The 108,030-nt window shown below is 43.5% G+C and overlaps 4 protein-coding genes across 5 annotated transcripts; 2 read left to right on the top strand and 2 right to left on the bottom strand.

Moving 5' to 3' along the window:
• Window positions 1-23,308: 23,308 nt before the first annotated feature.
• On the bottom strand, window positions 23,309-25,247 carry LOC119464538 (transmembrane protein 70 homolog, mitochondrial). Its single transcript, XM_037725561.2, has 3 exons — window positions 24,994-25,247; window positions 24,530-24,819; window positions 23,309-24,095 (listed from the first exon to the last, which is right to left on the bottom strand). The coding sequence occupies exons 1-3, from the start codon at window positions 25,105-25,107 to the stop codon at window positions 23,774-23,776; spliced, it is 726 nt and encodes a 241-aa protein (XP_037581489.1). The 5' UTR covers window positions 25,108-25,247; the 3' UTR covers window positions 23,309-23,773.
• Window positions 25,248-25,682: 435 nt separating this feature from the next.
• LOC119464525 (GPI ethanolamine phosphate transferase 1-like) lies at window positions 25,683-78,457 on the top strand. Of its 2 annotated transcripts, none has more exons than XM_037725543.2 (25): window positions 25,683-26,110; window positions 28,462-28,682; window positions 36,752-36,858; window positions 37,236-37,360; window positions 37,452-37,582; window positions 41,160-41,276; window positions 47,446-47,546; window positions 47,643-47,791; window positions 47,876-47,954; window positions 49,352-49,431; window positions 49,690-49,880; window positions 51,958-52,030; window positions 57,943-58,045; window positions 58,133-58,216; window positions 60,917-61,008; window positions 62,060-62,110; window positions 63,690-63,768; window positions 65,550-65,658; window positions 68,755-68,857; window positions 71,402-71,489; window positions 71,595-71,693; window positions 71,796-71,851; window positions 74,408-74,483; window positions 76,088-76,204; window positions 76,482-78,457. In XM_037725543.2, exons 1-25 carry the CDS (start codon window positions 25,881-25,883, stop codon window positions 76,659-76,661), a joined length of 2,841 nt encoding a protein of 946 aa, XP_037581471.1. In that variant the 5' UTR covers window positions 25,683-25,880; the 3' UTR covers window positions 76,662-78,457. The 2 variants fall into 2 exon arrangements, with proteins under 2 accessions (XP_037581471.1, XP_049524767.1); XM_049668810.1 differs by lacking the exon at window positions 76,482-78,457 and adding an exon at window positions 74,204-74,226.
• LOC125946235 (uncharacterized) lies at window positions 71,858-88,766 on the bottom strand. Its single transcript, XM_049668831.1, has 3 exons — window positions 88,213-88,766; window positions 78,728-78,802; window positions 71,858-72,850 (listed from the first exon to the last, which is right to left on the bottom strand). The coding sequence occupies exons 1-3, from the start codon at window positions 88,664-88,666 to the stop codon at window positions 72,774-72,776; spliced, it is 606 nt and encodes a 201-aa protein (XP_049524788.1). The 5' UTR covers window positions 88,667-88,766; the 3' UTR covers window positions 71,858-72,773.
• Window positions 88,767-90,227: 1,461 nt separating this feature from the next.
• LOC119443714 (polyhomeotic-like protein 2) lies at window positions 90,228-91,484 on the top strand. Its single transcript, XM_037708450.1, has one exon. It carries the CDS (start codon window positions 90,228-90,230, stop codon window positions 91,482-91,484), a length of 1,257 nt encoding a protein of 418 aa, XP_037564378.1.
• The last annotated feature ends 16,546 nt before the right edge of the window (window positions 91,485-108,030 follow it).

The raw sequence follows: 108,030 nt of genomic DNA on the forward strand, positions 1-108,030 counted from the left end.
GTGCGTGCGGGCGTGTGTGTGCGTGCGGGCGTGATACAAAATAACTCTGAGTATATTGTAACGGTGTTGAATCTACGTGATTCGCAAGTGCGGGTTAATTTGAGCAGGCGACGCACTCCGAAAGCGGCTCACGGTGCAATCGTTTGACGCTGGTAAACTTGCAAGATGGGAGCCCCGATCAGGAAACCAAAGCACCGTACTATTTCAAACACCGTAATGTGTAATGTTACTGCTCCAGCTAGTGCATCCACCGTAGCAGGCACGCCGGATCTGAGAAAAATAAACAAAAAAACCGAGAAGGAATGCGAGCAATGGCGTCGCACGCTCCAACATCACATTATAAAAATTATTAGCTACAAAAGAATAACGAGGGTTTTTCCCAAATATTAAAACGGCCTGACTCTCTCCACCTCAACAAAGAAACGACCCCTCATCATAGCCACAATCTCGGCATTGACGAAACAGCAGATGAACATTGTAAAGTTTATCAGAAATTGTGGTTTTAGTAGAGCCATACGTTGAAGAAATCGTGTGGGCAAAGAATGACGACAACGTGTATGTGCGTAATGGCTCGTGCATGTAAATTTTATTAAATGTTAGGCTACATTTGAAGCCACAACACATTGACAATTCGAGAACCTGCCTGCTGGCCAAGCCTGGCTCGCACGACCTCCGCAGGTCAGCGCCGACAGAGGGTCCGCCAGGAGCCAGAAGCTCCCCCATCGTGGCCGGCGCACTTCGATGACAGCGTTAGAGGGTGACACGGCTTTTTTACACACTCGGGAGACGATCCGATATACAAACGCTGTAATGGGCGCTGCGCGTTTGGCAAACAAGTGAAAGAGATGAAAATAGCGTCACCGCTAACAACCCCATTTATCCAAGCAAGTGTGCCAAGCGCCAAAAAAACAAAATAAATAAACAGCGATAATAATAAAAATGCATACATGCGCTCTGACGAAACACCAGCATACAAGCACGCGAAGCGAGCAGGAAATTGATTCTGTATAGATTAGAAGGAGCCGGCGCCAAGGTTCAAATGGCTTGCCGCATATTGATGCCCGGAAGAGTTTCCTCTGACAACACGGCGCCGGAGGATGCTTTTTGAAAGAAAACACCTTTCGAAATGGGTGCTCAATATAGCGATGAAGAAAACCTGGCGGCGAGTTACAGCTGAGACAGATGCTTAAAGGCGTCGGCGTTTATGAGCTCTACCTCTGTGCATATACAGCTCTATTTACACCTATACGCTCTTGTCAACGATAATGTAGTCCCAGAAGCTTTTCGTGCACACGCTTAAAATACCTTATCTTGGCACGTGTACAGCTTCCCGCATGTTTAGCTATATCGCGCGAGCGTCCATCACGCGTCATTTTAGCGCCTTTAAGCGGCAATAATCAGCGAGACCGGCAGAAGCACTCTCAAGTGCACTAAGCACTCTCCTGTTCAAGAATCGTCCAATGCGATGTTCCCTTCAGGACGACGTACGACCGTGTTAAAGTGTTGTCGCGCGATATAGCTAAAAATGCGGGAGGCTGTACATTATGTTTTTTTTTTTAAGTGACCGTTTTTTTCCCCGGCGAACAATTGTTACAAAGTTATCGGTCGGTCCAAGACGCGTCTATCCTGTATCAGAACTATCTCGAATGTTGTCGCCAATTTTATAGCGAAATAATTTTTTTTTTTTTCTGATCAGATTGCGTGCGCTAAGCGAACAATTGTGTACATTCTGGGACGCATGCGAGCGCCAGGGATAAAAAGCTGGAATCTACGACGAGTCAGGCGTATCCAACGCGATTTTGACCCGTATAGGTCAGATTTCGACGATCGAAAACTGTGCTCGCCGCTATCGTTGTGCTTTGCAAATTGTTTGCTTTGCTGGGCACAAGTTCACACAATAAAGAGTTAGATCCTTAACTAACGGTTTTGGCAGTTCTGTTGACAAGTATAGTGCTTCATGTTCGCCTACATATACAGCACTAAAGCTAGCATATGATTTCTCGTGCTTCCTCTCCACTGTGCATTACGCGCGTTCTCGGCGCATTCAGCGTCACCTCTGGATTTGGACGATTCAGTACGCATGAGTGTCGTGCTTTTTTTTTTTTCTTTTTTTTTTTTTTTTTTTTTTTTTTTTTTGTCCTGCACATGCAATATTGCAATAGTGAGGCCGAATTCAGAAAACTTCCTCGTTCGTTAGAATAAGTGTTTTTCATTGACCGACCGCCACGGAACTAATTTCTCGAGACATATTAAAATATTCGCTAAATGTAATGAAATAAATAAATGTATAAATTCTGGGATTTTGCGTGCTAAAACCACATATATGGTTATGAGACACGCCATAGTGGGGGACGCCGGATTAATGTTCACCACCTGGGGCAAGTAAAACCACATAATTTTAAGCTACAAGTACACGAGCGTTTTTGCATTTCGCCCGTATCAAAATGCGGCCACTGAGGCCTGGAATCGAACCCTCGACCTCGAACTGGCTACCGCAGTCGGTAAAAAAAAAATATTCGTTTCATGCAAATAACTTACAGGCGCAACACCAAAGTGCAGATAAGACATTCTTCATTTCGGCTGAATATGTCATTGGCGGCTCTCCGGACCGTTCTTCCACCCGTGTTGTCGAGGAGAGCCTTCTGTTATGCCTACAACTTCGAGCTCGTTCCTTCACCTATTACGTTGTGAATGCTATGCACGCCACAGAGAGCTTTTCAAGTGCTCAGGTCTCATTCAGGAACATGGAAGACAGATTTTTAACTTCGACATCGCAACTGAACGTCGCTGCTATGCATCTATGACTGAAAAATGTATCAGAAATTCTTATCACCCACCTGAGCCCGTGATAGTCCCGTTCGAGTTATCGCGAAAGGGAACGCGTGGTACTTAATGCATTCTGGCCTGGACTTCTTTCAGAATTCGTATTACCCCGAACTTTGGATAAACCGTGAACGTATTATCAAGAATCAGCTGTAATATCTTCGCTGTCGCGATTGACCGGCGCCTGTAGAGTGCGAAGTTGCTTGGTGAATACGAATCCTAACTTTTTACAGTGAAGCTGTCTATGGCTAGGATCTGAAAAAAGAATGTGTCCTGATCGAAACCAAGTGGGCCGATCTGGTGACGGTGCAGAAAGGATCCAAGCTCAATGGCACATACCCCTGTGGACTGTGGGACCTGTAACGCGCCCTTGAACTACCCTTGTCGCACGTGGGACCCAAAGAGGCAAAAACAATGCGCCGGAGCGATGAACGCTGTTTCCCAAACGCTATGACGATGCGTGTCGAAACGTCAGTGATAAAACGCAATAGTCTACCAACCAATAGCTGTGTCTCATTCTCTCTTGACATAGCCATTTCGCTAGCGACGTCATCCATTTCTCCTTGGACTCGCTATGGGTAAGACCCGTGTCGCTCGCTCCGAAGTAGAAGAGCGCGCCTTTGAGGAGCGCCGGCGCGCTCAACAGCGCGAATGGATGCGAATGCGACGAGAAGCCGAACGCGCAGTGGCCCAACGTGCTGCGGGCGATGGTGCAAGGTGGTGTGAATCTAGTCGCCTAAACTTACTTTCACTCGCACATACAAATATGTGTTGTGTGTTTTCAACCAATTAACATAACCACCAAACTAAAAATTTTAATATAATTAAACAACACCAACAGCTTCGCTGGTCTTCCATCTTCACATAGTAAAAGGGCTTTGACTTTTTTTTATTGTTTTTACGTGCGTCCAATATTCTGTGTTCATCGCACGTTGGAAAGCTACAAATTTTGTAACAGTCCCCCCCCCTACCTTAGTCGATTATTTTTTTGTTCTCTCCTAGAAAGCAAAAGTGTGACCTCTGAAAACGGTGACATGAAAAATAGTGCCTACGCTTACGCAAAACTACCGCCGCTCGGACCACACTCCGCCGGCGAAACACAAAGCCCCTACGGGAACTGTCGGGGCAACGTCGCGCGCCACAGCTGCCCTTGGCATTCGCAACCTCGGCACGTGTTCATCTCAGCCCTGTGTCAAGGCCAATCGAGAAAGCACGCCGTGGCATCACGCTACAAATATGCGAAAGAAGCCATGAACAATTATCGGCCGCCCAAGATACGTTATTTATTTCTGTTTTGCCATTTTTTTTTTCTACGGCTAGATAAAGGAAAAATAGAGAACGTAAGGCCTGTATATATATACAAACGCAACTTAAGCAACCCAGATAAGGTTACTTTCATGAATACGAGAAAAATACAAGAAAACGTCAAGGAGACGTTTTGGCACGTTTTACGTGCCAAAACCACGATCTGATTATGAGGCACGCCGTAGTGGGGGACGTCGGATTAATTTTGACCACCTGGGGTTCTTTAATCTGCACCTAATACACGATACACGCGCTTTCTTGCATTCCGCTCTCATCGGAATGCGGCCTCCGCGGCCGGAATCGAACCCACGACATCGAGTTTAGCAGAGCAACGCCATATAGCCACTGGGCTACCGCGACGGGTGAAATAAGCATAAACTTCCACTACTATAGCATATGACTATTTACAAAAGAAAGAAAAGGTTACATGACAACTACGCAAATAATCTTCAGAATAGTGTTTGCCTGAGCTCGTTGGTTGCACATAGCACGAATGGTTTCCAGCAGATTTCCCTGTCAGCGCGTGAGCAAACGTATACGGACCAGGGCTTGCGCGATAAAGTAGATTTTTTTTCCTCTGCCTGTGAACGCAACTTGGAAACTGAGGACTGCAGTCCAGACTTGGCATTGCGGACTTTTCAGTGTACTAGTCAATTCCAGTTTATGCTTGTTAATTAGGAAGAAATTCTGTTTTTTCAGTGACCCTGTGGTCCGTATACGTTTGCTCACCGGTGTACGGCCTGCTGGTTCATTTCGGAAGCATTAGAAAGTTCACTTTTAATGCAAATTCACAAAAGCAATAAAGGATTTCAGCCGCTCAAAGAGGCAAGCTCGGGGCCTCTAAATCTCGGCGGCAGGTGGATGAAAGGGCTTTAAGGGCTACAGGTGAGCCAAACTTTCGGAAGCGTACCTCTGCAACGTTTTTCGCTCAAGAAACTCAAGCTAAGGTGCGGGGAAATGAGGAACTGAAGCCTTACCGTTCTCGCCCCCCCCCCCCCCCCTTCTCTCTTCTTCGATTCCCCTCGTGCGTAGGAACAAAATCAGACAAAAGGTGCACTGCGCTATTAAGCCGGTTAGGCAGGATTAAGTTAGCCGAAGCCCGGAAGCAAAGGTTGGAAGCAGCATGTTTCCAGCAACATCATTTCACTTCGTCAGCGACGTTTTTATCTCGCTACCTCGTTCTCAACAAGTCACAAGCTACTTATAACCAATACTACAAAAGCTGCACTTTGTTCCGGCCAACGTTCGAAACACATCAAACAGCAGCTAGCACATTATTAAGCACAGAAATACCCACACTGCTTCGGCAGAGAGCTGGGTGTGTTAATCTTTCATCGCTAGCGACCTTGCAACACCATGACGTATACCTGTGCATCTCAGAAACCCTGAACCTTGGCTCGTACCGCGCTTTCGCACCGAATATAAGTTGCAATCTATTAAACACAATTTGCCGAAAATTCTAAATAATCATGTTCATGCTACTAATTTCTCTCGTAAACAGTTGAAGATGTATTTCGTTAACCTGTAAACATATATATTCATGTATAACAATGTATATAACATGAGCATGTTTTTGTCTTTTTTTGTTTTATTTGTACAAAAATGTCTGTTGTTGAATCTTTACATATCCTGTCATAAGCATGCATCTGAGTTGTAAATTTGTTTAGTTTATGTCTTTGTTTAGTAAATTTTTTGCTTTAGTTTTATACTAAAAATGTTACTGTTATCGCTCTGCCATGTGCAACGCCTCCTGGGTCCAATCAAGCTGCTGACAGCAGCTTTTAGCCCCGGAGGACGTTTCTAGTCTGTACTAGAAGAAGAATAAACTTGAACTTAAACTTGAGTATTTCGAGATATTTATAAAGCGCTGAAAAAAATGGAAATACACAACATGAAGAAGACAGAACGAACGCTGATCCCGTCTTCTTCATGCAGTGTTTTTGTGTTTTTTCAGCTCTGTATATATGCAAAATATTTTTTTTTCTTAACTCGAATTGTTACTTGTAGTGTCAGGTGCTCGGAAAACGTTCGCGTTGGCCCGCGAACAATTCCTTACACAATACACGTATGTTATTGGTTCCTCCTCTAGCTCATTCGATACTTCTTTTTGCCGCTTCTCTTATTCCACCGTCGGTGTTATAGTTCTTAATTATCTCGCGCTCCATGGCGCCCGCCGCAAACACCGGCTCGGTAACCAATGATACTCTTATAGCGATTTCAGTTCATCGATGTCTTCGTGGAGAAAAGCTCGAATTAATCCGGTGCGATGACATCGATTATCTGCATCGAAATAGCTAGCGGAATACTGGAAAAACATGAAGGAAAGACACGTATTTTCGCCGGAGTTAAAACACACGGTCGCATTACATGTATAGTAACATCATATTGTGGGTATAGAAGGTTGCGCGTCCAGCACTGAAAAATTCTACCCGCCTGTTCATATCATAGTGTACTGCATCGCGGTTAATTGTATATAGAACCTATGACTTGCCCTTTTTATTGTAAAATGTTTTGGTATTTTCTACTGCATGCGTTCATATACGTATTACTCCCGAGCTAGTGTGCGCACAAAAAGTCGCACAAATTTTGGCATGTTTTATAAAGAAATTTTTGGAGACCCGTCAGTTATGTGCAACAAATGAAGCCGTTTTGAAACCAACCTATAGGGAACTGCGCTAAGTTCGCCAACTGCAGTTATTCACAATTTCTTCAGATATTTCCTTTTGTCAAATTTTTTTCTTATGTCAAGTTCAAAAAAAAAAATACAAGCCCTTTTTTGTACAGAATATAACGGAGATTCATGCCGCCCTTGTGCGAAGTGTGCCAACAACCTTAGACTTTAATTTTGCCATTCCTAGATGATGCAAGAGAAAATGCGAAATAGACGCCTTTTCCATTTATTGGTAATCGATCATACTATAAAATTTTACCAAGGTAGTTTCTTCATCCTCGTAAATTCTACGTCATGATGCCTTCTTGCGTAGATTTCGCTTTGAACGGTTACATTGCAGTGAGTACGCAAATATATGCAATATATGCAAAGAAAAGTATTGAAATCGAAATATTTCGCAGCTGAACCGCTCTGCAGATTACGAAATTCCTTTAAGTTATACTGACCTCCTGGAAACAAGAACGAAGCTGTTTCAATACATACGAGTAGAACCTAACCCAAGAACGTATCCCGTTCCGTGAAAATTTGATGTCGCTCGTAAAGTAGTTTTGCGGAAGAGAACAAGAAAAACTTTTGGTGTTCTTTGCTTAGGCGAAAGGTATCAATGCAGTTATACTGCCGGGGATGAGTCACGCTCGGTCGTGAGCAACATGTAAAGGAACACAAAATTCGTTTTTGAGCAAAGATTACCTGTAATGTGGGGATTCGAATCTGACGTACGTATTAATGCATAAGAAGTACCTTTGCAGTTGAACATATAGTCTCATTGAACACTTTTGTGCGGGTATGTGTTCTTAGCCACTAAGGCATCTTGAAAGCAATTTGAATGTTCTTTTTTCATATTGCTCCAGGGGGACGTATACGTACGACGTACGGGCAAGGGCCAGTACATTAAACAGCTGTAGGTTTGCCATAGAGTATATACCGGGTGTTCAAAATTAAGCTTTATGGTTTTCTTAAAATTAGGCACTGGGAGGCACGCGAATACCACCTGTGCAAATAAGTTATGTGGCCGGGGGACTCAAAGTGAGATGATAATTATCGCTGTCAGCAGCCGAATTAACTAAAATTGAATAATTAACTTTTTATTGACTGAAGTAAGTGTGTACGTATGTTGGTATTCAAAAGTTAGAGGCAGTCGTGTTTCTACGCAGTTTCCCTTCGTGCTAATATTCATCTGGCATGTCTGGTTCCGAGATATCCGACTCCAAATTTTAATTGTCGTTCGCATGATTACGCATGCAACAGAGTGAGTATCGGCGCATAGCTCTTCTCTAATGTGACGCGGCTGTTGCGTGCGGCGTTTAGTCTGACAACAGGGCGGAGGCATAGGCAAAGATGATAACTGTTCCCCTTCCCCTCTCGGCTGGCAAAATCAAGATATGACAGCGTGGTGTGCCGTACGCAGTGCGCATGATCCTATTAAACGCGATAACAGGAGATAATTTTCGGCACATTTTGTATTACTTGAGATCCCACCGGGACATCATCTTGTGAACGCGTTAGCTTCACTGTCACCTACTAGAGCGCTTCTGGAATAGCGGCGCCTCTGTACGGAAGGATAACCAAGAATGTCCACGTGGAGTCTCTTCGTGCTAATATGGCTGCTTCTGGCGGGACGAGGTATTCTACTGAAGACAAAATAGACGTGGTACTTGCAATGGCTGAGATGAATGGCAACGCCTCGTTGGCAATGCGGCTGTACGTGGCTCGCCACCCACACCGTCCCCTTCCAACAGGCCTACCTTCATAAACGTGTTTCGGCGCTTTCGCACAGCAGGGTCAGTCCATCATCCAAGACAGAACCGGAAGACAATCATCGATGAAGACTTTGAAATCGACGTTGTCTCGTGCGTAACGTCGATGCCAGAACTCAGCATCCGACAGACCGCCGATCACTGCGGTCGCACCATTGGAACAGTCGCAAATGTTCTAAGAAAGCGTAAGTTCCATCCCTATCATGTTTACCTTCATCAGAGCCTAAGTGCGGCGGACTTTGAAAGGCGGGTTGACTTCTGCAATTGGGGCCTGATCAAAATTGATGAAGAAAATTACTTCTTACACAGAATAATTTGGACAGATGAAGCTCTGTTTTGCCGCGATGGCAATGTGAATATTCACAACGCCCATTATTGGTCACAAAAAATCCACACTGGCTGCGGCAGCACAAGTAGCAAGTTCGCTGGAGTGTGAATGTGTGGTATGGCATACTCGGGGATAGGATCATTAGACCTTACTTTTTTGAGGACAACTTGATTGGAAAGATGTACACGGAAGAAGTATTAGGTGTTGTCGACGACGACTTTGTCTCCAATCTTTGCCTGAATGACCTGCGCCAAGTGTGGTTCCAGCACGACGGAGCACCACCACATTTCTCCACCACGGCGAAGAGCTGGTTGGACACACGTTTTCCACGACAGCGGATAGAGCGTGCAGAAGCGATGTTTCGGCCGCCGAGATCCCCTGACCTTTCTCCGCTCTACATTTTTCTTTGGGGCTACGTTAAAGATCTAGTTTATGCAACAGAGCCCAGTGATGTCAATGATATGAAGCACAGGATGATATCTGCCTGTGCGAGCATCCATCCAGAAGTACTGCGCTGAGTTACGAGTCGACGCGAGAGCGATTTATGCTTTGCATTGCTGTGGAAGGGGGGGGGGGGGGGGGGAGCATTTTGATGGGTGAAGAGTTTTCATGAGATTTGTGCATGACGACACCAAACTTAAAGCGGCAGTATGAAATATTCGTTAGCATAGCTCAAACTATTTCTGCTGTTGATGGTGCAGCGTTGATACTCTTGATTTCCATAAAACTTACATTACTTGGAAATCAGCTGTCACTTTATTTGCGTAGCCCAGGCAAGGACCATGCCTGCTCGTCTATTCACCTTTACGCACGCGCACTGCCCTCCGGCTTCTTCGTTCGCGCCATTCTATCGGCATGGCAGCTGCAACCATCGTTACAGGACGCGTGTTACGACAGCGCTTCCGGGTTCTTCGATTTTTTTTTTATTTCGCCAGCCGAGAGGCGAAGGGGAACAGTTATCATCTTTGCGCATGCCTCTGCCCTGTTGTCAGACTTAACGCCACACGCAACAGCCGCGTCACTTCAGGGAGAAGCTTTGTGCCGATCCTCACTCTCTTGCATGCGTAATCATGCGAACGACAATTAAAATTTGCAGTCGGATAACTCGGAACACAGACATGCTAGAAGAATATTAGCACGAAGGGAAACTGTGTAGAAACACGACTGCCTCTAACTTTTGAATACAAACATACACACTTACGGCAGTCAATAAAAAGTTAATTATTCAATTTTAGTTACTCTGTGTCCAGATTGAACCTCGGTGAACGCTTTCACGCGTACGTCAGCTCTTTCCTCGGGGATCGTAAGGCCACGATCAAGTTGGGCGAGATCAAGTCGGACAGATACGCGCTGGGAGCCCGCGGACGCGTGACGTGTTTGACGTGTTTACGAAGAACGTGTCAACCTTTGCCGTACACACTATGGCGGTGTACCGTAGCGACCATGCGACCATAAGGCCATGGTCCCTGTGGTCACTAAATAAATGAAAACCACCGGATCATATATATTTCTAATTCTTTAATAGTTCAAATAACCAATTACACCATCACATATAAATATAGTCACAATTGGAAATACATAATTCCTACCATAGTACAGCTTCGCTGTTTTTCCATCTCCACCCCAGTGGAAGGGCTGACAGTTTTTTTTTTTTTATGTTTGACGGCAAAACACGCCGCACCATTCGCCCGCATTTTTCCGGACTGTCATCATCATCATTAGCTTATACTTATGTCCACTGCAGGACGAAGGCCTCTCCCTGTGATATCCAATTACCCCTGTCTTGCGCTAGCTGATTCCAGCTTGCGCCTGCAAATTTCTTAACTTCATCACCCCACCTAGTTTTCTGCCGTCCTCGACCGTGCTTCACTTCTCTTGGTATCCATTCTGTAACTCTAATGGTCCACTGGTAATCCATCCTACGCATTACACGGCCTTCCCAGCTCCATTTTTCTCTTAATGTCAACTAGAATATCGGTTATCCCCGTTTGTTCTCTGATCCACACCGCTCCCTTCCTGTCTCTTAACGTTAGGCCTAACATTTTTGTTCCATCGCTCTTTGTGCGGTCCTTCACTTGTTCTCGAGCTTCTTTGTTAACCTCCAAGTTTCTGCCCCATATGTTAGTACCGGTAGAATGCAATGATTGCACACTTTTCTTTTCAACGACTGTGGTAAGCTCTCAGTCAGGATTTGGCAATGCCTGCCATATGCACTCCAACCCAATTTTATTCTTCTGCAAATTTCTTTCTCATGATCAGGGTCCCATGTGAGTAACTGACCTAGATAAACGTACTCATTTACAGGCTGGCGATCCTGAATTATTGTTCTCTTCCCAGGGCCATTGAAAATTATCTTTGTCTTCTGCATGTTAATCTTCAACCCCACTTTTACACTTTCTCGGTTAAAGTCCTCAATCCTTTCTTCTAATTCATCCCCATTGTTGCTGAATAAGACAATGTCATCTGCAAACCGAAGGTCACTGAGATATTCACCATTGATCCTCACCCCTAAGCCTTCCCAGTCTAAGAGCTTGAATACTTCTTCTAAGCATGCAGTGAATAGCATTGGAGAGATTGTGTCTCCTTGCCTGACCCCTTTCTTGATAGGTATCGTTCTACTTTTCTTGTGGAGAACCAAGGTTGCTGTGCAATCTTGAAGATATTCGCCAAGATATTCACGTATGCCTCCTGTACTCCTTGATCACGCAATGCCTCTATGACTGCCGGTATCTCTACTAAATTAATAGCGTTTTCATAATCTATGAAAGCCATATAGAGAGGTTGATTGTACTTCCAGATTTCTCTATTACCTGAATGATGACATGAATATGATCCATCATAGAATATCCCTTCCTGAAGAGAGCCTGTTCTCTTGATTGGCTGAAGTCGTGTTGCCCTGACTCTATTGGAAATTATCTTGGTGAATATTTTATACAATACTGAAAGCAAACTAATGGATCTATAATTCTTCAATTCTTTAACGTCTCCCTTCTTATGGATAAGTATAATGTTGGCGTTCTTCCTGCTTTCTTGTACACTTGAAGTCGTGAGGCATTGCGTATAAAGGGCCGCAAGCTTTTCAAGCATGATATCTCCTCCATCTGTGATTAAATCGACTGTTATTGCATCTTCTCCGGCAGCTTTTCCCCTGTTCATGCCTTTCGAGGCTCTTCTAACTTCAACGCTAGTTATAAAAGGAGCCTCTGTAGCCTGTTCAGTAGCTTGGCAGCCCTGGGCACTGTACAGGTCAGTATAGAATTCTTCCACTGCTTTTACTATGTCATCGAAATTGCTGATTATATTACCCTGCCTATCTTTCAGTGCATACATTTTGCCTTGTCCTATGCCAAGTTTTCTTCTCACTGATTTCATGCTGTGTCCATATTTTACTGCTTCCTCAATCTTTTCCACGTTATAATTTCGGATATCCCTTACTTTCTACTTGTTGATCAGTTTCGACAGTTCAGCTAATTCCATCTGATCTCTCAAGTTTGACACTTTCATGTTTTGCCGTTTCTTTATTAGGTTCTTTGTTACTTGGGAGAACTTACCTACTGGTTGCCTTGGTGCCTTACCTCCCACTTCAATTGCTGCTTCTGAGATCAGCCTGGTTACGGTTTCATTCATTACCTCTATGTTGTCTTCATCTTCCTGCTCTAAAGCTGTATATTTGTTTGCGAGCACCAGCCTGAATTGGTCTGCTTTTACTCTTACTGCGTCGAGGTTGGCCTGTTTCTTCTTGATTAATTTTATTCTTTCTCCCTTCAAATCGAGAGAAATCCTAGACCTCACTATCCTATGGTCACTGCACTTTATCCTACCTAACACTTCTACATCCTGCACTATGCTGGGATCGGCAGAGAGTATGAAATCTATTTCATTCCTTGTCTCTCCATTAGGGCTTTTCCAGGTCCACTTCCTGTTGCTGCGCTTCCTGAAGAAGGTATTCATTATTCGGAGCCTATTCCTTTCCGCGAATTCTACCAACATCTCTCCCCTAGTGTTCCTAGAATCGATGCCGGAGTTGCCAATTTCTTGCTCACCAGCCTGCTTTTTCCCCACTTTTGCATTGAAGTCGCCCATTACTACAGTATACTGAGTTCGCACCTTCCTTATTGCTAATTCAACATCTTCATAAAACTGTTCTATTTCTTCATCATCGTGACTGGAGGTTGGGGCGTAGGCTTGTACTACCTTCATTCTATACCTCCTATTAAGCTTTATTACGACGACTGCTACCCTCGCATTAATGCTGTAGAATTCATCAATGTTGCCCGCTATGTCCTTATGGACTAGAAATCCTACCCCGAATTCTCTATATCTGGAAGACCTCTGTAGCAGAGGACGTGGCCATTAGTCAGTACTGTATAAGCCTCACCAGTTCTTCTAACCTCACTAAGGCCAATAGTATCCCAGGCAATACCTGATAATTCTTCAAATAGCCCTGCTAAACTAGCCTCACTCGATAGGGTGCGAGTGTTGAACGTTGCCAGGTTCAGTTTCTAGTGGCGGCCTGTCCGGACCTAGAGATTCTTAGCACCCTCTGCCGCGTCGCAGGTCTGACCGCCGCCTTGGTCAGGTGCTCCGCACCCACTGGGGTCTGAGGGCCATGAGTAGAGTGTAGGAGTCATGAGGGAGGTAGTGGCCGAATACTGCACCAGGGAGGCCAATTTCTGTTCTGGTGAGGGAGTGACTTTGTTTAAGCTTAGTGGGCCTTCCTAATTTAGTTGCACCTTGACTATTACAGCCCCACTAGCTCTCGGCAATATTTTTTTTTTGCCGGTTCTGGTGCCACTCCATGCCTGAAAATGTAATGGACAAACGTGCAGTCTACTGTAAATAACACGAAGTTTCCACCACATGTAGCGCTGTTCGCTAAATCGCTATAGCGCAGAATATAGAGCCGCACGGCCCCTGTAAACAAACATTAGCAGTTGCGGCGTGGGACGCGCATGGGGTCGCAATTTTTGCATGACGTCAGCAACTGCCATTATGTGTGTTGGCAAACTTTCAATTGAACCAAAAAATTATGCTTAAAAATATATATACAGTTCAATGCATTGAATTTATAAAATGCCATAAACGTAGATACTTAGTGTACACAAGCGTTCTCCAGAGAGAATATTTTTTGATTACAGGTGGAACCACCTCACGAGAGATGCTCAAGCAAATAGGCCTGCAAAACAGCAATTAAATCTGTGTCAGTAGCACCCAATTATATGATGATAAAGCTTTATTAAAATGTAAGGCTCGTCGGCCTACTAGGGGTAACTGGGTTGAAGAAACGGGAGATGTCTGCAAAGCCACTTATCCAGAAATCCTCCTCCGCACGATTACATCATGCGAAGGATACCCGATTCCGTAGCAAAGGCCTAAAGCACTTGCAGGACACTGTCCGCCTCTGCTGAGGGACGTATCCATGCAGTCTTCGGAGCTCGCCTCTCGGCTACGGTGCTTTCGTCGGAGGTGCTACGTACTTGGGCCACTGGTTATTAGGGCAGCCGTTGTGTTGCACGCTGCCTAACCCGTCTATATCCGCGGGGCCATCATGTTAGTCCGCAGGCGGCTTGACTTGCGTGCACGCCAAATCACACAGTAAGCGAAAATGTCTTCTCGCGGAAAACAGCGAAAAAAATAACAATAATAATAAAGGCGGGCCCTTTTGGGACGTACTGTAAAGAACCGTCCCCGTGCCACGCCCCTCTGTGCGTTCTATAGGAAACGTAAAGACGCGGCCGGGAACACACCGCACGACTCCGTGGGTCGTACGTAGCCGCCTGCTTTCCTCCGCTATCTCTGCGGCGATGGTGTCAGTGTGGGGTGCGCGTAATACACACACAACCACCTGGCTGTCAATGTAAATTCTTATTTGTGATTAATCGGGAGGTTGTTCGAGAGCTTCGTACAGCGCCTCATGGAGAGCTCGCAGTTCCACCGTCCCTACATCCGGTGTTTCTTGATCACCAGAGACCTACTCTTGGGCGGGCGTGGTTCCCGTGTCAAGGCGGTCTACACCAACTGCGGTTCGCGTAGCACTTCGTGCGCTCTGGATGAAGGCGAGGATGAACTTTCTGAAAGGGAAAATTTCCCTTTCATAAAACTTCCTCCAACTTGACGATTTCCGCAGAACCGATGTTACCTTCTTCAAAACCATATCACATATTGCATCATGTAGTTGGTAATGATTGATTGCTGCACGAATAAAAAAAGAGAAAAAATATTAACCACGTATTGCACGACAAGCAAATAAATATGCACAATGACATGTGAAACGTGCTGTTCCTCTTCTGAAATATCTAGGCTGTACTGTTGTTGAAAAATACTCCATAAAATGAAACATACTGCATAAAAATGCCTAGAAAAAAAATTCAGCAGCCCTTCCCCTGTCGAGAAAATGGGGGTAAGCGAAGCTTGTCGTGTGTGTATCTGACCTAGAGCACTGCACGGGCCAACTTTTGCGGCCCGGGCCCGGCCCGGGCCCGTTTTCACATTGGGCGGCCCGCCCGAGCCCGATCAAAACTTTTATGGCGAGACCCGGGCCCGGCCCGGGTCCGGAAATAATCTACGTTACCCGCCCGGCCCGGCCCGCCACCCCTTTACCTTAAGCCCGAGCCCGGCCTGAGCCCGACTCGAAACCGGCCCGAACCCGGCCCGGGACCGAAAAATACATGTTTTTTAGAGTTGAGAAGCCCGAGAATAACTCGCAGAAAGCCCGAGCCCGGCCCGGGCCCGCGTCAAAAAACCCGAGCCCGGCCCGGGCCCGGGTCAAAAAGCACACGCCGTGCCCGAGCCCGGCCCGAGCCCGTGAAAAAACTCCTCTACCCGGCCCGGCCCGGCCCACGGGCCGGGCCGGGCCCGGGCTTTCGGGTAAGCCCGAGCCCGTGCAGTGCTCTAATCTGACCTTCGTCAGGGTAACGTAAAGTTCACGGCATGTCACGGTAATAAAATATAAACGTTTATTAAATGTGTGCACCGACGGAAGGAAAAGTTGCACGAAAGGGAAACAAAAGCACAAGGAAAGGGAACGAAAAGTAGTAGGAAAGAGAAGGGAAAGTAGTAGGTCAAGTACACACACGACAACCTTCGCTTTCCCCCATTTTCTCGACAGGAAAAGGGCTGGTATTCTTTTTCTTTCTCTCTCTCTTTCTTTTTTGTCCCTGGTATGTGCCCTTGAGCTTGTTCCCTTTCTGCACTATCACCAGGATCGGCCCACTTTTCAGCGTGACACCACCACCAACACAACCGCCGAAACTTGAGCCTATAATGCCTCGCTTAAAAATATAACGTAAAACTTTGAACCTCGTTACAACAAAGTCGCATCGAGCACAACAAATGCCTTCGTTATATCAGATATTCGTTATAAGCGTAGACACCGATATTCGGGAGGGGGGGGGGGGGATTCGCGGTCGGGTCTACGCAAGTGAAAAGCGTGGTACGTCTATGACGGTTCATCACAGGGTCCGTTGTCGACATTGAGGGCCCGTCTGCGGCTTGACGTGCTGATCATGGCACTTGAACGCTAAATGAAAAGCACCAGCTGCTTTGCACCATTATTGATGCGCAACCGTGCGATAGGTGCGATCACACGGGATCGGAACTTAGGCATGCCGGCTGCGGGTCAAAATGCGCCATTTCAAGTTGCAGGAGCCGAGAATTAAATTTCCTTTACCAGAATGCATACTTTGAGCTGCCGAGCGAATATTCGCTACGCTGTAACCGATTTTGTCTCGGATTTCTCATGTTCTTTTTGTTTTGTTTTTTTCGTTCTCGCTGTAGAATACTCACTGGAATAAAGCATGACCCACCAAACTCAACTTACTTCATTATATCCGATAATTCGCTATATCCATGGCAGGAAGGTTGCACGAAGAGGGTGCGGTGGACTTCTGGAAGGTCTTCCTCCTAGCCGTAGGCTGCGACAGAACTTAGACGGACACGTAATGGAATTCGGCCGCTGCTCGCGTGGCATGCAGCGGCTCGGGAAACGAAGCAAATGTGGTAATGATCGCTCGGTCGTCCGAAGAAGATCCGATATTCTCCCCCTTCAACAGATGACACTAATCTGGTTCCAAAGGATTCAACAGCCTGATAGGCCGGTTGACCATTGTATCGCAGGGCAGGCGCAACGAGCACGAGCGGATTTTACCATTTCGTCCGCTGTATAAATCTCCTATTCTTACTAAAGTCCACACTTGTCTTCGGCATTCCTTGTCACCAATCGGCACTACTTTGCCTTTCAAAAGTTCCTGTCTCCTGGCTTTAATCGCAGTGAAGTTCTGCAGCTCACTCTGTTCTCCTTTGTCCACCTGTTCCAGAACTCTTTTTATATATTTTTCTCGTATTTGCAAGAGTGCTGTAGCGAATATTTTGTTGAAGTCGTAGGTTCTGGCGCAATTAACGGGGCAAGTATTGTAAGGCACCATCCTATAAGGAAGCAAGCAGGCGGACAGCGGATAAGGCTCGTCGCCGTCGTTGAATACTCTGGAATTGGTTACTGCTTCTACTTCGTTAGGGGAGTAAGCAGCTCCGCTTGACTAAACAAGGCGTCTTTCAAGCATCTTTCTCGACAATGTTTTCACGGAATGCACAAGTCGCTCATAAAATCCAGTCCCACCGTGGAGCACAAAAGCAGATGAACTTCCGCTGAATGTTGAAAGGGGCGCAAAAGGCGAGTACATCGGGGTGTTTTATTGTCACCCAGAGTTTCGGAAGCTATTTGGATGATCTCACGAAAGTTCGAGCATTGTCGCTGTAGATCGTTTGACACGGTCCCCGACGTGGCACGAATATTCGCAAAGCAAATAAAAAGCTAGGGTCTTTCAACCATATGCTCCTTAATAACTTGAGGCGGATTTTACGAGCTCTTTGACGGAGCACGTAAATAGCGTGATGTACGCCCGCTGCTGTCCTTCGTCTTCAACGTAGAGAGGTCCCACGAAGTCGATTCTGCTGGCAAGAAATGGAGCCGCTTTGATTACTCTGTCATCGGGTAGAGGACACATATCTTCCCCGAATGGCTTCGACTGCTGTCGCGGCATTTGGACGCTGCAGCCGAGGCGCCCCGTTCCTTCTTCCTTTCTTGGAACTGGACTCCCTCTCCCCAGTTCGAGGAGGAGGAATAAACATTTATTCAAAAAAAATGGAAAAAATACACAGGCTTGGGGAGAAACCATGAGGAACGCCGTTACCCTAATGTGACTTTGTCCTAAGCGCACGACTGACCACATCTCGACTCAGCCAGCGAGGCTATACCGCCCGCCGTCCTCTGCAGCGCCACGGTAATCGTGAGAGACTCGCCGCCCCAGCATAATGGTCACAGGGCCGAGAGGTCGGAGCCATGCGAGCTGAACCCTTATCAGTCTCTCGTCGTGTGCTTCCCCAATTTCCAGTTTTCGCCCCAGCTGCGCGGAACGCTCCGTCGCTGCCGCTTATTTGTTGCCTTGTGTAAGTGAGGTGAGTAATAAATACGTCCAGTTAAAGACGTCCCTGTCCCCAGTGGTCTGAACCCGCTGTGGCCGCGACACCGCAAACCGTGCGTTAGGGGTCACAGCTGGGACTGCTAGGGCTGCCGCGAAAGTGCTAGCGACCGACTGCCGCTCTGCTGGCGCACTGCGATCCTACCGAGGGTCCAATCGCGCGCGCAGATTTGAGCAATATTGACCCCTATAATATCTACACCGTAGCCACTCCCAAGTACATTGTTTTTTTATTAAGTTATTTCTACACAGCCACTGTGGCTTGTACAGCTCTTATTTTAATGAGTGCAACTATGAAAATTCCTGCTGAAAAGTAGTGCTACTTTCGCACCAAGAATCGTCACATCGCATATACTATAAGTGCAGTCTTGTGCCCATTATTTATACACGGCACTTCAGCAAGGTGGATAGCAGAGCTGAATTGGTTAACATTTACTTAACGTCCTCTGTGTACTGCAAAATCAGCTCCCACACTTCACATGTGCTTCTCCTTTCCACTTCGAGCCCGCTTCAGGACTGTCCTGCTTTTTCATCCTCATGCCGAGTTTTTTGAGAATGCCTCCCTTGAAAGCGTCGCCATTGGGCAAGCGACCTAGCTCCTACCACGCCCTTTCTAAAACTACATAGACAATATACCAGTTCTTTAAATTTCTGCACCAAGAAACGTTTAATTGAATTAACATAATTGCACTATTAAGGATTTAATTATTTATTTTACGGCACATATTGCAATTTACTAATTGTAGCCAGAGAGTTTGCAAGGCAGTAGCCACTTGAAACGAATTCCCAGGCTAGCACCAGTTTCGAGATGCTAATTTTCGAAGTGTCCAACGAAATACACTGGCATTCCAGTTACTTTTGTTCTTCAATGCATAAAACAGCGTTTTCATAAACAAGTAAGTGGAACAACAGTGCGCTTTCAACGCAAGTTTAACGGTGCATATCTGGAAACCGGTGCAATCTTCAGAATTTGTTGTAAGTCGATATGTCTTGCAAGCTTACTAGCTACAATTCGCAGACTGCAATATGTGCGATAAAATATTTAGCAAAACTTTAGCAAAATAGTGATATTTTGTTAACTGCTCAATTACAGATTTGACTTGTCGAGGAAGTAATGTCCACCTCAATGAGCAACTTAGTTCACAGGTTAGAATTGCGCAGTATCTGCCACAGGCAATTTTTAAAAATACAGTACAATTTCTTTTACTTCTAACACTTTTTATTGCGACAGCAATAATATGGACACTTCAAGCGGATTTCTGCCGTCGGCGTCGCCGCCGTGAGGTTCCGTATAAAGTCCAAGGGCGATAAAATCGTCGCAGCGCGCCGTATGTGCGAGTGAAAGCGCGCGGGGGACGCGCGCTTTCACGGAGAGCAAAGGCGACCTCCTCCGTCACGCGAAAGGCCGTAGGGATATGGGAGGAAGAGATGGGGGGGGGGGGGGCGACGCCGTACTGCGGCACCAAATGCGTATCTTGCAACTGGGCGCAAGGGGAACTGGCGACGCATTCTCCCACGCGAACGGAGGAAAGCGGGAAGGCAGCGCGGGAGGGAGGGGGGGGGGAGCGACTTGTATACCCTTCTAACAACTGCGTACTCAGCGAAACTATCTTGAAAGCGATCTCCAGACGGCTCTGACGTTTGTATGTGCTGTGATTTTTTCGCCGCTCATTTCCGTTGAAGGGATAGACCGCACGAACCTTCGCTCGCGGCGGCGGCCGCGCCTGTTCACGCCACCGTTTCGACAGTGGTTGTACTGCGGTCATCGAGTGTGATCTACTCATGTTTGCTTGTGCGCGCTGACACCACGCTTGTTTAATTGAGTTAGTAAGCGACTGTGTCTAAGTTTATACAGCCGATAGCACTACCATCCCTAATCCGTATAGCTCTCTACTAACTTGCTATCGCAATTCATACTTTGCCTTTACGGCGAAACTGCGACATTTTTTTAAGCCTACAAAGCTTATTCAATTTAAGTCACTGTATAATCTGCCCAGCTGGGCATCATTCGAAAGAAAAATGTCGCAGTTTCGCCCGAAAGGCGAAGCATCAATTGTGATAGCAAATTAGTAGACAGCTATACGGAGTAGGGCTAGTAGTGTTATCAGCTGCATAAACTTGGACACATTCGCTTACTAACTGAATTAACAAGCGTGGTGTCAGCGCGCACAAGCAAACATGAATAGATCATACTCGATGACTGCAGACCACTGTCGAAACAGTGGCGTGAACAAGCAGCGAAGGTTCGTGCGGTCTATCGCTTCAACGGAAACTGAGCGGCGAAATCACAGTGCATACAAAGGTTAGAGCCGTCTGGAGACAACGCCTCCACGAGGCGTTGCAGTAGATCGCTTTCAAGATACGGTGCGCGCGACAGCCCGCACCGGCGCCACCACTATTGCAACCCGGGGTCGACGACGAGATACGGACTCTTGGAGCAGACAAAGAGGAGACGAAAGCTTTATACAATATGTAGATATAGCAGGTAATAGCTTGTGATAGCTGGCAATAGCAGTAAGAGTGGCCACCAGCCGACAAAGTACGCAGTTAGAAGAGTAGAAGTCGCTCCTCCCAACCGCGCTGCCTTCCCGCTTTCCTCCTTTCGCGTGGGAGATTGCGTCGCCAGTTCCCCTTGCGCCTGGTTGCAAGATACGCATTTGGTGCCGCAGCACAGCGTCGCCCCCCCCTCCCTCACCCCCACGGCCTTTCGCGCGACGGAGGAAGTAGCCTTTGCTCTCCGCCGTGCGTTCGCTCTCCGTGAAAGCGCGCGTCCCCCGCGCGCTTTCACTCGCACATACGGCACGTGGCGACGATTTTATCGCCCTTGGACATTATACGGAACCTCACGGCGGCGACGACGACGGCGGAAATCCGCTTTAAGTGTCCATATAATTGCTATCGCAATAAAACTAGTGAAAACCAATCGCTAGGTAAGCTAATCAGGTTATTTAACTTATCTACAAACTTTACGGCACGTTTATAATGAAAAGTTAATGGGGCATCGTCACCAGTCTAGTGCTGTATGTGTTACTAATTTCAATATTGCGATGTAGATCAACATAACTGCCGTCAAATAATTAGTTCAATTGACCTCATTATGCAATGCGGTAAAGCAAAGCGCGGCTCGCAGTGCAAGCCTCCTGCGAGGTATAATGAGGCGGCATATAAAGAAGCTTTGCCACACGCTGCAATAAAGCGGTCTGTCTTGCCCCTGCTACTGAAGTAGCTATGCGTTTAATCACGAGTAGCGCAAAACACCATTTGGAATCAACTCGTGGGAAGAGGGAAGTGCGATGAAAGCTTCATTTTACGTTGCACAGGTAATTTAGAAAAATTTCGTATAGCTAAAAAATGACACCCGACATATATAATTATTGAATTATTTTTCCAGAGCCATGTGACAATCTTCATGCATTTTTTAAATGTATTTAGACACATGATTAAAAAGAATGTGTTTTTCTTGTGGCCAGGGTGTACTTGTTAATTTTTACGGTGTGGTGCTAGCATGTTTCTTCTTTCTTTAAGGGATCCAATCACTCCTTGACCGAAGTCACACGGGTGAAAGGGAAAGGGGAAAGAGGCACTGGGTAACTTTAAATAAGATGTCTGTGGTTGCTTTCACAGTGCTATAGAGCTCTCAATTATTAGTGCTGCTGACGTGTACACTTACAATTAAGCGAAAGCGAGCTCACAGAACTAAGATTTATATTTTAAATAATTTCACATAATTTGTCAAGAAACAACTGCGGTTATACTTTTGATGAGAACCTTCGATTGTGCCACAAAAGCTGTGGCCCTAAACACCGGCAGACAGTCGCTTTAAAAACAATTCAGAACATGGCAATAAACTTAAAGGGGCCCTGAACCACCCCTCGGGCTTGGTGAAATAACATAGTCCGTGGGTAGCATACGTTGTTGTGAACATCTCAGGCAAGTTCTGCTGTCGTACGCAGTCCGTGGAGCTCGCAAGCGGAACGCGAAGTCACCTTTCTCTGAAACGCTCTCGTCTCAAAAGACACCATGATCCTTGCTCTTTACTGTGTGCTTTATTTCGTAATAAAGCACACTCCAATACACGGCTGCTATTGGTCGCTGCGGTCGGCTACACCATGGTCACCGTGAGGTGCTGTCACAAGTGCAGTGCACTGCTGCTTGCTGAGGACAACCGCGTTTGGCTTACGTTTAGCGCTTCGTAGGCACTAAAATCGGAAGTCCAAAATGAAATTTGAACTGCGTGCCACGGCGACATTTACGAGGCGGAGCGTTGTGGCCACGTACCACGCCGCCGTATCCTTCGCAGTGCAAGGCATTTAAGGAGGAAGGGCAGCACAGCGAAGGCAGTGTTTGATTGCTAATAACTCCGCTTCTGCTGAACGCATTGAAGTACTTTTTGCAGCAAAGTGATTGTGAAATAGCCTATTTTCACTTCAAATGTATTTCTCCACTTCGATAAAAAGAGGTTCAGGGCCCCTTTAAATCAGGGAGGGGGGGATGCTAGAGGTCCTAGTGAGCATACCTACACAAACAATCGGTACGACTGTTTAGTGCCCCATCATTGTGTGTAGGAACACTGAATTTCAGAAGTAGTTTTCATCTCCTATTCCATAAACCAGTACGAAATGACTAAAAACGAAGCAGAAAAACAAATAAAAATATTCCTGCTTAAAGGATTGTACGAGTTTGATCATTTGATCAGAGATGCACCCACAAATTTGTCAATAACACACTACACTTCTTCAGCCTTATGCAAAGGAAACCACACCAAATACAGCAATTTAACTCAAGTGCTATTATATATATACATAACTACAAATGTAAACAAACGCTCAGATGCAGGAAGTTCACTACGAGTGCACTGTAAGTGGTATATTTACGATAAACCATGAGCACATTATAGGTAAACACTACCAATAGCAACATGGAACAGTTAAAGTCAGAAAGCCACAAGCACAATACAGTACTTTTTATACGTGTCATGTACTGAATTCACTACACGCCCAACAACTCTGAAAGCACATGATAATGCACAGCCTCAGAAGGAAAAACCCTTCTGTACATATCTATAAGCATGTATGTAACATATTTCCATTGATGTAATGCTGACAGACTTACTAAATGCATGTAAAGTGCACTTCACTGATATACCCAAGTCAGATGGCCTTCAACATTACGGCAAAACATGATGTTTTGGAACAAAATTTAAAAATGTTTGCACAACAAATAAAGGAAAGGCATATGCCATAGGGGAATGGAGTAAGGTCTGTTACATTAGCTGAAGAAGATTGCTTGTGCATTTGAAAGTCACATGAAGCCAGTAGAAAAGCATCAACACACTGGGTCCTTGTTGAATAGGTAACAAGGAAGTTTCAGAGGACATGTCTCCTAGTGATGCAGAAGAAATGTTGCTAACACATCAAGATTTTTTATCACTGCACTGTGCTGGCTGTTTCCTTTCCGTTTGCGTCTGCTCCTCTTGTGTGCATGGCAACTTCACATGTAGGTCAATGGGCTTGTCATAGCCCATCAAGTGTTCCAGGGCTCCAGCGTCCTGGAAGTTTTGCACCTCCACAAACAATGGGCGGCCTTTAGCGAGAAGGGTTGTGAATGGGCCGGGGATGGTAGGCACTTTTACGTCATCAGCAATAAAGCTCATGTGTTTCTTGCGGTTCAACAGGCTCAATGTTGTTGCATTAAATTCCTTTGTGTCAGGGTCGTACGTGAGTTCAGTAACATATCTAGAAAAAGAAAAGGCAAAACAGAAGTATTATAATAAAGCTGCGATGGTAAGCACCTAGAAAGAAAGAAAGAAAAAAGAAAGAAAAAAAAAAGGCACTCCACCATGAAAAGTTCAGTATCAGTGCCATCAGGGTACCGGTTATTATGCTCAAAAGTAATAAAGAACAAGCCGTGAATGCTGATGTGAGCATTATAAAATTGGTTATATCAGTATTCAGCATGCAATTATCACTTGTTGGTTTCGAAGTATGACGATTTGCAACAGGACACAACGCCTGATAGTGTGGCATTCTTGGTATACAGCACAATCCCCCTACAGCAGGCATCCAACTTACGGCTCCAAAAAGGTAAGCATTTTACCTGTACGTATCCCCAAATGAAAATTAACTGCCATAAGTAACTGGTAAGATATTTTAAAAGCAGATAGTAATACCTCCTGGTGATGTAGTGCAGCATCAGCGGAGTGACGAATATAAAGAATGATGCACATGACACCACGATCACGGTTGCACCAAGTGATGCTCCACTTAGCTTCTGAAGTAAAATGGGCTGCGCCAGAATACCAAGAAAGCTGGTGGTCAAGGACAGGCCTTTGACCATTTTTACTGTGGAGCGAATGGAGCCCAAGTAGACAAGGGTCTTGCTCTTTTCGCCGTTATTCTGTTTCCGAGCCGTCGACGTTGACAAGTAGCTCCTTTGCAATACACGGGAAACAATTGGTTGCTGAAAGAAAAAGAAACGAAAGCATATGAACACATCATGCTCGCACGTGAATACCATTTACTGTAGCTTGTGATTCCTCATTCCTGTCAACTACATAAACTAAACAGCTAAAATTCAGAACCATCAGGAATATAGACACAAACAGACAGCAAAGCCAACATAAAGTGAACTTACAGCGTGCTTTCCGTAGAGGTGATCGCATCTGAAAGCCCGTAGAGTCACCGCTCCCAATAAAGAGTTCTGGTAAGAAAGCTTGGGGAGCTTTCTTACAAGGGTCACAACATTCATTTTAAACACTTTGTTACTTATGATACGGCGAGTCCAGAAGCGCAAGCCTAGAGATCACACGATTCACACCGGCACAGGACATTCATGACATTCGAGACACCTACGTAACTTTGCGCTTACAAGCTGGGAAGCTCGAATAATCTTGATGGTACTTTTGTTTAAGGTACACGCTGCAAATAAGTGGCGCGGTGGTCACAAGTGTGTCAGCCTTTTAACATTTGAGTCAGCCTTTTAACATTTGTGTCTGACTGTGATATGCAAATATCCACGGCAAGTTTTTCTTTTCTTTAACTAGGAAATTTTTAACAGTTCTGTTGCAGACATAGGTAAAACAGGTAAATTTACCGAGTAATAAAATAAATGTAAGTAAAAATTATTTATTACCTGATGTCAATGTTACTAATTTACAAAAAACTATTATAAAACAATATATTTACGTATGTTAAGTGCACCCGTACACATTGAACTTCTTACAAAAATGATTGTGGGAAAACTGTCAGCACCTGGCATTTGGCGCACTATTTTTTTTTTTAAAAACCTTCGCATACATCAATCCGTGACTAGCCAAGTCAAGCGGCGCCAAGTGCGCTATCGATCGCGAATAGCGAAAATGACTATGAGAGTAGCAAGAGACTGATCAGTGATCTGCTATCGAAACACCGTGTATGCGCTGACCTGATTGGTGAAAATGGGTGTTTCTTGTGCGGAGAAATTTAACCTACGTAGAAAATTAGGTGTTGACTGAACTGTAGCGCGATCACGTTCCATGGAAAATGTTGCTGTCAGTCTTTGCAGGTGTCGTAGGTTTAGCAGTACATGTTGTATTTCTATTCTCGATATTTGATATTTATTTTAAGTCGCCTATCATTCACGGACTGCCGGCATACGAAGTGCCGTTGCCTTCGCCAGCTTCGAGGCTGGTGCTCATCGTTGCAGACGGTCTTCGCGCGGATAAAATATTCGAGCTTCAGAAAAATGGAACATCGAGAGCGCCGTACCTGAGGTAAAAATTGAACGATAGTGTAAAATTAAATCAAGGATAATTCACGAGCAGTGTGATGGTGGCTTGCATACAGAAGTTAAGTTTAACAAATGTTCAAAACGTTCTTACGGTGCCATGTGTGCGGGTAAGGTATATTTTGCTCGATGTGCATCGGGTAATCGGCAATCATGGGGATTTCGTCTGCATGCCTTGCTGCACATGAGGTCTGGATATGCGAGAGCATGTAGTCGACCTCCTAGTACTGTTGCAAATAAAATATAATCGTCAAGTTTAATCAGATTTGTTGTAGAAATATTTTAAAGTTGTTGATGTCCACATCCATAAATGGATACAACTAGCAAAGGAAATACTAATCGAAATTGCCGACAATGTATACATAGTAGCTTGCAATGAAGCAAAGTACCTTAATCATATCCAGGGCGTTTACGGTGTCTTGGTTACTTTTGTTTAGGCCGTTCATTTTTGGTTTGTATGAAGGTTGGGCCGAAAGTAGTGTAGGGATATCCACAGTTCTTAAAATTTGACCGAGAACTGATATTAAATGCTGAAGCCCTCTCTGAACAGCAGTTATGAGATGAAGCCAGTGCTGTCTGTGTAAATATTTTACAGTCGTCAATAACACTGCAGGGTTTTCTCTTCGTGTTGAACCAAATGTATCCTTTATTTAGCAAGAATTCCATGACATTATATTGTTTTGCTTGAAATTGATTTCCAATTTTTAGAAGAAATATTCTAACATATCTGCATGCAAGATGGGTGACTGTACCCGTGTGTGCTATTTGATTTACATGTGTATGTTAATAAAATGTTTAAGTCAATTTCGTATTAGCTTCAGTTGAACCCTGCTATTTGGATTAACTCATAGAGACAAGGGAAGGTGGTGGGGCAGATACTTAAGATGGGCTGTACAGCCATTTTTCAAGCCAATATTTGAGGCAAAATTTGGTATTTTCCAAACCACTCCAAACTTTCTTTTTCCAAAAGGACCTGAAGTCTGCAAAATTTTAGCCAAAGATTGCTTATTCATATAAAATTTGATACATCTTGTATACACGAACAAAATTAAACAGCAGAAAATGGCCTATACAAATAGTTCCCGGCTTCTCTTGGTCATTTTTAGAATTTATTTGCACAGATAACACCTTTAGTTGTAAATATCTCTGTCTATGTTGAAGCTGTCAAGTCTTTCACATGGGCCATTTGCTAAAGCCGTGCACTTATTTTTTAGGATGCGCAATAACATTGGAGCAACATTTTCTGTGCTAATTTTTCTTGTAGGGGTGTAACGTGAATTGGCAACGAGGGTAAAAACTTAGTTAATCTCACCAGCAGGTTCTGTTAAAAGGTAAAATTCTAAGGGGCTGTGCAAGTCATTTACAAATAGTACAAGTAAGAAAACACTTTCAGCTGACACTGCCAGCCCACAATAGCTCAAGAATTCAATTAATTTTACTGTTTAATGTAAAGGATTTCACAGTAAGATATTTGTCAAAACTCTTTGCAGCAACTTTCCAATAACATTGTTAGTGTTTTTGTTAACATGCAAGGTTAACCTGTGTAAGTAATAATATTTAGGATTTTGTCATGGGAATTACTATGCAAATGCAAGGAAAGAGACACCACACAAGAAAAGACACAAATCAATGTAAACACAGAATACCAATTGATTTTCATGAACTAGCTAGCCCCTCAATATGTTCTACTTAATAATGTTGGGCTCAACATACAGCTTCAAGGTTCTGTAATTGTTTTCAGCCTTCACAAGACAGCTGCTTAAGTTTCATTGCCTTTTGCATGAAGCTAGTACTGAAACAACTGCAATAAATTACTAGCTACAACTAATGGCATGCATACTTCATACACTGACTTACTTTTTTTTTTAGTTCAATATATTTTGTATTCTTCAGCATGTGTCATTTTTGACAAAAGTTCCCAGGCTACTGCGCAAATAATTGGGAACTAATGTTATGCTGTTCGATGAAGCTCACATTCTATCCTTAGCACTCCACAAACTCTGGAGGTGGAGGAAAATGATTTCCCTCACCCTCAAAAGCCCCTCGGGAGTTCCACTAAAGCTTCACCACATAGCAAAAATGTTTGACGAAAGGAGGTACATTATGCATGCTCCTTCTGCCCTCCCATTGCTCCTTTTCCCCTCCCATTGCAATCTTCTCCATGCTTTTCATGGCAGCAGTGGAATTTCCTATTCTGGTTGTAGACAAACCACTGTATATGCTCCCTGCTATGATGAATTGCATCACTGTGAAAGTGTGTGAATTTTTTCTTCCGATAAGTTATGTGGCAATATTTATTTTACAAAGTTGTAAGGGTGTTTTAACACTTTTTTACAGATCAATTATAACTGAAAGAGGGAGCTGGGGAGTGTCACATACCAGAGTGCCAACAGAATCGAGGCCTGGCCATGTTGCCCTCATAGCAGGATTTTATGAAGATGTCAGTGCTGTCACCAAAGGATGGAAGCATAATCCTGTAGAGTTTGATTCAGTGTTCAACAGAAGTCGACATGTATGGGCATGGGGTGCAGCAGACATGGTGCACCTATTCACAAAGGGTATGATAAGGCATCACTCCTCTGCCTCTTGAGGCTGCATATTTCATTTGTTCACCACAAAAGGCTGTTCAGCTTTGTAGTCATTTTTGTAATCTGATTCTGCTGTATATGTCAAGATAGTGCTTTATCTGTCGAGATAATTGTTAATGTGATCATTGAGGAAGAAAAGATACTTATTAAACATAAGATAAATATCTTTTGCTACATGCATGCCAGTGCCTCACTGAAAACTGGTAACAAAATTCTGAATCATTGTCTGTAAATATTGAATTTCTGTGTTGTAGTTTTGATTATCCTTTCAGTGCCGCTTTTAACTGTGCATTCAAATAGTACCAGCATTCCTGCTGCATTTAATAACCACATGCTGACAGCAGTAGTCTTGGAGTTCCCTCTCATGTCTGACCTCATACATATACTGCTGTGGGCATGTTCTGTCAGCCAGAACGTAGCATGTTTGATCTTTGTTTTTGTTTGGCTGTTGGCTTTTATGCTGAACAACACTTACAGGAGGCAACCATGTATTGAAGGGGCAGTAAAATTTGGTTAATGTTTTACACACCATATCCAGTAATGAATTCCTGATTATAATACTATTCTCTTTGGGTTTGTGAAATTTTCCTCAAATAAGAAACTAGGCCAGAACTTAGCATCGCTAGCTCTCTTAAGCATGCTATTGTGGTGACTGTGATGACTTGACAGCTGTGCACGTGTGCGTCACGGGCTACCTTCAGACTCATTTATCAATGCAACGTTTCTGTACCTCTTATCTCTTATAAACTTGGGATTTCCTGTGCACTGTGATGTGCCCATGTACACTCAACATACCAAGTTTTCTGTTGGATAACTCCAAAGTGGATGAAGTCCGCTTATAATGCTATATAGAAATGTGTGACTAAATCTCATTCTTCTAACACAGCAGCCCAGTGCTCTAACCATTAGGCCACAATCGCACGCATTCGTCTCTTGTGCCAAATTCACATGAGTGTCATGTGCAACTTTCGTGCATTCTTCCCTCGTGACTACTGCTTTGAGGTGCTGTGTTAGACTGCACGGACTTCTCATTGGTGGCCGCAATTAACAGTGGTTGAATGAGCAATGTCACTGGAGCCAATGTTTTGGCAAGGAGACGTCTTCACGCTGATGAAGACAACTCCCCTTGTCAAAACATTGGCTTCAGTGACATTGCTTGTTCTACCTCTGTTGATCACTTCAAACTTCCTTTTCCTGTGAACTTGTTCTCATTTGCATTGGTGGTAGTGTATGATTATCTACAGTCGAACCCAGATATATCGAACCCACATATAATGAATTATTGTGTATAACAAACAGCAGTAAAATACCCTCGACAATTTCGTATAAAATTTTAATTTTATATATCGAAATACAGTGGAACCTCGTTGATACAGTCTTCGCGGGAGCTAGAAAATAAAATGCATCATCCAAAAATCCTATCATCCAAAGCAAGCCCCAAAATGTAAGAAAACAGGCTTACTTGGTGACAAACTCGCTAGCAAAGGTTCGTGTGGCGTCGAGTGATGCTGCTCCGCATAACACTGCTCTGCATGACACGCCTGTTATGCGGAGCAGCATCACTCGACATCACGTGAACCGCAGCCAACACACTTTTATTGAGAACTTAAAACGGCTCGTCAGTTCTCGCTGAACTTTCTATTTTTCCAAGTTCGTAAACAAGTTCTTTTGAAAGTTGAAAAACCAAGGCGCTGTTTCCTTCGATACCCAAGGACCGCGCGATGTCATCGGCCTTCTCCTGTAAAACTTTGCCGTCAATGTTAATACTTGCCGCTCTCACCTCCTCAAACCAAGCCAGGAGGATGTCTTCCCATTGTCCATGCTGTGCATTTTTTATTTACTTTACAATGGCGCCGAAGACTAGCACATTTCTGCGAATCTCTTCACACTTGCCGATGATGGTGTTCGGAGTTAAAACTGGCATACCAAGTTCACTTGCCAGATCCACACGCTTCTCCTTTGGGTTTTCTTCAAACTTGTAGATGATATCGAGTTTTTCTTTCAAAGTCAGTGCCTTGCGTTTTATTGACATAGCCACAGAGGTCACGGCACCACGAGGCCAAGAATTCCAAAACAAAGGAACACTGTAGAGCAGCGTGACACAAGGAGTGATACAACTGGTGGACTAGGCAGGCGCTTCATTCAGCCACGTGATTTCATAAAGATCTTGCCTGAAAAGCCAACCAAAACAAGCGCGAGCGAAAGCTGACGCGAGCAGACGACACTACGAGTGCGAAAATAGCAGTCGGGCGGGACCGCATGACACAAGTTTCCCACGCATACAGCACTGAAGGAGCAGCTTTCATTGGTCTGCTTTGCTCGCGGCTTGTTTGCCGCCGGGGCACGTGACAATTTAAATCGGTCCAGGACCGATCCCTCCCACAGCACGAAAAATCCGTCTCACGGCATCTTTTGTGGCACGCGTTTTGCCATCGCCGGCACGCAACGCGTGTTTTTCCGCTAGTGTCGTCAGCCCTTAACAGGTTGTTCGTGGGTCGTTGAAATGTAATTTAATCTAGTACACTTGAATATAAAGCTACGAGTTTACAAAAATATCAGTTTGCAGTCGTATCATCCAATTTCAGGTAAAAACGTGATCGTATCAACCGCATGAAAATACATTGCTTCTATGGGGCTTTGGCCGGGAAAAGAAAAAAAGACGCATCATCCCGAAAAAACGTGTTACGCAGAATCGTATCAACGAGGTTCCACTGTACCTATATATAGAATTTTTTTGTGATCACCTTCAGATTCGATGTATCTGGGTTCGACTGTATTTACGTAATTTTGTTAAAACCAAAGGGTACAGACATAACTATATAAAAGTTCAGAACACTTTTTTTGAGAATGCCTCCATAGTTAGACATACAGTGTAGACCGCTTATAACGTAAGTCATGGGAGTCGCGAATATCTGCACTATAAGCGGTACCGCACTATAACCAAAATAACGATTTTCAAGCCCTGCACGTATGCAAAACATGTAGACCAAGCAGGTAGACACGCTTTGTACTATCGCGCGCACATCGCGATTACGTTTTCGCCAATGAGCTGGCGAAAACGTAATCGCGATATAGCTGGTGCTCTTCAAGTTCGACAGCTTTGCACCGAGTCAAAACGAAACAACTGTTTGCCGCTACCGCTGTGGAAAAAACCGTGACCGCTATCGATGCGATTATGAACGGTGTTAGATACGAACCCTTTCCCGGAATCACCCAAGTTTCCCCACCACCTTAAAAAGGTCATCGCATTCCAATTATGGTGCACGGAGGCGCATCAACCACGTTACCGGACCCGTCAGACAGGTTGGCGACTCCTACCTCACGCACCGCACGTCGAGCTATTGTCTCTCCCCCTGCTTGACTCTTCCCAAAAGTGGAACGGGAGGCTGGCACGGTTCCAGGAAGGAAGCCTTGGTCGAGTGCAAAGCGGTTTTGCAGCTCTAGAGAGCCGTTCCGAGAACATCCCGTCTCCTCCAGCCGAGCGCTTCCAGGCGAGGAGGCAAAGCCGGAGGTAAATCAGCCATCGGACAATGAAGCCCTCGGAGCGTCCCCATTGGCCGAATATGACGGCACTTGCACGGGCCAATACCAGGGGAGGAAAATGACGACACCTGAGCTGGCTCGACGATTGGCCAAAAATGACGGGACCCCGAGAGACCCCGAGAGACCGAAGGGGTTAAAAGAGCGACAACTCGAGGAGAAGAGAGCTCTTCTTGCCACGGGCCGCAGCGTCCGAGATGCTGCCGGCCGTCGATCACTTTATGACTGTTCAGTATTTTGTATTTTAATCACTGTACATAATGTAAATAAATCCCTCCTGTTTCTCCCAAGTCCGCCTCAACGTCCCCCAACTCCCGCAACCAACGCCTACCAGATCTAATAACTGGTGTCAGCGATAAGGATGAACCTTCGACCGAAGCAGATACAATAACGGGGACTTTGCGGTGCCGAAGGCACGTGCCCGACGAACGCGCCGAGGCTAGACGAATGAACTACCATTCGCTGCAACAACTGCAGTCGAAACTGCGGTCGCTATCTATGCGATCATCGATGGCGACTATGCAGTTTTTAGGCACACGGCCAATGCACGTACCGAGTAAAAACAAAACTACTGTTCGCCGCAACCGCTGCTGAGAAAACTGCGGCCGCTATCGACGCGATCGTGGATGACGACTACGCAGTTACGAAAGCCCGCGGCCAACGCGATGTTATGCGTGGCGGTAAACGCAAGAATACAGGCTTTAAAGACGCAAAGAGGCTCGAAGCGTTCCGGTGTTGCTGTGATTCACGTACGATTTCAACTGATGGCTGTGGCGATGCGGACTCCGCCGCTTCGTTTCGGTTGGACACTAGTGCCGTTCTTGCTCTTTTGCGTCGCACATTTGCGGCGCTCCTCGCTCACCGAGCCCCAAAGGTAGTCCGAATTAACTGATGTGCGGCCAAATAAGTCCGAATTAACGAGAGTTTGATTGCATTGAAAAATGCATACGCCGGCCGGGAGCACGCATCTTGTTGAGAAGCATCCTCGCTGCCGCCCTTGTCGACGAGATTTTCCCGCGGAAGCCGCATTATAACCGGTATTTCGTCTCACGCGGGTGCGCTGTAAGCGGTATGAGTATACATGGAGTGCTATGGGAAAATTAACGGGAGTCTGAAAATACCGTACTATATCCGGTCCTGCACTATAAGCAGTTACGTTATAAGTGGTCTATACTGTATTTACTGTTGTAGTTGCAGGCTTATGCAGATGGTGAACATTGTGTGTTCATAATCTTTCAACTCTTTGCAGAAGTACTGGGGCTAAGCATTGTTTTACTAAATTTGATTTTGTCAGTTGTTCTAAGCCACACCATCTATGTATTTACATTTCACTTCATGTTACAGAATCCTTGGGACTTGCTCTCGCTTTCCACACACTAGAACTGCACCGGCTTATAGGGTTGAATCTTGCTGCATAAATTGCAAAAATATTATTCGCTGGTGTCTGCTTGTCTGCAGTTTATTTTTTTGCTTTAGTAATCTCAAATATAATGGTATATAGCATGTATTATCACACTGTGACCTGTAGAGGGACACGTTCACACAAGTAGGAGCACAGCAGAGGAGCCTTTTCCTATACTTGTAAAGCTGTTGCATGCCTCCACCACCAGAATTGCTCTAGCCCCTTACAAGTAAGCTTTCCTTAAACCCAGCTTACTTGTAGGCTTCTCTTGAGTGTACTAGTGGGCTGTTTTGCTACCTATTATACAATGCAGTTAAATCCATTGTAATAACATTGATAAAGCCATTAACTTTCAGTCATAAGCAATTGTCATTGTGTCTGTAGTACCCTCAAACATGGCACCACTGGAATAACTTGTGCTCAAGTATAAAGGCAATGTTACCTTCCCGTGATGGTGGCATGATGTCATGCCAAAGGAATGCACATTTTACAGATGGCTTTACACTGTGTTTTTGCAAATTTAACTCAACTCTACACCCTTATCATGAGGGGGTTTTCTGACGACTTGAAAATAATGTTAATAACTTTATTGTTGCTACATGAATTATTAATGGAACTTTAGCCCTGGACTAAAGAATAGGGTATCTTTAGGGGCTAACATTTAGCATAGTGCATGCTACGCAACAGCGATGTGCATCTGCTGGGACCACCTGCGTGTACCTGTGCGTGCACAGGAGCCCACATAGGCACGCATCAAATTTTATGACAGTGTTCCAACAGGGCACAATACGTTGCCCTTTGGAGTCAGACGCATGCACTCTGGTACAGCTGTGTTTGGCTGGTACAGATGCATTCACGGTAGCATATCAGGACAATAATTTGGGTTTGCAGCCCCTATATAAGATTTTTTCTAAGAGGTCCGGACTGTTGTTGGGCCATTTTGTGTTGTCACTTCCTTGCACTTAGTCAGGCTCTCGTTAACTCATAGACTCCTACCAAAGGCTCTCCCTCAAGTGCTCGCCTGTATTCTGCTGAAGATATTGAGAAATTTGTTTTTGAGCAAAACTTTCCAGTTGCTTGGTGCTCAAGCAAGCTGCATTTGAGACGTGAAATTAGGGGTTGTGGCATGAAAAATCTCATGTTATATACTAAGCGTGGGTCTGAATGTAAGTCAAGGTGCTTTCTTAGGATCCTCATCATGAACAACAAAGCAAGACCTCTCATATTTGTGTTAATTCAATGGACCACTAGCACACATGACTACTCCACTAATGACTGTAGGAACTATTGTCGTAGAAAATAAAGGCTAATATTTAGTGACATGATGTGTTAGACATTAAGCAGGTCAGAAAGAGATATCTGTACTTGATTCTATGAATGGTAAAGCTTGAAAATCATCTTATGTAACATGAAATTGCTATACATGCACTATACATGCACTAACAGTTGTTCTATTAGCAAATGAAATGTTTCTTCAGTATATGGAGCATGTCTAGGGGTCAATTTGTGATAACTACGGCCTATTTGGGCATCATTTTTCACCAGGTATTTCCAGATGAGAGCTTTTTAAAAGTTGTGAGCCATGATTTGACTACATCTGATATGTGTAGATAATTGCACAATGTGTTTTATTTGTACATACAGCTGGAACAGAAATAAATAATAGTGGTCCAGGTGATGGTAATAAGTGACACAGGGCATTTCAGGAAAGGCTGACAAAAATTCCAGATGTCCAGAAGACAGTGCAGCAGAAATAACAGGAGCATTTTTTCTTTTCTCACTCCTTTTTAAACATTTTTTGACAACACAGTTGCTGTCCTTGAGGCAAGCAGTGCAAAAATTAAGACTTGATACAAAGGTAAGGAAGATGAACCCAGCACTGCACATTATTACATATACCAGATGTAGTCAAATCATAGCTCGCGGCTTTTTGAAAGCTTAAATCTGGAAATATCTGAAGAATGGGAAAAATGATGCCCAAATATGCTGTAATTATCACAAGTAGACCCTTAGACATGCTTCATCTACTCAAGAAACATTTCATTTGCCTATAGGACAACTGTTAGTGCATGTATAACAATTTCATGCTACATAAGATGATTTTCAAGCTCTATCAATCATAGAATAAAGTACTACAGATATGTCTTGCTGACCTTATGCCTAATGTCTAACTCATCATATGCCTTTATTTTCTATGGCAATAGTTCCTTCATTCATTAGTGGAGTAGTCATGTGTTCCAGTGGTCGATTGAATTGCCATGAATATTAGAGGCTTTGTTTTGTTTTTCATGATGAGGATCCTAAGAAAGCACCTTGACTTATATTCAGAACCATACTCAGTAGAGATGTGAGATTTCTCACCCCATGGCCCCCAATTTCATGCTTCAGCTTGCTTGACCACCAAGCAACTGGAAAGTTATGCGGAAGACACAATTTCTCAATCTCTTCCTTACCTTTGTATCAAGTTTTATTTTTTTGCGTCGTTGGCCTCAAGAATAGAATACCAACTCACCCAGCAAACCATCCTTCTACAGTTAATGTGTTGTGTTGTGGAATAGTCAAGGTTTCTGATAAAAAGGCTGATTAATTAACAATAAAAGTTATCTAACTTATACACATATTTCAGTTGCTGGATTGAAGTGGGCAAGCCCTAGTTTCATGACCTCTGTCTCCCAAATGTACTACAGAATACATTGATGTTCCATATAATATTGTCGCCAAGTTTGTAGGAAAGATAACTAGGATATTCAGGATTATCACACAATGCCTGTTGTCCACTGCTGCAAGTAATGCTTTGCAAAAAAAAAAAAAAATTAATGCATTCGGTTTAGAAACTTCTATCTACTTTTGCCCAAATGTCCAGCGTATGAATATTTCCAGTTTAGTTTTAAGTGGGTTACATTATGTTCTTAAATATTAGTTTTAAACATCAATCTTTGCTTTTACATGATGGCATACTCGCACATCACAGATTTGCATTATATGAGGAAATTAATTGGGGCCTTTAGTCTGATCACGTCATTGTTTCATTCTCTTGCTCTTGATTGTTCTACCTGAGTGCCTGGTCGACACTTAAAATGCTACTCTTACACAATAGGGGACCATGAAAAGCATATTCATGCGCACACTTATGACACAAATGAGATTGACTTTGCTGATGAGGATGCCTCCAGGCTTGACTTATGGGTCTTTGGAAAGCTTCAGGTATGAGTGTGCTTTTATGCACTGATGTCTGCCCTTTCATTTTTGTATGTAGTGTGTATTAGCTACTCTGCATTGCCTTAATAACATCAGTTGGTAATTGTAGTTTGCAAACTTCTAATGAGAACGTTTTAATATCTTGCCACCTTTCACTCTGATTGTGTGAAATGAATTCAATTGTGAGCACTGCTACATTTTCTGCAGCCTGTTCGGACTTGAATATGTTGGCAGTGTTCCAAAATACTCATAACTGGAGGCTATTTGAAGAAACAGCTGACTTGTTATATTGCTTGCAAAATATTCTGAAATATCCAAGAGTCACTAGTGGTTCCAGTTATGACCTCATTACTGATGTTTGAATGATTTGTGGTTGATTTCAGGAGTTCCTGCGCAGTGCAGAAGACAATCAGACACTGACTGAAATGCTTAGACAAGACAAAATAGTTTTCTTTTTGCACCTTCTTGGTTTGGACACCATAGGACATGGTTATAACCCTGACTCTATGTAAGTGCTTTGTGTATAACCTATAATATAGCCTCTATTTATTTTTGTGATTGCCGCAAGACTATTTTCGTTTTCTTCTCTATTTCTCTAGAGAGTACTATGAAAACATTGCATTGGTTGACCGTAACATCAGGCACATGGTAAAGCTCATTGAAGAGTTCTATCAAGAAGATGGAAAAACTGCTTACATCTTTACATCGGATCATGGAATGACAGACTGGGGTATGTTGTGCTTGTACGTCTTTAACAAGAGTTGTTAATAGTTTTTTTTTTTTTCTTTTTTGGCATGGTAACCTTAAACCATCTTACAGAATTAGATGCCCTGCAAAAGAGAACATCCAAAATAATTTTTTTCTAGTTACCACATGTGATGAGAGCTGTTGCGCATGGGCTCTTACCCTTCTACTTTTCTGTCAACTCTCAGTCCTCAATGTAGTGCACCCGATGGTCTTTGTGTGGGTGTTTGCCTATTCTTTTGCCCTTGCTCTTCTTTTTATATACACCCGTGGTGGGATCGGGCAGCAACCAAGCTGTCACTCAGCTACCACTTCACCCTGGAAGGTCTAGTGGCCTCTTTCCATTGAACCAAGCCCTCACTCAAGCCTTCATTCTCTTGGTCATGCCCAGTGTGGCCACAAGAGTGAGCACAGTAAAGAAACCACTGTGGGACTGCACTAGGTGCAACTTGCTTGGACCTGAGCTTGTCTATGGTTTCTTCCACCTAAAGCAAGCACACACTTTGTGCTACTCCTTTCTAAATGCTCAGCCGAAGCTAGTGCTTGTGCATGGACCTACTACGCTGGGCAGCACTTATTCGAAACGAACACTGCTGCAAATAGCCCTATGCTATCGTGACACCACCCTTTGGCCTCTACGAAAGTATGCATCATAGCCACTGGGAGCATTCTTCCCTTTGTGGCATGTTGCAGGGAGCTTTCGTCCCGTAGCAAGATACTAGCATCGGCCATTCTACATATTCACTCTTGGCGTGGGGCTCTTCACTTCCCGTTTTGCTTGGGACCAGGCATGTGTACACTGTGTGGTATAGCTAAAGGTTGAGTGCAGACGAATCCCTTTGTCAACTTGGGCATGTCTTACTCTGTTTCTTATGGCATTAAGCTCATTCGCCTTAGGAAGTCTAGTGTACATGCTTAGCAGTGCACCAGTTTACGCAAGACAACCACTGACGCAGCCTTGCAGTTGACTAAGCTGTCTGCTAGTAGCATTAAGTAGCACCGAGGGACAAGTGTTCTACATTAAAATAAGCCATCAGTTCTGGAGGGGAGAAATATTTATCTAAGGTTTGCATGCAAAAGAGCATTAATGCAGACCTTCCTGTCTTTTCGCTGTGTGGCATGTAGCCATGTAATGCTTTTTTAATAAACCATAAAATGATGCATTATATTTATAAATTAGTTTTAGTTGGAAACACCGCTATTTCGAATTCTGAGCTGGATGACAAAAGAACACCTTAATCCACAAGCACGAAGATCAGACAAATCTATGTATTACCCATCATTCCCATGGTGGCTGAATGATTGCAGTGCCACAATTTCCTCTAGTAATTATTGTAAGAAACTATATGGTTCAAATAAGCTCAGAGCAAATGGACGTTGTTTCCCTATTAGGTGCATCACCTATTTCAGTGGCTATGGCATTCTGCTGCTAAGCGTGAGGTTACGGATGCTATTCCTAACTGCAACGGTCACATTCTCATGAGGGTGGAATGTGAAGAACCTTAAGTGCCGGGCCTTTTGGTGCTAGTTAAAAAACTCCAGGTGGTCAAAATTAATCTGGAGCTTTCTGCTACAGTCTCTTTCATAACTGAGGTGTTACTTTTGAATGTTAAACTCATTCAGTCAAGCAGTCATACCAACTGTTTTTTTTTTCTCTTTATCTGCACCAAAGTTTTAAAACTATAGAAATATAAATCACAATTATTTTATTGTCACCATTTGCATGTCCAGATTGGCAACCTCTAGATAAGAAATAATTTACACAGCTATGGGCTTAATTAATGATTTTACATTAATTAAATTGTTTATTATTGATCTGGGTGGCTAAAGCAAATGAGCAGTTGCTCGGTGCCTGTCCTCAACATTATCTAGTTGAGTGAAAAAAATTTGAATAAACAAGCTTCCTTTAAAAGCTATGTTAACAAATATTTCACAATCAAAGGCTCTCCGAAAGTGAAACTGATACAGAAAAAGAGTCTGTACATTGGACGTTTTCCTCTAGAGGCACACGCTTTCACTCAGCCGAGTTGTAGGATGCGTTCTATTGCTGACCTACTTTTCATCACGCTGGTACCTTCACCACTGGCACGGCCTCGAGAGTAGGGGTTTTATGGATTGCCTTCATATGAAGATCTTCTTTCTTTAGGGGGGCAGCAGCGCAATGTCTTGATGCTACTGGTGCACTAAATCTGCACCATCTTTCCGTTGTGCATCCCCTCTGTGGTGCAGTAAGATTTTGGTAGCACGTGTTCGCTGCTATACTGGCACTAAACCTTTGAACTGCTTACTGTTAAAAAAAAAAAAAAGGTGAATCAAAATAAAAGCGGCCCACTATAAGGCTTTGCTTACAGCCATGGCGGAGTTTTTTTCCTTCCTCCATTTGTGGTACCATGCCACTGATGACGATGGCAACAGGATGAAATTTGGGGGGCGGTGAGGTCAACAACATAGGTGCTGGTTTTCCGCATCAGTTTCACTTTCAGAGAGCCTTCGAATGTGAAATATTTGTTCACTCATCTCTTACAGGAGCTTGAATAATGACACTTTTTTCACACAACTAGATAATGTCAAGGACAGACTTCAAACTGCTGATTTGTTTTAGCCACATAAGATCAATCATTAAATAGTTAGCATAACTTTGTTAATTGCACACAACTGCACAAATTACTCATTGGCTAGAGGCTGCCAATCTGCACATGCGAATGGTGACAATAACGTCACCATGATGTCATGGTTTACATTGCGCTGGTTTTAAAATTTTGGTGCAGGTATACTGGGTGTTTCAGCGAACACATTAAAAAATAAAAAATTTTGAAAGGTTGCCTGTGGCAGATAGTACAATTCTAGTTCATGAGCTGGTCTACTTGAAGAGGCGGACATTACTTGCACAAAAAATTGAAGTGCTTAATCGATTCCTTAACAAAAAGTCACTCATTAAGTTTTTAACTAATTACCTTACAGACCGTAAGGTAATTGAAATTGCAATTTACAGTACTGCAATTTACAAATATAGTCGTGGAGCTCGCAAGGCGCATCCATTTGGAACGAATTCTCAAGACTTCAATGCATAAAACAGCGTTTTGTTAAAAAACTAACTGGAATGCCACTGCATTTCTCCGCAAAGTTCGGGAATGAATATCTCCAAACTGGTGTCATCCTGAGAATTCGTTCCTAGTGGATCCGCCTTGAGGAACTCCACGGCTAGAATTTGTAAATTGCAATATGGGTTTGGCCATAAGGTAATTAGTTGAAAACTTAATTAGTGAATTTTTGTTAATTAGTCGATTATGCATTTCAATTTTTTGGGCCAGTATGTAATGTCCGCCTCTTTGAGTAGACCGGTTCATGAACTAGAATTGTGCTATCTGCCACAGGCAACCTTTAAAAATGTTGGAAAGTGTTCGCTGAAACACCGCAGAAAGCACCCGGTGTCTTCATTTTTTTGCAGGTACTCTTGCTTTGTGCAATCCCCACATGTAAGGGTAGTAACTAGTGCTTCCACTTAGTGGTTCTTTATTGATTATATTGCAGTGGTTAAAAACAATTTTTCGCTTTTTACCCAGGTAATCATGGAGCAGGTAACCCATCAGAAACTGAAACACCCCTTATTGCCTGGGGAGCGGGGATTGCACCACCTCGGTTGTCAGGGCGTGATGGCTACTACGATGGCTACTCAGAAGGTATGCATTTTTTGTCTGTGCAGGTGAACAAGGCTGTTGACATATGTTGTGCCCAGTACATTAATTCTTAGTGCCATTTGCATAGTGCTGCTCAAAAGAACCTGATGGCACTGTTCACCTTTATTCAGCACACATTTGTCCTAAACCGGAGTACTTAATATAATGTCATCTACTCAAGAATGCAAGCTAATTTTGCTGACAGTGCTGAAAAATTTTCATGTCAAACAGTAACTCCTCATATAAGGGACACTAAAGAGCAACGCTAAGTTAGTTTAGCCTGGTGAGGAATTCTTTTCAAGACTTGTGATGCGCATTTATTTTGAGGAAAAACGTATTTACTAGCGAAGACAAGAAATGACCAATTTTCTATTCTTGAATCTCGCTCCCGCACAGCAGTGCGAGTACGTTAGTATGATGCCAGTGACATAAAAGCATTTTATGTTTTAACTGTTCTTGCTCAGAAAAAGTCAGTAACTGAAGCACACATCTGTAGCGTGCACCCAAGGTGTATTGTTCTATCATCTACAGAGCATTCATTATGCACTGCAAGGTGCAGCAGCAGTGTGTAGCAGCAATTTGTAGCATGCTGACGTGAGGCTGCACGGTGGGTGCTCAAGGTCAGAACCTAGTGTCTTCTGAATGTGATGCATTCCTTGGATGTATGTGCCCACATGCAGCAGAATACACCGATAGTATTATGAACAGGAATCTGAAGCATATCTGCTTCTAGTTGTCATTCAATAAATAGCACATCAAGCTGGAAGTAAAGTGTTGTGATCATGAAGGTAGCTTTTGCCAGTGGTGGCACTCCTGCGCCAATTGTGTCATTTTAATACTCATGCAAATCGCTGCACCAAACTGCGCTGAAAGCAAAAGAATTATGGAGAGTGCCCAGGGTGATGCCAAAACGGCTTTGGCTCTGGCAGGTGTCAGCGAAAGGTTGCCGGCACAGTGCAGGGCATTGTGTGGTTGGCCTTGCAGGTCTTGTAAAAGTAGCTTTCGTATTCTGGCAACCAGTGGCCAGAGGTGGTCTGGGGCTTATCTGCGCCTCCCTGTGGATGGAGGGTTGTGACGCAGTTGTGCTGGTGCTGTTCTCATGCAAATAAGTGCGTGAGCTTCCTTGGAGTGCCAAGTGCGCCTTTTGTTTTCTCCTTTGTTTTCTCCTTTGTTTTCTCTCTCTCTCTCTCACCATGAAAGTATAGCTGTTGATCACAGTGAGCATCCCCGCCATTGCAGTGATCGCGAATTCTGATATCGAAGCGATCGCACTGGTGTGAAGTGCAATCGCTACTATCAAAAAGGGCGAACTGAGAGTGCGAGTAGTGAGGGGGACTCGGAATGGAGAGGCCAGGAGAGGAGGAGTGGCGCTACTTTTAGCTTATTCACGGGGCATACACCCAATCACGCAATGTGAACACCAAATGTCGCGTTGCTTCTAGTGAGTCTAATGAGTCGCAAAGCGAAGTCAGTCACATGCAAAATCTTGGCTTGAGCTTGTTGGTGCTCTTCATTACCCAGAAATGTTTTTGTATATACCACTGTGGTGTTCATTAACCCTATAGCTTCTTGACATCTTCTGATGAAAAACACCTCCAGTCAGGGTAATGAACCGGAACTGAACTGGAAACAGGAAGAAAAGGGTATTTCTGTTCGAATCAGAACCTAATCAGAACGTTGTGATTTTTTTTTTTTTTTACTATGGAGCGAAATCGAAAGAAAAAGATGACGGTTTTCTGTTCAGGTTGGTAACCTTTTCTGGAGCCTTTCATGCACGCATTTGCCTGTACTTGTGGCTCAACTATGCTTTATTTCTAAACAGACACCGTCTTCCCGTGATTTTAAATGTTGGAGCATTGTTAGTGGGATTTTCAGTGTATTGCATTGGGGAGAAGACTAGGTGCTGCGTTAATGCAACACTATTTGCATGTAAACGCAGCAGAGTGTTATTGTTATTATTATTATTTTTTTATTTAGAAACACCTTACAGGCCCTTCATCAGGCATTGAGTAAGGGGAGCATCACAACAGTAAGCAGTTGAACAGTGGGAGCCAAATTACAATGTACAAAGTACTTGAGACAGTGATGCACATGAATGAATGAATGAAGCTTTATTTCCCATTGAACAATGGAGGAGGGTGAGAAAAAAGCTGTAAAGAAGAAGTTGTAGAAGTTCGTTGCTTATTCCCACTATGACTGTGAACAGCAGGCATTGACTTTTTCGTCAGTGCCAATTAACAACAGGTGGTTCAGTCAAAAAGTGTTACTGGGCCTTGATGGGGGTTATCAACGAAATTGGCCATCAAGGCTCTTCTTGAATATTTAGTTAGCCCAGGCCTGGATTCAAGGCTGTGATCGGGCCCTTCCAACAAGAACCTATATATAAACGCTTCATACTTTCTGTCCTCATCATTATTCCTCACTCCCCTATTTTTCTCTTCTTCTCTTTCCCCCTGAGCAGAGTAACAGGCTAGAGGACTCTCTGCATTTCCTGAATATATCGCCCTCTCTCTCTACGCCTCAACAAAGCTTCACTTCACATAGATTCCACTATTGCTGTTGGATATGCATAATTATTCTGTAACTACGTGCAGCTTGAAGAACAACATGCATAATCTTTCAGTGCAGCTTAGCAGCAGCGTTGAGTTATTGTACAAAATAAATTTGTGCTGTTTTCCGTGAAATGTTTTTCGGTTATGCAGATGACTGGAACTGGTTCAAACCGGCTTGAACCATTTTTTTTTTTGCTTGGTAGTTCAACCGGAACTGAACCGTTATCGCTGAACCGGAACAAAAAAAGTTGCGGTTCAGCGCTATGCCTCCAGTCACTTCACAGGCATTTAGTACAGAAATAGTATGAAAAATGCCTTTAGGCTGATTTTCAACACTTCTTTAATGGTTCAGAATGAAAGATTTTTACTGTTACACCACCTAATCATATTGCTCTAAATTAGAATTTGCATGCTCCGGACTGCTCCATTAGCAAGATATATGTGCTGCAGATTGCTCCAAAATTAGAATTTGTCTGCTCCAATCTGCTCCATAATGAAGTTTTACCTGCTACAGAAATTGCTACAAAATTACTTTGGGGATTCCTATCCCCTGTTTCGGGCACAAGGTTGAACCTGAGCAATAACTGCATGGCTATTGCTCATGCTTCAATTGAACACCATCCTTGATTGCTTGATGCAGCACCAGTCCTTGAGGCCTATGTTGGACACCACAAAATGCATATGAAAATAATGATCTTTAAATCACAGGTAGGACCAACAGGTACAACAGGGTGGCACAACGTGGAACGTTGTTTGACATGCAGTTCAAATGACTTATAATGTTATTGTTCAGAGTACAGGGTTGGATATAGCAGCGCTGCTTTCCCAAACTCCCATTTTCCTTCTCGTAAAATGGAAGGTGCACTCATACTCCTTAGAAACACAGCTGCTCAAGATGAAATACCAACTGTGCTGCAGCTGCTGAAAAACCTTGCAGACAAGCTAGGCACATAGCACATCTCTTGCTGATATACATGAGTAGTGGTGTGAGCTGTAAGGGTGATGTAAGGGAGAACATGCAGAGTGAGCAACTGAACAAACAACTAGCCGAGGAAGAAAAAAAGCAGTAACGCTCTACCCAGGGCATTCCTAGTGCTTTCCCTGTGCATTATGCGCTGGGACATGTCCCAACACGCAGTGCTGTGCCCCTGTAGGGTGGGCTTGCTTTCAGGTGTATGCCCTTTGCACGCTCGGTACTCATGCATTGCTGCTGCACGTCGTACCAGCAGTGCACATGTTGGTGGCTGGTAGAAGGTGGGTACTGAGCTAGACTAGTGGGCAGCAAAACAACTGGCACTCACAGTGGGGAGAAGAAGCACACCAAATGGATTTTAATATGGTAAGATATGCACAGTTGCTTGGGCTGTGGATCTTGCATTTGTGTAGGTTTTGACACTGGCTGATTTTGTTGTAATGCGCCTGCCGTGGTGGTGTAGTGGCTTGGCGTTGCACTGCTATGCTCAAGGGCGTGAGATCAAATCCCACACACACCGGCCACAATTTCGATGAGGGCGAAATGCAAAAGCACCTGTGTATCATGCCTTGGGGTGCATGTTAAAGAACCCAGTGGTCAAAATTAATCCGGAGTCCCCCACTACAGCAGTCATCATAATCATATCGTAGTTTTGGCGTGTAATACCCCAGAGTTATTATTATTTTTGTTGTAATGCAGTACGTTTTAAAATGTGGATGTTCACATCTCCAGTGATTTATTTTATGAGCGGCGCCGAGTTGTGCTGGTGGGGATGCACCTTAGCATTAATGCACAGCACTCCTACACCTTTATTGAAGTTTTTATTAGCATACTTCCACTATATGAAATCAACAACAGTTTTAAACAGACTCAGCTGTATTATGTACTCATCATTAAAAAATGTGTTGCCTTTGTAACTTGTCACTTCATTCACCAACATGCTTAAAGGAGAAATTCTGTAACAGAGGCTTTGATTTAATACATAATTTGACATAACTTTATAAATCAAGTATAACATTATAATTAAGGTTAACATTATAATTGTGTGAAGACAAATATTGGCAGAAGTAAAAACTGAAATGAGTACTATGTATATGTACCTAGATATCACTTGGTTCTAACTGCATATAATAGGCTAGCTATAAATTTTGTTTTGTGTGGAAGACTGAAGCAGGGTGCTCTGTGCAGTGCTACATGTCAGCCCTCATGCAAGGTTGTAGTCTTGCATGGTTTCTGCTTGCAGCCACTTCAACATATTATATTCATGCTGCACACATTTGCCCGTGGTCCCACTTTTTAGCTGCAGAAAGAATTTTCATAAGAGAAATGATATCTCAAGCTTTGGAAGATGGTAGAAGCACTCACAACAAGGTCTGCCTTCTTCAAAATGATGTTGCCTGGCCTAAATAGTATATGCCAGATATGCTAAAAAGAGGGATGTATTCATAGTTGTCCCTGGAAATATCTCCACACAGTGCTAGGGCATCTTGGGCAGGAACCTAGAGTGTTGATGAGGGAAAATCTGATCATGTATACTATTGGCTCGGAAAGCAATACATTATGGAACATAAAGGGAAGATCACAGAGCTTAAAGGGACAGTAAAGAGCAACAATAAATAAGTTTAGACTGGCAAGGTATTTTTTCACAACTGTATTTTCATTAATTTGGTAGAAAAGGTTCGATTATTAGTGGACAAAATGAAGGCCAAGCTTTCCTTGTTTTTGAATGCCAACCCCGCAACCTCGACTCTGTTATGTGCAATGTCATAAATTTCGCAGTAGTTTGACATATTTGGTATGTTTTGGCACGAGAAAAGTTCTTGAAACTGGCTAGGTCGAGTCATTGGTTCATTTAGAATGCAGTGTTCTCATTCTTTGCCAATTAATGATTAAGTAGGCCAGTGTAGATGCTGTCAAAAATTCATGATGTCATGGTGAGTTCTTGTGGGAGCTTTCAGGGCAGTGTCACTACACTTCTTTTGTTTTATTGCGATAGCAATTATATGGACTCTAAGCGAATTTTTGCCGTCGTCGCCGTGAGGATCCGTGTAAAGTCCACGGGTGATAAAATCGTTGCCACACACCGTACGCTGTATGTGCAAGAGAAAGCATGCTCCGGTGAGCCAGCAATCACGGCTCGGCTCACACACACAAGGGCGGCAAGTGGGAAGGAAGTGCAGTCTACCAGTCACGCACAACGCTTCGGAGGTGGGGTAGGGAAGTGGAGGGGCCGCGCCTTACTGCGGCCGTGCACTCCCACCCCGCCGGAAGGCTTCGGGGGGAGGGCAGTTGGAGGGCTCACGCTTTACTGCAGCCACAGCTCGGCTCACACACACAAGGGCGGGAAGCGGGAAGGAAGCACAGTCTTCCAGTCAGACACAACGCTCCAGCAGGGGGGTAGGGAGGTGAAGGGGCCGCGCCTTACTGCGGCTGCGCGCTCGCACCGTGCCAGAAGGCTCTGGGGGGGAGGGTGAGCAGGTGGAGAGGCCACGCTTTACTGCGGCCTCGCGCTCCGGCCAGGCCAGGAGGCTTCGGGAGGAGGGGGGGGTGGGGGACAAGCTCGCGGCGCAGGACGCTCTGTGAACATCTTTATGCCTGTGAACACAAAAGCAACATGCCTGAATTTTTTTTTTTCTTGTTATTGCAGCATGGAATCTTTCCTTATACAGAAGAGTGGACATCAATCAAGCTGATTTGGCACCTCTTATGGCTGTTCTCTTGGGTGTGCCTATTCCAATCAATTCTCTTGTGAGTCTTTGAAGATTGAAGCACAATTGCAAGCATGAGACCTATTTCGAGTTGTGTGCATTATTTGCACATTGTTCTATTAAATCTTTTGTGCAGGGTGTCCTGCCTGTTGAATACCTCAACACTGACTGGCACTTCAGAGCAGTTGCACTGCTTACAAATGCAAGGCAGATTCTGGCACAGTTCAAAGAGCAAAAACAGATTATAGAGGACACAACATTTTCTTTATTTTTTCGTCAGTTCAGGTAAGTTTAGAACATTTTGAGCCTGATTAAACATCATTTCTAGGTGAGATTCTGATAGAGCTTTCTTGTTATGTCTTGTTTTAGGGACATGATGCCCAAGAGACAGCATGAGCTGATTGAAATGATTGAAACTTTACTCAAGCAGGCAAGGTACAAGGAGGCAGTAAGTGTTAACGCCTTGTTGCAAGACACTTATTTTCTCACAAAAAAGTTAAAAAATTATACCAACTTATCAGCTTGTTTTTTTTTTAATTATCTGGAAGTGCCACTAGGAACAACCCTAATTTTCGAAACTCTGACACATTTGTCAATTTCAGGGCTCTAGTTGTCATGTATGAATCATGACACTCCATTCATTTATGGATATATTTATAATACTGCAGTATATGACTACATATTGAATGGCAGAAATGAAAAAGTGTAATAAGAAAGACAAATTGTTGGGATACGTAGTTTGTCTTGCATGCTCCCAAAAGTACATTGTCTCATCAAAAGGACGAGGATGAGGAAAAAGACCATGAGTGTTGCAGTGAATTGATTATTCGTGAACTGTACAACTGTTTTCCCTAAAGTTGCAATGTTTATAATTGTTTTCACGGCCATAAGGTGGTCATTGGTGCGTAACTTTTATGTATATATTATTTTTTTCCTCTCTTCATGATCTGTGATGAATTCTGTTTGATGTTTTTTGCTTGTGTAAACCTTTGGATACCCCTCCTGCATGGGCCCTAGCTTGGGCCTGCAGTATTTTGTAAATAAAAAAAATATCAAAATTTGGGGATAAAGGTCTGAAGATACTGTATATTCTTGTGTAAGAGCTACACCCATAAATTTGAACCTAGATATAAAAAAAAAAGTTTTTGAAAAATATTTGTGCATGGGCCACACCTCATCTTCCAAGCATGCACCTTGTCACCCGTCGTTATATGGCACGTGCTGCGTTACCTCTGTACAATTCATAGAGGCACATTGTGTGGCTCTTTGGGCTCCTTTTCGGTCTGTTTGCTGCTTCTACGGTTTGTAGTCTGTTCGAGAGAAGCTCATCAACTAAGCGTCAGCATCATCAGAACATTCATATCTCGGTAACCAGCGGCTTGTCCCTGCTCTTCATAACTTAATGCTCTTCCATATATAGTAAAACAATAAATGCTTGTGTTACAGAGCAGCCCAAATTCTGCTGCAAGTTTATAAAATAAATGTGTGCATATAAATTAAATGTATGTAAACTTAATATATGTAAATATATGTGAATGTATTCATTAATTTTCCAGAAATCTTCAAAATATTTAAATATTCTGCTTACCGAGAAACATACTGCACAAAGCACATCAAGCTACCTTTGGACAGTGTTCAGAAGGCAAAATCACAAGAGAATCCATTCCATAGAAAGAGCTACTATGCATTTGATTGATACTATGCATTTTCTGTCATGTCAAGTGAGAAATCGGATGCTTTTTATAATGGGACACCGCTTATTAATGGGCATTATTATAAAATGCCGCTTTCTATATGCTGAAGTCTCTCTCGTTTATGTTATATATTATTTTCTATTGTTTATAGGTGCAAGTCATCGAGAAGTTTATAGAACTCTCATTGAAAGGGCTTGTGTACTATCAGAAGTATGACAGACTGACCTTGAGGTAAGTTTGTTCATATTTGACTTGCTTGTCCCCATACCTTGTGTAGCACTACTACTATTTTGTACGCTCTGCTAATTATACTAGGTGTAGAAACCCATGTGGTCATGACATCATAACCAGTTAAATTGAGGAAGTGTGCTTTTATTCAGTCATTGCATTCAGCTTTCTGACAGGTGTGGCTTAGTTGTTGAAAAATCCTTTCTTAAAAATATACTACAAATTGTGCACACACTGAACTTAAGCCTTTCTTTTTTTTAGCATTGCAGTAGCCCTTGGATTCATTGGCTGGATGGCTTTCGTAATCCTTCTTGTGCTACGCAACTACACGGGCATCATGTGCAAGTCACTAGAAAGCCAGTCTAACAAGAGAAATCAAGAGTGGCAAGGAAAAGTGAAGATTATTTCTACGTCCATTTTAGTGCTGTTTTTGTCAACTATACTCCTATATGGTGAGAACACACCTTGTGCACCTTGAGTTTTGAAGCTGAAACTTATTAGATGCTAATTCTTGAAATTTGATATTTTAATAGTACTTGCTTTTTGCTGTTTCAAATTCACATGGTGCTGCTTTAAAATAAAATTATGGAAGCATATTTTCGGCAGGATTTTATGTTGGCCAGTGTGCTTCCATTGCATTTTGTGCTGAGCACTTTTTCTGTTAGGGCTTCTGATGTTTTCTGCCTGCTCTGAGTAAAACTCTTTCATTATCATCATCAGCTCATTTTATGTCCACATAAGGACTAACACCCATACCTGCCAACTCTCTCGAATTTTTTTGAATAGTTTACAAATTCTCCTACCATACCACTGGAAGTCGGCTGATTGTTAAAGGGTACCAGAGGTGTACCTGCTTCGAGCAAGATTTTTTTCTGACAAGTTCCTGATGCAGGTGAAATTGGCTTCAAAATGTCCCTGAAAAAGTCACTGTAGTCTAAAAGATGTTTCTTGTCAGTTTCTGCTGTTTCAAGTTTGCTGCTGTTTGTGTGCTGTGCCTAAAGGGAAATCATTGTTAATAAAGTGTATATGTATCCCACAAAAGGTGTGTGCTCAAGGCAAACTTAAAAAAAGAAATGCATCTTATCTGTGCCCTTCCCTCCCCTCCTCCCCCTTTTGGTGTTGTTTCGGCGTGGGAGTGTTACGAATTTTAAGGTTGGAAGATTGGCAGGTACGAACACCTCTTCCAGCAACCTCCAGTAGCCCCTATCTTGCATCACCCAATTTTGTCCTGTGCCTGCAAATTTCTTAATTTGATCACTCCATTTAATCCTTGGCTGCCTGCTACATTTTTGTTCTTTTGTCACTTACGCTGTTACTCGACAAGACTGCTAGTTATTTGCATGACTTGCCAATCTCAACTGCTTTCTCATAATCTTCGCTAAAATGCAGCTACTTGCATTTTCTCTCTAGAGCTGATTACTTCATGACAATTACTGCAGTGTGCAGGGACAAGTTGAACATGTTTTTATTGTTTAGTCATGAGAGCAGTCTAGGAAGTTTTTTTAGGAACAAGCGTTAGGCTTCACTATTTTTTGTTGCCTTGTTACAAGCGCTCTCAGCATGCACAAAGACACAACAACTCTCTTCATTTGTTTGTCTGGTGCACTCTTTGGAACTGAGAAACAGTTCAGATTGTTATGAGGTGTTGCTTGATAGAGCCCTGCAATACTTTTTGAACATCATAAACAGTCCTGCTTAGTCGCTAGACAACGTTGCCATGAACATATATATGAGTCAAGTATTATTCCTTTACATACAGCAGAGAGCTTATACATAATTATGCTTCAACTGCCTGGAATTTCTGCTGCTTGATGTGTTTACTGTTCTTACCTATAAACATCATTGCTCATGGCCAGATGTTTTAAGATGTCATGACTGTGCAGTGATTGGTAGAAGCAAAAGCAGAGAAATCTTGTCACTGATAAGGTGGTGGGAACACCTGGCAGCAGAGAATAATACTGTGGACTCGGGAATAAGTGGCAGGGTGGAGGGTTGCACCACCTGACTTGGGAGACCATGTCAGCCTGTGTATTAACTCTACGATACCAAAGCCCAGTATGTAGATAGGCAGAGCATGATCCGATCATTCTGTGTGGGCATATCAACATAGCTTAGAGTGCAGTAGGAATGATGAAAAGGAGGTGAAAGTCCACAAAGTTTTGGCTGGGGCAGCATTTGACTTGCTATTCAAAAACATTTTGCTTGAAGGATTGGTGAGGACATGCCCTTTGATGCCACATTCCACAACTTCCATAAAAGGTGTGCAAGGTTCCTTCAAAGATGTTTTTTTGTCGGTTGTTCTTGTGTGATCATGTCTTAATTTAAGAGAATGGTGCAATCAAACTACTTATGCATCTGGCTGAAATTTCTCTGTTGTTGTTGTTGACTGCAGATGTTTCTGTGTAGTACAAATAATGCTGTTTTCAATGGTAATCTGATGTATAGCACTAGAAAATTTGAATTTGTTCTCTTTAAAAAAGGCATAGTCCAGTTGATCTTGCTAACCTGACATATCTGTTCTCGTTTCAGTGCAAAATGCACGCTTTATGTACTATTTTTACTTCCTCATCCCAATTGTTTTATGGACAATGGTTTTTTATGAGTAAGTATTGCATGCAGTTTCACAATTATATGTTACCAATGCACTGTTTTTATCATTGGCGTTCAAATTACTGCACTGTCTTACTTTTAGTGCAGTAACTTGAATGCTGTGTACAAAGTTACAGCAAGTATTTGCTGGTTCCAGCGTTGCCTTACGCAGTTTGTCGCGCTGCTGTGCATATAGCAGTCACCACTGTTGAGTCATGCAAAGTGGTGTTTGCAAGCAGAGGTGAAAATATTATACTTGATGACCTAATTTTCATTGACACTTTTATTTGATGGCATCTGAACATTTGTTTAACGTCTGCAGGACAAAAACTTAAGGTAGTTGCTACAATATTAACCCTTTAAAGGGTCCCTCACCAGGCCACTTAGCAAATTTTGATTATACACTGGAACTTACGTGCCTTCTAGGGAGAGTTCAACCGCAAGAATTTTTCAAATTGGTTCATTATTAGCCAAGATAAAAATATTTCAGTGCCGCGAACCCATTATTTCAGGAGTCGAGTGCCAACACCAAGAGAGGCACTCTTGCCACTTGCCCTGTCTAGCCTCCGCAAACGAAATTCCTTCCCTGCGTTCTCCCATGCCGTAGCCGAAGAATCGCGTGACGCATACATCATAGGCCCCACCTCTTTTGTGTCTTCTTTCTCGCTTTTTTGCTGTGTGGCGCACTTCCGGTGACGGCCTCGAGTACGAGCTGTTGCGTTAGTCTTGTTTCATGCAGCGCATGATTTTGCGCGCTCTGTACGAGAACACCCGACTAGCGGTATAAGTCGGTGCTGCACAAACACCAAGGCAGATGCAAGCAGATCACAGAGCATGATCGCGCACTGGAACACCGTAGAAAATTACATAGTTTCGTTGTTAGCGCATGCGACTGCATGATGTGGGAACAAGTAGACGAAACAGAAGTACAGTGGAATCTCGATGATACGATCACAGCTAATACGAATTTCCGGATGATACGAATTTTTCTGTGGTCCCGGCCAAGCCCCATTACTTTGCAACGTGCTAGAGAACGGTTGTTACGAATTGATTTTCGGCCCGCGTCGGTTGATACGAATAAACGCCGCCCCACTGACGGCCGCGAAAGAGAACAGCGCGCAGTCACGCGCTTTCTCCTTTTCTCTTTTGGTGCGGAGGCGCGGACGCGGCGTCGGACAGTGCGGAGGCCGCGACTGGGCGCGAAGAGTTTGACGCAGTGGCGCTTTTCTGCTTTTGCGCTTTTCCCCACGCAGGCGTGGGTAAGTGCGGTCTATCGCTACAACGGAAACTGAGTGCCGTAAGTGCAGCGCATACAAAGGTCAGAGCCGTGTGGAGATCGCTTTCAAGATACGGTGCGCGCGACAACCCCGACAGCCGGCACAGGCGCAAAGTACAAGAACGCATTTGTTGGCAGAGTAGAAGCCGCCCCCCCCCCCCCCTCCCTCCTTCCCTCCCTCCTGCACTGCCTTCCCGCTTTGCTCCTTTCGCGTGGGAGATTGCGTCGCCAATTACCCTTGCACCCGGTTGCAAGATACGCATTTGGTGCCCCAGAGCACAGCGTCGCCCCCCCCTCCCTCCCTCCCATACCCCCCCCCGGCCTTTCGCGCGACGGAAGCAGGGCCGGACTCGACTGGCGCGCCCGGCCGTGACGGAAGTCGCGTTTGCTCTCCGCTGTGCGTTTGCGCTCCGTGCGTGAAGGCGCGCGTGAACGGCGCGCTTTCAGTCGCACATACAGCGCGCGGCGACGATTTTATCGCCCTTGGACTCATGCTCCACATCTCATGCTCCTCCTCTGCATCGCCCTCGTTGATCTCCTCTCCTGTCGGTGGGCGCACCTCATTGAGAAGCGTGCTCGCTACCGCCCTTGTCGGCGAGATTTTCCAGCGGAAGCCGCATTATAACCGGTATTTCGTCTCGCGCGGCTGCACTGTAAGCGGTATGCGTATACATGGAGTTCTATGGGAGGGTAAACGGGAGTCGGAAAATGCCGCGTTGTAGCCTGTTCTGCACTATAAACAGTTACGTTATAAGTAATCTATACTGTAAATGCTTTTTACGTGCGTGTGCCTGAGTGAGTTCACCTCCGACTCTTTAATTTAGCTAGTTTTAATTGTGTTTCAATGATACGAATTTCGGCTAATACGATTATTTTTCGAGACCCCATGAGATTCGTATCATCGAGATTCCACTGTACACCTCTCTTGATGCGGTGTGAAGTAAAAAAAAAACACGCACACATTTGGTTTATATGTTTTATTATTTCTCCGAACTATAATACATCTATTGGAGCAACAGATTAAACAATTAACTGATGTTGCCTTGAATAATTCTCAAAGTCACGTGTCACTACGAGCGATGTCACAGCACTGCGATGTACGTTGGCGCACTTGTGCAATATATGTTGACTCTCCTGCTGGGAGCGCGGCGCCCGAGAGGATAAGGCCACACGGCATTTAGTTTGAAATTTAAGCTCTTCCCGCCGCGCGTATCGGTGCAATACTTAGCAGTCACGATCGTTGGCGTGCATTGTACGCTTGTCAGCTCAAAATGGCCATACCTGGTCAAGGGGCCCTTTAAGACACTGTGTACACAATTGTGTTGCATATGTCTTGAAACAGTTCTGATTGGAATCGTGTTGCAACTTTGAATAACGGGTTCAAAATGTTTTAGTAAGACGAGTGGGAAGGTAGACGGTTGTGTGTACTTGTTCGTTGCGAGTGGGTGTACTTCTTTCATTTTTCACAGTGTGTTGCATCAGGCATTATTTTTAAGTGCCTAAATGGGTGCTTTTCAAGCCTACTAAACATGAAATACTTGATGTTCTGATATGTAATGTTCCTGTGGCGAGTTTTTGCATGGAGTCCATGTTCTTTAAACTTGACAGAACTCACTAAAAAATTTAAAATTCTTAATCTATTCTGCAACTGTATCCTTTTTATGATTCTGAATATGCTAGAAATGTGGTGAAAGTAAGTTTTCAGTCAACAGAATTCATTGGCGTCTGATAGGGTTAAGACTGGGGAAGCATTGGAAAAAGCAACAAACAAAAAGGGAGACATGTATACATAGCGTGTGTGTGCGTGTCTGTTTTTTTTTTTTTTTTTTTTGTGCTCTTCTTTGTCTGTAAAACCAGGTATAATGTAATTTGACAAAAATAAATTCCTTGTAATATGGCTGGCTCAGCACCGTTTTGCATCGTTCATTCAGTAGAGACTCCACTTCTGTCTTGTCACCATTGTCATCATCACTGTTTGGTTTATTGCAGCTAGATCTGCGAGGCTATTAACAACTTCATAGATGCTATTGTTGAGACATTTTCTGATACTGTCAATGATGGCATCCTCCAAGGCATTGATGTGAATGTAGCAATAACTAAGTGCAACAAGAGACAAGAGTATGGTGAATTTCAGTCTGCATGGCCTTATAGCAAAGAAAGGAGGCTCTTTGGTAATCTTAAATTAAGGCAAATTCTCTGAAAAGCCTTTTACAGTGGAAGAGAAGAACTTCATGCAAGTTTCCCTGAAAGTTCAAAAGTTAATTGAAAAGGCCCACTTGACTGTTCTTGGAATTAAATATAGAGTGATTGACACAAGCTGTGAAGGAAGCAAGAAATTTGGAAGTGGGGGATTTCTTTTCAATAAAAATGCATTGGCCTGGAGTGTCTTTCAGAGCTATCTTGTCTGACTGGGATGCAATCGCATGATATCCGTAGGAAAACTTGGAGCACTTGACAGTACCAGATACTTTCAATGTCAGCAAATGCCAGCTGTAGTCCAATTTTCAGATGATAATCCAGGTGACTGCAGTGCATTTGCCATCATAATAGAAAGCATATTATGCTATTCAAAAGGCTGAATTGATGACCTCTGTCAAGGGAATGCGTCACTGTTGACAGTGATAAACAGGCATTTTGTATGAATAGTTGAATTAATGACATTTTTTTAATAAATTGCACTCTTATTGCTTAAAATTAATGTTTGTTTCACAGAGCAAGGACGTTTTTCATCAGTGTTCAGCGATTTGCATTGAATCTCCTGTGGATCCAATTTTAATGTCATCTGATGAGATTTGCAAAACATGTATTTAGATCCATTTATGATTTTCTGGCTTTCACTCATGCTACAAATTTTTACTGCAACATTGTAAACATTCCCAAGGTTTAAAATTTTAAGGCAAATATTATGTCACTAAGGTTTTCTCCTTCGAGCTTCCTAGTGGGAGACAGTTGCAATTTCTTGATCTAAGCTTGGTTTTGCAGCCAGGTCAGATTTGCTGGTATAACAGACCAATATCTGTTAAGCCCGTACTTAAAATTTTTAATTCTGTGTGTTCCAAATTAGTAAAGAGAGGAGAAGAGTTTTGAGCTCTTTACTGCTGTTGCAGTAAACATGAAAACACAACACTTTTTACTTCACACATTTCAAGTAGGTGATGCTCCACAATATGGAAAGCAGGAATGATTGTGATAGGTTGGTAAACAAGTTGACTCAGAAACGTGCATTGCAGTATCACTGGGCACTTCCTCATATCTGTGCTACTATCATGAACAGCAACAAGTGTGAGAGCAAACGTTGCTTCAGAAGGCACAGTGGTTGTCCACCATCCGATTGAGGGCTCATGATTGCATTTGGCACTTCATGTAAAACTTTTCATTATTGCTTAAAGAGAGCATCATTTGACATCCAAGCTCTCTTCGTGGAACACATACTAGGACACATACCTACTATTTAGTTATCCAAGTCTTACATTGAATGCCTGGTAGAAAACCCTGCGAATATGATCCGTTGCTTGAATTAGATGATCCTTCAACATAATTGCATGCCACTGTTGCCTGATTCCTCCCTCATCCTCCAGGGCAGTAAACAGACGAAATTTTCGTGTCAGGATTTCTGGCCAGTGCTAAAAGGTTATTTTTTAAAGGGTTATTATTAAAAGGTTATTATTAAAAGGCACTTTTTCGTGCTTTTTTAAAATGCTCAAAAATACAAAAGAAAATTAATGTGAAGAAAGCCGAGTTTGCCGTCAAATACAGAAGGGAAGTGCATCAGGACACTAGCACGCAATTGAAAATCATGCACACAACACCCTGCCACAGTCTGGGGACGGACGAAGAAATCAGAACCATGTTTGTGCTGTTCCTGCTCCATAACCAGGTGGCATTGTTCATACACCTTCATGTACGAACGATGCCACTGTGGTTCTAGCTCAATTGTGCAAATTTATTTAATTGAATAACTTGCACTCAAGGAATGACTCCTCATGCAGTGAACATTTTTTGTATTTTCAAATATGGTTATGAGAAGTATTGGTAATGGTAGGCTAAGCAGCTTGAAATTCTGCGTTGACCTTTGGTGTGCTTTAGCACGCATGTTCTTTGTAAAAAAAGGCGTGAAATGCTATGTAAAATGGGACTGATCCTTCTATGAACAATGCTTTGCACTGTTAATATGACTGAAGTGCGTACGTTTAGAACAGTCATGCTTTGGCAGTAGTGTGTAAAATCAAAACTTTGTCTTAATGGAAGAACATTTCGGTCTCCCAAGTTCCGTTTAAGGAGAGTGTACAGATTAGATTGTAGCACTCCAGGCAATAGTACAGAGATAATGCTAATTCACCCATATGGTGATTACTTTCTTCTGTTTGCACTTATTTCTTAAATTAAAGTCGGGCTGCATGTAATGCGATTAATTCAAGGAGAACCATTACCTCAGCTCTCAAGCCATAAACAAACTGAATAGATGTCACTTTATTTTTATTTTTTTTTTATTGTGTTTATAAGTGGTCTTTATACTCACACTACGTGTCAGGTTTGCAAAACATCTTTTGTCATGTCATTTATGTTTTCTAGATTTCGAAATCCTACCTAATGGTGGTAGCTGTAGGGATGTCGGTACTTTTACTTTGTATGTTTGTGTTATTTTCTAGGCTCGATGTCTACTATGAAGCTAAAGCCTATCTGAGACGTTTTGACATAAAAATGTGGTTTTTGGCTCTGACCCTGGTGGCAATTTTCGCAATGGAGCTTGTGGTGAGCATTTGGATTGCCTGAACTTTTGAATATTGAAAATGTCTTACAACTTTTCATTAATATGCACTCTCATTTTATCAAAAACAGGTAATCACATTTTTCTACAGAGGTATTATGTCTCTTGGCCTGTTGGTAATAGGCTGCTGGCCTTTCAGCACTTCTTTATCAAAGGTATGTGTCTTACTGGTAGCATATCTTTATCAGTGTTTGCTTCAGGCACTTAATGGGACATTAAAAATGAATGTTAATCCAGCTTGGTAAATTACACTTCTCAGGTACATACTAGGAACATCATTCTTACCATCAGCGAAATCTTGAGAAGCTAATAAAGATGCAAAAACAAAAGACAGCCTTGACATTCTCATGCTAGCTCCTTGTGATTTCATTATATTGGGACAGTGTCTGCCTGGGGACTTATCATTAGTTTATTGATAAATAAGGATTACACTGCATTCCAAAGAAATCATACACTCAGCTTAGCTTTGAGAACTTTTTCCTTACAAAAATAGCCTGAACACACAAAACAATTTGAAATTCATGACATACTATTGTACGATGCTGTGGTTCAGGCCTGAAATTCCAAAATGAAGATATTGCCCTTCATTTTCTTTGCTAACAGTCAGTGTTTTTTCACCAAATATATGTATATTGAGCCTTGAAAAAAAAAATACTTCACCAGACTACAATTAGTGCAGCTTTTCATTGTCCTTTTTAAAAGAATAGCTACAGATGAATCCCCTTTCATTCATTTACAGTCAGCAGACACTTGTAATAATCTGTATAATTCCTATAATGTGATTGTTTGGACATGTCGCCTTGGTAAACAGGTAAGACGTCACAAAATGTTGCAGGAAAATTTTATTTTGCACACTTTTTCACCCCTTGAATAAAGGCTTATAAAACAAAAATATGGAAAGCTAAATATGGACCACAGTGGAAGAATAGACAGGTGTCAGAACGATGCCTGAGAACGCATCGATTCCTTGTTCGGAATTTCTGTCTCTTTTGCAAGGAGCGGTACAGGTCAAGGGGCAGTGCGAGAGAGCATGGAACTCTATGGTGCAACCTCCACGAGCACGTAAAAGAATGGGGAAAATGTATGATAAAATGGAAATATTCTGTTTAAACAACAAAGGTAATAAGTGCTGTTCATCTCGAACGTAACATTGTTACATTTTCCACTTCAGTCTTTACTGGCAAGCCCCAATTAAATAACTCCTGGGGGTATAGGCCATGGTTTGAGAGCTTTGTGAATCAACTTCACGGTCGCACATGCGACGAAGCACAGAGAAGAAATTTCTAAGTGAATTATGATCATATTGGCAAATTGGCTCTTCGAATTGCACTTCTCAGTGTTATTGAGACCAACCATGCTTATGCTTTTTTAGCACAAAATTTTATGCAACGCTTAAAAGTGAGGGAACACATGCTGACTGTCCATCAGGTATGTTTACTTAAGTTGGTACATTTACTTAAGTTAATAAATTGTATGAATGTGTCAAAATGCACTAGAAGAGTAAGAGAGCAACGGCTCCATTCCTCAAGCTGTGTACAGAAAGCCAGGGACCGTAGTTCGGCAAGTACAGCAATGTCCACAGTTAACAATTAACCTGCTCTATTTAAATCTGTTTACTCCGAGACGTATGCATCTTGTTTATCGAATGCCACCACTGGATGCTGGGGAGAAAGAGAAAAAAACAAGTATTACACGACGACAGTTCCCAACGCGACAGAATAATGTTTGCATGATGCACACGATAGCTAGAATAATGTGAGAAAAATTGTTTGTGAGCAGAACAATGAGTAAAGAGGCGAACAAAATACTGCTTGTTCGTTGTTCTGTGGAGCAGTACTCAGAAATTAATAAGTCCGAGGGTTCTTGTACATCCTAACAGAAATGTGCATCTATGGCTTAGACTGCGCAATACTCTCTATCACTGCCGGCAAGCTGATGCACACTAGAGGCGACGGTGCAGCAATCTTCAATTGACACACTACAGAAGCACAGGTAGACAGGTGGAAAATTTGCTGAAAAGCACCAACTAAGACATTGTATAATGCCCACTGACTGCACTGCAAATCATGATCCAACAGGATGTTTGGTAGCTGGTTTCTAGCTGCATAGTAAATTTTTTCACTACAAATAGTACCGGTGACTGTAATACAGAAACAGCAAGGGCTAGTAGTAGGGGCTAGTAGTAGGGGCATAGTCACGCGTTATAGGGCCGTTTGCAGAGAAACACATGAGCGCAGTACCTCATGCGACTAGCTGACGGCAAAAAATGATGTCCCTAACATTGTAGCCCCCTGCTGGCGGAGGAAGGAAGAGCGAACAGGGGTGTAGTCACCCCACTTTGCTGATGGACGGCTTCACTGAGACACCTGTTTATTCTTCCACAATGATATGGACATTGTGTCGATCCAGCCTAAAGAGGTTAATTGCTGCAATCATCTTTGATAGCGACAAAGTAGCCCTTTCTTGTATGCGCAATGCCTTCAGCTTAAAACTGAAAGTTGCATAAGCATTACACTGTAGATAACCCTATGCTAATGATGGTTATGTTAACTTGCAGAAATTGCCAGGACTGCAGCAAAGTTTTGAGTTTAGCACTTTGTGCCTGTCAGTAGTGTGTGCCAAAGTAGGGGTTCTCAAACAACATTTGGCATCGGGAAAAGCTGTGCTATCTTCCATACACCATTAAGAAGCTTTTGCTTACCTGAGCCCCGCCCCGGCTATATGTGCACACGCTTGCACTGTATCAGTCAATTGGCTGCATGATGCTTACTATACAAAGCAGAAATGAGAATGAAAATGTGGCGCATGTGTTTCTAAAAATTTCTGAATATGTTTTACTTTTTTTCCCCCCCCAGAAATTGAGTTGTGCGTGGTTGATAGGGTGCATTGTGCTTGGAATATTTCCCCTTTTGCCTGTGATTGGCAAACAGCACAACTATACATTGGTGTGAGTATGACACTGCTTTCGTTTTATTTCACTTAGCATGCCTTCTTTTTTTCATTATATGCATTTTTTAAATACTCCATTGTTATGCTGTGAATTGTAATTAGAGCAAAGTTGTTTTGCTGATGGAAATCCCACAGCGAAAATCTTGCAATGCCAACAGACAATGTGCCAAGGAAATTGTAGAGGCAAAAATTATTTTTTAGTTGAAATTATAGAATTAGTTATGCGACAGGGTTAAATTTGCAAGAAGCTTCATATTCTTAAGAAATAAAAAAAAAATTATTTTCTGTTCTTTTCTACTTATATATAATACTTGCCCTCATTCATGATAAATTTTACTACTTCAATAAAAGAGAACTGCCATTTCCTCCGTGCTTTATTTGGTTGTTTCTTTGGCCATATTTGTATGGTTCTTACTAAAAATCAAGCCCCTCGGTTCTTTCAACAGAGTTCACTGTTAGGCTGGTTGGTAGATAGTAAATAGTAACTAGAACAAAAACAGCGTGAACTAATGGGAGTACGAAGAGACAGCAGCTGTTCAAGGTCACTTGGTTTCCGCGATTCTTCTCGCTCATACCAAAAATCTTGTGTCCTTGGTTTAACAAAAGTTAATGAGCTGGTATACCTTGTATTGCTGCCAAGGACTTGTTTGTTTTTGCTGGTTCATGAAAATTTTGACAATCTGAATTGCCTTTAAAATTGCCAATATGCTTCTGGCTGAGATTTCTGATGCTAAGGCTAAATGCAAAAATTTTTTTTGTTGAGATTCCAGTACACATTACCAGAGGCAGATTTTAATTGATTGGAATTCCGTGCTCATGCATCACTCTCTGCTTTGTGCTGTCTTGAAACGTGTGGCCTTGCTTGTTATTGCCATTGTGGTTTCTTTAGTGGCAGAAAGCAAGACTATGCTGGCGCTTTGTGTATTGTTGTGCCCTGTTTTTGTGAAAAGCACATGGTGTTTCATAACTGTCTTTTATTTGTCCAGACACTGTTACCAAGGCAGCTTTCTTTTTCCGTAATGACACATTAACTGCACTTTTGTTCTCAGGACGCTTTCTGGCTGGGTCTGCATAATTATATTTTCATATTGTGCCAGAAGGTACGTATTCTTGTTCTACCATGTTTGCTTCCATTAAACTTTGGCCCATCAATGAATTATTTTTTTAACCAAAGTATCTGTTTCCTTAGTCATTTTCACTAGTTATTTGTGTAATTTGCATTAATAATGAGTCACATAGAGTTCATTGCACAAGCAGTGCAAATTTATGAATGTGGAAATGACTATTAGTATTACAAATGAACAATGCACTGTAAATATTGCTTTGCAAAGGTATAGCAAAGGTATTGTGCTAGAATAAAATATCCTGAGTCATGACTTGACCCAAACAAGATAGCTATGCGTCATGGATTTAGCTCAGCCACTCTGATTCAATATCCTTCACAACCCTTCAATATCCCTTCACAATATCCCTTCAATATCCCTTCACAACACGTGTTCACTATGCAAAAATATTGAACAGTGTGTTAATGGCAACTTCTCAATTGTCCTGAAGATTGTTGAATTAGTCTGGTGCTTTTTCTTTCTTTCCTAATCAACAACTTTTGCAGGCAATATTACTTTCTCTGCTATAAATAGTTTGTGTAGAAACAATGAAATACAATATGGAGAGAGAGAGAAATGAAAAGGGAAAGGTAGGGAGGTTAACCAAGGACGTGCCCGGTTGGCTACCTTACGCTTGGGGAGAGGGAAAGGGGAAGAATAGATAAGAAGGAGCGGGAAGAGAAATAATAAAAAGTGAGTCATTCACAGCGTCGGTCGCAGAGGAAGGTCCACTGTCACAAGCGCTCATACAGTCCAGTCGCCTTCAAGAAGTGCAGAAGGGCTTTTGTGGCCTTTCGCATGCAAGAATGCATAGGCCATGGTCCCAGGATCTTTTCCTCTGAGAGCACTCTATTATCTAATAGGCTGAGTTGAGCTTGTAGAGTATGTCGTTGAGCTTCAAAGGATGGGCAATGACACAGAAGGTGCTCTAGAGTCTCATCACACCCGCGCAAATTGCACGCCGCACTGTTAGCCATTCCTATTAGGAATGAATATGAATTTGTAAATGCGACGCCCAACCACACGTGACACAGTAAAGTTGTTTCGTGACGGGCGATTCCAGGTGACAGGCGAAGTCGCAAGTTAGGGTCGAGAGAGTGCAAGCGTGAGTTGCTGAAACTTGGTGAATTCCATCGTAAAAGTGTGATATGGAGGTTATTTAAGTGAAGGTGGGCTTCGTCTAAATTGGAAGGACTCTCACCACTGTACGCTAAGAAGAATTTTGTTTAGTAAGCTACAAGTAGCCTTGAGACATGTTTCTCTAAGAGACACATAGATATAGTAAAAGATGTGCCGGTAGTTAAGGTGATGCAGATTTCACAAGCTAAGTGTACTGCTTTTCCTGCCACACCTTCTCTGACACCTTTCAGCCATTTCCGAGTTTCCACACATTGGCAACCCTAAATATCAGGAACTTTCGAGATTTTTTGTTTGGTGCATTATGTGGCTCATATAACTATGAAACTATTGTACAAGATTTATAACTTTTGCATTAAAGTTGGTTAACTATTTTTAACCTTGCATTGCTGATGTTTTGTTTTGAAGTTCTGCTATACTTGCTGTGTGCTTTTTTCAGGCCAGAATTGGGATTGATTAGAAATAGCAGGCAAATACCAAAAGAGCCACAGAGGTCTGTTATTTTGACTGCAGTGCAGGTGAGTAAAGAGCATAACTTCTTGCTTCTGTGTAGTTGTTATATCATTTGATTATTATTGTGCTGCTGCATCTGCCAACATTCATCGTTAAGTCTTTAAAAAAGCCACTTCAGATATAGTATAAGAAGAAGAGCAAGATATGGTACGTGGTAGACATGATACATTACTAATATATACATCAGTGTGTCATGGATCAGTCTTGCTCTCTGTGTGGTAGTTGGCAAGGTGCAGCAAGAAGTTCCTACAGTGATTTTTTTTTTTTTTGTATTTTTCCATGGCAAAAATATGTGCACCACAAGGAGGGAGTTTTCTTTTGTTTATTGCTCCATGGCAGGAGTGATGTTTTTTCTAATCGTGCTGTGGTTGTTGTTAAGTGGCCAAATTTTCTCTGATATTGTGGCAAGTTGTCGGCAACAAAAATTTTGTGCTTTTGTTAATTCTACAACCACACTTATTGACAGAAACTGGATCATTGACTGTAACTGATACATGATTACTTGTAGCAGCCCTTACTAGTGTTTATTCCAGGTGACATTCTTCCTTGAGCATTCTTCAGTGGGTGGATGACCTGTGTGATGTAGGGAAGCTGGGAGATAATTCTGAGATTAGCCCTCAGGACAGGCATGTAATGAGGCATTTCTTTTAAAAAGTTCATATGGGAAGGATGGGATGTTAGTATTTACTGCACCAAATAAGAAATTGTAACCAATATCATCAAAATTGAATCTCCAAAACAGTCTCAAACATTGCACTCTAATTACCAGACCCACCCTACTAGAGCTTCAAGTGTGATGGTAATGTGCAAGATCAATAAAAAGTTGAAAATGATGTTAGCTCGAATTCTCAATAGCTAGTTCATATTCACTCAGTTCTGTGTCGTCACCACCACCACCATCATCATCATCAAGTTTTTTTGTTTTTTTTTGTCTCCACTGCAGCATGATGGTTTCCCCAGTGATCTCAAATTACCCCTGTCTTGCATCAGCTGGTCCCATCCTATGCCTGCAAACTTCCTAATATTGTCACACAACTTAATTGTCTTCCTTCTTCAATGGCGTTTTCCTTCCCTTGGCATCATTTCTGTTACTCTAATAGATCACCGGTTATTTGCTCTGCATATTTCATAACCTGCCCAACTCCATTTCTTCCTCGTAATGTCAACTAAAATATTAGCTACACCCATTTGCTCTCTGACCCGTACTGCCATGTTCGTGTCTGTTAGCTGCACCGATCATATTTTGTTCCATCACTTATTGTGCAGTCCTTAGCTTCTCCTCTAACTTCTTTGTTATCCTCAAAATTTCAGCCTCATTGATTACTACTGGTGTAATGCAGTGATTGTACATATTTCTTTTCAAGAATAATGATAAGCTGCTGATCACAAATTGGGAGCACCTGCCATAACTTAACTTTGACAGTTAAGTTCTGCTATAATTTGTTTTAAGTCATCCCCAGCATTGCTGAACAGTACGAGGTCATCGGCAAATTATTTTGTGTGAGTGTTTCCAAATGTAGCTCAATCTAAAATGCTTACATTTCCTTGTGTACTGCCATTCAGTTGTGATATCTTGCATTGTGTGCAAGTACAAGCCTTGAGGCCTCTTTGTTAAACTAGCTAATAGCAAATGGCTGCTGTAGTGGTAATGCATTAGCCATATTATTTCACTAGGTATTGTTTACTGTGTGCCTGAATAATGTAATAAGCAGCAACTTTTGTTATTACCATAGTTCTTTCAAGAAGCAATACTGAATCCTCTACAGTAAGCTCTTTTCTCTTTCAGATTGTGTTGATTTGGGTGGCCATTGCGATTGTGAGAAGCACTGCAGACAGCATTGAGCGCAAAGAGGGGCTCCCATTATTCAACCAAATACTGTCATGGCTTCTGCTGAGTATGTGAATGGTTTTCTAGCCATGTGGGTTGTATTGATAAATATATCGTGAAAACCATATGGATGGCCTCATGCACATGACTTTGCATGCCTAACTGCTTCTTGTGATTTTTAGGACAAAAGTTCAGAGTACAATACTGCGAATATTAAGGACAGGCTGAGTGGCCTAGAATAGGCATCCGACACTTCAAGTGAGGCTTGTGACCTGTGCTGTAGCTCGTGTTTTAAGTGTTCGAAGTTTGTAAGTGATGTATGCTTTGATGGGACTTATTATTACAGCTAAAGCATTCGTATGTTGAGCTGGCATTCTCAATAAAGTTTTGAAAAGAAACAAAGTTTTCTATGCAGATGCAGCAAACTCTATATTGTCGCCACTCATATTAATAATAAGCAGTCATTATTCATTATATAGTGCCAGATCTGCCACATTACTGAGATTTATTTACAGACACATTTCAGTTATTTAATTAGGGCAGCATTCCAAAGAAAACAGCAACACACAGAGGAGGAATCCACGCAGGACAAATTCACTGTACTTACAACTGAAAGTAAAAGCAGAGATGCAATGGGATGCATGCACAAAATGCGAAACTGCACACACACAGCCCAATACTCTGTGTGCAGACTAGAATTTTCAAGTTGGTCTATTTTGTAGCATGTCAGGGTATCCTTGGTGTGTTGCCATCTTCATTGCACTTGAGTCATAACGAAGATTAACCAATTCACACAAGTTTACACCTTGTTCCAATTTGTTGTAGGTTACCTTGATAACCAAGTTAGCGTATCATTTCATGTTTGCTGCCATTTGCATAAAAAAAGAAGCCACGATATCCTAAGTACCATTTGTAGCTGGCTGTCAGTTGCATGCATACAATGACAGTGCTACCTCCTTAGCGTTAGGCATGCTACAGATAAACAAAACCTGCTAGTATTACTGGCTTGGTAGAAATTAGTGGTAGTATGGTAAGTGGTAAGATTACTGGTAACTTGGTAGTATTGCTGGCTTGGCACCAAGAAAGGGAGGACACTCAATCAGTCAGAGTTTTGTAGCCTTCATTTATCCATACTGCTGGCCTCTAACATGTACTATATGTTACTTGCCTTGTTCTTGTGTATTGCATTACTGTCAGTACTGTTGTTTTAATATTTATGTGTTAGAGTCACATGCCCTTAGTGTGCATTGTTCCCCCTTACACAGTGTCTCTTGACCCGCTGTGGTTGCTTAGTGGCTATGGTGTTGCGCTGCTAAGCACTAGGTCGTGGGATCAAATCCCATCCATGGCAGCGACATTTCGATGGGGGTGAAATGCAAGAACACCCATGCACTTCGATTTAGGTGCACATTAAAAAACCCCAGGTGGTCAAAATTAATCCAGAGTCCCCCACTACAGGATGCCTCATAATCAAATCGTGGTTTTGGCACGTAAAACCCCATAATTTTTTTTTTTTACCACAGTGTCTCTTGAGGCCTGTAAGATATTTTATTGCGATAGCAATTATATGGACACTTCAAGTGGATTTCTGCCGTCGGCGTCGCCAGTGAGTTTCCGTGTAAAGTCCAAGGGCGATATAATTGTCGCCGCGCGCGCCGTATGTGCGAGTAAAAGCGCGCGGGGAACGCGCGCTATCACAGAGAGCGAACGCACGGCGGAGAGCAAACGCGACGTCCATCGCGCGAAAGGTTCTGGGGGTATGGGATGGAGGGAAGGGGGGCAACGCTGTGCTGCGGCACCAAATATGCATTTGGTGCTGCACGTGAATTTGGTGCATATAATGACACCACGCGTAAGCATATCATCCACTTGTTCATTGATAATACGCCGTTCTGCCGCTGTAACTCGGTATGGCAGTTGGCGTAAGGGCGCATGGGGAACCGGTGTCAATGTGGTGTGTGACGCTTGTACGACCTAACGATAGTTGAGCGCAATCGAAGGAGGAGCGGAAGTCTCGAAGAAGGGCCAGAAGTTCGCTACGTTGTGTTGACGATAGATTGGCAGCAATAGAAGGGTGGAAACTGTCTGGACCCGAAGGTTTGGGAACAGGTGTTGTCATGGCATTCAGTTGAAGATGGGGTTGGTCCTCTGCAAACTCGAGGGAGCGCAGGAGATCAGCACCTTGAATGTGACCCAAAGATTCCCCACGAAGTAATGTAACGGAGGATGGGAGCCAGTTGGAAACTAACATAGTAGTAGCACCCGATTCAACCGTAAGTACAGGAAATGGCAGTTGTAGGCCGCGACGGCGGAGAAGTACCTCCGATGGGGCAAACAGAACAGTTCCGTCAGGGGCGGTCGTACAGGACAGAGGCACAAGGGTCGACGTTTCAGGGGCAATATCTGTGTCCGCAGCAACGACAAGTTTGTGAGCGTCGGGATGATTATCCACCAAAACAGAGGGCGCGAGGGGAACTGGCCGCTCAATCTCCCACGCGAAAGGAGGAAAGCGGGAAGGCAGTGCAGGAGGGAGGGGGGGGAGGGGCAGCTTCTACCCTGCCAACAACTGTGCGTGTACTTGGCACTGGTGCGGGCTGTCGCACGCACTGTATCTCGAAAGCGATCTCCACACGGCTCTGACCTTTGTATGAGCTGTGCATTCGCCGCTCAGTTTCTGGTGAAGCGATAGACTGCGCGAACCTTCGCTCGCTGCGGCGGCTGCGCTTGCTGCCAGCGTTTTGGCAGTGGTTGTCTGCGGTCATCGAGTGTGTAATGTGCGCGCTGACACCACGCTTGTCAATTCAGTTAGTAAGCGAATGTGTCCCAAGTTTATGCAGCCGATCAAACTTCTATCCCTACTCCGAATAGCTCTCTACTAATTTGCTATCACAATTGATGCTTCGCCTTTCGGGCGAAACTGCAACATTTTTTAAATGAATAAACAAACAAATTTGTACTGGTGGCGGCTACTACTTGTAGTAGTAGTAGTAGTCTCCACCAGTATAAAATTTAGCTTGTGGAACAGTGCTTGTTCTTCCACTACTCCATGTTGTCCAAGTTTCTTTGTGCATTGAACAGGATGTTTGGTAGGCATCAGTAGAAACCACTGTGCTTGTTTGCAGACATTACCTACTCTCCTTACTTCTGCTTGTCTGTCTTGCAGTTTTTTCCCCAGTTTTGTGCCTCTTCTCAACCACAAGTCTCTTGAACCGGCTGCAGAACCTAACTTTGTCATTGCTGGTTCCATTTCTTCTGATGTGCATCTTGTATCCTTTTTTTGTAGAGCATTAAGGCTATGAAGTGTTATGCAAATGACCTTTTTTAATAGAGCATTAAGGCTATGAAGTGTTATGCAAATGAGCGTGGCTGGATTTATATAATAGGCTCCCCCTAACATGAACCTGGTTAAGCTGAATTTTTGAGATATAAAGAAAAGTGTGTGAAGATTTGATTGGTTTTTCATATTCGAAATGGGAAAAATATCCACTTAACAGGAAATGCTAATTCACTTAAGCTGAACTTCCGCAGCTGCCACTGATGTCTGCTACTTGGTGCAGCAAGAGACCCGGATCAGCAGTCTTGGAGATGACTCTGATAGCTACACAAGTTTCTATGGACATAAAAAACTATACCAGTGTCAAAGATTATGTGGAAACTTCTAGAACTGGTACCATAGAAACAATAATTGAGGAGGTCCTTGAGGTGCCTCTGGAGGCTGATAATTATGGCGACGACACAGCCCAAGAGCCAAAAGAACTTCCCGTGTCCGCACATGATGTCGTGATAACTCCCTAAATACTTTAGTGCATTTCTTCATCACAATGGCTCTGAAGAAATTTGGGCAAGCTAAGTGAAATGTTATGTTTTGTGACAGTGCCCAGATTTTCACTGCGTTGGCAAGCAACAATTACTCAATAGTTTGAGTAAGAGTCCATAAAACAATACTTTGTATCAAATCCAAGAAATGTCTCTCTTTATGTCTGCCTTTTGCATTATGTCGTCAATATGTAGGTGCGCCAGTAATAGATTTTGAGTTTTGTGAATCATTTCTGTTAAGACGAGCAGATTTTTGCAGTCCCTTTGGGTTCGTCTTAATGGGAGTCTAGTACACGTTAATCAATTGACTTTAACATGGCAACATTTTTGGTTCTTGTCACCTTGTCATTTACTTCATTTCTTACTGTGAGTAAGAGAATTTTTGAGATATAAAGAAAAGTGTGTGAAGATTTGATTGGTTTTTCATATTCGAAATGGGAAAAATATCCACTTAACAGGAAATGCTAATTCACTTAAGCAATGCTTAAGTGAATTAGTTAGGCTAGGAAATGGGCCATGAATATTTGTTCATGCATTTGTTTCTTCATTTGTCACGCTTTAGTTCAGGCATGGACAATGTGTTGTAAAGAAAATCTATAAATCAACCTGGAATCAAACCAGTGATCATGCAGCTTCAAGCCAATTGTTACAATCACGACGTCACGGCAGTTCGCGCAAGTGAACAGATAACACTTGCATTAGAGGCTGACAGATGCGAATAATTTTCCATCAGACTCATCTCACGCTTCACACCGTAGAATTGATCGAGACGCAAAGCCTGAAATGATGGTGCTTGTGCATTGCGGTGTGCTCTTCCTTTGCTCCACTTTCATTTGTATACATCCTTTCTACTCATGCTTTCTGCAGTATTTGCTGTGTCATGAAGCAAATGTCAAAACAAAAATGCGGGTACGGGGGGGGGGGGGGGGGGGGGCGCATGAAAAGTGAACTGAGTAAAGGCAAGGGCTCTAACTGGGGTGTGTTTTGCATATGCTGTTTGCCATTGGATGGTACTGCAGGCAGTGCACATCTGCTTCTGCTTACAAGCTGCATGCTTCTTCAAATTGTGGGGAAGCCTCTTGGCGTTGTTTAGGAGTTTGTCTAGTAGCTTCTGGGAATTTTTCAGATCGCACTGAGTATCCGAGTATTGGGGTGTTCTTGTTGAGGCCACATGGGATTCTCTATTAAGTAGTCGGGGTGCTCAATGTTGCCATTCACAGTAATTGAGTTAAGAGAACCAGAGTCACTGAAGTTTGGAGATTTTTTTTTTTCATGTACTATCGACCAAAAAAGTTTACGGACCATGGGATCTCAGAAAACGCTGGATATCCGAGAAGCCTTTAAAAGTAGCCAGTAAAACTGTACATCACAATGTTGTTTGCATATACCAGTAGAGGCTGCAAATGGGAATACCAGGCTGCGTTTTGAGGCTGCGGAGATATTGAGCTTTTTGTCAGATCCCTTGGTTCGTAAACTTTTTTGGTCGATAGTACCTATGAGAAAATAGCTTTCATAGTTGTCTCGTGCTGCACATTACACAGTAAAAAACAAAGGAAGAAACGACACAGAGGTACAAAAGTGCCAACTATCAGCTGTTGGATTTACTCTTAGCGGGCACCAACTAGCTCCGTGTTTGCATTGCTCAATGAAAATGTAAATTGTGGCTCATGGCTGAGCTATGCAGTATTTGTAGGTAGCACTTATCAAACTCCCCAACTTATACACATTCAATTAAATATGCTGTTACTGCACCTTTATGTCACTGCCCTTCAATTGCTCTATCCAGCTATTATCATTTAATTTGACACTATTGCCAATGCTGAAGGCCATTGTTGATTTCGTGTATATGCAATGTTTATGGTGCAGCATTCTTGCACCATAAGTATGCTTGTTTATGCTTATGTGTTGTTCTTGTAAAAACTTGGTGCTTTATTTTATAAGTATATATTTGCATTGAATTTATTGCGCAACTATAGGTCTTAATTTTACGACAGCTACGAAAGCCTGTTCCTTATGGCATTATGCTTCGTGATGTTCCTCTGGATCTGTATTGAACATCAGCTTTCAGGTTCTACACTGAGGGTATGTATACTGACAACACATCACTCATAATTAAAAGTAGTGATATGAAAAAAAAATGTATACATGTATGTATATTTATTTACCCCCTTGCTCTCATTCTTGCAGTTACAAGACATGACTTTTGAGTCTCAAGATGCTTCGTCACAAACAAAGGCTGTAACATATCACATACGAATTGATGATATCAGAAAGGCCTACTTCTTTGTATCCTTTTGTGTAGCCAAGTAGAATGTGCCGCTTTTGTTCCTTTGATTTAATTGCTTTGATACTTGTACTCCGCCGTTAACAAACTGAACTGTCATCCAGATTTTCTTTATGCTCGTTGCATTCTATGGCACTGGAAACATCGCCAGTCTTAACAGGTGAGTTCCTAATCAGCTTGACAATAGCAGGCTTTTAGGATCAGTGGCAGTTGTGTAGTATAAAATGTGAAGATGTGGGTCCATATAAGCTCGTGTATGAGTTATGTGAGGATCAAGGTGCCTTCCTGCATGTGTTGAATGCTATTTCAAGCTAGGTCTCCAGGAACCACCACCCAGGTGGGGTGGTGACATGGCTACGTGGCTACATGGCTAGCGCACCGTAGCTACTTTCATTGAGCTTGGTAAATGGATGTCAACACATGCGAGCTGAGGATGATATGCGGAAGCACCTTGATCTGCACAGGTCATGTAATATAGTGCATGTGATGCTCCTACACTTGTTGAATACTTCTGTGGCTATACACCAAGACAAAGAACAAAAAGAAACAAATGGCTGAAGCTCAAAGGGAGCCTGTAAAAGTACATTGTTTATTACTATATAGGATTAAGGTACTGTTATTGATGTTGGTAATTACTTTTGACTATCTGAACCACATTTATTGCTGCTGATCAATAGCTCAGCTTGCAGAACACTCCAGCACATTAAGGCTTGCTGAAATTTCTGTGCTCTGCTTTTAATTTTAAAACAGGAAAACAAGTTGGTTGAACATTTCTTTATTTCCCATAAAGATGGTTTCCTTTGCGTGTGGTGGAACAAAGGGCATAACAAGTAATGTGTCCATATCTTTTTGAGACTACTAGTAATACTGTATATACTTGACTAAGGGCTGCACTCTCGCACCCCCAACTTGGCAGCCCAATATGTGAAAAAAGAAACGAAACAAAAGTTCAAAAATGAATTTGAAGACACTGACTAGATGACTGAAGCAAATGTCACTGCAACTTGTGTGCATTCTCTTGGATTCTTGCACTGTCTTCGGGCATCATTGCAAAAAGCTTTGATGTCACAGTGTGGAGCATGTCACTGCACGTCCGGCATGTCATACCATTGAGGGTACAGAAACCAAGAGCTTATAGGAATGTCCTGCCAAGCCCAACCTGCGATGACAGTGACAGCAGTGAGGATAGATGAGCACCAGCTGCGTGGCGTGTACGCGTCAACAAATAAATGCGGTATGGAAACAATAGCGTTCACAATTTTTGCACAAAATTATCGCTAGTATTATGCACAGACAGAAAAATTAGACCAAGGCAGCCCGGCCCGCCCCCATCTAAAGGCCGCACCTCGTCAAGATTACGTGAAAAAAAGTGCAGCTCTTAAGCTCTTACACGAGTATATACAATATCTACCTTTGATATTATAGAGCTGTCCTCTCGTATTATAGGTGCTTTTGCACTTTAGTTTGAGTGCTCCTTGCCATGATCCCAAGGCTGAAACTGAAAGCTGGCATTGAATTTTCATCAAAGGAGGTGTACACACTTAAGGAAATAAATAATTGGCTGAGTATAGCCTGTAGAGGTCACAGACAAGAATCAAGACTTTATTGGACACCTAATTGGAGAAAAAAAGGAGCAGCACAGTTGGTATGTTGCTGATGCACTCAACATAACAGGGCTCATGTTACCACCTGCAGGAAGCTTAAGCAGGTCATCTGGAAGTAGTGAATTAAAAAGCACTGAATTTATCAAGCTTTATTATTAAATGTGAAACCACGTGTAGTGTCATTGTTTACCACCTAAAGAATTTCTATATTTGGTTCCTCATTTGTGTGTCACCTGCCATTGTGTCACCTGCCATTTTGTCCCCTTGTGCATTTGATTGTGTGATCCAATAAAGGGGGCTATATGAGTTAATATTCGAGTACGGTTGTGAGAAATATGACACGAAACACTGAATTCACTTTTAAGCAAGGATTACTTGTGATGTGTGGATTTAAACTTGACCATGTAACAAGTAATTTTCGAACCTTTAGTCTTATTGAGCACTATTATATGATGCATGTTTGTTTTGCCGCTAGGACACCTTGAAAGTAATTTGGTTGTCGAGAGAGTACATGAATGAAGTTACTGCAGCTTTTTGTAAAATATGAAGTCAAAAAGCAGACCTCTGAACTTCTCTAAACTGCATTTGCATGAGCTCATCAGTGTAATTTGTTATATGCTTTGAATGCTGTGGTAATTGTGTCGACTGGTGGCCTCGTGTAGAAGAAACTTCAATTTATAATTAGTAAATGTTTCTTATTGTGTTGTTCAATATAAAGTCATGGCGGCTATGGAAACATTACTTTTTTTATACACCTTTGTTGTGGTTGTAATGGTTCGCTGATACATCATAATCGAGGCAGAAAACCAGTGATAATTTTTTATTGTGAGTTTAAATGTGCCATACTGTTAAATTTTTGACCGGAGATTTTTCTCATAGAAGTTAATTTTTTTAATGCACATATTTAGATGCCATGAACAGGACATGAACAGTATGTACCTTTTATGTTGCTGCTCCTTGGTAATATTCATGTCAAATTGATCTCCTTTGCTGTGTTTGAGGGTGTGTTCTGTATCTAACTTAAAATGCATTATTGCATCTTAGTGATAGAATAGTTTCAGATACAAAAGGTGCTTTTATTACTGCTTTCACATAGATTTCTTTCGTTACAGCTTTTCCATCTCAAGCTTCTACTGTTTCATGACAGTGTTTCGACCATTCACAATGGCTGCCATCTTGCTCATCAAGGTTCTATAAATTTTCATTCTCAGAAGCAGTATTATTGTGGTGCTAGCAGTGCTTTTATACTGGTACTGTGTGTTTTCAAAACTTCTGCAAGGTATACAAAATAGTTCAGCAACATCTCACTAATAATGAAATTTATGGGGCACCGCAATTTCTCAACATACCCAATACTTCATTACACCAAACATAGCCATGGTCTTGACCACAATATTGTACTAAGGTTGCCGTGTTTAAAACAGGCAGGCTAAGGCACCACTACTACAGTCCACCCAACCACTGAGTGACTGGTGAAAAGCGAATAGCTTGCAACCAATTTTTTGGATGCCCACTTGTTTGGACGTGCTCGTTTATTCACACTTCTTGACGGCCTGTCATGCACAGCAGGGGGGGGGGGGGGGGGGGGTGCATAGCCAATGTACAAAGGTAACAAATTGCAGGCTACACATGACACTCCATCCAATTTTTGGTCACATTCCGTGCGTACCATGTCACAGATGTAGCTACCATGTGCCATTTTGTTTGCAAATAAGCCAAAGCATTGTGATTTTATGTATGTAAACTGAGCACCAAACACACCAAACTGTAACTTAGGATTTTTGAAAAGCTTTGCTTTGTTAAAATGTGGTAACATGTTGCTGGGGTTTTGTAGAGGAATTTTGCTCTGGACTTATATTTGTTATATTGTTATACTCCACTTTGTTATAACAGCATTTAACTCATATGTTCCTGTTTCTCAGTCTCTTGAACTCTCCAGTTGTGTTGTATTAAGCAGACTTAAAGTGGCAACCACTAGAATGCATCACCAACGTATTTTCAGCGCAGTGTTGTCCAACATCTGTGGGTCTGTTTTACATCGCAAGATGACAGTGCTAGTTAGATGCTTGTTAAATATGTTTTCCTTGGTTGCCATTCCAAGTGTAACCACTATGGTAAGTACTTTGCCATAGTAACAACGAGGTTACCACGTAGTGTGAAATGGACGCAGTGATGCCAGGCCTGGCAATGCTTTTCAGAAAATGTAGGAAATATATTTCATATGGTTGCCACTTCCGATTATAGCTCATGACATATGACAAAATATGTCACAATAAAATAGTGAAGATTGGTTCTTAAAACTGCTTTGAAATGTATACTAGTTAGTCTTTGAGGCTACTTTACATTTATGTTGTAAAGACATTAAGGATTTGCTTTAGTGAGCATGACAACTGGAAATGCTGAATGATGAAAAAGATTTATACAGCGATACTATGCATGCTGACTTAACAGTTTTGCAAGTGATAGACACCAGGCTCATCAAGTAAGGAGTTTTGATATTAAATTTTTCTATTGGTTTATCTCATGCTGTGCAGTAAATGAAGGAATGCAAGGATGTCAGTTGATTTGACCTATATATTTGCTGCTATCTTTAGGTTGCCATTTCCATATACTAGGGGCAGAAAACCTGAAATTGTGCCTTCGTAGGCAGCCACATTTGCTTTAGTCCTTTCTGATTAAGCTCCTGAGGAAACAGTGAGGCAAGGAAGGGAAATGTAGTATTTTTCATTTGGCCATGTTCCTATTTCTTTAACAATTCTTAAATCAGTTTTTTTTTTCTCCCCTCTGTACAGGTTTTGATCCCATTACTTATAGTGAGCTGTGCATTTCGCGCCCTTCTACAGTCAATTAAGGTATCGAACACGGCTCTTTTCCTTCTAGTCGTCGTCTTGTCAGACTTCACAGCATTGGTAAGCACTATCATTATGCTCTTACTTCTTCTTTGCAAACAACATAGTGTGTCTGTCTTTTTAATGGAATACTGTTGGTAGCATATATTTTAAGCTTTCTAGTTTAGTTTTTATCACTGTATGCCTTGTTGCCAAGTGAACATTTGTTGCCTTGCGGTGATAGCCTAAGGCATTGTTATTTATAAGACTTAGACCTTTTTAATAGACTGGCATTGCGTCCTTTGTATTATGCAATAGCATACCATTTCATCTTTTTATTCTCTATATTTTTTTTCAGCACTTCTTTTTTCTCATCAAGGACAGTGGCAGTTGGCTTGACATTGGCATGTCAATCAGCCATTACCTGCTTGCCATGGGAATGATCATCTTCACAGCAGTGTTTCATGGCCTTGCCTGGTTTATGACCACATTCTCACTGGAGTGCTCTGGACATGAGTTAAAGCGTCATCTTTTGTGACATATTCCAAGCTTAGTATTTTACAAGCACTTTGGCTCTGTCACTTATGGCCAAGAAGTTTGATAGTGCCGCCTCACATTCCTTAAAGCCGTATTAAATCTCTGTAGTATATTATATTTATTGGTGAAATTGCAACTTTTCATGATAACTAATTATCGACACCTTTTTTAATTTACTTAAACTGCCTCCTGCACTGTGAAGTCTCTTTTTGTCTGTGTTTATTGCATTACATAGTAAATAGTGTTGACCATATAGTCCTTTATTTATTCATTCATGAACCTTAGTGCAAATTCATTCACATTGTGCACTCGTCATCTGAGAGCAAGACTGCTATTTTTGAACCTTTGTTTACTGCATATATTTTCTGTCTTGGCTAATTTGATACACAAAAAATAAAAAGCACAGTTTCTCTTGATCTCATTTTATGTCACTCACATCTACCATGAATTTTGCAGAGCCATACGACGTAAACTGTAAGGCTTGTTTTGTACCAATCTAATGGATTCTGCATTAGGATTGGTGTCTCATTAGGTTTGGTACATTTTTCAGATACTTGCCCCACCATCATACATCTTAGTCTGAGTATTTTAATGCTTTGGTTCCAGAGAACACCTCTGTCATTCATTTATGTGGCTAGTGCTTCTTTTCACTTAGTTGCAAGTCATTTGCTGCATTGAATGGTAAAGATATATGGCATAGAAGAGATTGTACTGTGTTGTGGGTGAGCACTGTGATAGGTTGGTGATACTCATTGCAGTGCTGTAACACTCTAAAACTCTTCATGACTGATTACGATGTGAAGCCCTGGCAGCAAGATGCCCCTTTGGCAAAGACTAATTCAAAACTTCGCAGTAGTCCATCAAATGACACACACCATCCTACCAGTTTTGTGCTCATTGTATTGTATTAAAGGGTTTTACTAAATAGTTTAAATGCACTACATTATACAAGGGGCTAATGGCAGCTGCACCACCACAGAAGACTACTTTAGTTTTTAATGGGCCACTAAATGTATACATGAGATCTTCCTGTTCATTGGAAAAAATATGAGACTGTGCATGATATTGAAGCTTAAGGAGTCCCCTAATTTTCATAATAATTGTTGTAGAAGTGAAAGATATGTTCACAATGTTTGTTACTGTTTGTAATTCCTCAGTGAGAAGACAGTATGTTTATAACAGCATCTTGTGCGCTAAAATTTTTGAAAAAGTAGTTCAAGACCTTGTATTCTGCACCAATAATGCATTATTGGCTGTGTTATTAAACTGTAGCAATATTCTGTGAATGATTCTACTGTTTGGTGTGCTTATTAAATTCGCCATATTTTTCTGAAATTGAATGCTTGAGATTTTGTGCTAAACTTTAGCTTTTCCCAGTGCCTCTAAGAGAGCAAGTTTGAGCTTTAAAAATAAAGTGAAAGATCTATGTAAAGGGACTTAAAAGGAAGGAGTCATAATAAGCGTTCCAGTTTAAATACGTATTGATGGAAACGTGCCAAAGGTATGTGTTCAAAGTTTGCAAACAAATTGAATTGTGTGTATCCAATGCAAAGTATGAATCAGTAATGCAGTGTTTGTGTGATGTACTTGTATGGTGCCAAATCCACTGTACTGGGAAATGGTGTTAATATTTACACTGCCCTCTTTACACCTTAGAAGCGCACAAACTATAGAATAAATAAAATGTTAAAATAAAGCATTACAATGATGAATAGAACTCTACGCACATTGTTTATAAGTGGATAGTGTTCTTAAACTGCTGCTCTCTCGTTTTTTGAAATAAACATTTTTTACACACATGTGTCCTCTCCATTGGCACCTAAAAGTAATATCTAATCTTGTTAAAGGGAGTTGGATGCAACATGAAATCCACATTTGTTGTTTTTAATGCCCTTGGCTGGTGATTGAGTTTTGCATATGGAAATTTGCTTTCTGGAAGATGCCTCTAGTCCATTGTACTCAAGTGGTGTATGTAGTATTTACCGTAATGAGTCTCATTGGAAATGGCTGTAGCACTGTGGTAAGATTGGGTATAGAACCAACACCATTTGTAAAATAAAATCATACCTATCGCACCACTTGCATTACCATTGGCGTTGTCTTCAGGATGCTCGACGATAAAAGCTGATTCCGATCCTCCTCCTGAAAAAAAAAAAAGACATTCTTGCAAACTTTTTTCACCCATACTATTGCACAATATGTTCCAATTTGAAGAATACAGTATAAAATAATAATCAAATATGATATTCTGAAAAATAAAAACGCTCTTCCACAGCACATGTGCAAGTTTCAGATGTAACATAGCAAGAAATAATAACATAAGGAATGTAATGCACCAAATAATATTACTGTTAAAATTCAACTGATGATGCAAATGAAAAAACATAGAGCTGCGCTCAAATTTCGCATTAGAGAGTATCGTAATCATCGGCAAATCTTTTTTATTGTGCCGAAAAGCAGCATAACGTACGTGGATGGAAATGGCAGGTAGTTGCGATCATAACACATTTCAAGTTGTATGGCACGCCAGCATTTTACATTTACCTCCAAGAATTCCAATTTGTGCCTATTAGCAGTTGCAGATTAGTTGCAATCACCCAAAAAAAGTTTTTTTTTTTTTTTTTTTTCAGTGAAGGGCAAGTGTAAACATAATATCTCTCTAAATTGATTCACTTTTGTATGTTGTATGTTCTGGACATAAAAAATACAAGGAAGCCCAGCACCTGGGGTATCCAGGTTTGCAAATGGTCTTGTTCGACCCTCCCTCGACCCCCCCCCCCCCCTCCCCGTTTTCTGTATGGTTTGATAGAACCAACGACCTCGTGCAAAAGGAAAACACCATAGACACCACGGCAGTCTCCGGAAAATTAGACCTGAAAAGTAATTGATTACCTTTGTCATTACTTCCAACTTGTTAAATTGCACAACAGCGTTATGTAGAAGACGGATGTGGAAAAATCCCAAAGACTGATCAGAGAAATAGTCATCTTTGTAAGAAATTCGGCTGGTCCGCAAGATTAAGGGGGACACTAAAGAAAAAAAACAACAATTTTAGCTGTATTAGTAAATCGTTCTTCTACAACACCAAAAAAAAAAAAAAAAAAACAAAGAGAAGCGACTCGTGCCGTGAGCAGAGGCTTGGTCTGCAGAGGCAGAGGTTTTGCATCAAAGACGCAGAAACGAAAGACTGCATGGCGGCTCCACCGCCTTGGAAGTTGCCATACCAGCTTGCCGCGACGTCATAGATTTTGAAGGCGTCTGCTCAGGCCCAGTAAATCTTTATCAGTAAAGATGGAGGCCATATTGTATTCTAAAGAAGCCACAGGATTAACTCGCCAAGCTAAAAAACAAAAGAAAAAAAATCTGGGGTTTTTCGTGCCAAAAACCACTATCTAATTATGACACACGCCGTAGAGGAGGAATTCGGATTAATTTTGACCACCTGTGCTTCTTTGCATTTCGCCCCCATCGAAAGCGGCCGGCCATGGCCGGGAATTTGATCCCGTCGGCTGTTTCTTAGCAGCGCAACGCCATAGTCACGGCGGGTCAACTCACCTAGTTTCAGGTACTTTTCCTGAATCACAACGGCACAAATACGAAAAATATACTTTGAGATCCGTGACGTCACACTGACGTACCGGCGCTGGCTTCCGGCGCAAAATTAGAAAAATAAAACTTTAAGCGTTATTTTTATCTTCTAATAGTCAACCCATTACCGTTACAATAACGAAAACATATTTTTGAGGGAATACTGTATCAGTCTAAACTGATTTAGTGTTTCTCTATCGCGTCCATTTAACATCGCCCAACCTGCGTCCCGCGGCAGTTGGCACTGCGCCTATGCTTTTTTCCTGCATTTCCTACTTCCGACCAGCTTTAGCAGAACGTAGTACTAACTCCTCATGTTGCGGCCGGTGCCTAACGGCGGCAAACAGGCCAAAGAGAAGGAAGGGGTGAAGGGGGTGAAAAGGTGAGGGGGGTGGGGGGGGGGGGGGGGCTGCGAGTGCTCAGGAGCGCAGGAAAGCCTGGAGTTCAGTGCGAAGCACGGCCAAAGATAAACGGCAACAATAAAACTGCTGCTCGCTATTTCGCCTGCCGGGCATTGATGTTTTTCCTCCTACCCCATATCTGTATTCCATATTTGTTCTGCCTGCGTCGCCTGCGCGGCGACGTCCTACTGTGTTATGGCTACGTTTGTGACTGTTTTCAAAAGGGCAGTGCCGTTTCTACAGTTGGGCACCCTTCTACTAAGTCAAATTCTCTTAGGTTCATCAGCGTGTGAGTACGCTATATACAGATACGTTACAGCTCAGCTCACCTAGCAGTACACTTCGGTGAGTAAATACACCTTCAGCAGTGAATCATATATCGCAAGGCTTGCAATGCGCAGCCTATACACATCTGCCAACGCGATAAGCAGCCGCTCAAACGCCTCAGATATAATATATATATATATATATATATATATATATATATATATATATATATATATATATATATTTGAAGGAAGTCAAAACGATCGGCCTGAGCTAGCGGCCAAGAAGCCACTGGGTTCCAGATCTTGACTGGAGCCACTAATTGAAATGAGACTTCAGAAAAATGCACAAAGAAAAGGCTGGTGTGTGGGCTTATCCCACATGAGCGGCACAGCCGCCATGAAAAGGCTTTACAGTAGTAAAGAGTTGCGATGAGCGGCTCCAGTACGTAGAACACTTCACGGCGCTCTTAGCGGCCGGAGTCTGGAAACCGCCGAGAATCACGCGCATTGATTATAGCAAATGTTTTAGAATTTTCTAAACGCATTCTCATTTCCATCTCGTTGCTCTACCATTCCGTGTCTGTATCAGCCAAGGGCGACGAATATTCTCCCTGTGCTCTCACCGACCTTGAATTCCCAATAGTCGCGGTCATCGTCGTGGATGCACAACAGAAGTAGCCGTGGCGCCTGCACACCGCTATCCAGTTCTGAAGTGGTTGGGTGGCGTTTCTCTCGCGAACGTTGTTTACTTTGGCGAACAGAGTGAGTAGCCTCGCTACGGGAAGAAGGCGTTCCGAGAACTTTTACTGCCCAGAACAGCCCAAATACGAAAAAAAAGTACTTTGATATCTGGGACGTACGTGACACTAACGTACCGGCGCTGAATTTCAGTGCGATATTTCAAAAAATATATAAAAAGAAAAAAAAAGAAAAAACTTTGGCCTTCGTTTTCTCTTCCAATAACAGACTATCGCCGCTAAATTAACGAAAAGTGTACTTTTCGTTAAAGACTGGTAAGGAACACTTTATCACTCTAAACTGATTTAGCGTTTCTCTTTAATGTGCCGTTAATATTGAGTTAATACTATCTGTAATGTTCCGGTGCACGGATACTATTTGCCAAAATTTGTACTTAACCGTACTTAATGTTTATTAGCAGGTCGCTCTGACAGTTTTTCACTTCGCGACCTCCTGTATTAATATGATACGCCAAATGAAAAGGATGACACTCACTGAAGGTTTCACGTACCACCTAATCCTATCACCTGTAAAGCGTGCAGCGCCGCAGTAGTTCTTATAGTGCGGTGAAGCCACTTTAGTGTACCGTGAGCTGCAGCTGTGTGCGCGTGTCGCCAAGGGACATACCGGGTGTGTCACGTAATTTGAACCAAACGTTAAAAATATAGTGGTGGTATATATATATATATATATATATATATATATATATATATATATATAAAGTGCGATATGTGAGGTATATGCGGAAGACAAAGATAATGTTGAATAGCCTGGCACAGTAGCGCACCCAGGATCACTGCCAGGGGGGGGGGGGGGGGGGGTTGACAGTTTGCCTTAGTTTGCCAATACCATCTAAACAGCACTAATTTCAATTTCTTCCTGGGAAATTGTCAAAAAATTCGTTTTTGCGCAAGTTCGCGAGTGTGCAGACGATTGCGCGTCTTACATCTTAGTTGCAGTACTCAAAGGCGCAAGGAAAGAAAAGGGGTTAAACAAAAGGGGGGGGGGGGGTTGCAACCCCCCCCCCCCCCCCCCCCCGTCGGTGCGCCACTGGCCTGGCAAGAGAACAAGAATTCAGGATCGCCAGTCAGCCTCTAGAGTCTGTCAAGGAGTACGTTTATCTAGGTCAATTACTCACAGGGGACCCTGATCATGAGAAGGAAATTTACAGAAGAATAAAATTGGGTTGGAGTGCATACGGCAGGCATTGCCAAATCCTGACTGCGAGCTTACCACTGTAGTTGTAAAGAAACGTGTACAATCATTGCATTCTACCGGTGCTAACATATGGGGCAGAAACTTCTAGGTTAACAAAGAAGCTCGAGAACAAGTTAAGGACCGCACGAAAAGCAATGGAACGAAGAATGTTAGGCGTAACGTGAAGAAACAAGAAGAGAACAGTGTGGATGAGAGCAAACGGGAATAGCCGATATTATAGTTGACATTAAGAGAAAGAAATGGAGCTGGGCAGGCCACGTAATGCATAGGGTACATAACCGGTGGACCATTAGAGTTACAGAATGAGTGCCAAGCGAAGGGAAGCACAGTCGAAGATGGCAGAAAACTAGGTGGGGTGATGAAGTAAGGAAATTTGCAGGCGTAAGTTGGAATCAGCTAGCGCGAATCAGTTAGCTGGGATTCATCAGACCGCATTACAAGCAGCAGCACGGCGCCGAACTGTCGGTCGTGCGATGACTTCGAGCCCCAGTTCGGCCCGGGCAGCTGCTCTCGAAGGGTGCCGATAAAGTAAGAGAGGCTATCTCGGAACCGTTCATCCTGTTTTCTTGGGAATGGTGGCGCGTGTGGTGCCCGCTCAAGTGGTAACCGCCTTCGCTTTCTCGGATTAATGATCTTATTTGCAGAGATGTCTCGTTGCGCACAATCCTCGCCGAGGGCTCATCGATGAACAGAGAGGCAGACCGAGTGGCGCTTCTGTTCGAGTCTCGTCAGTCCCGTGGCCATCGCATTTTCCTTTTTACTTTATTTGGCTGGCATCTGTATCGTGCAATAATATAATAAGAAGCCTACGCTTATTCGACCTTCTTATATGCTTGCCTTGCTTTGTGCGCGTTACGCGACACGACTAATGATGGTGGTCGTAACATTTTCGTAACGAGCGGATGATGTCCAGTGTCTACGTGGTCATTATTCTAGTGATATAGTATACTGCATAGTTTAGTATAGGCGGGACGCATCGCATCGCCATGGCCAGAAGAAAGCGAGTCTAAAAACGTTGTAGTTCTTACTTTTGAATCACGTCCTGATCTAATCCTGATGCTGGACATATTAGCGAAAGCAGCCGGCCAATGGCAAAGAGTACTTGCGAATGAAAATATTTTTGAATTTGGCGCCAAGTTTGTATGTATCACTAGAAACTCATCTTTCTGTTATACCTTGTAGCCGTTATAGACTGTAGCCGTTACACATTCAACATTGGGGAAGAGAGATGTACAAAGCTGCGAAAAAAGCGACGCGCTTAGAGCTAGACCTTTGAAGACAACAGCGCAAAGGGCGGGACATGTGTCATTTGGCGTTAACAAACGCTGAACTATAGACATGCCGCTGCGGTGAGAGTGCTTTAAGCACATCGGATCGAAGAAGCGAAGACTGCCCGCATATCATGTTCAATGTCGGGTCGTGCCTAGACTTCGTGATGCTTACTAGCGAGGGACCATGATGCCACAGGGCGAGTCATTGAAAGCTTACTTCAGTGATCACAAAGAGCGTCTCAGTTTCCCAAATGAATGGTTCCACACCAGCACTACGGGGGAATAAGGCAGTGGCGGTTCCTATTGTCATCGCTCTCACTGTAAGAATGCACAGGACTGCTGAGGTTGTTATGCCCTGTCGTGTTTACATTATTCGGTAGCTGTATATTATTGTCAATCAGGATTACACCTATAACGCGCAGGAATACAGAAAACAACTCGCATCTGAGTGAAAAAGAAAGAAGGAAACCTGAGAACTCATTCTAAAGCAGACTTGTATACATTATAGAAAAGAAGTAACCGATACTTTTTGTCATGTTGCTCTACAATCTTCTCATTGACACTTTTCATCTAACTAAAATAATTGAGAAGTTGATTATTAATTAGGACTAATTATCTAATGAGGCTGTATGCAAAAAATAGTCTTGAGTATCTCCAAGCGGCGGCAAACAACCTTACCTTGGTTCTAACCAGGTACGTGGCATTTGCATATTTTTAAAGTTTGGCTAAAGTCGAGTTAAACACCATGTATATCAGACAGAAATTAACGGCCAAGAACTTCTGCCTGTATCAGAGAAGTCATAGACTGCACTAAGCGAAGAAGAAGGATTGAGAAGCTGCTCATACCGCCTATAAGGGAGAGAGATATAAGGGTGCGAGTCGGTATTTAACACTAACTGCACTGAGTCCGGGATTAGCCTAATGCATTCATTAGCATCACAAAATGGTTAATGCGCACCAAGAGTACCATAAAACATTACTAAGCATTGTAATTAAGCAAACGAAATCGCCACGGGTCTGCACACGGTATCGAACTCACCACAATTGGCCCACGCACCTTGCAAAAAAAGAAGCGCTGCTGTTGATGTGCATAAACTATTCTGTGGTGCTTTGGAATGCGCTTCGACTGTTTACTTTTTCCGTGTACTTAGCTTTAGGTGCACGGTAAAGAACCCCAGGTGGTCCAAATTAATCCGGAGTCCCCCACTACGGCGTGCCTGATAATCAGATGGTGGTTTTGGCACTTAACACCCCATAACTTAATTTAATTGTAAATTTTTTTTAACTTAATTTAATTGTAAATTTTTTTATCTGTGTATGTCTAGCTGCTATATATAAACATGTTCATTTTCTTTATTATTTTCTACGTTTATATTTCAACCACAGCTAATTTCCCCGATGATGTCCTTGGCTTCATTGTCTGTCGGTTTTAATTGGTCACGATTAACAAAAATTGAGCCCCTCTGTTTTCCTTCTCTCTCGTTCACATATACAGGATGTTCATTTTTATGTTTTGAAAAGATCGAATTGCAGGGTGAGATGGTTTCACGAAAGCGACGGGTCCTCCACGCGAGCAAGCCACATCTGTATACACAACACGGTGACCCTCAGGGACGGTAGTCCCACTAGGACTTGACGGTCACGTCGGTGGAGCCTCGTTGCTCTGTTTGAGGTGACCGATGTATAACACCACGGGGGAAGGCCGTCTTTCGGCGTAATTTGCGGAGGGTGAACAAATTATTTTAATTTTCTTTGTTGTAGAATTTTCTTTGGGAATCACAGGGTTAAACAATTGAAGCGTTGACATCGGTGGCGACACTTGCTTGATTTTAATCGTGTTAGATCAACGGATTAATCTCGATATATTAAAAAAAAGTGATCACTGTTAAAGGATTGATCGATGAATCGAAAGGGTAATCGAATAGTTACCCAACCCTATCTAAAAGTAGCCTTCGATATTTCGCCTTCCCCCTACACCACCAGCCTCCTTTTCGACAAGGAAAGAAACACTACGCATAGCTTAACTTTAAGCCCATTCTTTAGCCCAACTTCGTCACGAATTGACACAATCTGTAAAAAACAGCACGACGATCCATTCTCACTGGTTATATGTGTTCTGCGCGTTGTGATATGTGACCTGCCCAGCTCCATTTCTTCGTCTGAATCTCAACAACATTCGTAGTTGCTTCGACAGAGAACATATCCGCCCTACTCAACACAGCGGATATAAAACTGCAAGCAATTGCTCAAGTGGTGCGTTTTCACAGCCAACAGAACCAGAAAAGCTGCCCTAATCACTCATATTTACCGACTCTCAGGAGGCATGCCGACAGATCAAGCGCAACAAATTACACGATGACAACAGCAAACATACCAAATGAAGAGTGCAATCGGAGCGTCGAAATCATATGGACCCCAGGGCACGCTGCAATGTCTAGCAACGAACGACGTAACGCGCTCGCCCGAGCCGAATTACTCCTGGCGCTAGATATTCCCCGTGCGCGCAGTCCTTCAAACCGTCGCGCGAACATACTTATACCTCGAAATAACATCAATAATTTTTCCGAGGCAGCAGTAGGGGCTGGGCCTGCTCTCCTGGAGCATTATCTTCGCTCGTTGCAGACTTTTCGTATGCTGCTCTCCGTGACTTTTCAAAAGCATTCTGTAATGGTCCCTTTGAGTTGAAATGTTTTGAAACGTTACGGAGAGCAGCGTACTAAAAGCCTGGCACGAGCAAAAATACTGCTCCAGGAGAGCAGTCGATGTTATCAGTTATGTTACTTGGAAGGTAGCGGCGCGAGAAAGGTATAATCCGACATGACTAACTGAGCACGAGCGCCGCAGGCGCGAGAAAGTCTGTCCGACGTACCGCGAGGAGAATTACGGAACGCCAACAAGAAATCTACCGGGTCGTGCTTCGGGCACGTGACTAGGGATGCTCGATTAATTTCGTTTATTCGCTTTACGATTAATCATTCATCATTTTAGCCTTTAATCGATTAATCACTTTCGATGCAGGGTTTTTCATCGATTAATTAATCGAAATTAATCGGGCACATTAAAAAGGTTGAAACAGTTATCTACTTTTGTAGCACCCTATTTAAATGTTTGAGAGGTGGAACTAAGTTAGAAATGCAGGTGTTTAAAGTTTGATAAAGAATAATATTTAATTTGTAAAAAGACTACAGTTGTTACTAGTGGCCCTTGAAATATAAACGATACATGTTATAAAATGGCACGTAGCACATTAAACAAGATAAATGGCAACAGTTAATCATTGCACAGTACAGTTAAACAAGAAATAAGAAGAAATGGCAACAGTGAACGGTGAAGTCCAAACAAAATATTCAAGAAATTGCAATGTGCACAGGGGAGAGGATAATTACTGTTTCAGGATTTTAAACCAAATGCTCTTTTCTGCAGAGCGAAGGAATGTCAATTGGCTGGGAAGTTTTGAATGAAACCGACACCATTTTTTAATGGCTACACAACCAGCATGCCATGATAGTCCCTCGGAATCTACAGATTTGCTTGAGTCGACATGAATTTTATTAGCATGTCAAATACATGCTCCTAAGCCGGGCGAATGCTGTACCCCGTCTTTAGTGGACTGGGTGTGAGACGACGATAAACGACTGGGTTACTATAGTATGCCTTGAACTGCGAGGGTATTTCAAGCCTCCGGCTTCGGGCGGCGTGGAGTCGTGCGGGGTGTCGGGGAAAAAAATGGAAGTGCTCGCCTCCGCGTCACTCGGGACTCGGAAAAACAGTCGACAGTCGCTCTACCACAGCCGTAGTCACTGCTCGCGTGCGCCACCATTCCAGCACGATTTCAAAATTTTCGCGCTACTCCTGTCAAACTCTCGAAAACGATTAATCGAACAGGTCTAATCGATTAAGTCGATTGAATGAAAGGTGGACATCGATGAAGATTAATCGTTTTGCGAGATACCTTTAATCTATTAATCGTTCATCGATATTACCAACCCTACTCGTGACACACGGCATCAATATCGGCGGCGGTAGTGCCTCACTTGGGGACAACTCGTGTTCGAAGCTCGACTTACCGGCAGGAGCTAACGCAGCTGCCGCATCCCGATTCGGAACGTGGTCGACGGCAGCCGGTGCATCATTCGTGCTGTCGGATGGCGGACGAAAATTCGGAACCACCAGTCCGGGCCGCACATGAGGGGTAGCTTGTCCGAACTCCGGAGAGCTTCGTTCAACCACGATCGGGAACGGTTCGTTCGATTCTAGCACGACGTATCCGTCGATGACGTGCGTCAAAGCGCCGGCCTGGGGCGCCAGTTCGGGTACGTGGTCGAACAGTTCCGGCATACCCCATGGTCTCACCCGAGGCATGGCGGCGACATAGCGTTCGAGGATTGCGCGAGTCACCAAGCGAGGGCCACTTCGCCGTCGGGGACGCCGGCGTCGCGTTGTTCCGCGGTACACTGCGCTCACCGTCGTCGGGGTTTCATGGCGATTGGCGTGGCGGGTGTTGTAGGGATGACGTGCCATCGCGTTTCGTTATCTACCAGCACGCAGCAAGCAGTCCTACACAATCACAACGTTCCCTTGTCGTTTCTTTGTTAAAGTGAGCGCAACAGCGGTAGGGTTATGGCGCTAACCACCCGGATGAACAATTTGCTGAAAATGATGTCACTGTCACGTGGTCGCGCGCGGAGGTTATTGTTTCGAGTGTAAGTGGGTTTCGGTTTTGTAATAAAGTGCTCGATCATGGAGTGGTAACTGTGCGCATACATTCTCTTGTTGTCTCATTTTAGTTGATTGATTGACTGACTGACTGATTGATTGATTGATTGATTGATTGATTTATTGATTGATGCACCCTGAGCTCCTATACGAGGTTCGCTACTAGAGTGCGGATGTTTAGGCACTAAAAAACGCTGTTCTAAGCGGCTATAAGAGGCTCTAAAGCTGTCCTTTAAGGCATATACTGTATAGGCGCCAAATGCTGCATTGATTTCCCCATCAAGACAACGCCGCAGTTAACACTGCTTTGCCTATGACGTGGTATTAGTGTCACAAAGATTGGCTGGCGTTCCCCTCGCGCTAAATTAAACGGACGAGGTCCCGGTGCGTTTTTTTTTTTTTTGAGCTTTTATAAAATAAAATTTAATGGAGGAATAAAATTTACCAGTGTGCTCGAGCTGAATGCAACATCGCAAGGGCCACTCAACTGTGTGGGTGTGCGAATATTCGAGACCTTGGAATAATGAATTGAAAATTGCCCAATTCCATGCGGCCTTCGAATCGTGTAATCGCTATTGGAAAATAGGAATATTTTTTAATAGTTTTCGAATATTTCCAATATTTCAAACCAACAACTCACGTAAAAAATTGCTAACTGTGCGTGATCAAACATAACATTAGGATCAATTTCATCCCGGTAACCATTGCATAGACATAAATTATTAGTAGTAAATTATTCTTATTATAAAAGACTAGATATTACTTAGTACGTCACTTAGGGAGGCAGACTTTCTCGGCCAAATCGCTGTCATTTACACTCACAAATGAGTTCTGAGCATGCGAATAAATTGCTCATTTGCTGCTAATGCTCCATTTGAACTTTTTGTAAATAACACATTATAACGTGCAGAGTAATCAAAGACACTTGATAACGCTGTGAATATACTAGGACATGGAGATCGTTTTATATTAATGGTGATAACAGCTGCTCGTTATTCGGGAACTATTGCAATTTAAAAAAAATTTTTTATTCGCTTCGGGCGCTATTCGATTCGCATACGATTCGGCCTCGAAAAATTGCTTTTCGCACACCTCTATACTCAACAGCATTAAAGGGGCCATGAACCACTTTTCAACGAAGTGGGGAAGTGCACTTGAAGTTTTAGAGCCTCTTATAGCCGCTTAGAACAGCATTTTTTAGTGCCTAAACATCCGCTAACTATTAGCGAACCTCGTATATGAGCTCAGGGTGCACCAACCAATGAATAAATAAATCATTCAATCAATCAATCAACCAACCAATCGATCGATCGATCGATTAAAATGAGACAACAAGAGAATGTACGCGAACCGTTCCCACTCCATGATGGAGCAGTTTATTACAAAACCGAAACCCAGTTACATTCGAAACAATAACCTCCGCGCGCCACCACGCGACAGTGACAGCATCTTCGGTAAATTGTTCATCCTGGTGGTCAGCGCCGTAAACCCTACCGCTGCTGGGCTCACTTCAACAAAGAAAGAAGAGAACGTTTCCATTGTGTTGGACTGTGTGCTGCTGCGAAAAGGACGCGCGATGCCCAGCCATCAGTACAACACTCGAAACGCCAATCGCCACGAAACGCCGACGACGGTGAGCGTCAGAACCCGCGAAACAACACGAAGCCGGCGTCCCCGACGGCGATGTGGCCCTCGCTTCTTTACACGCTCAATGCTGGAGCGCTGGGTCGCCGCTATGCCTCGGGTGACACCATGGAGCCAGCCGGAACTGGTCGACCACGTAGCTGAACTATCGCCTCAACCAGGTGTGACGACGCACGTCGTTGCCGGACACGTCGTGCAGGAGTCGAGCGAAGCATTCTCGATCGGTGTAAATCAACAAGGCTCTCGGGAGTCCGCACAAGCTACCCCTGACGTGCGGCTCGGACTGGCAGTGTCGCCGCGGGTTTCTCTGGCGGTTCCCAATCTGCCGTTTGACAGCCCGAATGATGCGCTGGCTGTCGTCGACCACGCTGCGCATCGGGATGCGGCGGCTGCATTAGCTGCGGCCGGTAAGTCGAGCTTCGAACACGAGCTGGCCCCAAGTGAGGCACTACCGCCGCTGATATTGGTGCCGTGTGTGTTGAGCCCGAAGCACGACCCGGCCCCGACCGTGGTGTGCACCTGCAAACGCCAACTTGCTGCTCCTCGGGATGGCGATACGATGCCGAACATCTCCTCGTCACCAACCACGGCTTCGGATGCAGGCCCGGCTCTGAACGTATCTCCGAACTCGGCGTCTGAAGCAAGGGATTGCGGAGACGTGTTGGAAAAAGTGGCCGCTTCAGCACCGTCGACTGCAGCGGCGCCGGACCGGCGCAATGATAGTGACAAGCTGCTGGAGCCATCGGCACTGCCGGTAGAGGATCTGAGAAGCTGGACGGTCGACGACGTGGTGGACTACGTCTGTGGGATACCGGGATGCCAGAAATTCGCCGGGGTGTTCCGTGAACAGGATGTGGACGGCGAAGCCTTGCTTCTGTTGGATTTGCGCCACCTGCACGCCATCATGAATCTCCCTCTGGGTCCGGCATTAAAGATATTGGACGCCATACGGTCACTTCGCAGTAATCTGGCGCAGTGACCACGGTGGCCTTGGTATATTGTCCGGGGTCGTGTGCCATAATTAAGCGCGTGGTTCTTGAACTGGATTTATTTAGATTCAGCATCGCACGGGCCGTGCACTAGTGGTGCGTGGTGCGACCATCACGTTTAACAAACCCTCGTGCAACCTTGAGACGTGATAACTTACTGAAATAACGGTTCCAAGACAGTGCCGCAACATTTATTGTGCTAAATAAACTATTTTCTTTTTTGCGTTGTACACCGTGGTTTGTTCTGTCTCTATGAAGCCTGTAGAAAAGAAAGCTACGGAAGGCAAAAGGGAATCCACCTGTCTCTCTTAATTGATACGTGCGTTTCATAAGCGAGAGGGGCGAAGGATAGTAATGCTACATTAGGGTTAAAACACAGTTATTTGCCTCTATGCCGTCCTTGCCTTTATGCTTGTTTAGTCGCCGTGGTGAATCAGTAGTTAGGTAGCAGGCTCGACTCCAGGAAGCGACGGCTCCATTTCGATGGGGAGTGAAATCCAAGAACGCCGTTGTACTTGTATTTAGGTGCGCGTCAAATAACTCCGAGGGGGGGGGGGGGGGGAGAGAGTCAAAGTACGGCGTTTCTCATAAGCCCTAATGTGTGCTTTGGAACGTCAAACCACACGAATCAATATTTTATATATTTTCGACTGACGGGGACAAGAACTTTATTTGGTGCTGAGAAACTGTGGCCAGGGGGAGCCGAAGGGGGTCCAGTCGGTGGCTACGCCCACGATGGCACCGGGAGGCGAAGTCCCGTTGCGATGTCGTGGGCCCTCTGGACTGCCTGGAGCTGGATCTGGTGGTTGTCGCTTCTGAGGAATTCCTTTGTGGCAAGTGTAGAGTTTTCTATGGCTGGGCACAGCCAGAGCATGTGATCAAAAGAGCATGAATCGGCTCCGCATTTGGGGCACGACTGCGGGGAGTCTGGCTCTATCCTGCTAAGGGATCGCGGAGTGGGGTACGTGGAGGTTTGTAGCATTCTGGGGCGCGATCTTGTACGCGTTCCAAAATGGAATGGAGGCGTTCCGTTCCATCGAGCCGCACACGATTGGTCAATTTGAACGTCGCGGTTGAAATTGACCAATCGTGTGCGGCTCGATGGAACGGAACGCCTCCGTTCCATTTTGGAACGCGTACAAGATCGCGCCCCTGAGCGTGCTAGCACAGCTTGTGGTTTGTTTTGTTTTGGGTGAGGAGGAGAGAACCACCTCCTTTCCAAGTGGTAGTGTGAGACGATTTCGTGAAAGGTGCACAATGGGTCTTTCTGGATGCAAGCCTTGTTACGAGGACGGCCGTTGACGGTAGCGCGGGTCGTGAAATTGCGCGCCAGCCGGTGAGCCCGTTCGTTGGGGTTGCAGCCATTCGGTTGGACCGAGTCCCCCAGGTTGGCCGGGAACCACGAAATGTGAAAATATGTTTTCGTGACCTTTCGTATGGACCTCCCGAAACCGTTCCTAGCCTGATGTGTGCCTTGCGGTTCGTCAGGAAGGACCTTGTGAAGTCGTGCAAGTTCCTTCCCAGGTTAAGGGCAGAAATTTCTCGCAGTATGCGCACAGAGGCCGCATTAACCAGATTGCCTTTCGCGTCCACTATAGATACGAAGGGTGAACGCGTCTCCGCTGTCGTATCTAGCGGCGTCTACGAATAGAGCGTGTACTGTCTAGTCCCTGTCGAGTGATCTGTTTGAGGATTGCCTGAGCTCTCGCGCATCTCCTACCCTCGTTGTGTACTGGGTGAATGTTGCATGGAATCGGTTCTACCTTGATTAGGGAACTAACGTGTTTAGGTAGACAGACTCTATCCTCCGGGTCGTGCCTGGGCCTAATTCCCGCCTCGTCTAGTATTCTGACTCCTGCCCTTAGTCTATAAACCTGTGCCGCCGAGTGGGCTTCTATAATTTCGTCTATCGTGTTATGGAGCCCTATAGCTTCATTAGTCGTTCCGTGCTCGTGGACTGAGCAAGTCCCAGCGCACGTTTGAGGCCCGTTCTTAAAAGCGTGTCTAATTTGGCCTTCTCCGCCCTGCTCCAATTAAGGTAGGGGGTTATATAGGTAATGTGGCTTAGGAAAAAGGCCTGGAAAGCTTTGAGAAGATTGTCCTCCTTTAGCCCGCTTCTTCGGTTGCAGATCCGGATGACCATTATGATCATTCTGATGACGTTTCCAGCCTGACCAGAGAGTTTATTGCCAGCCGTCGCGTTGCAACCCTTGGCGTCGATGAGCAGACCTAAAATTTTGAACGAGACTACCCTCGGTATTGGTTGCCCGTTTCTGGCTTTGATAACTATCAGGAGACTTTCCAGAGGCTCGAGGTTTCTGACTCCCTGCCTAGATTGTCTGTACAGCAAGAGTTCCGATTTGGACGGGGAAAGATCAAGTACCGTGCCGGAGGCACCGTGCCTCGATGGTTTCTAGCGCGTTCTGTAGTGATTGTTCAATCGTGGCAATTGATCCTGCCGGCACACAGATCGAAATGTCATCCGCGTAAATGGCGTGTCCCACGTTCGGGATCTTGGCGAGGCGAGCGGAAAGCCTGTGCATGGCTATGTTGAACAGTAGCGGGGAGAGGACCGAGCCCTGCGGGGTGCCACGGTTTCCTACCTCGTATGGACCTCCCGAAAGCGTTCCTAGCCTGATGTGTACCTTGCTGTTCGTCAGGAAGGACCTTGCGAAGTCGTGAAAGTTCCTTCCCAGGTTAAGGGCAGACATTTCGCGCAGTATGTGCCTGTGTTTGACCCTGTCGAAAGCTTAGGCGAGGTCCAGTGCGAGGATTCCCCTTACGTCGCTGGTCTCATTATCAAAAATAACCCCCTTGAGAAGAAGTATAGCGTCCTGTGTTGACAGGGACTGTCTGAAACCGACTAGGTTGTGCCTAAAGAGTTCCCTGCTCTCAATGTGTGCAATGATTCTGTTCTGGATCGCGTGTTCCGCGATCTTGGCGATGCAGGACGTAAGAGAGATGGGCCTCAAATTGTCTATGTGCGGGGGCTTACCCGGCTAGTACTACTTTGGCTGGTGCGCCCTTCTTCTGGGACTTGGCCGGAATTCCATACCCGGTTGATCTCGTCTGTAAGCGTTTCGATGGCCCTGTCATCCAGGTTCCTGAGGAGCTTATTCGTGACTCCGTCCAGCCCCGGCGCCGATGTGTCCTTAAGGTTGTACAGGACGTGTCTGATTTCAGACGTCTCAAATGGCTTGTCCAGATCTGGCGCCGGATGGCCTTCGTAAGCGATTTCCTCGCCCCGGTGGTCCGAACTGTGGGTGAGGGGGAGGTATGTGTACGCTAGGTTTTTGGTTACCTCCTTCTCTGTGAGGCCTATCGAGAATTGTTTCTTTACTAGTCTATCCGACGCGAGGTTGAGAGTGCTCCTGGATTGCTTATCTGTGGGTTTCTTTATCGCGCGCATAAACCTTTGTACATGGTCGTTTTGTTGTCCACCCCCATCGGAATGCGGCCACCGCGATGGGTCTATGCTAATGCTAACCAGAAAACTTTAGCAGATGGCATTGCGACAGCCAAACAGTCGACAAAAACATATGCTAATTTTCCTGAGAAACTTCATCTACTTAATTCCGCAGTACTCGTTTCGTTAAGTATCGCGCGTATGGTTGATTTTGACATTCTTGAGGTTTTAGAATAGTTGAGATTAAGATTCTAGTTGATACTGATGATGATGATAAACAGTTTATTTGTCGATAGGGGTACAACACGCTTATTCTAGGGTATACCAGGGCGTTTTCCTGGCACAGCTCCAGCGTTCGCAGCTGTGATTGGGGTAGTTGGGTGTAATGGGGCCGGATGACAGGACATTACGAAATGACGCGCGGCCCATTGTGGTACCCCACACAGTGGGGGCAGGTGGGAGGGTTAGTAGAATAAGAGCTGCAGATGTGGAGGGCCCGTGCAGGGGGTTAAAAGAGTACCCGCCTAAGCCTGCCTTACAGGACGGCATGCTCGCGTAGAAGTGAGAAATATTTTAGTGCGGTGAAGCGCGAAGGACGGGACAATGCGAGGCGAGACACACGGGTCAAGCGCTCGCCTCGCATTGTCCCGTCTTTCGCGCTTCACCGTGCTCAAATATGCATGACCAATTAGCCCAAAATTCCACTCTTCTGAAGTGAGGGATGTGGTGAAGGGAACTCTCAGTGGTTAAGTCTTGGGTGTATAAGTACGAGGGCGATTCAAAAAGTAATGCCTCCAAGCCCACTACTTTGTCAATAGTACTGCAAACATTTTGAACTCTTTATTATTAATGTACTGACGTTTAAGCTATAGAATCTCACTTGCCTCACCTTCTTATCTCTTCTCGTTCCAGAGTAATCGATCAATCCATGGCATCCAGTGGTGACGTCTGGTTGAAACAGCGGGCCGTAATTGAATTTCTCACTGTGGAAGGTTGTGCGCCGATCAACATTCATCGCCGTCTGACTGCAGTTTACGGGGATGCTTGTGTTGACGTCAGCACTGTGCGGAGATGGGCAAGGACTGTGAAACACCAAAATCCTGCCGCATCAAATCTCCACACAAGCCACAACCTTCCGCAGTCAGAGACGAGTAATAAGTCATTTACTGTTTTCACCGTTTGGGCAATTCGTATCGCACATCTTTAATGGTACTTTTCGTTTTTCTATTCCTTTCTTTCTGTTCATCTTTTTTTCTGTTAAACTGAAGAACCAGGAGCCTATCGAGTAGTGAAGGCAGTTACGACAGAAAAAGACACATTTTCATAATGACCCTCTAGTCTTTACCAGTGTTGTGCGGAACGGCGTTCCTGGAACTAGTTCCTTTTGGGAGGAACGGAGGAACGCCACCATTCCGTTAAGGGTCGGTGGAACTGTAACGGTAACTTGTTAGGTTTACGAAGGAACGGCAGAGGGAACGGCGTTCCTTCTGTACAGGTTCCACGGCATTGAATAGACGCACGCACGTACGCAGCACATCATGCAGGGCGGATGGGCGACCGCGTGAGGCGCACGGAACTACCGCTTGCCTGTCACGTGACTATGGGACATTTTTTTTTTTTTTTCGCGAGTTCTCCGTTACATTTTTTATGACCAGACTTCAAGACTGTTACGTGACGCTCCCTCCTATAGTTTCTTTCCTCCATGTCGGCCTGTCGGACACTAACATCAAGATGTGACTCTTGCCGAGTTCAAACAAGAGTCTTTACTAAATTGCGAATATCTTTTCTGCAGATTTCTTTTTCCATTCATACTGCAATATTGAATCAGCATTCATTAAACGCCTATGTATTGTTCCTTTTGATGCGGTTTCTTGGGCAAGAAATGTAATTATGTCCTCCTGAGACCCCTTGTACAATACATTGAACATTGCCTTCAACTTTTTTCGAAATTCAGTACGTCGAGCAGCCATGGCCAGTGGAGTCCTGGAATTAGGACACCACCCACTCGTCCTCAAGATCACCCCGATGGTCTAAATAAATGTTTCTCTCTCTCTCTCTCACTCGGAAGTGATTACGCAAAATATTCACTCTTGGTATGAAATGCGGTGCATATGTAACTGTAAAGAAGTGGTTTATGCATATTCTTGTCATCCGCTTGCGAGAAATTTGACAATAAATTGGTCTAGACCTCTGTGTCGTCCCAAACGGCCGAAAGACTTCGAGGCGTGTTTCGAAGTCACCGAGATTGCGTGAAAATACCGGACGCGGCAGCAACATGGCAATGTACTACACGTAGCTTCATCTTCATCTCAGCGTTTAAACAATCAAATGCAGTTTTTCCCACCCACAGCTAACATGAGGAAATGATGGAGATATTCATTTTTTTTTTCACGTACATGGAGACGGAGCTTCTGGCATCTATCCGTAGTATTCAAATTTAAAAAATTGTTTTTCAAGTTCATGACATAACAGTAGACAATAAGATCGCCTACAAGAGCGATTATGTCCCGTTGTCGTTGTGTTCGGGTCTCAGGAGGATATTGGTGCATGTGAGTAACTTTCTATGTGCAGATCTGAAGCGCAGTATCCTGACTGCGCATTTGAAGACCGAAGTGGAAAGTGCCATATGTGTTGCACTTGTAATGTTGTGAAGTTGCAGTTAGACATGTCTGGAGTATGTCCGATGCTGCCTGAAGAAAAAAATTCGTCTAGGAGCGTTTCTTTAGATTCTTTTTATCCCCAGATAATCTGCCACCCGGCGATGTTCAAATTCGTATATTTTCCACGTAGTTCGATGTCATTTTTAAATTTCTCGCTTTATTTCGCCGCAGGATTATCCGACACCACATTTTAATTTAAAAAATCAAATGTAACATTAATGTAACGACATGTTCCAATGTTAGAAGTGTAACTGGAACGCGTTCCTCTCTCATTAAAGTAACTTGTAACGGGAACGCGTTCCAAGATTGCGAAGGAACGAGGAACGAGCTTTCGTTCCTGTGTTAGAGGAACGTGTACAACACTGGCCTGAACCCCGTGCTTATAGAGGGGGGGGGGGGGGGGTGGCCTCACCTCCAAATTCTAAGGAGGGGCTCGGCCCCACCTCGGCAGGTCAGCTGTAGCACTGCGGCACTCATTCGACAAGATCTGGAGTTGATTTTACCAGTAGTGCCTTGCGTGGACCAATTGTAACTCTCAATTTTTTATTAATGATTTAAGCGCAATTAATTGATTGATGTGGCACGAACAAAAACAGGAAAACAGGTATTACCGCACTGCTCCTGGTATTTTTCCTACGTGCTTCCATTCTTTGACCTGTTTTGTTACTGTAGGATCCTGTCAACGCTTCACTGATATATAGTATATAAATCAATCAATCAAATTTTTATTACTTCACAAAAAGCTTTTGCAGATAGAGGTATACAGAAGGAGGTCCCATAGTAAAAACTGAATTGGGACCTCCTGTTCATGGTTAACATAAAAGTTACAATGGCAAGAACGGTAGCTGAATGAGTACAATTGCAAAAATGATAAATAATAATACAGATATAAGTAAATAACGATATTAATAGGTAACAGTGTATCGGCAGTAAGTAATATAGTGAAAATAGGTAAAACTAACGTATAAGTGGAGGAAAAAGAAAAGGAAAAAAATAAAAATAAAAAAAAAACATCTCAAGCAACATGTTGGCGTACTATCGACCAAAAAAGTTTACGGACCCTGGGATCTCAGAAAACGCTAAATATCCGAGCAGCCTTTAAAAGTAGCCAGTAAAACCTCACATCACAATGTTGTTCGTATATACCAGTAGAGGCTGGAAATGGGAATACCAGGCTGGCGTTTTGAGACTGCCAAGATATTCAGCTTTTTGTCAGATCCCTTGGTCCGTAAACTTTTTTGGTCGATAGTACATAAGAACGGCAGGTATAAAACGAAATGGGGTATACAGTACACTATGTCACATACATATCACATAACAAAAAAATTTTTCAATTCATGGCAAAACCTATGGGCTTTCTGTAGTTTTATGACAAATGGTAATGGATATGATGATGATATGGCTGCAAAGTGAACTGCCAGTTAACTTTGTGCTTCAATGCATAAAGCGACGTTTTGTTAAGAAACTAACTGCAACGCCAATGCATTTCTCCGAAAAGTTCGGGAGTTGATATCTCGAAACTGGTGTCATCCCGAGAATTCGTTCCAAGTGCATCCGCCTTGCGAACTCCACTGCTAGAATTTGTAAATTGCAATATGGGCGATCAGGTAATTAGTTAGAAACTTAATTAGTAATTTTTTGTTAATTATTCGATTATGCATTTCATTTTCTTGCGCAAGTAATGTCCGCCTCTTCGAGTAGACCAGCTCATGAACTAAAATTGTGCTATCTGCCACAAGCAACCTTTAAGAATTTTTGAAAGTGGTCGCTGAAACACCCTTATATATATATATATATATATATATATATATATATACAGGGTGTTTCAGCGGACACTTTCAAAATTTATTTAAGGTTGCTTGTGGCAGATATCCTAATTCTAGTTCATGAGCTGGTCTACTCGATGAGGCGGACATTACTTGATCAAGAAATTTAAATGCATAATCGAATGATTAAGAAAAATTCACTAATTAAGTTTTTAACTAATTACCTGATGGTTCATATTACAATTTAAAAATTGTAGCTGGGGAGTTCGCAAGGCGTATCCACTTAAAATTATTTCTCAGGTTGACACCAGTTTCGAGATAATAATTCTCGAACTTTGCAGAAAAATGCATTGGCATTCCAGTTAAGTTTGTGCTTCAATGCAGAAAGCGACATTTTGTTAAGAAACTAACTGGAACGCCAATGCATTTCTCCGAAAAGTTCGGGAGTTGATATCTCGAAACTGGTGTCATCCCGAGAATTCGTTCCAAGTGCATCCGCCTTGCGAACTCCACTGCTAGAATTTGTAAATTGCAATATGGGCGATCAGGTAATTAGTTAGAAACTTAATTAGTAATTTTTGGTTAATTATTCGATTATGCATTTCATTTTCTTGCGCAAGTAATGTCCGCCTCTTCGAGTAGACCAGCTCATGAACTAAAATTGTGCTATCTGCCACAAGCAACCTTTAAGAATTTTTGAAAGTGGTCGCTGAAACACCCTTTATATATATACAGGGTGTTTCAGCGAACACTTTCAAAAATTCTTAAAGGTTGCCTGTGGCAGATAGCACAATTCTAGTTCATGAGCTGGCCTACTCAAAGAGGTGGACATTACTTGCACAAAAATTGAAATCCATTATCGAATAATTAACAGAAATTCGCTAATTAAGTTTTTAACTAATTACCTGATGGCCCATATTGCAATTTACAAATTGTAGCCGCGGAGTTCGCAAGGCGGATCCACTTGGAACGAATTCTCGGGATGACCCCTGTTACGAGATATTAATTCCCGAACTTTGCGGAGAAATGCATTGGCGTTCCAGTTAGTTTCTTACCAAAATGTCGCTCTCTGCATTGAAGCACAAATTTAACTGGAACGTCAATGCATTTTTCCGCAAAGTTCGGGAATTATTATCTCGAAACCGGTGTCATCCCGAGAATTCGTTTCAAGTGGATCCGCCTTGCGAACTCCATGGCTACAATTCGTAAAGTGCAATATGTGCCATCAGGTAATTAGTTTAAAACTTAATTAGTGAATTTTTGTTAATTATTCGATTATGAATATCCATTTCTTGTGCAAGTAATGTCCACTTCTTCGAGTAGACCAGCTCATGAAGCAGAACTGCGCTATCTGCCACGGACAACCTTTCAGAATTTTTGAAAGTGTTCGCTGAAACACCCGGTATATATATATATATATATATATATATATATATATATATATATATATATATATATATATATATATATATACAGGGTGTTTCAGCGGACACTTTCAAAATTTATTTAAGGTTGCTTGTGGCAGATATCCTAATTCTAGTTCATGAGCTGGTCTACTCGATGAGGCGGACATTACTTGATCAAGAAATTTAAATGCATAATCGAATGATTAAGAAAAATTCACTAATTAAGTTTTTAACTAATTACCTGATGGTTCATATTACAATTTAAAAATTGTAGCTGGGGAGTTCGCAAGGCGGATCCACTTAAAGTTATTTCTCAGGTTGACACCAGTTTCGAGATAATAATTCTCGAACTTTGCAGAAAAATGCATTGGCATTCCAGTTAAGTTTGTGCTTCAATGCAGAAAGCGACATTTTGTTAAGAAACTAACTGGAACGCCAATGCATTTCTCCGAAAAGTTCGGGAGTTGATATCTCGAAACTGGTGTCATCCCGAGAATTCGTTCCAAGTGCATCCGCCTTGCGAACTCCACTGCTAGAATTTGTAAATTGCAATATGGGCGATCAGGTAATTAGTTAGAAACTTAATTAGTGAATTTTTGTTAATCATTCGATTATGCATTTCAATTTCTTGTGCAAGTAATATCCGCCTCTTTGAGTAGACCAGCTCATGAACTATAATTGGGCTATCTCCCACAGGCAACCTCTAAGAATTTTTGAAAGTGTTCGCTGAAACACCCTGTATATATATAACACTCCCAGGGTTAGTTCTAGTTGTAAAACATAAATACCCCAGAAAGTGGATGGGAAAACGGCTCCGCGGTAGCTCAATGGTGAGAGCATCGCACGCCCAATGCGAAGACGCAGGTTCGTTCCCCGTCTGCGGACAGTTGTTTTATTGCGATAGCAATTATATGGACACTTCAACCGGATTTATGCCGTTGGCGTCGCCGTCGCCGTATGCGCGAGCGAAAGCGCGCGGGGGGCGCGCGCTATCATGGAGAGTGAACGCACGGCGGAAAGCAAACGCGACCGTCGTGCGAAAGGCCGTCGGGGTATGGGAGGGAGGGAAGCGGGGCGACGCTGTGCTCCGGCACCAAAGGCGTATCTTGCAACCGGGCGTGAGGGGAACTTGCCACTCAATCTCCCACGCGAAAGCAAGAAAGCGGGAAGGCAGCGCGGGAGGGAGGGGGGGGGGGCGCAGCTTCTACTCTGCCAACAACTGCGCTCGTACTTTGCCTGTGGCTATGGCGGTCGCCCGCACCGTCTGGTAGCTCCACACGGCTCTGACCTTTGTATGCGCTGTGCATTCGCCGCTCAGTTTCTGTTGAAGCGATAGACCGCACGAGCCTTCGCCCGCTGCGGCGGCTGCGCTTGCTGCCAACGTTTTGACAGTCGTTGTCTGCGGTCCTTCAGTGTGATCTATTCATGTTTGCTTGTGCGCGCTGACACCACGCTTGTTATTTCAATTAGTAGGCGAATGTGTCCAAGTTTATGCAGCCGAAAAAACTACTATCCCTACTCCGAATAGCTCTCTACTAATTTGCTATCGCAATTGATGCTTCGCCTTTCGGGCGAAACTGCGACATTTTTTCATCCCTTTTCATTTCCATTAACTTATCATTTCTTTAATTCAATTATTAAGTACAAGTAATTTCCTTTATGTTGTCCTTGGTGTCATTGTTTGTTGTCTTCTTATGATTATATATATATATATATATATATATATACATACATACATACATACATACATACATACATACATACATACATACATACATACATACATACATACATACATACATACATACATACATACATAGATGGTGTCCCAGCTATCACGCAGCACGATTTAAAAAATAGCAAGGACGTTACGCGAAGCAAACTTAGTGCATATTGTTTCCAGTGCAGTCGAGTAGCCGCTAGTATTTTTTGTTACTGAGATCTAATTAGCTAATTATAATTAATTAGCTAACTCGAGAAGTACTGCCCTAATTGTCAAAGTGTCAATGAGAAAATTGTAGAGCAACATGAAAAACTCCCGATACAGCTTTCTGTTGCTCAGTACGTGCTACATAGAAGTGTTTTTCCGAGCGTGAAAGAAGCCCGCGAATACACGCAAAGTGGCTCGAGCGACCAGTCGCGCGGCCATTCATATATATATATTTATATACATATATATATATATATATATATATATATATATATATATATATATATATTAGTCCCCCTCCACTGAAGGGTGACTTTAAGCCCTGGCTTAGAGAGTCGTCCAACCACATAAATAACAAATAACTATATACAGAAACAATAGTAAAACAATGAGGCCCTGAAATTACTACAAAATAACAGCAGAAAATAGATAAGGGAAAGCAACTGATACCATTCCGCCCTCCCCACAGTTATCACGAACGCGCTATAGGCACCGCGACAAACCCTACTAATCATGCAAAGTATGTCGCTGTCCAGCAAAAATCGTCTAAACAAGTGCGCAGCTTTCCGCTGTGTTCCTTTCTACGGGCCAAGTGGCCACGCATCGTGGCTCGGAAACAAGCGTGAACTCTACGACACTTGTTTACCTTGGTCAAACACGACGAGGCGAGGGCCAGGTGCTTCGGAGGGCCGCGAGCGCCGCGAGGAGCGGCGAGGCGAGAGAGGGCTTTCGAGGCACGGACAGGAACGCGGACAGAATCGGGCGCCAAGTGTTCGCTGTGAAAGCACCAATCACCCCGTCGCTATTTTGCCCAGTCCTGCCAAGAGCGTGGGCATAAACATTTAAGCGAGCCCCTCGGCCTGGATTTCTTGTGTGCGCGCGTTAGCTACACCGACGTGTCCGGCGTCGCATTTATTATGCCGCGTCCGACGACATTCCTTTTCGTACACCTCCCCGGCTGCGACGAGTATTGATCTGGCCAACCGGCCGCGCGACGGATGCCGGTAGCCGGTGGCTGCAACGCGCCCGCCGTGGACTACGCGCATGCCTCGCTTGAAACGGCGACCAAACGCTGCTTTTTTCTTTCTTTTTTTTTTTTGCGTTACTGGAAAATGTTGTCCGCCTACTTGCGTCTATTCGGGCTGGTAATTCTCTCTTATTTCTTCTCTGGTGCACTCAGATATAGGAAATACAGCTCAACACAGGCGTGGTATGTTGCAGGAGCGCGTGGTTACAAATAAATGTGCTAATGTTATGACCGATATTTGTATCGTCCCTTGCGGGAGAAATCGATTCTGGTCAAATATGTACCGGTATAGACGTGGTCTTGGGCTTCTTTTAAAAGGAAATAAACAAATACCTGAACTTTCTTCGTATCCCGAGCTTCAATCCAGAATGCTGGCGCGGACATAGCATAGCCGAACACGTTAACACGCTTTGCTCGAAGCTAAACTTCGAAGAAACCGTCAAAAGTAAAGATGCATCGATAGAAAAAAAAGCTCTTTATTTCTTTTGTTCTTGCGTATAGCGAAGCGGCGGGTATTGTTACAAAGTTTCCAGTTTACGTCGTTTCTCCATGACGCTCTCCCCCGGCTCAGTTTCCACGCAAAATATCCTCGTTTTCCTTTCTTCTTTATGAAAAAAAAATTACCTTTAAGCTGTAGAACGCATTTGTCTTTGTCTGGGAGGTCATAATTATCTTTTACGGGTATATAAGCTAAGACCCCTGCACTCTAGCTCTTTAGCAATTCAGGAATATGATACGCTTTAATGATGTGACCACCCGAGACCAGTGCCGTGTTCCTTTTTTTTTTAACGCTTTTTTGTGTGTGTGTTGCTATGTTTGGTTATCGTGCCAATCACTGCTGCCGTGGTGATTTATTGTGCGTCTCGTGCCGCTGTTTCTCCGTCAAAAAGTTGGCTCATATTTCCCGGAGAACAACCTTGGTGCAGCACACTTTTAACCTCGAGCTACACATTATATCTACACTGCAGCTCGAGTGGGCTATCGACTAGAGAGAGATTGGCGCACAGCGAAAGACGGTGGAGGCTCCGAGAGCGGCCGTATTATTATCAGCAAATTGCACAGCGCCACCTCTTTTCTTTTTTTTTATATAGATGCCATTCTTAGCACCATGCTCGTTGCCGCTCCTTTATCCTTCCATATAGCGAGGGCAACAGGCTCGGAAGGACGAAATCGCATCTAGGGCGCGCAGTGTGACGATTTTGTTAGCGATTTGGGCTTTTCCGTCAAGAACGAAGGCAGTAAACTTGTTCGAGGGTGCCTAATAATACTGCGCCTCATCTCATCCGTGTATACAGAACTTCTCGCTTGCCTGATTGCAATAGATGTCAGCCCGACCGACCGTGCGATCCACGCCACATGCTTCCCGGGACCTCTTATTTCTAGCTGTTTCTTTTTCTATTCTTACGTCTGCTTAATGATTTTTCGAGAAGGTTTGGAGCAACTAAAGAAGAAAAGGAGAGTTGCAGTAGAATATATGGGCAGTTGATGTTAGCGTAAACGAAGGTAAGGAGATGGTTTTGATATGGAAATTGACTGAATATGCGAAGAAGTTTACGGAATGTGGTTTTCATCGTCTATTCTTGTGCCGCAAGTGATATAGCCGTAGAAACTCGGCGCATTTCTGATGCAGGTATGTTTAGTTTTCTTTTTTTTTTTTTCTCTGAACATGAACATCGCTGAAAATGCGGCTTGCGTAAGTGTCCTCTTCTTGAAAAAACGGCTGGATCCGCAAGTTCGATGCACATTCGCTTTAGCCTTCGTGGGTATAAGGCGTTTCGTGGCAAATACTCGGAGAAAAGATCTGAGTTCGTCCACTGCACCCCATTGCACTCACTCACCTCACTCACTCACTCACTCACTCACTCACTCACTCACTCACTCACTCACTCACTCACTCACTCACTCACTCACTCACTCACTCACTCACTCACTCACTCACTCACTCACTCACATAATTATCGACTAATTATCTACCTATGCACAGAACACAGGGAATGAAACTGAAATATGTCAATACGGAGCAGAATGCATATTACATCTTTTTTGAAGTCGAGCCATAGGACACAAATTATTGCAACAAGGCCACGCAGAAAACGCGGAGTGCTGCCTGGTATACTTTTGCGGCATGGAAAATTGTGCACGATCAAGAAGCTTCACGCAATGTATAGTGCCTTGAAAAACCTTATAAAGGAACAAAAGTCTGATTTTATACGTCTTGATTTTACAGGTGCTCGCCGCTATCATTGTTCTCATAATAAGGCATAAAGCATCACTACAATATACCGGCCTTAGCATGCTCAAGTTACTCAGGTATGCTATACATGCTTTTCGTCCTAGCATTTTTCTATCCATCTTAATTTTTGTCTTCCTCAAAACTTCTCTATCTACTCTGCACCGCTACTTATGACTGCAACGGAATCCAGTCGTATCAACCTCTTCCCTGCTTTTTCCCCCACTAATATTCTAAAAGTGTCTTGCTTATCTCGACTGCTGACCGGTTGATGCTTCCGTCCACTTTAAATCCAGGCGCTTCTGGAAGGTGTACGTTACCTACGGGTCTCATTGGGTGAATACCTGCACAGTCCAGTAGGATGTGCTGACAAGTGTACGGACTTTTGCTGCAGCAGACACGTCTCTCATCTTGTTGCGAATATTTGATCTTGTATGTTTTTGTACTTAGGCAACCAGCCCAAACCCTGAAGACAACACCAACGTCGCCCCAGAACATGGAGCTGGCCGCAGGCTACAAAACCAGCTCCCCACAACACGAACTTCTACCTGAGACGGCCAGGAAGATGGTGGCCAAGACAGCAGCCACAATGACAGCTGCAGCGTCTCCTACACCCATCGTCCTGAAGCAGCCAAGGGAGCCTCCTATTTTCCGTGCATCTTCGTTAGACGACCCCGAAACCTGGATCGAGTCGTTCGAAAGGATATCAACCTTCAATAAATGGAACACTGAGAAAAAGTTACGCCAAGTATACTTCTACCCGGAAGACGCCGCAAGGACTTGGTTCGAGAACAAAGAGACTGCCCTAGCAACGTGGGACCTGTTTCGTGAGAACTGCGTGAAATTCTTCACAAACGGTCGCACGCAAAGAAAGGGGCGAAGTTCTTCTGGGAGCTTTGTCCCGAGGGTATTTAAGGCGTAGATTGTCGTCGTTTTCGCTACAGAACTACGTCCTCGTAAAGACGAAGTTCTCCCCAGTGCACGCAAACTACTTTCTCGTTGTGCCCGCAGTACTGCGGCCAGAAGTCCTCAGTTCTGCACGCCCTGCATGATGATCAGTCAGCCGGGCGCCTCGGTTTTTTCCGTACGATCGCAAGGATGCAAGAGAAGTACCATTGGCCGCGCCTGACCCTCGATCGTCGCCCGTTACGTCAAGAATAGCCGAGACTGCCAGCGACGCAAATCACCACCAAGGCCAGCGAGACTGCTAAAACCAATCGACCCTCCTTGCGGACCGTTCCAACAATCGGCATGGACTTATTGGGGCCATTTCCGACGTCAACATTAGGGAATAAGTAAGTGGATCAAATTCTTCGTTGAGGATATCCTGCTACGACATCGTGCCCGAAAAGGGCTCATCACCGACCGAGGATCGGATTTTACAGCGGAGCTTACCCAAGTGATTCTGCAATACAGCCAGACAAGCCAGACGAATGGTCTTATGGAATGGCTGAACAATACCCTCGACAACATGTTAGCAATGTACTACGTCGACTTCGATCACAAGGCGTGGGATTCCGTCCTTCCGTACGTAACCTTCGCTTACAACACGGCAGAGCAAGGAACAACGCAGATCACGCCATTCAAGCTGCTTTACGGAAAGAACCCGACGACGACTCTCGACGCCATGCTGCCACACGTTATCGACGAAGCGAATCTCGACGTCGCCGCCTAACTGCAACGCGCCGAAGAGGCACGACAACTCGCCCGCCTGCGCATCAAGCGCCAGCAAAGGACGGACAGTCGACACTACAATATTCGACGACGCTACGTGGAATACCAGCCCGGAGACCGGGTTTGGGTTTGGATCCTGATACGCTGACGAGGACTAGTGAGAAACTATTGCGACTCTATTTCGGGCCCTACAAGATTATCCGCCGTATTGGCGCAATCGACTATGAGGTCGTGCCAGACGGCAATTCGCAATCACAGCGCCGCCGCTCATGACCCCAATCAGTCCATGTTGCGCGCCTTAAGCCGTTCTGCCAGTGCTAACGAACTTTGGGACTTTGTTTCTGTGTTGCTTTGTTATTTTTCTTACTACGTGTGCGTTTGTCTCTCGCTCTCGTGTTGTGTTTGTAGCATCGGGACGAGTTTTATAAGAGGGGGGA

This window comes from Dermacentor silvarum, chromosome 1 (genome assembly GCF_013339745.2).
Source record: "Dermacentor silvarum isolate Dsil-2018 chromosome 1, BIME_Dsil_1.4, whole genome shotgun sequence".
NCBI lineage: Eukaryota > Metazoa > Arthropoda > Arachnida > Ixodida > Ixodidae > Dermacentor > Dermacentor silvarum.

What these genes read in the sequence shown, in the direction of transcription:
- LOC125946235 (XM_049668831.1), bottom strand. Translation starts at nt 88,666, where the DNA reads ATGGCACGTCATCCCTACAACACCCGCCACGCCAATCGCCATGAAACC. An exon ending in AGCTGCGTTAGCTCCTGCCG is followed by an intron (nt 78,803 to 88,212) that starts GTAAGTCGAGCT and finishes TTTTTTTTTCAG; the next exon opens with GAGGAGGATCGGAATCAGCT. An exon ending in TAATGCAAGTGGTGCGATAG is followed by an intron (nt 72,851 to 78,727) that starts GTATGATTTTAT and finishes CTGTCATCGCAG; the next exon opens with GTTGGGCTTGGCAGGACATT.
- LOC119464525 (XM_037725543.2), top strand. Translation starts at nt 25,881, where the DNA reads ATGTTGCTGTCAGTCTTTGCAGGTGTCGTAGGTTTAGCAGTACATGTT. An exon ending in TTTCTTCTGATGTGCATCTT is followed by an intron (nt 68,858 to 71,401) that starts GTATCCTTTTTT and finishes ATTTTACGACAG; the next exon opens with CTACGAAAGCCTGTTCCTTA. An exon ending in CTGCCATCTTGCTCATCAAG is followed by an intron (nt 74,484 to 76,087) that starts GTTCTATAAATT and finishes CCCTCTGTACAG; the next exon opens with GTTTTGATCCCATTACTTAT.
- LOC119443714 (XM_037708450.1), top strand. Translation starts at nt 90,228, where the DNA reads ATGGAGCAGTTTATTACAAAACCGAAACCCAGTTACATTCGAAACAAT.
- LOC119464538 (XM_037725561.2), bottom strand. Translation starts at nt 25,107, where the DNA reads ATGAATGTTGTGACCCTTGTAAGAAAGCTCCCCAAGCTTTCTTACCAG. An exon ending in ACCTCTACGGAAAGCACGCT is followed by an intron (nt 24,820 to 24,993) that starts GTAAGTTCACTT and finishes TTTTTCTTTCAG; the next exon opens with CAACCAATTGTTTCCCGTGT. An exon ending in CTGCACTACATCACCAGGAG is followed by an intron (nt 24,096 to 24,529) that starts GTATTACTATCT and finishes TTCTTTTTCTAG; the next exon opens with ATATGTTACTGAACTCACGT.